Genomic DNA, 116,085 nt, shown 5'->3' with positions numbered 1-116,085 from the left:
AAACTTGGTGGCTTAAAATAAATCATTTATTCAGGGACGCCTGGGTGGCTCGGTCAGTTAAGTGTCTGCCTTTGGCTCAGGTCATGATCTCAGGGTCCTGGGACCGAACCCCCGCTTTGGGCTTCCTGCTCAGTGGGGAGCCTGCTTCTCCCTCGCCCTCTGCCCCTCCCCCCTGCTCATTCTCTCTCTTTCTCTCTCAAATAAATAAATAAAATCCTTTAAAAAATAATTTATTTAGTATAAATAAACCTGGCAGAGATTATGTGACATGAAATAAGCCAGTCACAAAAAGACAAATACTGGATGATTCCACTTACATGATGTATCTAAAATAGTCAAATTCACAGAACGGAAAATAGAAGGGTGGTTTGTCAGGGGCTGGGAGGAGGGGGAAACAGGGAGTTGTCTACTGGGTACAGAGTTTCAATTCTTTTTTTTTTTTTCTTAAAGATTTTATTTATTTATTTGACAAAGAGAGACAGCCAGCGAGAGAGGGAACACAAGCAGGGGGAGTGGGAGAGGAAGAAGCAGGCTCCCAGCGGAGGAGCCTGATGTGGGGCTCGATCCCAGAACGCCGGGATCACGCCCTGAGCCGAAGGCAGACGCTCAATGACTGACCCACCCAGGCGCCCCAGAGTTTCAGTTCTACAAAGTGAATAAGTTTTGGAGATCTGTTGTACAACAGTACTTAACACTACTGAACCGTATACTTCAAGATGACAAATTATACATTTTTGTGTTTTTTAAAAAGTTCTTTTATTTATTTGCCAGAGAGAGAGCACAAGCAGGGGGAGCGGCAGGCAGAGGGAGAAGCAGGTTTCTGAGCAGGGAGCCCGATTCAGGACTCAATCCCAGGAACTGAGCCGAAGGCAGACGCTTCATCGACTGAGCCACCCAGGCGCCCCATACGTTTTTGTTTTTTACCACAATTAAAAATTAAAAAGCCATTATTATTATTGTTATTTCTTTCTCACAGTTCTGTGGGGTGGCTGGAATTCAGCCCGGTGGTTCTTCTGCTAGTCTTGCCTGGGATCTCTGTGCAGCTCCATTTGTCTGGGTTCTCTGACCTCTAAGGGTGGCTGGGGCTGGAACTTCTAAGACAGCCTCTAACCACTCAGGTGTCAAGCCTGGATTTCTTTATGGCACGGCACACTCTACTGTCCTTCCTACCAAATGCAACTGTCAATCCTGGGCAGACTGCTGGCGCAGTTATTTCGAGACTCTAAAAAAGTTAAAAAAAAAAAAAGACTCTAAAAAGTAAATGAGAGTAGGCAGTTTAGAGAAAGGCCAGAACTCTAAGTATCACTGAACCAGTGGTGTGTTTACTGGGTTTTTTTTTTTTTTCCTCTTTCTGGCATTCCCTGTCCTGGATTTTCTTTCTTTCTTTTTTATTTTATTTATTTATTTATTTATTTATTTATTTATTTATTTATTTATTTATTTCAGAGAGAGAAAGAGTGAGAGAGAGCACAGAGGGAGTGAAAGAAGCGGGCTCCCCACTGAGCAGGGAGTCCTCCCCGAAGCCGGGCTCGATCCAGGCCCCGAGCCGAAGGCAGACGCCTAACTGTCTGTGCCACCCAGTCACCCCTCTGCCCTGAATTTTCAGTGTAGCCCAAAACCCGTAAGCGGGCTTTAGCACTGACAAAGAGAGCGCTGAGAAAGGAGAGCTCTAGTTCAGACTTGAGGGGTGGGAAAGGAGTCTTCTGAAATTCAAAGTATGGAAATCTTCAGTTATGTTTTTCTTTTTCTTTTCTCGGTTCTTTTGCCCCCGGCCTGAGAGCAATGCCATGGTGGCAGTTATAAGGTTTCTACCTTTCACTTGAAAGCAAGCAATGTATTGATTCCAAGTAGTGTGGCGAAAGTGGGCTTTCTTATCTTGTTTCTGATCTTAGGGGAAAGCATTTAGACTTTCACCATGAGGTGTGATGTTAGCTATAGGGTTTCCTGTGTCTGTGTGTGTGTGTGTGTGTGCTCGCCCTTTACCAGATTGTAGAAGTTTCTTGTGTTCCTGATTTGCTGAGAAGTTTGGGGTTTTGGGGGGTTTTTTTGTTTTGTTTTGTTTTGGTTTTTTTTGATGAACAGATGTTGGATTTTGTCAAATGCCTTTCTGCATAAATCGATATAATCATGTGGGTCTTTCTTCTTCTTTTAATATGATGGAATTCACTGATTGATTTTGAATACTGAATCAGCTTTGCATTCCCAGGATAAATCCCATGTGCTGGTGGTGTATAATTCATCATGTTATCTACAAATAGGGACAGTACTGGAAGTTCTGCCAATGCAATAGGCAAGATAAATATTTAAAAGGATACAGATTGCAAAGAAAGAAATAAAACAGTTTCTATTTATAGACAGCATGCATAGAAAATCCCAGAGAATCCATGAAGTGACTTGCAACTAATCAGTGAGTTTAGCAAAGTGACTCAGTACAAGGACAACACACAAAAATTTTAAAAAAATCAATTCTACTTTTATATACGAGTATTAAACAATTGCAAATAAAAGATGAAATAACAGTACCATTCATCATTCACCACGATCAGGTGGGATCTATCCTTGGACGCAAAGATGGTTCAACATACACGTATGAATAAGTGTGATACACCACATTAATAGAATGAAAAATAAAAATCATATGATCATTTTGATAGATGCAGAAAAGCACTTGACAAAATATGGCATCCTTTCATGATAAAAATTCTCAACAAATTGGGTATAGAAGGAACATACGTCAACACAATAAAGGACATGTATGACAAACCCACAACCAACATCAAACTCAATGAAAGTATGAAAGCTTTTCCTCTAAGATCAGAAATAAGACAAGGGTGTCTACTCCCACCACTCCTATTCAGCATAGTACTGGAAGTCCTAGCCAGAGCAATCAGGCAAGAAAAAGAAATAAAAGTATTTATGAAAGACTCTTGACTCCGGGAAACAAACTGAGGATTGATGGAGGGGAGGTGGGTGGGCAGATGGGGTAACTGGGTGGTGGGCACTAAGGAGGGCACATGATATGATGAGTGCTGGGTGTTATATGCAACTAATGAATCATTGAACACTACACCAAAAACTAATGATGTACTGTGTGTTGGCTACTTGAATTTAAATAAAAGAAAGGCATTTTCTATTTTTTAAAAAACAGTATCCATATTGAAAAAGAAGCAAAATTGTCTTTGTTTGCAGATAATATGATCTTATATGTAGAAAATCCTAGACTCCACCAAAAACCTGCTAGAACTAATCAACGGACTCGGTAAAGTTGCAGGATACAAAATCAACATGCAGAAAACTGTTGCATTTCTATACTCTAACAATGAAACACTTGAAAAAGAAATTCAGAAAATAATCCTATTCATAATAGCATCAAAAACAATAAAATACTTAAGAATAAATCTAACCAAATAACTGGAAGATCTGTACATTGAAAACTATAATCCTTTTTTAAACACCTGAGCAATAAACGAGTTTATTTGATCACTTTCTTTTTTTTTTACAGTTGTTTTCTTCATGCGTGTGTTTATTCATATCATTTACAAATATTTGCTGATCATCCACCGTGCGCCAGGCACTGTGTGAGTCCCCGGGGGAAAAGACGGGAACTACAACAAAATGTCCCTGTTTTTATGAACCTCACATTCTACGGAGGGAGACAAACCTTATGATGATACAGTTAGTGATTAGTGTGGCAAAGAGAAGTCAAGCAGGATAAAGGGACAGGAGAGAATGTGGGGCTGAAGGTTGTTAGGTGAAATAGGCGGGGAGGAGCTAAGGAGAGAGCAGAAACCTGGAGAGGGGAATGAGCTATGCCAGGCGTTCCAGACAGATGTACCAGCAAGCGTGAGGCTCTGACGTCATATTTGAAGCAGCAAAGAAGACCAGTGTGTCAGGAGCAGAGTGAGCAAAGAGGAGGGTGTTCTGAGAGGAGGCTGGAGAGGCAGGCACACCCCATCATGGCGGGCCCCAAAGGCCCTGGTGAGAACTCCAGGGTTTTTTTTTTTAACATTAATTTTTAAATTTAAATTCAGTTAATTAACATATCGTGTATTATTGGTTTCATAGGTAGAGGTCAGTGACTCATCAGTCTTATATAACACCCAGTGCTCATTATATCACATGCCCTCCTTAATGCCCATCACCCAGTAAACCCCCCCCCACTCTCCTCCCCTCCAGCAACCCTCAGTTTGTTTCCTATGATTTAGAGTCTCTTATGGTTTGTCTCCCTCTCTGGTTTCATCTTGTTTTATTTTTCCTCTCTTCCCCTATGATCCTCTGTTTTGTTTCTTAAATTCCACATACCAGTGAGATCGTATGATAACTGCTTTCTCTGATGGACTCATTTCACTTAGCATAATACCCTCTAGTTCCATCCACTTCATTGCACATGGCAAGACTTCACTTTTTTGGTAGCTGAGTAGTATTCCATTGTATACCTAGACCACATCTTCTTTATCCATTCATCTGTTGATGGACATCTGGGCTCTTTCCATAGTTTGGCTACTGTGGACATTGCTGTTATAAACATTGGGGTGCAGGTCCCTTCAGATCCCTACATTTGCATCTTTGGGATAAATACCCAGTAGTGCAATTGCTGGCTCGTAGGGTAGCTCTATTTTCAACTTTTTGAGGAAACTCCTTGTTGTTTTCCAGAGTGGCTGCACCAGCCTGCATTCGCACCAACAGTGTAGGAGGGTTCCCCTTTCTCTGCATCCTCACCAACATCTGTCATTTCCTGACCTGTTCATTTTAGCCATTCTGACTGGTGTGAGGTGTTATCTCATCGTGGTTTTGATTTGTATTTCCCTGATACCGAGTAATGTTGAGCATTTTTTCATGTGTCTGTTGGCCATTTGTATGTCTTCTTTGGAGAAACGTCTGTTCATGTCTTCTGCCCATGTCTTGATCAGATTATTTGTTCTTTGGGTGTTGAGTTTGATAAGTTCTTTATAGATTTTGGACACTAGCCCTTTATCTGATGTCATTTGCAAATATTTTCTCCCATTCTGTCGGTTGTCTTTTGGTTTTGTTGACTGTTTCCTTTGCTGTGCAAAAGTGTTTATCTTGATGAAGTCCCAATAATTCATTTTTGCCTTTGTTTCCCTGGCCTTTGGAGACAGGTCTAGCAAGAAGTTGCTGAGGCCAAGGTCGAAGAGGTTGCTGGCTGTATTCTCCTCCAGAATTTTGATGGATTCTTGTCTCACAATTAGGTCTTTCATTCATTCTGAGTCTATTTTTGTGTGTGGTCTAAGGGAATGGTCCAGTTTCATTCTTCTGCATGTGGCTGTCCAATTTCCCCAACACCATTTGTTGAAGAGACCGTATTTTTCCCATTGGGTATTCTTTCCTGCTTTGTAGAAGATGAGTTGACCATAGAGTTGAGGGTCCATTTCTGGGTTCTCTATTCTGTTCCATTGATCTACCTGTCTGTTCTTTTGCCAGTACCATACAGTCTTGATCATTACAGCTTTGTAATAGAGCTTGAAGTCCGGAATTGTGATGTCACCAACTTTGGTTTTCTTTTCCAACATTTCCTTGGTGATTCGGGGTCTTTTCTGGTTCCATACAAATTTTAGGATTATTTGCTCCAGCTCAGTGAAGAAAGTTGATGGTGTTTTGATAGCGATTAAACTGAATGTATAGGTTGCTCTGGATAGCATAGACATTTTAACAATATTTATTCTTCCAATCCATGAGCATGGAATGTTTTTCCATTTCTTTGTGTCTTTTTCAATTTCTTTCATGAGTGTTCTATGGTTTTCTGAGTACAGATCCTTTGCCTCTTTGGTTAGGTTTATTCCTAGGTATCTTATGGTTTTGAGTGCTATTGTAAGTGGGATTGACTCCTTAATTTCTCTTTTTCTGTCTCATTGTTAGTGTATAGAAACGCAACTGATGTCTGTGCACTGATTTTATATCCTGCCACTTTACTGAATTCCTGTATGAATTCTAGCAATTTAGGGGGTGGAGTCTTTTGGGTTTTCCACATAGACTATCATGTCGTCTGCAAAGAGTGAGAGTTTGACTTCTTCTTTGCCAATTCGGATGCCTTTATTTCTTTTTGTTATCTGATTGCTGAGGCTACGACTTCTAGTACTGTGTTGAACAGCAGTGATAACAGTGGACATCCCTGCGGGGTTCCTGACCTTAGGGGAAAAGCTCTCAGTTTTTCCCCATTGAGAATGATATTCACTGTGGGTTTTCATAGATGGCTTTTATGATATTAAGGTATGTACCATCTATCCCTACACTGTGAAGAGTTTTTCTCAAGAAAGGATGCTGTACTTTGTCAAGTGCTTTTTCTGCATCTACTGAGAGGATCATATGGTTCTTGTCCTTTCTTTTATTTATGTAGTGTATCACACTGACTGATTTGCATATGTTGAACCAACCTTCTGGCCCAGGAATAAGTCTCACTTGGTCATGGTGAATAATCCTTTTAACGTACTGTTGAATCCTATTGGCTAGTATTTTGCTGAGAATTTTTGCATCCATGTTCATCAGGGATATTGGTCTGTAATTCTCCTTTTTGGTGGAGTCTATGTTCTGGTTTTGTGATCAAGGTAATGCTGGCCTCATAGAAAGAGTTTGGAAGTTTTCCTTCCATTTCGATTTTTTGAAACAGCTTCAGAAGAGTAGGTATTAATTCTTCTATAAATGTTTGATAGAATTCCCCTGGGAAGCCATCCGGCCCTGTTTGTTGGGAGATTTTTTTTTAATGTTTTTTTATTCTATTATGTTTGTCACCATACAGTACATCCCCGGTTTCCGATGTAAACTTCGATGATTCATTAGTTGCATATAACACCCAGTGCACCATGCAGTACGTGCCCTCCTTACTACCCATCACCGGCCTATCCCATTCCCCCACCCCTCTCCCCTCTGGAGCCCTCAGTTTGTTTCTCAGAGTCCATAGTCTCTCATGCTTCATTCCCCCTTCTGATTACCCCCCCCCCCCTTTTGTTATCCCTTTCTTCCCCTACCGATCTTCCTGGTTCTTATGTTCCATAGATGAGAGAAACCATATGATAATTGTCTTTCTCTGCTTGACTTATTTCACTTAGCATTATCTCCTCCAGTGCCGTCCATGTTGCAGCAAATGTTGAGAACTCGTTCTTTCTGATAGCTGAGTAATATTCCATTGTATATATGGACCACAACTTCTTAATCCAGTCATCTGTTAAAGGGCATCTCGGTTCCTTCCACGATTTAGCTATTGTGGACAATGCTGCTATGAACATTGGGGTGCATATGGCCCTTCTCTTCACTACGTCTGTATCTTTGGGGTAAATACCCAGTAGTGCAATGGCTGGATCATAGGGTAGCTCCATTTTTAACTTCTTAAGTTAAAGACACTGTTTTCCAGAGTGGCTGTACCAACTTGCATTCCCACCAACAATGTAGGAGGGATCCCCTTTCTCCACATCCTCTCCAACAATTGTTGTTTCTTGCCTTGTCGATTTTTGCCATTCTAACTGGCATAAGGTGGTATCTTAGTGTGGTTTTGATTTGAATTTTCCTGATGGCTAATGATTTTGCATATTTTTTCATGTGTCTGTTAGCCATTTGTATGTCATTGGTCCAACTCGTCGACTATGGCATTCAAAGCTCTTGTTTCTATGTTGGTTTTCTGCTCCGGTGCTGTCTATTGCTGATAGTGGAGTGTTGAGGTCCCCTACTATTAACGTATTTTTATCTATATGTCTCTTTATTCTGATTTAGAGTTGGATTGTGTATCTTGCTGCTCCCCTGTTGGGGGCATATATATTTATAATTGTCATATCCACTTGTTGGATACATCCTTTAAGAATAATATAGTGCCCTTCTGTGTCTCTAACTATAGTCTTTAGTTTAAAATCCAATCTGTCTGGGGCGCCTGGGTGGCTCAGTCATTGAGCGTCTGCCTTCGGCTCAGGGCGTGATCCCGGCGTTGTGGGATCGAGCCCCACATCAGGCTCCTCCACTGGGAGCCTGCTTCTTCCTCTCCCATTCCCCCTGCTTGTGTTCCCTCTCTCGCTGGCTGTCTCTATCTCTGTCAAGTAAATAAATAAAAAATCTTAAAAAAATAGCAAAATGCTCACAATTACTTTAAAAAAATAATAAAATAAAATAAAATCCAATCTGTCTGATATGAGAATTGCTACCCCAGCTTTCTTTTGAGGTCCACTGGTGTGAAAGATGGTATTCCATCCCTTTACTTTCAGTCTGAATGTATCTTTAGGTTCAAAATGAGTCTCTTGTAGACAGCAAATGGATGGGTCATGTCTTTTTGTCCAATCTGCAACCCTGTGGCATTATGGGAGCATTTAGGCCATTTACATTGAGACTGATTATTGAGAGATATGATTGTAATGATACCATGTTGCCAGGAAAGTCTTTGTTTCTATAGATTGTGACTTTCTGTTCTGTGTCACTCTTGGGGCATTTTTACTTTTATAGAACCCCCCTTAATATCTCCTGTAGGGCTGGTTTCGTGGTTATGAAATTGGTCAATGACTGGCGATTCTGGAAGGTCTTTATTTCTCCATCAATTCTGAATGACAGCCTTGCTGGATAAAGGATTCTTGGCTGCATGTTTTTCTCTGAAATAGCTTTAAAAATGCCCCCCCCCAACCCTTTCTCTCATTCCAGGTCTGTGTAGACAGGTCTGACGTAATTTTGATACCTTTGCCTTGGTACATGAGAAATTTCTTTGCCCTGGCCGCTTTCAATACGTATCCTTGGATCTAATATTTGCGAATTGCACTATGACGTGACGTGGCATGGATTTATCATGGTTGAGCTTGGGAGGGGTCGTCTCTGCCTCTTGAACACGAATGCTTGTTTCCTTTGCTAGATTAGGGAAGTTTTCAGCTACAATTTGTTCAAATATCTCTTCTAAACCTCTGTTTTTCTCCACCCCCTCGGGGATGCCGATGATTCTGACATTGGAACGTTTCATTGAGTCAGTAATCTCCCATAACCTACATTCTTGAGACTGGATTTTTTTGAGTCCAGATTCTATTTTAGCTTTCTCTTCTACTAACCCATCCTCCAATTCGCTGATACGTTTTTCTGCCTCATTCACCCTAGCCGTCAGAGCCTCTAGTTTTGCCCGCATTTGGCTCATAGAATTTTTAATTTCTGCCAGATTCGCTCTCATTTCCGCCCTTAGAGATTCTATATTCTCATTAACATTTTTGTTAATACTTTTTTCAAGTCTACACATCATCTTGACCATTGTTACTCTGAATTCCATTTCTGATAATTTGGTTATATCCATATCCATTAGTTCTGTGGCAGAGGCCACAGACTCATTGTCTCTTCTTTGCTGGGGGGATTTCTCCTTCTCGTCATTCTGATGAGGAGAGGTTGCGGGGTCGTCCAGAGCCCAAATTATTGACCAGGGCACAGGCGGTGTGCACTTGTTTTATAGGGATCTTAGAGATGTGGGCTTCTTGATTTTTCAGCCTGCCTTCTGGGGGAGGTGCCTGCCGTGCCAATACTCAGGCAACCCTGTTTGGGTAGAGTCTCTGTGTCCCCTGCAAGGGGGGATGGGGATGGGCACGCTGCGAGCCGGTATTTCCAGGCTTTTGTTCTCTGGTGGCTTTCCCTGGCGGTTTGCTGTGCCTCTTCTGAGAGTCAGAGCAGCAGTGGCCGAATCTCAGCCTCTGTCTCAGAACAGAAGGATCGCGGACCGTTCTCCACTGATGATCTGGCCACTTTAACTCTGTTACTGTTGGTGCTGCTCAACCCTGCAGCGTCCCAGGATGTGCGCCCCACACCCTGTGTCCCAGCCCTCACTTCCAGGGCCAGCGCGTCTCTGTCCTTTGTGTTTCTAACACCGCCAGCCACCAGCCACCCCCGTGCGCTCCGGGAGCTCCCGGTCTCAGTCTGGATCCAGTGAGCGCACTGGGATTCCGGTGTTCCGCAAGATGCCTGGTGGCGCGCGTTCCCCGGCTCACGGTCTCAGTCTGCTGTTTTGCGGGTGCCGTCCGTGAGTCCGCCCGCTCCCCAGTGCAGGTGGCTACAGCTTCCCGGCATCCGAACGCAGTGGCTCCCTCCCCCTTCTGTTTATCTTCCGATATCTGTGCACGGTTTCACGGCTCCCTGCTTCGTACCTCAATACTCAGTGCTGGAGATGTTCATTTGTAGAGATCCAGATGTATCTTCCTGCGTCTCAGGCTGGTTCTGTGGATGTTCAGGTTGGTCTGGTACCTATCCAGCTCGTCTCAGGGGACCGGCTGAAGAAGGGGTCCCCTACTCCTCTGCCATCTTAACTCCTCTCCTGTTGGGAGATTTTTTATTGTTTCCGTTTCCTTGCTGATTATGGGTCTGTTCAGGTTTTCTATTTCTTCCTGGTTCAGTTTTGGTAGTTTATATGTCTCCAAGAATGCATCCATTTCTTCCAGATTGCCTAATTTTTTGGCATATATTTGCTCATAAAATGGTCTTATAATTGTTTGTATTTCTTTGGTGTTGGTTGTGATTGCTCCTCTTTCATTCATGATTTTATTTATTTGGGTCCTTTCTCTTTTCTTTTTGATAAGTCTGGCCAGGGGTTTATCAATCTTATTAATTCTTTTAAAGAACAACCTCCTAGTTTCATTGATCTGTTCTACTGGGGTTTTTTTGGTTTCTATTTCATGAAAACTATAATACTTCAATGAAAGAAATTGAAGAAGACACAAACAAATGGAAATATATTTTGTGTTCATGAATCAGAAAAGTTAATACCGTTAAAATGTCCATATTACCCCAAGCTACCTATAGACTCAATGCAATCTCCATCAAAAGTCCAATGGCATTTTTCACAGAAATAGAAAGAAAAGTCCTAAAATTTGTATGGACTCACAAAAGGCCCTGAATAGCCAAAGCAGTCCTGAGAAAGAGCAAAGTGGGAGGCATCACACATCCTGATATCAAACTATACTACAAGGCTAGAGTAAACAAAACAATATGGTAATGGCATGGAAGTAGACACACCAAAAAATGAAACAGAATCAAGAGCCCAGAAATAAACCTCCATATGTGCAGCCAACTAATATTTGACAGGGGAGCCAAGAATACTCAATGAGGAAATGATAATCTTTTCAAAAAATGGTGCTGGGAAAACTGGATTATCACATGCCAAGGAATGAAATTGGCTATCTTGCACCATTCACAAAAATGAGCTCAAAATGGATTCAAGATTAAATGTAAGACTTGACACCATAAAACTCCTAGAAGAAAATATAGGGGAAAAGTTCGTTGACATTGGTTTTGGCAGCAATTTCCTGGATATGATGGCAGAAACACAAGCGACAAAAGCAAAAATTAATAAGTGGGGTTACATCACACTAAAAAGCTTCTGCACAGCAAGAGAAATAATCAACAAAATGAAAAGGCAACCTACAGAATAGGAGAAAATACTTGCACATCATATATCTGATAAGGGGTGAATATCCAAAATATATAAAGAACTTATACAACTCAATAGCAAAAAATAAACAAATAAATAATAACCCAATTTTTAAAAATAGGCAGAAGATCTGAATAGACAGTTTTCCAAAGAAGACATACACATGGCCAACAGGTACATGACAAGATGCTCGACATCGCTAATCATCAGGGAAATGAACATTAAAGCCACCATGAGATACCACCTCACACTTGTTAGAATAACTACCATCAAAAAGACACGAAAGAACAAGTGTTGGCGAGGCTGTGGAGAAAAGGGGACCCAAGTACTCTCTTGGTGGGAATGTAAATTGGTGCAGCCACTATGGAAAATAGTATGGAGGTTCCTCAAAAGATTAAAAATAGAACTACCCTGTGATCCAGCAATCGCATTTCTGGGTATCTATCCAAAGGAATTGAAATCTGGATCTCTTAGAGATATCTGCACTCCCATGTTCACTGCATTACTCACAAGAGCCAAGATATGGAAACAACTTAAATTTCTGGATGGATAAAGAAGATGTGGTATATATGCGTACACACACACACACACACACACACAGACGTACACACACACACACACACACACACACACACACTGGAACATTATTTACCCCGTCATTATTTCTTCTGAGAAAGAGGGGAATCCTGTGATTTGCAGCACCTTGGATGATCTTCGAAGGAATTAATGCTAAAGTCTTGAGAACCAGGAACACTGGGGGTGGAGAAGATTGATGTCCCAGCTTCAGGCAGGAAGGGCCATATTCTTTCTTCCTCCGCTTTTTTGACCAATGTAGGCCCTTAGTGGATTGGCTGATGCCCATCCAGAGGGAAGGGCAAACCACTTTACTGACTTGGCTGATTTCATGTGGAAACATCCTCACAGACACACATAGAAATAATGTTTAGCCACATATCGGAGCGCCCCATGATCCAGTCAAATTGATGTATAAAATTAACCACCACACACATCCACAAACTTTTTGATTCTCCTCCCATCAGGAAGTAGGGGCTCTGTCCCCTTTCTTTGAACTATCATGGGCTTGTGACTGACTTGTGATGGGTAGAATGAGGCAGGAGTGATACTGTGTTTCTGAAGCCGGGTCAGAAAATGCAACGCAGTTTCTGCCTTGCTTCCTGGGACACTAACTTTAAGGCCCTGACTCACCATGGAAATGGTCAGACTATCCTGAGGCCACTATGCTGTGAGGCAGCCCAGGCCACATGGAAGGGTCACAGAGCAGAGTTCGTGTCCACACTCTCGCCTGAGGTGCTGGCCAAGAGCCAGCATCAACAGTCAGACATGTGAACGGAGATGCCTCCCTATGATTCCAGCCCCAGCCTTTCAGTCTTCTCAGCCAAGGCCCCAGACATGGCAGAGCAGAGAAAAAGGACTCTCGGTGTGCTCTGTCTGAATTCCTGACCGGTAAAATTAGTGGGCCTAATAAAATGATCATAATAAGCCGCTCCGTTGTAGGGGTGATTTGTTACCAAGCAATAGTCGCCAGAACACAAGGATTACAAAGCTTACTGTGGCATGTTCTCAAAACTGTGCACACTTGCATCTTCTGGCTCTGCAGGAACCTGGAAATGGCCTAGAGAAATTCTCCCTTTTGGAGAATCAAAAAGGAGAATTCCCAGATTAAAAGCATAATTATTAAGAGTCCGTTATGACTCTGTTAAAAAAAAAAAAGAGTCCGTTATGTGCTTTGCTTCAAGAGGCAAGTACACAACAAATGAATCCAGGTCATCCTTAAAAATCCAAGAGTGACGATGTCTCAGAGAAGGGGGGGGCACATCGGTTGTCAACTACACACGGTTAGTTTCTGATCCTAAATACTGTGAATGTTTTACAATGTAATCTGGTTGGCATTCGCTTTTTGTTCATTTTTGCATTGACTGAGCCTAAATACAGGTTGGTCCAGTTGTGTTAGTCATAAAATATATCAAGTGATCTTAGTTAAATAGTTTTAAAGCTCAGCATTTTCTCCCTGGATAAGATAAACTCCTTACGTTAATATTTCCAGATACCGTCGAGTGAGCAGTGCATGTCTGTGTTTGAGAAATCCAGATGAAGGAAGTTCTTTGATTCTCACAACAGCTAAAGTAATTGGTATTGTTAACAAAAAGAAGTGGGGAGTTCCACGTTAGGTTTTCATTCAAACGGACTTGTTGAATGGAAGGAACCGAGCGCCCCGTCTCCAGCAGGCCAGGATGTACCCAATGTAACAAGTGTTGCCTCTTGAAGTGTCAGAGCCAAATTTTCCTGCTGTTCAATTTGGCTACAATTGTCTGGGCTGGACTAATGAAAATTTCTACCTTATTACCCAGACTGTCACCCCAGCTAGTGTAATCAGATACTTTAGGGAAATTGTTGGAGATCGCTGGCAAGAAGCACCCCTGAAGGTTTCCACCTAACCTCTGAAAAGTTTTGGGGGCCAGCCAACTCCACGCTCACATCAACTGTTTTCTTCCAAACCCTTGAAGTCATCAAGTTTTACTAAGCACGAAACTTATATGTTGCAAACCAGTTCTTTTCCTGCTTGATGCCATTGGCGATCTTCTCAAAAACACTATGACAAGACAGGGGCGCCTGGGTGGCACAGCGGTTAAGCGTCTGCCTTTGGCTCAGGGCGTGATCCCGGCGTTATGGGATCGAGCCCCACATCAGGCTCCTCCGCTAGGAGCTTGCTTCTTCCTCTCCCACTCCCCCTGCTTGTGTTCCCTCTCTTGCTGGCTGTCTCTATCTCTGTCGAATAAATAAATAAAATCTTTTTTAAAAAAATACTATGACAAGACAAGTTCAGAGAAGGAAAACCTCGAAGAGGCATTCCCTATCGCTCCATTTTTTAAATGTTTTTTTATTATATTATGTTAGTCACCATATAGTACATCCCTGGTTTCCGATGTAAAGTTCGATGATTCATTAGTTGCGTATAACACCCAGTGCTCCATGCAACACGTGCCCTCCTTACTACCCATCACCAGCCTATCCCATTCCCCCAGCCCCCTCCCCTCTGAAGCCCTCAGTTTGTTTCTCAGAGTCCATAGTCTCTCATGCTTCATTCCCCCTTCTGGTTACCCCCCCTTTCTTTCAATCACTGGGGGACATTTGCTCTTGAGGTCAAAGGGCTGGACACATGAAAAGAGAAACTATGCATCGAGGCTGGAAGTGGCAGGAACTATTATCAGAGGGAAAACTAAAGCCAAGAGAGATAAGTAACCTGCCCAAGTTTGAACACAAGCACCTTTAATTATGAAGATGTCTTGCTTCTCGGAAGAGAGCTTATGAAAAATGGGGCACAGAAAGAACAGAAAACATTTGAACACACGAGGCTGTGGTTACCTAATACCACATCCGAAGAAAAACAGAGGAATCAAGTAGATCGGGAGCTGATTGCTTTTCCTCTTTCAACTGCCATTTCTGCCACTGGCCCACCAAGTCTATCATACGTCCCTTTACTCCGTGTTAACCCCCTCACTCCCTGCGTTTCCTCCATGTGGCCTACCCACTTTCTTTTAACCCACAGACCTACCTCCCTCCATACTGGTTGCTAGCAGGACTTGACAAGGTAAGGTATTTCTACGGTAGAACTGTGTAAATTGCAAAGTGCCACAAAAACAGACACATAGATCAATGGAACAGAATAGAAAACCCAGAAATGGACCCACAACTATATGGTCAACTAACCTTCGACAAAGCAGGAAAGAATATCCAATGGGGGAGAAAAAAAAACCGGTCTCTTCAACACATGGTGCTAAGCAAACTGGACGGCAACATGCAAAAGAATGAAACTGAACCACTTCTTACACCATCCACAAAAATACATCCAAAATGACCTAAATGGGAGACAGGAATCCATCAAAATCCTAGAGAAGAACATAGGCAGTAACCTCTTTGACATCGGCCGTAGCAACTTCTTTCTAGATATGCCTCCTGAGGCAAGGGAAACAAAAGCAAAAATGAACTATTGGGACTTCATCAAGATAAAAAGCTTCTGCATAGTGAAGGAAACAACCAACAAAACTGAAAGGCAGCCTATGGAATGGGAGAAGATATTTGCAAATGGCATATCTGATAAAGGGTTAGCATCCAAAATCTATAAAGAACTTACCAAACTCAACACCCAAAAAACAAATAATCCAGTTAAAGAAACGGGCAGAAGACATGAATAGACACCACCTTTCCAAAGAAGACATCCAGATGGCCAACAGACACATGAAAAGATGCTCACCATCACTCATCAGGGAAACACAAATCAAAACCACGATGAGATATCAACTCACACTTGTCAGAATGGCTAAAATTAACCACACAAGAAACAACAGGTGTTAATAAGGTTGTGGAGAGAGGGGAGCCCTCTTGCACTATTGGTGGGAATGCAAACTGGTGCAGCCACTCTGGAAAACAGTATGGAGGTTCTTCAAAAAGTTAAAAATAGAACTTCTCTATGACCCAGCAATTGCACTACTAAGTATTTACCCAAAGGGTACCAAAATACTCGTTCAAAGGGGCACATGCGCCCCAGTGTTTAGCAGCATTATCAACAATAGCCAAACTACGGAGAGAGCCCAGATGTCCATCAACTGACAGACGGATAAAGATGTGGTATAGATCTATGATGGAATAGTACTCAGCCATCCAAAAGAATGAGATCTCGCCGTTTGCAATGATGTGGATGGAGCTAGAGTGTTTACGCTAAGTGACGTAAGTCGGTCTGCGAAAGACAAATACCATATGATCTCACTCATACGTGGAATTCAAGAAAGAAAACAGAAGAGCCTAAACAACCATGGAACCAGCCTGAGACGCAGGATGATGCATCTAGATCTCTACAAATGAACATCTCCAGCGCTGAGTATTGAGGTACGAAGCGGGGAGCCATGAAACCGCGCACAGATATCGGAAGATAAACAGAAGGGGAGGGAGCCGCCACGTTCGGGCGCCGGGAAGCGGCAGCCACTTGCACGGGGGAGCAGGCGGACTGGCGGTCAGCACCCGCGAAACAGCAGGCTGAGACCGTGAGCCGGAAGTGCGCCACCAGGCATCTCGCGGAACCCCGGAATCCCGGTGCGCTCACCGGATCCAGACTGAGACCGGGAGATCCGGGAGCGCGCGCGGGGCGGCTGGCGGGCGGCGGCGTTAGAAACACAAAGGACAGAGACGCGCCGGCCCTGGAAGTGAGGGCTGGGACGCCGGGTGTGGGGCGCACATCCCGGGACGCTGCAGGGTTGAGCAGCACCAACAGAAACAGAGTTAAAGTGGCCAGAACATTAGTAGAGAACAGGCCGCAATCCCTCTGTTCTGTGACAGAGGCTGAAATTCGGCCGCTGCTGCTCTGACTCTCAGAAGAGGCATAGCCGGCCGCCAGGGAAAGCCGCCAGAGAACAAAAGCCTGGAAATACCGGCTCAGGGAGTGCCCATCCCCATCCCCCCTCGCAGGGGACACGGAGACTCTACCCAAACAGGGTTGCCTGAGTATCGGCGCGGCAGGCCCCTCCCCCAGAAGGCAGGCTGAAAAATCAAGAAACCCACAACCCGGGCGCCTGGGTGGTGCAGTCATTGAGCGCCTGTCTCCGGCTTAGGGCGTGATCCCAGCGTTCCGGAAAGGAGTCCCTCATCGGGCTCCTCCGCTGGGGGCCTCCTTCTTCCTCTCCCACTCCCCTGCTTCTGTTCCCTCTCTCGCTGGTTGGCTGCCACATAAATAAATAAATAAAATCTTTAAAGAAGAAGCCCACATCCCTAAGATCCCTATAAAACAAGTGGCACGGCCTGGGACCCAGTCAATAATTTGGGCTCTGGACAACCCCACAACCTCTCCTCATCAGAATGACAAGAAGGAGAAGCCCCCCCCAGCAAAGAAAAGACAGTGAGTCTGTGGCCTCTGCCACAGAAATAATGGATATGGATGTAACCAAAGTATCAGAAATGGAATTCAGAGTAACGATGGTCAAAATGATGAGTAGAATTGAAAAAACTATTAACGAAAAGGTTCCTGAGAATATAGAATCCCTAAGGACAGAAATGAGAGCGAATCTGACAGAAATTAAAAATTCTATGAGCCAAATGCAGGCAAAACTAGAAGCTCTGACGGCCAGGGTCGCAGAAGCAGAGGAACGGGTTAGTGAATAGGAGGATCGGTTAATAGAGGAAAAAACCAAAATAGAAGCTGCTCTTAAAAAAATCCAAGCCCACGAATGTAGGTTATGGGAGATTACTGACTCAATGAAATGATCCAATGTTAGAATCATCGGCATCCCCGAGGGGGTGGAGAAAAACAGAGGTCTAGAAGAGATATTTGAACAAATTGTAGCTGAAAACTTCCCTAATCTAGTGAGGGAAACAAACATTCGTGTCCAAGAGGCAGAGAGGACCCCTCCCAAGCTCAACCACGACAAACCTATGCCACGTCATGTCATAGTGCAATTCACAAATATTAGATGCAAGGATACAGTATTGAAAGTGGCCAGGGCAAAGAAATTTCTCACGTACCAAGGCAAAGGCATCAGAATTACGTCAGACCTGTCTACACAGACCTGGAATGAGAGAAAGGGTTGGGGGAGCATATTTAAAGCTCTTTCAGAGAAAAACATGCAGCCAAGGATCCTTTATCCAGCAAGGCTGTCATTCAGAATTGATGGAGAAATAAAGACATTTCAGAATTGCCAGTCACTAACCAATTTCGTAACCATGAAACCAGCCCTACAGGAGATATTACGGGGGGTTCTATAAAAGTAAAAAGGCCCCAAGAGTGATACAGAACAGAAAGTCACAGCCAATACAAACAAAGACTTTACTGGCAACATGGCATCATTAAAATCATATCTCTCAGTAATCAGTCTTAATGTGAATGGCTTAAATGCTCCCATAATGCCACAGGGTTGCAGATTGGATAAAAAGAAATGACCCATCCATTTGCTGTCTACAAGAGACTCATTTCGAACCCAAAGATGCATTCAGACTGAGAGTAAGGGGATGGAGTACCATCTTTCACGCAAATGGACCTCAAAAGAAAGCTGGGGTAGCAATTCTCATATCAGATAAATTGGATTTTAAACTACAGACTATAGTTAGAGACGCAGAAGGTCACTATATTATTCTTAAAGGAAGTATTCAACAAGTGGATAGGACAATTATAAATATATATGCCCCCAACAGGGGAGCAGCAAGATACACAAGCCAACTCTTAACCAGAATAAAGAGACATATAAATAAAAATACATTAATAGTAGGGGACCTCAACACTCCACTATCAGAAATAGACAGAACACCCTGGCAAAAACTAAGCAAAGAATCAAAGGCTTTGAATGCCATACTCGACGAGTTGGAACTCATAGATATATATAGAACACTACACCCCAGAACCAAAGAATACTCATTCTATTCTAATGCCCATGGAACATTCTCAAGAATAGACCATGTTCTGGGACACAAAACAGGTCTCAACCGATACCAAAAGATTGAAATTATCCTCTGCATATTCTCAGACCACAATGCTCTGAAATTGGAACTCAACCACAAGGAAAAATTTGGAAGAAACTCAAACACTTGGAGACTAAGAACCATCCTGCTCAGGAATGACTCGATAAACCAGGAAATCAAAAATCAAATTAAACAATTTATGGAAACCAATGAGAATGAAAATACAACAGTCCAAAACCTGTGGGATACTGCAAAGGCAGTCCTAAGGGGGAAATACATAGCCATCCAAGCCTCACTCAAAAGAATAGAAAAATCTAAAATGCAGTTTTTATATTCTCACCTCAAGAAGCTGGAACAGCAACAGAGGGACAGGCCTAATCCACGCACGAGGAAGCAGTTGACCAAAATTAGAGCTGAAATCAATCAAGCAGAAACCAGAAGTACAGTAGAGCAGATCAACAGGACTAGAAGCTGGTTCTTTGAGAGAATCAATAAAATTGACAGACCACTGGCAAGACTTATCCAAAAGAAAAGAGAAAGGACCCAGATTATTAAAATTATGAATGAAAAAGGAGAGGTCACGACAAGCACCATTGAAATTGGAAGGATTATTAGAAATTTTTATCAACAGCTATATGCCAATAAACTAAGCAATCTGGAAGAGATGGAATACTTCCTGGAAACCTATAAACTACCAAGATTGAAACCGGAAGAAATTGATTCCTTAAACAGGCCAATTAATTATGAAGAAATTGAGTCAGTGATAAACAACCTTCCAAATAACAAAACTCCAGGCCCGGATGGTTTTCCTGGGGAATTCTACCAAACATTCAAAGAAGAAATAATACCTATTCTCCTAAAGCTATTTCAAAAAATAGAAACAGAAGGAAAGCTACCAAACTCATTCTATGAGGCCAATATTACCTTGATCCCCAAACCAGGCAAAGACCCCCTCAAAAAGGAGAATTACAGACCGATCTCCCTAATGAATATGGACGCCAAAATCCTCAACAAGATACTTGCTAATAGAATCCAACAGTACATTAAAAGGATTATCCATCACGATCAAGTGGGATTCATACCTGGGATGCAAGCGTGGTTCAATATTCGCAAATCAATCAGCGTGATACATCATATCAACAAGAAAAGACTCAGGAACCATATGATCCTCTCAATCGATGCCAAAAAAGCATTTGACAAAATACAGCATCCTTTCCTGATTAAAACCCTTCAGAGTGTAGGAATAGAAAGTACATTTCTCAATCTCATAAAAGCCATCTATGAAAAGCCTACTGCAAATATTATTCTCAATGGGGACAAGCTGGAAGCCTTTCCCTTAAGATCAGGAACTCGACAAGGATGCCCACCCTCGCCACTATTATTCGACATAGTACTAGAAGTCCTTGCAACAGCAATCAGACGACAAAAAGGGATCAAAGGTATTCAAATCGGCAAAGAAGTCAAAATGTCTCTCTTCGCAGATGACATGATACTCTATATGGAAAACCCAAAAGAAGCCACTCCCAAACTATTAGAAGTTATAGAGCAATTCAGTAACGTGGTGGGTTACAAAATCAATGCTCAGAAATCAGTTGCATTTCTATACACGAATAACGAGACCGAAGAAAGAGAAATTAGGGAATCCATCCCATTTACAATAGCACCAAAAACCATACGTTACCTTGGAATTAACCAGAGACGTAAAGGACCTATATTCTAGAAACTATAAATCACTCTTGAAAGACACTGAGGAAGACATAAAAAGATGGAAAGATATTCCATGCTCATGGATCGGAAGAATTAACATAGTTAAAATGTCCATGCTACCCAGAGCAATCTACACTTTCAATGCTGTCCCGATCAAAATACCAAGGACATTTTTCAAGGAACTGGAACAAATAGTCCTTAAATTTGTATGGAAACAGAAAAGGCCCCGAATCTCCAAGGAACTTTTGAAAAGGAAAAACAAAGCTGGGGGCATCACAATGCCGGATTTCGAGCTGTACTACAAAGCTGTGATCACAAAGACAGCATGGTACTGGTACAAAAACAGACACATAGACCAATGGAACAGAACAGAGAACCCAGAAATGGACCCTTGGCTCTTTGAGCAACTAATATTTGATAAAGCAGGAAAAAACATCCGGTGGGAAAAAGTCTCTTCAATAAATGGTGCTGGGAAAATTGGACAGCTACATGCAAGAGAATGAAACTTGACCACTATCTCACACCATACACAAAAATAAACTCCAAATGGATGAAAGACCTCGATGTGAGACAGGAATCCATCAAAATTCTAGAGGAGAACATAAGCAGCAACCTCTACGACATCGGCCAAAGCAACCTTTTTCATGATACATCCCCAAAGGCAAGAGAAACAAAAGATAAAATGAATTTATGGGACTTCATCAAGATTAAAAGTTTCTGCACAGCCAAGGAAACAGTCAGAAAAACTAAGAGGCAGCCCACGGAATGGGAAAATATATTTGCAAATGACACTACAGATAAAGGACTGGTATCCAAGATCTACAAAGAACTTCTCAAACTCAATACACGAGAAACAAATAAACAAATCAAAAAATGGGCAGAAGATATGAACAGACACTTTTCCAATGAAGACATACAAATGGCTAACAGACACATGAAAAAATGTTCAAAATCATTAGCCATCAAGGAAATTCAAATCAAAACCACACTGAGATACCACCTTACGCCAGTTAGAATGGCAAAAATAGACAAGGCAAGAAACAACAAATGTTGGAGAGGATGTGGAGAAAGGGGATCCCTCCTACATTGTTGGTGGGAATGCAAGTTGGTACAGCCACTCTGGAAAACAGTGTGGAGGTCCCTTAAAAAGTTAAAAATTGAGCTACCCTATGATCCAGCCATTGTACTACTGGGTGTTTACCCCAAAGATACAGACGTAGTGAAGAGAAGGGCCATATGCACCCCAATGTTCATAGCAGCAATGTCCACAATAGCTAAATCGTGGAAGGAGCCGAGATGCCCTTCAACAGATGACTGGATTAAGAAGTTGTGGTCCATATATACGATGGAATATTACTCAGCCATCAGAAAGAACGAGTTCTCAACATTTGCTGCAACATGGACGGCACTGGAGGAGATAATGCTAAGTGAAATAAGTCAAGCAGAGAAAGACAACTATCATATGATTTCTCTCATCTATGGAACTTAAGAACTAGGAAGATTGGTAGGGGAAGAAAGGGATAAAGAAAGGGGGGTAATCAGAAGGGGGAATGAAGCATGAGAGACTATGGACTCTGAGAAACAAACTGAGGGCTACAGAGGGGAGGGGGGGTGGGAGAATGGGATAGACCGGTGATGGGTAGTAAGGAGGGCACGTATTGCATGGTGCACTGGGTGTTATATGCAACTAATGAATCATCGAGCCTTACATCGGAAACCGGGGATGTACTGTATGGTGACTAACATAATATAATAAAAAATCATTAAAAAAAAAAGAAAACAGAAGAACATAGGGGGATGGGGAAAAGAAAAACGGAGAGAGGGAAACAAGCCATAAGAGACTCTTAAGGATAGAGAACAAACTGCAGGTTGCTTTGGGGAGGCGGGCCGGGGACAGGCTAGATGAGTGACGGGTATTAAAGAAGGCACGTGCTGTGATGAGCCCTGGGTGTTGTGTGTAAGTGATGAATCACTGAATTGTACTCCAGAAACCAATACTGCACTGTATGTTAACTAACAAAATTTAAACTTAAAAAAATGTGTTTTTATAAACTGCAAAATGCCATTTAAATGTGAAGGATTATTATTATTATTATTATTATTATTATTATTATTATTATTTACACTAACCTGATGTCAATGTCCTGTCCTACCACCCTGTTTGGCATGGCCTACAACTCCTTAAGGATCAGAAGAGATGGAACCTTATTTACCACCTTTACAATTTTTTAAAAAAATTTCATTTATTTCTTTGAGAGAGACAGGGATAGTGACAGAGAGCATGAGCAGGGAAGAGAGGGAGAAGCAGTGCTGAGCAGGGAGCCTGATGCGGGACTCAATCCCAGGACCCTGGGATCATGACCTGAGCCAAAGGCAGACGGTTCACCAGCGGAGCCACCCAGGCGCCCTATCTTTACCATTTTTAAGCAGACAGCTCGGTAGTGTTAAGTATATTCACGTTGCTGTACAACCAACCTCCAGAACTTTTTCATCTTGCAAAACCAAGATTCTGTACCTGTTAAACAACAGCTTTCCATTCCTCCCCTCCCCTCCATCCCCGGCAACTACCATTCTACTTTCTACCTCTATAAACTTGACTATTCTGGACACCTCATATACGTATAGTCATACAGTATTTGTCTTTTTACGGCATTTGTGACTGGACTATTTCACCTGGCATGGTGTCCTCAAGGTTCATCCATGTTGTAGCATGTGTCAAAATTTCCTTCCTTTTTTTTTTTTTTTAAATAAGCTCCATGCCCAGCATGGAACGCAATGCGGGGCTTGAACTCATGACCCTGAGATCAAGAGCTGAGCTGAAGTCAAGAGTTGGATGCTTAACCGACTGAGCCACCAAGGCACCCGCAAATTTCCTCCCTTTTTAAAGCCAAGTAATATTCCACTGTGTGTATATACCATATTTTGTTTATCCGTTCATCCACTGACGGATATTTGGGTTACTTACTTGTTCTTAGAGCAGATTAAACTCAGTGCCACCAGGTCACACAAAAAGAAATGACCCCCACCCTTTCTGATCTGCTCCCTACTCTCCACTGTCATCTGTGTGTCACAGACCTGACCTTCCTCCTGTTTCTTCTACGCCTTCACTCCTGTGCCTCTCCTCCCCTCTTTGTCTTGCAGACTAGGGCAACCCGAGGGCTCTGGGACCTTCGTGTTTTTTGTGTGTGTTCCATATGGAACGCTTCACGAATTTGCGTGTCCTTCTTGCACAGGGGCCATGCTAATATTCTCTGTATCGTTCCAATTTTCTTATATGTGCTGCCGAAGTGAGCAGCCTTCCTTGTATTTATTCTTTTGTAAATACTCATGGAGATATAATTGAATATACAACATCGTGTGGGCTTAAGGGTATGACGTGTTGATCTGATGCATTTATATGCGGCAGTATGATTACCACCATGTGTTAGCTAACGCCTCTATCCCCAGCACGTAATTATCATTTCTCTTCTGTGGGGAGAACAAGTGGGATCTAGTCTTTTAGCCACTTTGAAGTTTATAATACAGTATTGTTGACTGTAATCACTGCTACGTGGGCCCTTCATTTTAGATGCCAGACTCTAAACCTGGGCTTCTGGAAAACTCTGACACTGGTGGGGTGTGTTTGTTTGTTTGTTTTTCTGCTGGGAAATGCATCATATCCTCTACCAATTCCCAGTAGATGCTGGTTCCTAGGCCCAAAGGTCCAACTGGGGCTTTTCCATGTGGGTGAATTCTCCTGACGCGGCCCCCTGCTGCCATCTGCTGGCTGTAGTCATCAATGCTTCTGCGGGCCTGTGTCCTATTCGAGGGAATAGCCCTTTCCAGCCCATCATCCATCGTGGGGTAAGACTCTCAACTACTTAACTTCTTTCTTTCCCGGATTTTCCCTCTGTCCTGTTTTTCAAAGAAAGAACTTTTAGTGAATCCGTGTGCTGGTTACACCATGGTCTTATCTGCCTTGCCCAAATACGGAGAAAAAAAAAATCACCTCTCCGTATTTGGGAACTTCAATTTGCAAAGGGACAAAAGAAAAGTCCCAAAATGTCTCAGGTTCTCCTTATCTCCCTGGAAGCAGTTATATTACATTCAAATAAGTTGAATTGTAGATAATACATAAAATACCAAGTATTCTTTGATACTCAAAATGTTTCCCAAGGGTTTTGAAAACATTCCAACAGAAAACAAGATCGTTTATTGTTAACATAGACATAAAAACGAAATCTAGGGACGCCTGGGTGGCTCAGTCGGTTAAGCATCTGCCTTCGGCTCAGGTCATGATCCTGGGGTCCTGGGATCGAGTCCTGCATCGGGCTCCCTGCTCAGCGGGGAGCCTGCTTCTCCCTCTGCCCGCTGCTCCCCCTGCTTGTGCCCTTTCTCTCTTTCTCTATGACAAATAAATACATTAAAAAAATTTTTAAAAAACAAAATGTATACAAATACAACAAGAATTACTTTACAGACTCTTGGGCCATTTTAAAGTGAGGTGAGCCAAGAATGGAGGGTAGATTTTGTGTTTACAGACAAAACTAATTTGTTGGGCAAAACTGAAAACACATAAATGTCCAAGCCCGGGCACTGGAGGTAAGGGATCGGAATTCAGTGTTGCTGACTACATCGTTACACGTTATTAAATGTTCTTTCACCTCCCTGCCCTGTCCCGGCTTCCTGGTTTGCCTTCCTACTTCGCCTCGGCCTCATTGTCTCCAGCACACGTACTCCACAGGCATCCGTCCTGTTACGAAGTCCTGTCACGACAGGTGTGGTCGGTGGCACTGGAAATACTATTTTTGAGGGTGACGTAAGAGTTGAGAAGAGAGATAGGTGTCACAGTTGTTGGAAGAGTGCGAGTAATGTTCTGGGAAAGATAGTTGCTTTCTTGTGATTAGGGAGAAGGAATCAGATCACACCGTAATCTGCGGAGTACAGAAGGAAGAAGTAATGTTCTGGGAAAGATAGTTGCTTTCTTGTGATTAGGGAGTAGGAATCAGATCACACCGTAATCTGCGGAGTACAGAAGGAAGAAGCCAGATTTCAGGTGGTGATGAGTTCAGAATTTGCCTTGACAATGGAGGGTCTAGCTGAACGAACAGTGGCCATCTGTGGCGAAGGAAGGTCTTCTAAGGGATCTGTCTTGGAGCTGCATTCGTCTAACAGTTGACATAAAACATTGGACATTTTCTTGATTTTATGTAGCTAATGAATCATTGAACACTACATCGAAAACTAGTGATGTACTATACAGTGGCTAACTGAACATAATAAAAAAAAACAAGAAAATGTTGATCGTTGTTTGAAAAACTGGGAGGAGCCGCTGCAGCAGATGAAGGGGAGGGGCCTCAGTCCCTTCATTGGTCCCTGCATTTTTTTTTAATTAGTTAAGTTTTATTTTATTTGGATGCTAAAGTGCTTATGGTGTTTAGAACATATGATCTAAACGCTGATGGACTGTAGTAAGAATATTTTCTTTTTCTTTTCTTTCTTTCTTTCTTTCTTTTTTTTTGTTAGCTGCATTCTGCTCTGGTCAGAAGGAGAGGTGAAAATTGGACTCAGGTCCAGGCAAGGGGTCAGTGAAATATCCCTGGGTGTGTGGAGACCTCTCTCCTAGCTAGGTTAAGCTAAAGAAACAAGTGAAAATTACGTAACATTTGAGCTCTGCTGGAACCCTGGAGCTTGTAAGAGGAGAGTCAAGCTAGAGACATTGCCCTGAAAAGTGAAGAAAGGAGAAGGTCTTTAGTCAACGTCATCATGAAGACGCCCTCATCGTAGACTTGCTACTTGCAGGTAGAGGGGCCGGCGGAGCAGCCCACGCCTCGCCACGTAAACCTGTTCTTGCCATGGGAGTCTGGGGATGGGAGTGTGCAGTCGTTGCCACTGACACGCGTCAGTGCTGCCGGAGGAAAACATCCGTTCGTCAGCTGAATCAGTGGGAAACATCTCCGGAAACACTATCAGCTCGTCACACAATGAAAACGATTATTAATCAAACTCAGTATCACAAACGCTCCAGTTGCCGGTCAATGACTTCATGGTGACGTTGAGCCCTTCTTGTGTAATTCTGCCGTAGCGTCCGTCGTTTCATTTAACTCCTCACAACAATCCCATGAAATCTGTGGCATCCCATACTGCCATCGTCATCGTCGCTGTCATCATTGTACGTGATAGGAAAGTGAGGTTCGAGAACGTTGACCTGATTGTGGTCACAAGGTTCCTGGGATTGAAACTCTGGCAGTCTGACCTCAGAGCTCATGCCCTTACACACGGTGCTCTTTTGCCTTCTGAGGTCCCTATATTGACTGATAAAACTGTATGAATGTTTTAAGAGTTGTTACCAAAAAATGCCTACGTGTGCACCTCACTTTGGAATAAGCGTGTATGGTACCACCGTTGGTTACATACCCAGCGTCTGTCCCTCATCCAGCTTCCTGACTTTTATTTAGGTATCTGCCTCCTGCTGTTCGGCCCATGTAATTTGCATGAACGCGATCCAGCTTGAAGGGTGGGTCCTGAGAAGCCTGGGCCAGTTGTGCTAATCCCTTTGCCCTTCCCAGGAATGTGAAGCCCCCGGCTTTAACCAAGCAACCCAGCATTTCTCCCTGGAGACCCTTTTTGCTCCAGAAGTGGGCTCATGGCCCAAGCTGGTCCAAAAGGTGTCAAGTAGAGAGCCTTTATTCCTTGGTTTGATTGAAGATATTCTTCTCTCTTTCTCTCTCTCTCTCTCTCTCTGCCCCCACGTCTCTATCTCACTCTCTCTGTCTCTATCTTAACGCGCACACACACACACACAGAGCTGTCCAAATGAGATTGCCCATTGCATCGACCATCCCAAGAAAGAGCTGAAACTGGACCTCTCTCAACCATTCCAATGGAAAGTTTTGCAGCTGTTCCAGAGAAAGAAAACTGCAACCCGAGACAAGACCAAAGTCACATACACTTCTCTTTTCCTTGCCCTAGGCCAGTTCCAATCCTACTTGGAGATGCTTCCTGGTGAAGAACTGTAGAAAGCCTTTACCTTCTATTTGAGTCATTTTCTTTGTTTTTCTGTGACACTACCTAGTTGTCCCAGCATAATGTATTAAAGATTCCATTCAGCAGTATTCCTAAGAAGGGGCAGGTGGGAGCAGTCCACCCAGCCACTGGAGTGGAGGGAGAATTTTATTATTTTATCATTCACATTGTTTACAATCGATGATACCTGATTATGATTTTTAAAAAGCAGGTCGATTTAGTCACTCTTATTATTGTTTTAGGTTCTCTATAACAATGAACCCATGAGGTGAGTCATTCCTACTGTCCTACCTCCCCAACTGGTACCCCACTAAGTCTATCTTTCTTCTACTGGTTCAAGTACCACTTTCATTATGTATTAATTTCCATTTCTGGATTTTCCCTTCTATTCCATTGGTCTGTCTCTTGATATGCTAGTTTCACTCTTAAGACTACGTTTTAATACCTTATGGTTCTGGTCCCCTATTGTTGCTCTTCTTTGTTTTTTGGCTTTGTTTTTGTTTTTTCAGATTTTTTTAGAAATCTCTAAAATTTAAATTCAATTAGCCAACATATAGTACATCATTAGTTTTTGGTATCACGTTCAATGATTCATTAGTTGTGTATAACACCCAGTGCTCTTCATATCACATGCCCTCCTTAATACCCAGTTACCCCATCCTCCCACCCCCTCCCTTTCCATAACCCTCAGTTTGTTTCCCAGAGTCAAGAGTCTCTCATGGTTTGTCTCCCTCTCTGATTTCTTCCCATTCAGTTTTCCCTCCCTTCCCCATGGCCCTCTGCACTATTTCTTATATTCCACATATGAGTGAAACCATATGATAATTGTCTTTCTCTGCTTGACTTATTTCACTTAGCATAATCCCCTCCAGTTCCATCCATGTCGATGCAAATGGTGGGTATTCATCTTTTCTGGTGGCTGAGTAACATTCCATTGTATATATGGACCACATCTTCTTTATCCATTCATCTGTTGAAGGGCATCTCGGCTCCTTCCACAGTTTGGCTATTGTGGACATCGCTGATATGAACATTGGGGTGCATGTGCCCCTTTTTCTCACTACATCTGTATCTTTGGGGTAAATACCCAGTAGTGCAATTGCTCTATTTTTAACTTTTTGAGGAACCTCCATACTGTTTTCCAGAGTGGCTGCACCAGCTTACATTCCCACCAACAGTGTTGGAGGGTTTCCCTTTCTCCACATCCTTGCCAACATTTGTTGTTTCCTGCCTTGTTAATTTTAGCCATTCTGACTGGTATGAGGTGGATACTATCTCACTGTGGTTTAATTTGTATTTCCCTGATGCCAAGTGATGTTGAGCATTTTTTCATGTGTCTGTTGGCCATTTGTATGTCTTCTTTGGAGAAGTGTCTGCCCATGTCTTCTGCCCATTTCTTGACTGGATTATTTGTTTTGGGGGTGTTGAGTTTGAGAAGTTCTTTATAGATTTTGGATACTAGCCCTTTATCTGATATGTCATTTGCAAATATCTTCTCCCATTTCGTAGGTTGCCTTTTAATTTTGTTGACTGTTTCCCTTGCCACGCAGAAGCTTTTTATCTTGATGAAGTCCCAATAATTCATTTTTGCTTGTTGCCCTTGTCTTTAGAGATGTGTCTTGCAAGAAGTTGCTGTGGCCAAGGTTGAAGAGGTTACTGCCTGTGTCCTCCTCTAGGATTTTGATGGATTCCTGTCTCACATTTAGGTTTTTTCAGATTTTTTGGCTGCTTTTTTCTATATGAATTTCAAGATCAGCTTGTTTAATACCAATCCTCAACTTCTTTCTTTATAGTTTTTTCTCAGGGTTTTCTCTTTAGCTGATAATTGAGACATGTAGCTTCTGACTTTAATGTAATTTTAACCGAGTTTAATTAGAATATTTGAAGCTGGAGCACCTGAGTGGCTCAGTTGCTTGAGTGTCCGACTCTTGGTTTTGGCTTGGGTCATAGTTTCAGGGTCGTGAGATCAGGGCCCCAAGTTGGAATCCGGGCTCAGCATGGAGTCTGCTTAGTATTCTCTCTCTCTCCCTCTCCCTCTGCTCCTCCCCCCTGCTCTCTCTCTCTCATAAATAAATAAATAAACACTTAAAAAATATATTTCAAGGGTCGCCTGGGTGGCTCAGTCGGTTAGGTGGCCGACTCTTGTTTTTGGCTCGGGTCGTGATCTCAGGGTCATAAGATTGAGACCCGCATCAGGCTCTGCTCTCAGCCTGGAGTCTGCTTAAGAGATTCTCTCTCTCCCTCTCCATCTGTCCCTCTCCCCACTCTCTCTCTCTCTCTCTCAAATAAATAAATAAAATCTTTGAAAAAATAAAAAATATTTGAAGCTCGTGGCCTTTTATTTGACATTACAGTCTTCCCTTTGCCAAATTGGGGGGCAATTTCTCAATCATTGTACATACCATGATTTGAAATTTTTAAATTTTAGTTGTCCTTTGAATACGGACAAAATTCAAAAGGAACCAAAGGGTTTCTAGTGAAAAGTCTCCTTCCTACTCCTGTTTTCCAGACACCCAGTTCTCTCCCCATGAAGCAACCTGCATTGTCAGCTTTTTTCAGAGATACTCTATGAACATACAAGCCAACATATGGATATTTTTTCTTTATTCTCTTTATATAAATGGTAGTACACTTTATGCCCTGTTCTGCGCTATGCCTTTTCCACCTACCAATAGCTTTAGGAAATCACTCCAAATTAGTACATAAAAAGCTGACTCCTCATTCCCGTGGCTACGTAGTATTTCATTGAATAAAGGGACCACAAAATACCATAATCACTGTTCATTCAGGTTGTTTAAAGATCCGTTGCTATTATATACTACACGATTTCATTTGTGTAGAATTCTAAATATTTCAAGATCATATTTTTTTGAAGATTTTCTTTATTTATTGAGAAACAGAGAGAGAGCACGTGAGACCGCATGTGTGAGCAGGGGGAGGGGCAGAGGGAGAGGGAGAGAATCTTAAGCAGGCTCCACGCCCAGCATGGAGCCTGACACGGGGCTTGATCTCATGACCCTGAGATCATGACCTGAGCCGAAATCAAGAGACAGATGCAAAAGCAAATAGGCAGTTGCTTGGGGATGGAAGATAGAAATAAGGGGACATGATGTCTGTTGAAATTCATGGAATTGTGTACTTCGGATGAGTGTAGTTTATTGTACCTAAATTACATCCCAATGAAGTTGCTTTTAACAAACCTATTGCTAGTACAAGTAATGCTGTGATGAAGAGCCCTTATGGACGTGCTCCTTCTTTCCATCTCCGCCTGTATTCTCAATTACTCATTACACTTTCACAGTGTTTGTTTACCTTCCGAAAAGAATGATTTTGGTACAAAATCCACAAATATACTCATTTATTTAGTTGTGCATTTGGTTTTTGTCCATCTGCCTGACCTCACTCCCTGCCTGCAGAAGGGACCAGGACCCTTGTCTGTTTCATTCGCTACCTTATCCTCAGAGCACAGAATGGTGCTTGCACAAAGCGGGCGTTCAATAAAATATCTGTTGAAAGAAAGAGCATCAAAATGTATATTTTCAGCTTCACACCTAGGGATTCTGATTCAATATGTCTGTGAATAGTTTGGCGAATCTATTTTTAATAAGCTCCTCCAGGCAATTCTGGTTGTCAACCAGATGAAGAACAACGCTTTAATTCTGGCCACCCAACCTGTCATCCAGGTCACTGCAGGACCCTTCTTCCTCCTTCCTGCAAGCAGCAGCTCTTCTTAAAACACTGCAGTGCTGGGGCGCCTGGGTGGCTCAGTTGGTTAAGCATCTGCCTTCAGCTCAGGTCATGATCTCAGGGTCCTGGGATCAAGCCCCACATTGGGGCTCCCTGCTCAGTGGGAAGTCTGTTTCTCCTTCTCCCTCTGCCCCCCACCCTGCTCCTGCTCTCCCTCCCTCTCTCTCTCAAATAAATAAATAAATAAAATCTTAAAAACAAACACTGCAGTGTTGTGGTAGACTGTTTCCCAAGATGGCCATAACCATCCCTTCCATCTTGAATGCCTTTTTTCAATGCCATTTTTCAACCCCTCCTATCAAGAGGTGGAGCACGCTTCTCTCCCCTTGAATCTTGCCTGGTTTTGTAACTTGCTTTGACCAATAGAATGTGAAAGAAACAATATGGTGACGGTTCGAGACCTAGGCCTTAAGAGGCCTTACAGTCTCTAGTTTTGACCATTTGGAAGCTATGTGGTGGAGAACCAAGGCATCCAGCCAAAGCCTCCACCAGGGTCCCAGACATATGAGCAAGTGAGGCCATGCGGGATCCTTTGTGGGGCCGTGCCAGCTGACACCATGCAGAGAGGAATCCAGCTGCCTCTGCTAAGCCTTGCCCAAATTCCTAAGCAACAGAATCATGAGCAATTACATGGTACTTGTATTAAGCCCCTAAATTTTGGAGTGGATTGTTACAATTACAGATAAGTAAAACAGATGTTATCACAGTGACTTCAGGATAAAGCCCTAAATCCTCAAAGGGCTTGGAAGGTCATTTCTCTAAACTCACCTCCTACTAATACTCCCCAGTCCAGCAAAGTTCACCTAAGGCCCTAGGCTTCAGATGCTGTTTCACTGAGCCCTTGACTTTGGGCTGGGGTTGTCCAAATTGTATGACTTTGGTTAAGTTACCAAAACTCTCTTGGTTTAATTTTGCTCATCTTCGAAACAGGAATAATAATAAAACTTACCTCACAAGGCACAAGACCGTGGTGTGAATTCATCAAAAGGACACATGACAAGCATTTAGGACAGCACCTACCTTGTGGACAGCACACAATCAATGTTAGTAGTAGTAGGAAACTAATAATAATTATTATTGTATTGTCTTGTAATTGTCTGTTTATGTTTTCACTATAGAAGGTAATCTCCATGAGAACAGCAGAGACCATACTTTGTCCATTCTTGTGTCCCCGGTGTCAATAAATAATTGTTGGATACACAAATGAGTGAATGAAGGCATCGGCGAGAGAATACCTAAACAAACTTATTTGCGATGTGCAATAAGCGACCAGAACTGCTAAACACAGGGATTGGCGTCGACCTCTCATTCCTTAAGAACAGAGCTTCGGGTATTAACAAGCACTATGGTGGCAATCATTTTGCAATATACGAGTGCGTTAAATCCACATGTTACACACCCGAAACTTAAACAATATGTCAGTTACATCTCAATAAAACTGGAAAAAAGAAAAGAAAAGAAAGAACAGTGCTTCAGGCATTCATTAGCTCCACTTGCTAAGAAAATGTGGTGAAGTCATCTCAGGATCCTGATGAGATAGAATTATAGAGAGTGTTGAACCTGGTTCTTTGATTATGGGTTTTGCGTTTTTGGCTTTTTTCTTCTGAGATAAAGGCTACCTTTGGAATCTCGGTTAATTGCTTTTCTTTCCTAAAAAGGCCACCGAAATCTCTTAGTTTTGTTATTTCTAAGGGATTTGTCTTTAATACATATCATTTGTTTGTTTAAAACAAATTGTACTGCTGTGATGGGAGGGTTTTCAGTGGGGTTTTTTGTTTGTTTGTTTGTTTTTTGCAGAGGAAAGACAGTTTTCTATTTACCATTCCCACTTACGCTTCTGCAAGGCTCTTCCTTTTTGTTTTTGACAACAAACATGAGCAACCGCTGGTAGTCAAGGAGATAGGATCATTACTGCAGTCTAAGAGCTGAAAACATTCAGATGTGTCACATTATTAATTAATCTGCTGCATTATTTTTCCATCTTCTCTTCATACACAGTCCCTTGCTACCCTGGTTATTAACAAGTAGTATAATTTATCCCTCAGAGGCCCTCAGAGTGACATAATTGTATTTTTTAAAACAGAGCTACAAAACACGGCAGGAAAATATCATATATTTTACAACACGAGCCTACTTGCAAAGTTAAATAATCAGGTGTTTTATGAAAATTTAATGGTGACTTAGAATTGATTATGTAACATGAAAGCTACCCTGGGAGATGGAAATTATTGAGTTTGGGTTTTGTTTTATTGGTGTTTTTTTTGTTTTTTGGGGTTTTTTTGCAAAAAGAATCTTAACTTTTTCCAGACTATACTCTGTTTCCACTTCCCTTCCCCTCCAATGTCTCTTGTACACACTCCAGTGAGGCTTTGCCCCTACTTCTCTACCGAAATTCCTCTTGTTGAAGTCCTTAGTGGCCTCCATGTAACCAAATCTCATGGTCACCTTGTTCTACCTGAAACACTTTCTTCCTTTGGCCTCTGGACTTTTCTACCTCGCTGGTTATTCCTTATCGGTTTCTTTTTTATTTTTTTAAATTTTGGAATAATTTAGAATTCACAAGTCACTGCAAAAATACTGCAGAGAGTCCTGTGTACCCTTCACCCAGCTCTCCCTAACAATAGCATCTGACATAATCACAGTATATAATCAAAACCAGGAAACTGACATTGATACAAGGAAACTACAGACCAGTCTTGCATGTGTTTATTTTTTTAAGATTTATTTATTCATTTGAGAGAGAGAGAGCACGTGGTGGGGAAGGAGCAGAAAGAGAGGGAAAGAGAGACTCTCAAGCAGACTCCCCACTGAGCGTGGAGCCCAACACGGGGCTTGATCTCATGACCCCAAGATCATGACCTGAGCCAAAATCAAGAATAGGACACCTAACCGACTGAGCCACCCAGGTGTCCCCTCTTACATGTGTTTATTTTGAAAGGGGATGTATAGATAGATTGATGTAATGGATACAATCAGGACACAGAACTGTTTCATTGCCACAAAGAACTCCTTTACAGTCAAACCCTATCCCTAGCCCTCGGAAGCCACTGATCTTTTCTCATCACTAAAATTTTGTCATTTCAAGATTATGATATAAAAGGAATCTTTTGAGATTGGCTCCGCATAATACCCTCGTAACAGGAGGGAAAAAAGGAATTCAAGTCATTATACACATCCAGGGCATATTCCTTCTTCTGACTGAGTAGTATTCCATTGAATGGATGTACCACAGTTTATCTCTCTTTTTTTTTTAAAGATTTTATTTATTTATTCGACAGAGATAGAGACAGCCAGCGAGAGAGGGAACACAAGCAGAGGGAGTGGGAGAGGAAGAAGCAGGCTCATAGCGGAGGAGCCTGATGTGGGGCTCGAACCCAGAATGCTGGGATCACGCCCTGAGCCGAAGGCAGACGCTTAACTGCTGTGCCACCCAGGCGCCCCCACAGTTTATCTCTTTGCCAATTAAAGGACATTTGGCTTGTTTAGAGCTCTTGGTAATTACAAATAAATCTATGAATGTTACCTGTAGGCAATGCATTATTTCTCTTTGGCTGCTTTCAAAATTTTTCTCTTTGTCTTTGGTTTTCAGAAATTTGATTATAATATGTCTGATCATGGATTTCTTTGGGTTTATCCTGTTAGGATTTGTTCAACATCTTGATTTTCTATGTTTATGACTTTTATTAAATTTTGTTATTGTCCTACAGGTCCCTGAGTCTCTGTTTCTTATTTTCTCAATTTTCTCTCTCTTGTTCATGCATGGGCTGCTCGGAGTTCTGCCCAGGATTTCATAATTTAAAAAAATCCTTTTCTTTAGCTCCTTTTTCTCAGTAATCTTCCTTCCACTCTCTAGGTGAGAGGGGGAAAGGGTGTGGTTTCATTTGCGGTGTTCACCTGGAAACGAGCAGGAGGTATATCAAAATGTTTCTGTCCTGCTGGGCCACCCTTTTCCTGGTCCTTTGGCAAGAGCAAGTGGACTTTCTTTGGGGTATTTTTGTCTGTGTCTATTAATATGTCTGGACTTTTGGGCCTCTGAATTGCCCAGGCCATGGTATATATATAAGATTAAAACAAACAAACAAACAAACCTGGGGGGACTTGCCACTGGGTTGTTCATTAAGTTCTGAGGTTCCCGATCGGTCTACCTTTTCTCCATCTTCCAGAGTCTTCTAACTATTGTTTTATCGATGTTGTCTGGGTTGTTGTTTTTTTTTTTTCTAGCGAGTGGGTTGAATAAGGTGGAAGGTGCTTACTCCATCCTTTATCAGTTTTTGTCACTGGTTCTTTCTCATTTTCCCCAAGGTTCCCTCTTCAGACCTCTTTTCTTCTCTAGCTATGTTCATCCTTAGCTGATCTCATTAAATACTGTGACTTGAATTACCATCATAAGTAGCTCTCAACCATGACAGCTCAGCCATGAGTGCTCTCCTGAGCCCCAGACTCACATATTCAACCTTAGATTTCTAATAGACACCTCAGTCTAAGCACTTCCGGAATGAAATTTGTGATGTTTCTGTCCAAACGTGCTCCTGACTTATTCTTCACCATCTCTATAAATAGTAACCTTCTTCTGTCAGGTGCTGAGATCACCTCTGAATCCTTTCTCTTTATCTTAAGTCAATTCGTCAGTACATCTTCTTGGCTCTACCTTCAAAATAAAACCAAAAGCCAGGATATTTCCACAGCTACCTTCCTGATCCAAGCCAGTATCCCTCACCTGAATTATCAGAATAGCCTTCTAACTGGTCACCCTGCTTCCATTGTTGCCTTCCCCACGATCTGTTCTTCACTCCAAAGTAACCCTTATCACATGTAAATCTGATCCTGTCACACTTCTGCTCAAGACTTCCTTAGAGTCCGGATCATGCCCCTGCCTGATCTGGCGCTGCCTCCCTTCGTGCCTAGATTTTCTGCTAAACTTCTTCTTGCTCACTGTGCTCGACCTACATTGGCCTTTGTGCTGTTCTTAGAACATTACAAGTATTTTCTGCCTTTCGGTGCCAGCATTTGCTGATGCCTCTGCCTGGAACACACTTGCTCCGGGTTGTCAAATGGCCTGGTCCCTCGCTGCCCTCAGGTTTCTGCTCAAATGTCTCCTTATCAGAGGGGCTGTCCCTGACTACTCTTTCTAAGATGGTACCCCTGCCTCTCTCCCCTCTCTTTATCCTGATTTATTTTTCTCCTGAGCATTTGTCCCAGTTACCCATTGCTACACAAAAAACCACCCCCAAAACTTAGTGGATTAAAACAGCCGCCATTTTATTTACTCAAAATTTTGTGGGATGGAGATCCAGGCATTCTGGAGCCTCAGCTGGGATGGGCGTCATGGCTGGGAGCTGACCTCGTATGTAAAGGGCGTCACCTCTTGCTGTCATCTGGGTTCCTCAGTTGTCCTCCATGAGAGACTCACCACATGGCTAGCTTGGAATCCCTCACGGAGGGGTGGCCTCAGGGAGAGTTGGATTTCTTACATGGGGGCTGGCTGTTACCTGAGCTGAAGTGATAATTGCCAGGCTTTGTAAAAGTTAGACCCAGAATTGATATGACAGTGTTTGTGCAACATACTCATGGTGAAGGAAAGAAACAAGGCCAACCCAGACAGAAGGAGAGAGAAAAAGAGACTCCACCCCTCAGGGGGGAGAACAGCATGCAGGTGCAGGGCGGGAAGGAACTGATGGTGACAGGGCTATCCTTGAAGCTTATTTACTGCAGCGCTTATCCCCACTTGATAGGATTCATAGTTGTTCACAGCACTAGGACATAAGCTCCATGAGAGCCCGAGGTTGTCTGCTTCACTCACTGATACATTCCCAGAGCCCCGTACCTGGCATATAGCAGATACTCAGTCTTTATTTTGTTCGTAAATTCTGTCCAAGAGCCGAAGTTAGATGACTTCTTAGACAAAAAACAAAAACTGAATGGCTATCCTTATAACTGTCAAGCTTTTTTGACACCTGGTCTGACATTTTACCGCATATCTTTAATCGCAAATTCGCAACACAAAGGAGAATTTACAGATTTTACCTGTGGTGAAAAAGTACATGCTAGAAGAACAGAGGTGGCGTCCTCAGAGGTCCGTGGACCTGGAAAGAGGCACTCTCTGCTCTCCATGCCAAAGCTTTAGGGTATTACATGGTTGTCATGTGAGTCTCCTCTTCAACGAAGCCACATCCAGAGCCAATGAGAACGTTTCCTAGCCTGGCAGATAAGCCAGTTAGAGTCCCTACTCCTTCTTAACCTTTCAAAATTTCTAAGACAATTAAAGCCAAGGAAAGAAGATACAGAAGATATTCATGTGACGGTAGGTAAACAGTAACTGAGGCAGTGAGTTCGTTGAAGGCCAGGAGTCATGGGACTTTTTTTTTTTTAAGATTTTATTTATTTATTTATTTGTCAGAGAGAGAGAGCGAGCACAAGCAGGGGGAGTGGCAGGCAGGGGAAGAAGCAGGCTCCCCGCTGAGCAGGGAGCCCGATGCAGGACTCGATCCTGGGACCCTGGGATCATGACCCGAGCCAAAGGCAGACGCTTAACTGACTGAGCCACCCGGGCAGCCCTTGGAGTCATGGGACTTTGTATCCAAGTGCCAAGTGTAGTGTGCGTCCCACCCACAGCTCCCTCTCAAGGGGCAGCCCTTGTGCATTCACCATTAGGCCCTATGATGGCCTGCTAGCCACATATGTTTAGACTGAAGGTCAGGGACTCCTCTGACCCAAAAGTAGCAAATCTGTAGTCGGGCCAGCAATCTAAGATTTCGCCTCCCAAGGGATTAGCTGGGTCATATTTCACTCCGAGAAATTTAACTGGGGAATATCAAAATATTTGGACAGTTCATGGCTCTAATGAGAGAACAGAAACTATGACTAAAGAAAACTATGAATGCAGCATTTAAAAATAACGTAATGAAAAGATGCCCACACGAGATGAAAAAGTTCTGGGGATCTAACGTACAGCGTGGTGACTCTAGTTAACAGTACAGCATTGCGTACTTGACACTTGCTATGAGAGTAGAGCTTTAATGGTCTCGACATACCAAGAGAATGGTAATTATGTTAGGTAAAGGATGCGTTAACTAGCCTTATCGTGGTAAACATTTTGCAATATGTATGGGTATCAAATACATACGTGTTATCAAGGCATCACATTGTACACCTTAAACTCACGCAAGGTTCGTATGTCAAAGATATCTCAATAAAGCTGAAAAAATAGGAGCTATGTGTACTACAAAGATACAGACTGGGGAGACAAACTGGTAGTCGGATAGAAATAAGCAGACATATGGAAAGTAGCTTAAGCATAATAAGAGCAGTGTATTAGGATGAAGGGCCACAAGTTCTTGCTGTCTTAGATTCCTTCCACCCTAAGCCTTGATAGAAGCCTGAGGCTCATGCTTCAAGACTGTTTGGGGAGCTTTTCCTGTGTTCACAAACAATGCATGAAGGAACTTTTCTTGTTTCTACAACTGTAATATTTAAGCTAGTGGTCTCAGGGCGCCTGGGTGGCTCAGTCGGTTAAGTGTCTGCCTTCGGTACAGGTCATGATCTCAGGGTCCTGGGATCGAGCCCCGCATCGGGTTCCCCACTCAGTGGAGAGCCTGCTTCTCCCTCTCCCTCTGCCTGCCACTCCTCCTACTTGTGCCCTCTCCCTCCCTCCCTGCCAAATAAATAAATAAATAAATAAAGTCTTCTGCTTATTTTCCAACCCTGCTAAGCACCAGAAGAGCAGAGAAAAAGCATATACTCTTGGTACAGTTCGCAGGAGTAAGAGAAGGAAGTGCAAGTCAGATTGTATCCTCTCAACCTTGAGCCAACAAAGAGAAATATGGGACGAAAATAAAGATTCGATTATTTTGATTAGAGGCGATTGTATTTACCAGACTCAGTTCTTCCCTCTTACTGCCCCTGAGGGTGACAATACCCCAACAGTGCTACCAAGGGAGACAATACATAAAATCTTTCCAGGATTTTATGAGAGTTTCCTGCACACCCCACGAGAGAACTCTGGCTACCTTCGTAACTGCCATGCCAACTGCCTGGAGGCCAAGCAGAGACACGTTTATGCATGGAATACTGATCCACAGAACAGCTGACTTGGGCCTAGGGTATGCTGACTTGGCTCCTCTTCCCTCAGAGAGGTTGGGGCTGGTGTGGCCAGTAAAAGGTGATGAACCCAATCTTCTGGGTCTTGCCACTGTGAATATTAACATATCCTGGCTTTTTTTGCTGCTCAGAATCAACCCACCAGGATTCAAAAGTTCAGTATCATTTTCAGAGCTCAGCGTGGAAAGCCGAGCAGAACTCTCTATTTTATGTCTCGTGGTAAAGGCTGCAATAGTATGAAATAGAAATAACTAACTGGTCCTTATACACCAGAAATCAAAGATTCTTTAAACTTGGAAAGGCAGAGGTGGAGGGAAGACAGTACCGTTGGCAAGTACGTGCACGCACGCGCACACACACACACACACATACACACATACACACATACACCCTGTAAAACCACTGTGAGAAAAAAGCCATCTGTGGAGTAACTCAAGTTGAGGTTGTTTGTTGTCATGGGCCTCTCATCGCCTCCTTCCTCCTTCCACTTCAGAGACCCAGGACAGGAAGGCAGGAAGCTGGGGGAAAGGGAGCTTCTGAGGCAACATGGTCATGGGCTGTCTGGGTCCCGTGCCTTCTCCCTACTTCTGCCCACAGTGTCCCTCAGGATTGCACTCCACCTGCTTGGTATTGTCATCCATTCTTCTCCTTTGGCCATTAGTCTGCTCAAGCTGCCATAACAGAATACCACAGACTGGGTAGCTTAAACAACAGACATTTCTTTTCTCACAGTTCTGTGGGCTGGTGGTCCAAGATGGAGGTGTTGGGTTTCTTCTGAGGCCTCTCTACCAGGTTTGCAGATGGCCGCCTTCTCACTTTGCACTCACATGATCTTTCCTCTGTGCAGGAGGATGTCTGTGTCCTAATCTCCTCTTCTTATGTGGACTCCAGTCCTATTGGATTAGGGCCTACTTACATGACCTCATCTTACTTAATTACCTCTCTAAAGGCCCTATCTCCAAATATAGTCACATTCTGAGGTACTGGGGGTTAGGACTTCAACATATGAATTTTAGGAGGACATAGTTCAGGCCGTAACGCCTAGCAGGTGTGTTTATTTTATGTAAAAGAATGTCAGAAACCTCCTTCTACACATCTTGACTCAAGACCAGCAACCTCCCAACGTTACGCCAATGTCGAGGAAATTCATAGAAGCTGCCCCTTACACTGAGGCAAGGGTATGAGGGATCTTTCCATGGCTTGTCAAACTTAGAACCCTCTTCATACCCTTTGGTGTGTGATTCAAATTCAGTTTTGGCTCCCTGAGAGGGATGGTTATAGAAGATTGTGGCTCAGGTCCTGGATGATTCCAATTAAGGATAACTTGTGGGAAAGGACACCGATGATCCCAGGAAGAAACTCACTGGGGAGAAAGGAGAAATTGGGCTGAAACCCAAGCCCAGAGCTATAGGGTAAAGAAAAGTTGTTGAGTCTGAAGCTCACTCGTGTGGTGTTCTGTGGAGTTGCCCACATGTGAATGTAAACCAGGGAGTCATAACCTTTGAGCCTGTGGATGGGACATCACCAAGGCCTCTAAGGGACCCATCCAAACATGAGCCTCTTTGCTGAGGCAGAACCAGACTTCAGAAGCCATTGGGGGGGGGGAGCAAGAGCAGCGAGGAATGGATCCCACTTTTCAGCTCTTGCTGGATCCATCCTACCTAGTGGTTTAGAGTAAGCTTGGAGCCGTCCTGTCAGGTTCAAAGCTCAGCTGAACCACTTACTAGGGAACCTTGGGCAAGTTACTCTCTGTGCTTCGATTTCTCATCCACAAAACAAGGATAATAAGAGCCCCTCCTCACAGAGCTGTTTGGAAGATGCAATGATTTAATAACTTGGAATTTTGTTTGGCACACTAAGGTTTCAATAGGTAATATTTCTTATTATTTCTTTTTTTATGGTTTCCTTTCATATCACAATTGACCGCTCTTATTATTTCTATGTGCTGTTTCAAAATTGTTGTGATTTCTACCCAGGTTTTTTTACCCAGGACTAATGCCCTTTGCTCTGAGTAAGCCTCAGGATTCTTGGAAGGGTGGAGCTGGAGTGGGGACCTCCTATGTGGGAAGATACTAGAGTGCCTGCTTATGAGAACAGAGGAAAGAGAATAACTGAAAAGTTTTTTGAAGATGTGATTTTTGACATAATTTGATGAAGCAGATTATACTTATAATACATAGCCTTTTTTCTTTGGAAAATACAAGTAATAAAATAATAATCACTACATTCCCACCATCCACAGACAACCAGTTAATATTTTAACATAGTTCCTTGCACATTTTTCTATGCCTAGATAAATTTTACATTGATTTTTTTTCATATCAATATGCAAGTTGTGTTCTATCTTGCACCACATCATGTGTGAGTATTTTCTCACACACACTTTAAAAAAAATTTGTTAGGGGGCGTCTGGGTGGCTCAGTCATTTAAGCATCTGCTTTTGGCTCAGGTCATGATCCCAGAGTCCTGGGATCCAGTCCTGCATCAGGCTCCACAGGGAGCCTGCTTCTCCCACTGCCTCTGCCTTTCTCTCTCCCTCTCTCTCTCTCTCTCTCTCTCATAAATAAATAAAATCTTTAAAAAAATTTTTAAAAATAAAAAAAATTTTAAAAATAATAAATTTTCATTGGGGCACTTGGGTGACTCGGTTGAGCAGCTGCCTTCAGCTCAGGTTATGCTCCCAGGGTCCTGGGACTAAGCCCCCCGTGAGGCTCCTTGCTCGGGGTGGGGGGAGCCTGCTTCTCCCTCTCTCTCTGAGCTCTCACACTCTCTCAAGTAAATAAATAAAATTGCTAAAAATAAATAAATAATTTTTATTAACATGATTTTAAATGCTTGCATTGAGGGCACCTGGGTGGCTCAGTCGGTTAAGCTTCCGACTCTTGGTCTCAGCTTGGGTCATAAGTTCAAGCCTCACGTTGGGCTCTGCACTGGGCGTGGAGCCTATGTAAAAAAATAATAATAAATAAATAAATAAATACTTGCATTAAATGCCTATGTCTTGATTTCCAAATAATCACAAGTTAATGAGTATTTTGTGTATCTATTTTTAGTTATTGCTGAAAATACCACAGTAGAAATTTTTTTTTTTAGATTTTATTTATTTATTTGACAGAGATAGAGACAGCCAGCGAGAGAGGGAACACAAGCAGGGGGAGTGGGAGAGGAAGAAGCAGGCTCCCAGCAGAGGAGCCTGATGTGGGGCTCGATCCCAGAACGCCGGGATCACGCCCTGAGCCGAAGGCAGACGCTTAACGACTGCGCCACCCAGGCGCCCCCACAGTAGAAATTTTTGTTCATAAATCTTTATCCCCATTTCTGGTTATTTCCTCACGTCAGATTCCTATAAACGAAGTTACTGGATCAAAGGAAATAGAACTTTTTAAAAGATTTTAGGTATTTATTTGAGACAGAGAGAGAGAGCACGTGCACGAGCGGGGGAGGGGTGGGGAGAGGCAGAGGGAGAGGGAGAGGCAGACTCCCTGCTGAGGAGAGCTCCATCCCAGGACGCCTAACTGACTGAGCCACCCAGGCGCCCCAAGAAATAGACATTTTTTTAAAATTTTATTTATTTGTCAGAGAGAGGGAGAGAGAGAGAGGAGAGAGCACAAGCAGGGGGAGTGGCAGGCAGAGAGAGAAGCAGGCTCCCCACTGATCGGGGAGCCCTATGCAGGACTCAATCCCAGGACCCTGGGATCATGACCTGAGCTGAAGGCAGATGCTTAACTGACTGAGCCACCCACACATCCCAGAAATAGACATTTTTAAAGCTCTTTTTACATATCGACAATTTGCTTTCCAGAAAAGTGGTACCTATTTGCCCCACTCTATACTCTTTCCAGCACTTTGCTAACTTAATTTTGTTTAATCTTCATATTTTCATCACTAGTGAGATTGGAATATTTTAAATATTTAATGGTTCTCTGCATTCCCATGATTTTGAATTGTTTATTCATGTCCTTTGCCCATTTATTTGCTGTTCATTATAATCGAATATCACATATATGAAAATAATGAAGGAATGTGAGTGGGGATAAGTTTTGGGAAAGAAAATGAAGGTGCTGTGGTTTGGGAGTTGGAAGATACACTTCGATTTGTCCCAGGTAAACTTTTTCCATATTCCCAGGGCGCCTGAGTGGCTCAGTCGGTGAAGCGTCTGCCTTCGGCTCAGGTCATGATCCCAGGGTCCTGGGATCAAGTCCCGCATCGGGCTCCCTGCTCAGTGGGGAGTCTACTTCTCCCTCTCCCCTTGCCCCTCCCCCCTGCTTGTGCTTTCACTCTATCTCAAATAAATAAATAAAATCTTTAAACAAAACAGAACCAAAAACCTTTTCCATGTTCCCTCTTCCCCCAAGACCCCAGCCTTTGTCTCTGGCTCGAGAGCAGGTGAATTACATATCAAGCACAAAGCAAAGCCAGACCTGACAGATTCTGTTGGTCAAGAAATAACAAGCCCTTTTCAGATACAGTTCCATACTCACAAAGACAATGAAAGGAAGAGGGTAGCCAAAGGAAGAGGATAGCTCCCCACGGCTGGTGAGCAGGGCAGCGCTGAAACGAAAGAGGCCAAATGACTGGAACACAAGTGAGAGGATACTCTGTTGCTCAGTAGTATATTCTAGAATGCAGCTAAGTGGTTTTATAGCCTGCAGCTCTGCCCTAAGCGAGCAAGGCAGAAAGCCTCATACCTATCAGCACCCAGGATATGATAAGGCAAGTCCTTTCTCGTGGCTGAATAATAGTCCTCTGTGTGTGTGTGTGTGTGTGTGTGTGTGTGTGTGTGTGCCACATCTCTATCCATTCATTCACTGATGGGCGCTTAGGTAACTGCCACAGCATGGACAGACCCGGGAGCACATTACGCTGTGAGATAAGTCAGACAGAGAAAGACAAACACTATATGATCTCCCTTATATGTGGAATCTAAAAAAACCAAACTTGTAAAAACAGAAAGTAAAATGGGGGTTACTAGAGGATGGGGGGTGAGGGGATAGGAGACATGTTGTTTAAAGGTAAAAACTTTCGATGAGTAGGAAATAAGTCCTAGGGATCTAACGCACAGCATAGCGAATATTCACGATACTGTATTATAATCATCGAATTTGCTCAGAAAGTAGAACTAAATTATTCCAACCGCTAAAAAGAAATGCTAATGATGTTACTTGATAAAGGTGCTGATTATGCGACAATGGCAAACATATTACAATATATAAATGTATCAAATGAACATTGCGTACGTCTTAAATTTACACAAGGTTATATGTCAAATGTATTTCCATGAAAAAAAAAAAACTATCATATGAAAGTCTTTGAGGCTGATATCTCCCAGGGTTGAGACAGGGAAGTGAGTGGTAAAGTGGCTTCAAATCAGCTCCTCACAAGCCTGCCATGCTCTCATGTTCCAGAAGGATCAGAGGTATCCTGCTAAGGCTTAGATCCAGAGGGGTCCAAGCCTTGTCTATGTAACCTCTGTGGATACATGCAAGGTTACCAGGGCACCATGGTGGGGCCTCTCCTCCACGATGTGCAGGTAAAGAGTCTTGGAATTCTAGACCTTTTCACAACTTGAGGGGTTTAGAGGAAACCTCACTAGTTTTAAACAAGCCACTGTCTTCACTACGTACAAGAAGATCAATGAAAAATCCACACCTACAGCAACTATTCTGTTGCCGGAGAGGTCCTAATTGTTGCCCATCAGCACCTGTCGAACCTGCTTAACACTAGACGCTCCTCAGATCTTTCCGTGGCTTTGAGCTGTAGGACGGCCCAAAGAACAGGTGCGTGCAGCCACCGCCAAGAGTAATGCATCATATCCACTGGCCTCGCAAAGGCCTCTGGCTTTCTCAGTGAGGTTCCTGAGGGCTTAGTGTGCGCCGAGAATGTTAGGACTTATCTCAATGGAGGATTGCATGGCCAAGGTGCCAACTGGAACATGTTTCATTATAAACGGAGTGAGGCAGGACTTCAGAAATTGAAAGCGCTATCCCATGACTCCTGTTGATCGCTGAGCACTAAAGCTCTCACAAAGGGACATGTCGCGTTCTGATCCTAAGTCTGGACAAAATCAGATCCTCATTCCACATGATTGCAGAAGGGAAACTCCCACAGTCAGCCTAGGGCTGCCATAACAAATGACCACAGCCTGCGGGTTGGGGGGGTGGGGCTGAAACAGCAGAAATGCATGGTCTCACAGTTCTGGAGGCTGGAGGTCTCATATCAGGGTGTTGGCAGGGTTGGTTCCCCCTGAGGGCCGTGAGGGAAGGACCTGTTGACCACTGTCTTGGGCTGGTAGGTGGCTGTCTGCTCCCTGTGTTTCTCCACAGTGTTTTCCCTCTATGAGTATCTTTGTCCAAATTCCCCCTTCTTATGAGAACAGCAGACATATTGGATGAAGGGCCACCCTAACGACCTCACTTCAGCTCGATTACCTCTGCAAAGTCTCTACCTCCAAATAAGGTCACATCCTGAGGTACTGGAGGTTAGGATTTCAACATATGACTTTGGAGGGAACACAATTCAACCCATATAGCACAGCCCAAGATTTTTCCAGCCTAAGGTCTTCCCGCTCGTTGCATCACCAGTTGCTCACTTTGGCTAATTTGGCAGTCTACTCTTGGACCAAGAGGTTAGAAACACGACTCATGAAGAAACATTCTTTTGCAAGCCTAAAACCCAGAGAAGACAACCAACAAGTCCTCGAATTCCAGACCAAAATTCTTGAGGGACACACTAATGCCAAACTGCAAATCTTGTGATTTCGCTGCCGATTACTGGAAACTAGCAGCGATCACACCGCCCTGGAGTAACGTTAAGAAAAATGAGATAAAATCTGGAAAGAAGCAAGACGATTTTGTGGCCTTTAAATGTTGTTCGGGGAGCACTGTCTATAAGCTTGACTAAGGTTCAGCTGTCTCTCTAAGAGAATGTAGCTTGTTTGGCATGCAGTGTACTGCTGATTAGTACTCAGATATTTGGTAAGTCTGTAAAGTTAGAGGTCAACTTATAGAAAACTGGTAAAGTGTGATGATTTTCTTTTCTGCCTGGTCGAAAAGATCCCAAAGCTCCTGTGTCTTTTTCTTTTTCTTTTTTTCTTTTTTCTTCTTCTTTTTTTTTTTGCTATATTATCTATAACCATTTTATTTATTTATTTTTCTTTTTTTATTTTCTTTTTTAAAATGTTTTATTTATTTATTTATTTATTTATTTATTTATTTATTTATTTATTTATTTATTTTGATATAAGGTTCGATGATTCATTAGTTGCGTATAACACCCAGTGCACCATGCAACACGTGCCTGTGTCTTTTTCCATTTAGGACAATAACCAAGTTTGTATCCACGGTAGCAATGTTATTTCAATAGCCCTTTTTCTTCACTAAACTCTATAAAGCCCTACTTCTCATATCCTCTTTGAACCAACTTGTTGACCTTTGGCCTTCCTCATTAATGAATTAAATAAATATTGGACACTGGGTCACTGTCAATTGGTATAGGAATTATGTTTCTAATATTGTGAAAATGGCACTTTGGTAGTTCCCTTTTCTTTGTTTTTTAAAGGATTTATTTATTTATTTGAGAGAGAGAGAGCACGAGTGGGGGGAGGGTCAGAGGGAGAAGAAGACTCCCCGCTGAGCAAGGAGCCCGACCAGCTCAGTCCCAGGAACCTGAGATCACGATCTGAGCCCAAGGCAGAGGCTTAACCGACTGAGCCACGCAGGTGCCCCTAGTAGGACACTTTTCAAGGAAGGGTTTCTTATCAACAAGGAGGAACTGGGTAAGTGACTATAAAACTGAATGTTACAATTGTTAAAATAAAAAGCTGGACAAGAGATGTAGGAACTGAATGTATTTCGGCTCCCAAGAGAGAACAATGTGACAGGTTTGATAAGAGCTTACACTGTCTCAACAGGAAGTGTAAGCATCAGTCTTATGAACAGTTTGAAAAAAAAGGAAAAATTGTAGGCAAACCCAATTTAGAATTGAAACGCTGGGCCCGCATATAAATGTCAAGATCCTAATTTTTCTTTCTCGTTGGAAAGTTTTTAAGACTTTGACCAAATTGGGACCTCTGGTTGTCTGAATGTCTCTGAGAATTGTTAACAGGTCGGTATAGTTTGCACTAGGAATTTTGTTCTTTGCATATCTGACTCTAGTGGCTGATTTGAGATTGGCTTTCATCAGCCTGAGCCGGTTGACTTCTCTGTTCCTATTAGAGGTTTTCATAAGTTTTAGCAGATCTCCAACTGCCAGGAAAGTATGGTCTTCCTAGTCCTTTGTATAATGTGTGCTGCCATATATATATTCTGAAGCCAACTCGTACACGAAAGATATGTAGTATGTGCAAACTTAGATCCTGACTCACCAAGAAGTAATATCCCTGATGCCCTTGGACAGGCAGCTTATAGTATAACTAATGAAACATAAATGGTAGAGCCCTTCATTTGTGTAAGCCCTGTACATACCCCAGAAGGGGACCTAGCAATTTGCTATTCATAATTTTGTATTATTTTTCTTAAAAAGGACTCAACCCAATGTAAATTGGTGTCGCCAGTACAGAAAACAGTATGGAGGTTCCTCAAAAAATTAAAAATAGAACTACCATGTGATCTAGCGATCACACATTTGGGTATTTTATCTGAAGACAAGGAAAACACTAACTTGAAAAGATATATGCATCCTCTCGTTCACTGCAACATTATTTACAATAGCCAAGATATGGAAGCAACCTAAGTGTTCATCAATGGACGAATTGATAAAGATGTGTACACACACACACACACACACACACACAGAGGAATATTACTCAGCCATAAAAAGGAATGAAATCTTGACATCTGTGACCACATGGATGGGACTTGAGTGCATTATGCTAAGTGAAATAAGTCAGATAAAGACAAATACCACATGATCTTGTATGTAGAATCCAAACAAACAAACAAAAACCAAAAATCAAGCTCATAGATACAAAGAACAGATTGATGGTACCAGAAGTGAGGGGCTAAGGGGTGGGCAAAATGGGTGAAGGTGGTTGAAAGGTACAAACTTCCAGTTATAAAATAAAAAAGTTTTGGGGATGTAATGTACAGTATGGTGACTATAGTTAATAATAGTGTATTGCGTATTTGAAAGTTGCTAAGAGAGTATGTCTTAAAAGTTCCCATCATCAGAATAAAAAAATTCTGAAAGTAAATATGGCAAGATGTTAACTAGATTTATGGCGGTGATCATTTTGCAATGTATGCAAATACGAATCACTACATGGCACACTTGAAATTAATATAATGTTGTATGCCAATTATATTTCAATTTACAAGAGCACCAAAAACCATAAGATACCTTGGAATAAACCTAACCAAAGAGGTAAAGGATCTATACTCTAGAAACTACAGAACACTTATGAAAGAAAGTGAAGAAGACACAAAAAGATGGAAAAACATTCCATGCTCATGGATTGGAAGAATAAACATTGTGAAAATGTCTATGCTACCCAGAGCAACCTACACTTTCAACGCCATCCCGATCAAAATACCAATGACATTTTTCAAAGAGCTGGAACAAACAATCCAAAAATTTGTATGGAACCAGAAAAGACCCCGAATAGCCAAGGAAATGTTGAAAAAGAAAAAGAAAGCTGGGGCACCACGTTGCCAGATCTTGAGCTATATTACAAAGCTGTGATCACCAAGAGAGCATGGTACTAGCACAAAAATACACACATAGATCAATGGAACAGAATAAAGAGCCCAGATATGGACCCTCAACTCTATGGTCAACTAATCTTCGACAAAGCAGGAAAACATATCCAATGGAAAAAAGACAGTCTCTTCAATAAATGGTGCTGAGAAAATTGGACAGCTATACACAGAAGAATGAAACCAACCTCTCTCTTACACCATAGACAAAGATAAACTCTAAATGGATGAAAGACCTCAATGTGAGACAGGAATCCATCAAAATCCTAGAGGAGAGCATAGGCAGTAACCTTTTCGACATCGGCCACAGCAACTTCTTTCAAAACACATCTCCAAAGGCAAGGGAAACAAAAGTGAAAATGAACTTTTGGGACTTCATCAAGATAAAAAGCTTCTGCACAGCAAAGGAAACAGTCAACAAAACAAAGAGGCGACCCACAGAATGGGAGAAGATATTTGCAAATCATGCTACAGATAAAGAGCTGGTATCCAACATCTATAAAGAACTTCTCAAACTCAACACCCCCAAAACAAATAATCCAGTCAAGAAACGGGCAGAAGACATGGGCAGACACTTCTCCAAAGAAGACATATGAATGACTAACAGACACATGAAACAATGTTCAACATCATTAGCCATCAGGGAAATTCAAATCAAAACCACATTGAGATACCACCTTACACCAGTTAGAAGGGCAAAAATTAACAAAGCAGGAAACAACAAATGTTGGAGAGGGTGTGGAGAAAGGGGATCCCTCTTACACTATTGGTGGGAATGCAAGTTGGTACAGCCACTTTGGAAAACAGTATGGAGGTTCCTCAAAAAGTTAGAAATAGAGCTACCCTATGACCCAGCAATTGCATTACTGAGCATTTAACCCAAAGATATGGATGTAGTGAAAAGAAGGGGCACATGCACCCCAATGTTCATAGCAGCAATGTCCACAATAGCCAAACTGTGGAAGGAGCCTAGATGCCCTTCAACAGATGAATGGATAAAGAAGATGTGGTCCATATATACAATGGAATATTACTCAGCCATCAGAAAGGACGAATACCTACCATTTACATCGACATGGATGGAACTGGAGGGGATTATGCTAAGTGAAATAAGTCAAGCAGAGAAAGACAATTATCATATAATTTCACTTATATGTGGAACATAAGGAATAGCATGGAGGACATTGGGAGAAGGAAGGGGGAAATGAAGAGGGGGAAATCAGAGGGGGAGACGAACCATGAGAGACTCTGGACTCCGGGAAACAAACTGAGGGTTTCAGAGGGGAGGCGGTGGAGGGATGGGGTAGCTGGGTGACGGGTATTAAGGAGGGCATGTATTGCGGGGAGCACTGGGTGTTATACGCAAACAATGAATCATGGAACACTACATCAAAAACTAATGAAGTATGGTGACTGACATAACATAATCAAAAGAAAAGAAAAGAAAAGAAAAGAAAAGAAAAAAGAAAGAAGGAAGGAAGGAAGGAAGGAAGGAAGGAAGGAAGGAAGGAAGAAAGAAAGAAAGAACGAAAGAAAGAAAGAAAGAAAGAAAAATTAAAAACAAACAGAAATAAATAAAAAATTAAAAAGGACCCAACCCAAATTGTATAAACTTCAAACCCTACTAATCCTGGGTTTCTCCCCGCCTTAGAGTGAATTGTTGTTTATTCGATGCCATCCTTGACACCACGAGAATTAGTGAGCACGTGAAAGAAGTGACAAAGAGATCTCTTCCTCCCTGGTTCACTTTCTTATCCTGGTCTTTAGAACGTACCACACAGCTGGGGGTTTGCGGTAGGGAGGCAAGGAGGTAGGCATCATGCTACAGCAGAGCAGCTCTTAGGGAAGACTTTTGTCTAGAGTGAATGCTTACTTTTCTCTACTTTTGTCAGAAACTGGGAGGAGGAGGAGGAAAGAAATCCATACTTAAAAGTCCCAGGAAGTGTCAGGCCTGCCTAGCTATTGGCCATCTGCGTGATAATAACCATTTTCTGGTGTAAGATTTAGGAAGTGTTATCAGATATCCTTTTACTAAAACTTTTGCCTTGTGGCATCAATTATCTCACCCAAATCTTTCTTTTTCACTACTTTGGAATTATTTTTACACTATACAAATGTTGATGGGTAGCAATTACGTGGGCTGGGATCTTCCAGATGTCACGTTAAGATTTATTTTTGTCTCCATGTGTAGAGGAAAGTAGAAAATATCTCTCATTTAGCTTGGGTGAAATAGCAAGCAGCTCTCTTTTGTTAATAAAATCCCAAGAATAAAAACAAATTTCATGAACTAACATACTCTGATTAGCTTTTAGTTTTATCACAGTTTGTCCCTTTCCTGAAAAGTATTGAAATGAATATTTAGAAGATGGAAATTCCACTAGAAAAAAATTTTTTTAGTCCAGTAGCTGTTTTTTTAAAAATAGTTTCCATTGGAACTGCTTTGCTGTAAAAAGTTACTGGAATTATTTTTATTTTATGCTGCTAAATCCATTGACTTCTGAGAAGTTTTTCTAGACTCTTCCACCCTGCCCACCCCAATCTGAACCGGAAGTCTGTTTCCCCTGTTATTCCTCTTCTGTACTAACGTTTGACTATTTTTTACTTGGCTTACATTAAGAATTTTACCAATAACAGTGAATAAGATACCCCATGCTAAGAGCAGTTGGAAAAACACAGTCTTTATAACCTGATGACATAGAACAATTTGTGATGCCTTTAGAAATAGAATTGGTCAATAAGGTGGTAAAAGAAAATTGGTAAGAAGTACATAAAAGCTAAAGTATGAGAAGAATGTTGGCTCAAAAATCTATGAACAGAAAGAAACAGTTACTTGCCTGTGCGATTTCTTTAAACCTTCTGAAGTCCTCTTCTTCTGCACATATGTAGTACTATTGACAGAGTTGACTCTGGCTGTGGTGGCCAGCCTCTGAGATGACACCCCAAAGATCTGTGCCTTCCAGTATTCATTCCTTTGTTCAGTCCCCTCCTTTCATGATTGAGGGCCAGCCCTGGTGTCCAATAGAATCCAGGGGAAGCCATACTGCGTGACATCTGAGACTACATCTTAAGAGGCCTTGCGACGTCTGTCTTGGTCTCTTGGAATGCTCACTCTTGGAGCCCTCAGCATGATAGAGGAAGCCCGACCATCCGAAGGCCACCTTGCTGGAGAGACCACATGGAGAGGCCCTGACATTTCATATAGAGTGATTTCTGGCCAGTCCCCCAGCCATTCAAGTCCTCTCCACCGAGGCTCGGCATGCGGCATAGAACGGAGTTCAGTTGTTTCCGTGGAGCCCTGCCTTAATTTCAGATTCGTGAGCAAAGCAGGTAATTGTTGTTTAAGCCATTAATTTTCTGGCAATGTTATGCAGCAATGAATAATGGGGACACTCCTCCCCCTCCCTTCTCCTTGTCAAGTGTTTCCTTCGTTGAGTTCGGAGTGAGCAAGCATGCGTCAGGTCAACTCCAGAACAGGGACTCTTCCAGCTGTTGTTGCTGGGGTAATTGACTTGTTCATGCTGTGGAGATAGACCTCTTCAGGTCTGTCTTCTGAGAAGTTAACTATGCCACTTCTGTGGACAAGACACATGGGGAAGCTTGACTCTCTCAGGAACCTATGGCCAGGTACAAACCCACAATTCAACCTTTTAACATAGCTGAATATATCTATTAAGCTGAATACGGAGGGCAGCCTTCTACAGAAAAGAAGTCACCAGGGTGTAAGTAGCAGGAGGGGGATAGGCCGAAGGAACAACCAATTTCTGTCTGGACTCTTCAAAGTTAAGAGCTGCTGGCACATGTTCCCCTTGTAGGATCTGCTCCCCACCCATGTTTGTGACATGAAGTTCATCCATGCAGCTGCAGCAGTTAGACCAAGGGCGAACACTTGACCAATGGAGAACCATTCTAGTACTGATTGGCCAGCACTTTATGTGGTTATCTTCTTTGAGACTCTAAACTAAGATATAAAGAGATTGTAGCATATACTTGGACAGAAAGGCCATGAGGAATCAGGGTGGGATCGCTGTTCTCAGCCACATATATGGTGTATGCCGATGAGTACGTAAAGGGTGTGGGTTTGCACCAAAAAAAAGTGGTGATGAGAATCCATGGTGGGGAGGGAGGAGAAAAAGAGAGAGGAGCAGAAAAGAAAGAGTAAGAAACAGAGAAAGAAAGAACATGATAAGAGCCCTATTACTGGCTCTGTTCCTTGGCTTTCTAGTCCCCAGTTTTTAAATTTTAATTTAATTTGATTTTTTAGTTTCTTTTTGGTCGGGAGTGATGGTGGGATGGGATTTAACGGAATGGGGACTTTATCTTTCCTTTGGCGTAGGGTCCCTGAAAAAGATGACTATCAGAGATTTTTGTTCTAGGTTTGAGTTTCTCATCAACAAATACTTCAAAACTAGGAGAGTTTTCGGGATTGTTTGTCTAAAAGTAGTTTTGTTGTTTGTTCATGAAGAGGAAGAGCATCACTGGGGGACAGAGCTCCCATAGCCATCAGAAGGCCTAAACAGATACTTCTTTACTTCTTTATTTCAGATGAATCAGAAAGGAATGCATTCAGAGTAGGAGGGAGCACTGGACAACACAGGCTCTGGGTTTTTCTAGTCCCTGGTCAACCCCTCTCATTGTGACCACGGATTAGTCCCTTCACTCTGTAGACCTGTTTCCCCCACTGCACTAAAATAGTGGTCACAATGTTAACATTCTATGACTATAAAATATCTAGGGGTCTTATCCGAAACACCCTCACATAGACCTTTCACCTCAATCAGAAGAAGAAAAAGTATGTACAGGGTAAAGGCCCTATTGCCTAAGATCTGGAACTTAAATTTGCAGTAATTTCTAATACATGAGCACATGCACTTTTCTTCCTGGTTGTGCAATAAAAGGCAGGAAGTGAAAAAGGGAACATTCTTAATGCTCAAGTTAAGTCAGAGACTCATTTAGGGTATATGCTAGATGTGAATAAGTGTGGGAAAATAAAAAGATAACCAAATTTGAACCTGACCTGATCCGCATTTGGTGTCCTAGCAAGATGTCAAAATACTGTACTCAGAAAATTAAAGCAACAGCTTGCCTTTTTTTAGGGGAAGGGGGGTTGGGGCAGAGGGAGAGGGAGAGAGAGAACCTTAAGCAGGCTTCAACCCAGCAGAGCCTCACTCCTGGTGGAGGGGGGCACTCCTTCTCACGACCCTGAGATCATGCCCTGAGCCAAAATCAAGAGTCCCACGCTTAACTGACTGAGTCACCCAGGCACCCTTTTCTATCACATAAGCAGTACATGTGTATTGTAGTAAATTTGGCCCAAGTGTAACAAATGTTAATATTTAGTGTATACATATTTAATACCTTCACACAAACCCTACACCATTTGCTTAGAGCTGACTGTTTATATGGCAATGCTTATGTCCTCCACTAGGCTATAAATTTCACAAGAACCCCTTTACTGTAACTCTCTCCCTCTCTCACCACACACACACTTAAGTCACTTTCTTTTACAAGGAATATAGAAAAGAAGTTATAAATACTTCCTTCACTAGCATGCATCCATTCATGCGTTCATTTGACAAATGTTTTATTGAGCACCTAGTGTGGAGCTGAGCCAGGCCTCGGGAATTCAAAGATACATGCTCTTTAAGATAGGCCTTTTGGCCTCAAGAAATTCACATTTCCAATAGGGAGAGAATACACAAATAATTATTTTACCAAGTACTTGTGCAATTCTAGAGTGATACGTAGAAAGATTAAGAAAGCACAGAAAAGAAGGCAAAAGGCGGTGTGGTTGGGGGAAGTATCCGGAGGGGCAACACTTTTCAGATAATGTAGGGGAGGGGAGGAAGGGAAAATTACGAATTTCGGGGCCTCTTCCTGTGTCAGCCGCAATTCCTGTTCCCTCACCCCTTGCGTCATAAAACTGAAGCTTAATGTTCAACTAGGGATCCTTCCCGCGCCTAGAACTTGGCAACTGAGAACCAAGGGCAAAAAGACAAGGCTCCCGAAACAGGACTCTGAGCAGCTGGAGAGCCCCACGGAGTCCTCGGAGGGGCGGGGCCGGGCCGGGGGCGGGGTCGGCCGTGCGTGCGCCGGAGCCCGCAGGGCCCGCCACTGGGGGCTGGCGCCGGAGCGGGGCGTGGATTGGTTGTGTGCGTACGTCGACCTCTCCTCATAGGCCGCGCAGGGCTGCTCGCGGGGCTTTGATTGGCTCACTGGGCGCGGAGTGGTCATTGGCTGCGATGGGTCGTCTGGGCGACTGAGAGGAAAAAGAGAAGGGGTGTTGGGCCTGGCGGGCTAACTCGGGCTCGGGCTGGCTGGGCGGTTTCGCGGGGCGGTGTCCGGAGAGCTGCGGGGCCCCGGGCTCCCGGGGTTCACGCCACACTCCCGGGGGGGGGTGCCTGAACGAGCGGGCCGGCGGGGAGGAGCGGCCAGCGAGCTCCGCAAGCCGGGACCATGGGGTGCTTCTTCTCCAACAGGCGGAAGGCTGAGAAGGAGTCGCAGCCCGAGGGCGGGGAGGAGCGGCCGAAGCAGTACAGCTGGGACCAGCGCGAGAAGGTAGCCCAAGTCCCGTGGCCGCTGGTCTCAGCCCTCCTGAGCAGCCCTGCCAGGGTCCCTTGCGGCCCGGGAGCGTTGAGGGGGCCGACCCAGCAGCTGCAGCTCTCTTGCGCGCGCTCTCCTCTCTACGCGAGTAGTTGAAGTGGGGGGGGGGGGGTGACTTTTGGGGGTGCGGTGAAATACGGCGCTGGAGAGAGCGCCACGGGGAACTGTGAAGCGCTGGAAGGGGCCTTAGAGTTCATTGTCAGAGCCCTGGGGGCTTTCCCTGCGGTCCAAGGGTGGACACCAGGGAAGGAAGGAGAGCCCTGAATGCCCCTGATCTCAAATCTGCTCATTTCACCCGCAGCGCCGAGCGGGGTTTTGTCCAGTCCTCGAGTTACACGTGGGACCGATTCTCATCTTTTTCGCGGCTCATGTTCGTCTGTGGCTGTTTTCTCTTTTGTCTGCCCTAGCCGGTAAATCGCTTTGGTGCCTAATGGTATATTCCACTGCTGAATCAGTTACAAAGTGGACCGTTGAACGTACAGCTTTGCTTTTTCCTCCTCTTCCAGTTACCCGAAAGGAATAAGGAAAATCGAATCAGTCTTGGAACGTATGTCAAGACTATGTGGTGAAAATAACCAGCATAAACCAGGCGATATTTTACTATTGTTTTCAATGAATGAAAACGCCCTTCTTTTTACTTTTGTATATAGCCAGAAACGAGAAAGCTTTGAAACGTCCACTAGTGTTACACAAAACACACTTAGTCATTAATTTCATAATGTTTCCTCTTTCTACATAGTTCTGCATTTGTACTTAGTAAAATACTTTGATAGATTTGGCAGTTATTTTTCTTTTCCAAACAAAAAGATGTTTAAATAAAGGTTATGAACAGTTACCTTCTTGCTTAATGCAACATATCTTTACCCATGGATACTTTATAGTGAAGTTGTATTCATGTTATGATTTCATACACCTTCCTGCATGATTTTCAATTACCAGGATAATTTATTCATGGAAACTCAGTTCTCCAAGTGTCAGATTTAAGCAATTGGAAGCTTTTTGCAGAATTCTGAGCCGCATCTTTCTGCCCGTTTCTCAGATCCTTCTTGGGTTGCGTGATATATTAATTCTCTTATCTGTACTCGATAGCATCATTTTATTGCGTAGGTATGGCAAGTACTGTGCTTTCTGTCATACAAGAAGATTGCACCTATCATTCAAAGTTGTTTGGTGGACAGTTTTTAAAATATTCATTTCCTCAGTCTTAGTATTTCTAACAATGTTCTTTAACCTTGAACTGTCTGCCATAGAGAAGCTTGTGTGTTTGATTTTTATTTTAGCTTTTTGTTTTGAAACTGTAGGCTAAAACTAAAGTGCTTTTATTCATTTTTTTTTATTTGGAGTAGTCTCGATTGTCCATTACTTTGTAATAAATGGTCTTAAGTTAACCTCTATTAACATAATGTTCAGATTAGTTAGAATCTCCTATGTTAATCTTTCTCCTTTTATTTATTTTTTAGATTTTATTTATTTATTTATTTGAGGGGGGGAGAGGGACAAGCAGAATCCTGCTGAGCACAGAGCCCAGTGCAGGGCTCGATTCCATCACCCTGAGATCATGACCTGAGGCGAAATCAAGAGCCAGAGGCCCAACTGACTAAGTCACCCAGGCGCCCCTCTCTCCTTTTAGATACATGGATGTATTCTGTGATTTTTTTTTCTCTTGCTTTTTGGCTAAGTAAACGCATTCAAAAATAGAATAGTGGACACTGACATCTAAACTTTCCCCCCACATGAGCATATAGTAACCTTTCATTTGTAGACCGTTTTGAGCTTACAGGGAACATTTTTGGGGAACACTAGTAGGTACTGTAGTTGTAGAGCTGTAAGGCATATTACTGGATATGTAAAATAAGCTCATGCTTCTGGGTCTGTGCATTATGAAAGTTAAAATATCGATCAACTCACCTAATCAGAATTTTTCTAACTAAATGAGCATTATATTTTGAAAACAACCCAGTTTAAAAATCTGTTGGACTGTTTTAGAGAAAGAGAATTAGTAGCTTACATTTTGAGATAGTGGAAGTACCACATTTCCCAACATTGCTTTTCCTTTTAGGGAGTTTTTTCTTTTTCTTTAGGAATTATTTATTTAATTTTATTTATTTGTCAGAGAGAGAGAGAGCACGCACGAGAGCACAAGCAGGGGGAATAGCGAGCAGAGGGAGAAGCAAGCTCCCCACTGAGCAAGGAGCGAAACTCAGTCCCAGGACCCTGTGATCATAACCTGAGCCAAAGGCAGACACTTAACCGACTGGGCCACCCAGGCGTCCCTTCTTTTGGAATTATTAGGAGCGCACTCTAGGGTGCCTCATTTATAGTAGCCTGCTACACTTTATATGATTTTAAAGATTTTTTTTCTAGTTCTTTATCTCTCATGACGCCAATTTAGGCTAGTGTACAAGTGTTGTGTATTAGTCCAGTGATACTTCTTCTGAGTTTAGCATGGTCTTGCTTGCTCCTAGAAGATTTTAGGTGTGCCTTCAAAGGAACAGAATGCAAATACAGCCCAGAGAATGTAAGTGAGATATGTTTTAAAGTTACATCAGACAATTACAATCCAACTTGAGATGTAAAAACATAATTCATTGCCTGAAAAGTTTCCTTGCAATTTGGAAAAGTGGTGTTTAAATTTTTCCTTAGGTTGTGTAATCAGAGTATCTTTGTTGAGAGGCACCCTCTGGGTTTTGGGTTTTGAGTTGTGTAATTGGGTCAGTCTTAGGGGACTGAAGCTAGAAGAAATTGTCTCAATTAGAATGTTTGGAGACTAAGTGTTGTCATGGCAACTGATATTGTGTAATCAACAGTGTGTGAAGCTTACTTTCTATTGCTGCTAACTTTGAAACAGTGAAAAGCTTACTGTACAATTACTACATTGGCATGAGAAATATTTTTGGATTGTAAGATTTTTTTTAAATTTAAATTCAAGTTAGTTAACATATAGTGTGTTATTAGTGTCAGGAGTAGAATTTAGTGATTCTAGAATTTAGTTGCATATAACACCCAGTTCTCATTCCATCAAGTGCCCTCCTTAATGCCCATCACCTAGTTACCCCATCCCCCCAGCCACCTCCCCTCCAGCAACCCTCTGTTTGTTCCCTATTGTAGAGAGTCTCTTACGGTTTGCCTCTCTGTTATTACCTTATTTTATTTTTCCTTCCCTTCCCCTATGTTCATCAGTTTTGTTTCTTAAATTCCACATGTAAGTGAAATCACATGGTATTTGTCTTTCTCTGACTTATTTTGCTTAACATAATGCCCTCTAGTTCCATCCATTTTAAAATCATTTGGAAAGAAATGCTTTACCCTTTTTATCTGCATGCCGCCTCTCATGACTAGGCAAATTATTCAATATATAAGTACTCAAACACCAAGGAAGACTCAAAATTATAAAAATTATCCCTGCCCTTAAAGAGCTGACTGCTTTTATTGAGTTAAAACAGAAAATATTTAAGTGCAAACAAGGAAAAGATGAGCGGTACAGAAAAGTAGTTTTCATTTTCCAGTTATTCATACCAGTACTCCTCCTAGATGATAGAAATAAGGATTAGTCCTCTAAACAATGATGGCATAAGAATAAAAATTGTGAATTTGAGTGTTGGCAACACATCTTGTATCTATTAAATTTGTCTCACATTTGCTAGAAATAAAACTAAACAAAAGCCTTATACCAGAGATTCAAATAACTGCATTTTATTTGGTGTCTGTTTTGTGACTTTGGATAAAGCAGTCAATTCATGCATTTCAGGTTCCTTGGCTATAAAATGGGACAGGGCTAAAGATGTCTCTACTATTTAACAGGGTGAAGCCCTGTCCTGACAAAAGGGGGTTAGACAGTAGTGGTCACCTCTGAAGATAGAACTCAGACCAGAGATTGGACAGGACGGAACCGGTCTTATTTTAAAGCAGATCATAATTCCTGGGGTTGTTCATCAGTGGAAGAAGTAGCTTTGTGAGGGACTAATCTGCATATTAGTCAAAAGATTCAGACAGCGGTTAGATGGCCACTTACTAGAAAGAAGTGTCTGCATTGAGTAGGGGGCTAGATGCTGTTTTTAGCCTTTTAAGTGTGTAAAGTACGCATTCTAGGTATCCATTGCTGCATACCAAACCGCTCTAAAACTCAGTGGCTTAGACTAATGGAAAGTACCTATTTTGTTCACAACTCTGCGATTTGTGTAGGGTTTAGCAAGGTTGGCGCTCGGCTCTATGTCGCATCAGATGCAGCAGCTTGGCTGGGGGCCGGAGGATCTGCTTTCGATATGGCTTAATAACAGAGCTGGCTGGCAAGTTGATCCCGGTGTTTGGCTAGGGCTGAGGGCCAGGGACCTCTTCATGTAGCCCAGGCTTCTGCGCTGCATGATGGCTGGGTTCCAAGGGCAAGTGTCCTAAGAGAGACCAGGAGAAGCTGCATGGCTTTTTCTAACTAGCCTCTTAAGTGATGTAGCATTACTTTGCTGCATTCTGTTGGTTCAAGGGCGGGGGGGGGGGGGACCTCTTTATGGGAAGAGGATCAAAGAGTTTGTCCACCTGTTTTAAATCTTTTATATAAAGTTGTTGTTACTGTTTTTTAACGGAGATAACTAGCTCTTTGTTTATTCATTTTAAAAACAGCTTTATCACTGATCATCAGGGAAATGCAAATTAAAACCACAGTGAGGGGCGCCTGGGTGGCTCAGGGCCACATCGATTAAGCGATTAAGCTTGGACTCTTGATTGCGGCTCAGGTCACGATCTCAGGGTCGTGAGATAAAGCCTGGTGTTGGGCTCTGTGCTCAGCGGGAATCTGCTTGAGATTCTCTCGCTCTCCCTCTGCTCCAACGCCTCCTTGGGTGCGCTCTCTCTCTCTCTCTCTCAAAGAAATAAATAAATCTTTAAAAAAAAAACAAACCACAATGAGATATCACCTCACACCGGTCAGAATGGCTAAAATAAAAAACTCAAGAAACAACAAGTGTTGGCCAGGATGTGGTGAAAAAGGCATCCTCTTGCACTGTTGCTGTTGGTGGGAGTGCGAACTGGTGTGGAATACAGTATAGAGGTTCCTCAAAAAATAAAAAATAGAACTACCCTACTATCCAGTAATCGCATTACTGGGTAGTTGCCCAAAGAATATGAAAATACTAATTTGCACCCCTATGTTTATTGCAGCATCATTTACAGTAGCCAGATTATGGAAGCAGCCCCAAGTGTCCCATCAATAGATGAATGGATAAAGAAGATGTGGTATACATATAATGGAATATTACTCAGCCACAAAAAGAAAGAAATCTTGCCATTTGCAACAACATGGATGGAGCTAGAGAGTATTATGCTAAGAGAAACAAGCCAGTCAAAGAAAGACAAATACCATATGATTTCACTCATGTGGAATTTAAAAAACAAAACAAACGAACAAAGGAAAAAAGGAGAGACAAACCAAAAAAGAGACTCATAACTATAAAGAACAAACTGATGGTTACTGGGGGGGGGGGCGTAAAACAGGTGAAGGGGATCAAGAGTACACTTACCTTGATGAGCACTGGGTAATGTATGGAAATGTTGAATCACCATATTGTACCCCTGAAATATAACATTGTATGTTAACTACACTGGAATTCAAATTTTAAAACAGAAAAAAATATGTTTAGTCCTAAAAAGGACTGGAAATAAATGTCTAAATTTTCTAAAGTTTTTATAATAAGCACACCTTATTTTTATAATCAGATATACATGCAGTGTATATAAATAGAAATAGTAATAAAAATATCTCTGGGGGAAAAATAAATTAATGGATACTTAGACTAATATAGATTTCTACTTGACTATTATTTTATTATAATTCTATTCAAATTTGTATAAACATAAAGCCAGGCATAAATCCTTATGTTTATACCATTCTAAAGTGATTAAATAAAAAGAAAAATTTAAGCACATGTAAGTATGAAGCTAATAAAACAGTTTTAATATTTTAAATAGCTTTATTGAGATACATCTACCATACAGTTTACTCACTTAAAGTATACAGTTTAATAGTTTTAGTAAGTTCACAGGGTTATGATACCATCACTATGATCTAATTTTAGAGCATTTTCATTCCCCACAAAAGAAACCCACACCTATTAGTAGTTATTCCCACTTCCCTCTCCCCCCCCCCGCCCTGGGAAACCACTGTTTTACTTTCTATCTCTATAGATTTGCCTATTTTACACATTTCATATAAGTGGAATCACACAGTATTTGGCCTTTTGTTACTGATTTCTTTCACTTAGCGTGTTTTTGAGATTCATCCATTTTGTAGCGTGTATCAGTACTTTATTCCTTTTTATTGGTGAATAATATTCCACAGAATAGATATTTACTTATAAATTTTGTTTGTCCAATTTATTTATCCATTCATCAGTTGATGGACATTTGGGTTGTTTTTGCTTTTTGGCCGTTACAAATATGCCGTTATGAATATTTGCGTACAATTTTTTATGTGGACATAGGTTTTTCTTTCTCTTGGGGATATACCGAGGTGTGGTATTCCTGAGTCATATAGTAACACTATGTTTAACTTTTTGAAGATCTGCTGAACTTTTTTAAAGTGTCTGCACCATTTTGTATTTCTACCAACAGTGTATTGAGGGTTCAAATTTCTTCACTTATATAAAGTTTTGGTAAAGGGGAAAAGCACAGAGAGTGAAAAGTATATGGGACTGGGTTTTAATTTTTACTCTACACAGCAGTATACCTCATTGGTAAAGGCCTTTAGCTTTTCCAGCTCTCAATTTCCTAAAATCCACTCCAGTTCTCTTAATTCTTTGAGTATCTCAGGACGAGGGTGGGTAAACAATGCTAGATGCATTCAGGCAAATCGGGGTGAACAAAGGGAATGTGATAGGTTGTAAAATTAGATTAAGATTCGATGAGATGGTATGGAAAATCCTTTTCAATCCTAAAATTTCATAATCCTATTTTGTGGTTATAAATTTAGCAACATGGTGAACTAATACGAATACAGTGCTTCACCTTTTGTCTTCAGTGTACATAAGAATAAGGTACTGGTGTTTATTATTATTTCTGTAATTACATGGCACTGCCATTTTCATTTATGAAATAGCCTTTCAGCTATGTAGCTGTGTAGTCCTGAAACTGATTTAACAATGTTGAAATTTTAAGTAATTCTGTTTTAAATGAAGTGTAATTTACATACACTGAAATTTACCCTTTTAAAGTGTACAGTTATGAGTTTTGCCAAATGAACGTAGTCAAGTAACTGATCACCACAATAGAGTTATAGAACAGTTCCATCATCCCCCCAAAATTTCCTCATGCCTCTTTGTAGTTGACTCCGCTCCCAGCCTCTGATCAGTTTTTTATCCCTATAGCTCTTTTTTAAAAAAAAGTTTTATTTATTTAAGTAATCTCTACACCACGTGGGACTCAAACTCTTGACCCCGTGATCAAGAGTTACATGCTCGACCAACTGAACCGGCTGGGTGCCCCTATCCCTATAGTTTTGTCTTTTTGAGAATGATCATGTAGTATGTAACCTTTTGAGTCTGCCTTCTTTCACTCAATGTGATACCTTCAAAATTCATCCATGTCGTTGCATGTATCAGGAGTTCCTTTTTACTGTTGAGTAGTATTCCATTACATGGGTATACCATGTTTGTTTATCCATTCACCAGTCGAGGAACATTGGGGTTGTTTTCAGTTTTGGTAATTATGAATAAAGCTACCATAAACATTTGCATGCTCAAATGTTTGCATGCTCAAAAAGATTTTGAGTGAACATCATTTTTCATTTCATTTGGGTGAATACCTAGGAGTGGGTTTAACTGACTCATATGGAAATTGTATATTAAACTTTATAAGAAACTGCCAAACTATTTTCCAAAGTGGCTATGCCAGTTTGTATTCTTACCAGCAACATATGAGATCCAGTTGCTATGCCACTAGTGCTTGGTATGATCAGGTTTTTTTTTAAATTTTAGCCACTTTAATAGGCATGTAGTGGTATTTCATTGTGGTTTAACTTGAATATCCCTGATGACTAATGATGTTGAGCATTTTTCCATGTACTTATTTGCCATCCATATATTTACTTTGGTGAAGTGTTCATTAAAATCTTTTGGCCCTTTTTTACTGGGTTGTTTTCTTAATTAAGACTTTATTTTTATACATCCTGAATACAAGTCCCTTGTCATACGTGTGTTTTGCAGATTTTTTCCCAATTAATGATTTGTCTTCTCTTACCAGTGTCTTTTGAAGAACAAAAATTTTCTGTTTTGATGAAGGTCCAGTTTTCAATTTTTTTCTTTTATGGGTTGTGTTTTTGGTTTCACATCTAGAAAATCTTTGCCTAACCAAGATTACAAAAATTTTCTCCTCTGCTTTATTCTAGAAGTTGTAGAGGTTTTGGTTTTACAGTTCGGTTCTGTGATCCATTTTGAGTTAATTGTTAAATATGTTGCAAAACATGAGAGTCTTGTTTTTTACATGTAGATTTCCAATTGTTCCAATACCATTTGTTGAAAAGACTGTCCTTTCTGTATTGCATTGCCTTTGTACCTTTGTCAATGTATACATAAGTCTGTTTTTGAACTCTCTGTTCTGTTCCATTGATTTATGTGCCTAGTAAACATTGGTTTCTGTCGAATATGGTTAAATATGAAGAAGCAATCAAGAAAATGTACTTAGGAGCCAGACTGCCGAGGCGTGAGACCCAGCTCAAGCACTTACTAACTGTGTGACTTTGGGCAATTTAGCCTCTGGGTGCCTAAATTTTCTCATCTATAAAACGGAGATAATAGTACACAACTCTGACAGGCGTTTTTATGAGTATTTTTTAAAAGATTTTATTTATTTATTTGAGAGAGAGAGAAAGCACGTGTGTGCTCGGACACGCAGGGGTGGAGGGGCTGAGGGGGAGGGAGAGGCCTGGTAGAGCCCAGCACAGGGCTGGATCTCATGCCCCTGAGATCATGACCTGAGCTGAAATTAAAAGTCAGACTCAACCAACTAAGCCACCCAGGCGCCCCAGGGTTTTTATGACTATTGAGTGAATGATTATAAAGCACTGAAGAATGGTGCCTCGTACCTATACAGTGCTTCTTACACTCCTGAGCTTTGTTTGGGACTTCTGTGCAGACAGGCTTTCCATTAAAATTAACAAATTCCGTTATTTCCTCTCAGATTATCATTATGGAAGCTTACCTGTGGAGATGAATTTTAATGGAAAATTTGCATTGCTGCTTAGTAAAAAAAAAATAAGAGGTTTACTTTCATTTTCTGTTAGGAAAATAATGCTTAACTTTGTAGCTGTGTCAGGTGAATTCCAGCTGTTGAAATGTTTCTTTGATTTTGAAAGGGTATCTATCTACCTTTTATGGATTGTAGTAAGAAATACAGCCTAAGGGGCGCCTGGGTGGCACAGCGGTTAAGCGTCTGCCTTCGCTCAGGGCGTGATCCTGGCGTTTCGGGATCGAGCCCCACATCGGGCTCCTCCGCTGGGAGCCTGCTTCTTCCTCTCCCACTCCCCCTGCTTGTGTTCCCTCTCTCGCTGGCTGTCTCTCTCTGTCAAATAAATAAATAAATAATCTTTAAAAAAAAAAAAAGAAAGAAAGAAATACAGCCTAAACTAAACTCACTCCCTAGGTGGCTCATGTGAAAAGCTAGCTTGAACTATGACCTCTCCACGTTTGTGATTTGGGGCACTTTATTTGAGAACTAGTAACTTTTGCAAAATTACTCTGGTCCTAAGCTTCAGGTTGTTTATTATTACTTTTTGTTTTGAACAACTTTCAGGATTTGTTGAGAAGGTAGAACAACATAAATCCTCCCTTTCTCCTTTGTAGACTATATTGACAGTCCAAATAATTTTATACTATAGAACTCTTTGGCTTAGAGCATCTTTCACTATAGCATTAATTTCTCCCCATAACTAGAAGAACTGAGGTGTCCAGATGAAATACTTAGAAGAATAGTAAATTACATTTAACTCCTCAGCATTGGCAGTTGTTATGGACTGAATATTTGTGTGCCTCCAAAATTCCTACGTTGAAGCCCTAACTCTCCCAGTGGCTGTGTTTGGAGATGGGGCCTCAAAGGAAGTAATTAAGGTTAAAAGGGATCTTAAGGGCGGGGCCTGATCTGATAGGATTAGTGTCCTCCTAAGGAGACGTCGGAGAGCTTGCCCTGCACTCACTAAGAAGGCCCTGTCAGGATGAAAGTGAGAAGGCAGCTGTTGTCTGCCAGCGATGGAGGGAAGGAGAGAGGGAGAGGGAGGGAGGGAGGGTGGGAGAGAGGTCTCCCTGGAAACCAACTGTGATGGCACCTTAATCTTGGGCTTCCCAGCCTCCAGACTGTGAGATGTAAATTTTTGTTGTTCAAGCCACCGGGTCTGTTGTCTTGTTATGGCAACCAGTCTTTTTTTTTTTTAAGATTTTATTTATTTGACAGAGATAGAGACAGCCAGCGAGAGAGGGAACACAAGCAGGGGGAGTGGGAGAGGAAGAAGCAGGCTCCCAGCGGAGGACCCTGATGTGGGGCTCGATCCCATAACGCCAGGATCACGCCCTGAGCCGAAGGCAGACGCTTAACCGCTGTGCCACCCAGGCGCCCCTATGGCAACCAGTCTTAGTCTGTCTCAGGCCGCCACAACAAAGTAGCATCGACTAGGTAACTTAAATAGCAGACGCTTATTTATTAGATGGTTCTAGAGACTGAGAAGTCCAAGAGCAAGGTACCGGCAGATTGAGTGCCTGGTGTCAAAGATAAATGCTGCTGGACAGTAGTGAAAGCTTTGAAAACAGATTTTATTCAGTAACTACTGCCAGTAGGGGACAGAGTTGAGCTCTGTTCCAATTTGTGCAGAAGTGATTTCAGCAATTTTATCAGGAAAATGAGGGAGCCGGGAGAACAGAGGCTCTGTAGAGTCAGAGAAGTGAAAATTACAAAGTTGGTCAGTGTAAATGTGATTAAACCAGCTGTGTTTGTTCACTCACAGTTATCAAAGTTAGGATTCTATCCTCCCACAGAGACCGGTAGACAGAGGCCCTATCCTTCCTGGTAATTATATTTCACAGGAACAACTCTCAGGTCCTTGAGAAAGATATTTCTGAGTTTTAAGTCTTACATATTCACAGCTGTTAAGCCCTTTTTAATAAATGCTCTAAGAAAGGGAGGTCAGGGGCCTATTATCAGGTATTGGCCAGAACAAATAGTAAATTTTCCTGGCAGGGAAATTTTCCAGGCAGGAATTCTAGTGGGGTTAGGGGAGTAGGGGCCTTCCCGAGACATGGCTTTGTGCTGCTAGAAGCCATGCTAGAGTTTGGTCAAGTCTCTTACTGCAGCGATTTGGACGGAATTGTAATGTGCCAGGAGTTCCACAGTTCTCACTGGTGAGGGCCTGCTTCCTGGCTCATACTCAGTGACCCTGTTGTGTACTCACGGCCTTTCCTCTGGTGTGTGCACAAGGAGGGAGGGAGGCAGAAGGAGGAAGAGAGGGAGATCTCTTCTTTTCTTCTAAGAGCACTAATCCCATCATGAGGTCTTGCGCTTATAACTTCCCAAGTACCATCACTTTGGGGGTTAGGACTTCAGCATCTCCATTTTGAGAGGATACGGGTATTCCGTACATAACACTTCCTAGGCAGACTAAGGTAGCAGCTCAGTAATTTCAAAGTTAAGAGCGAATATTATTTCTGCATTTGCAGCAAGTCTTAACTGCAACTCCTGCTATAGAACGAATTATAATTAATATAGTTGAAATTTCTCAAATACCATACATCTTATGTATCATTTCCATGCAAAACAAATTCGCTGGATTCCTTTAAGTAACAGGTATTAACTTCTATTTTTTTTTTAGGCTTTTATTTATTTGAGAGAGAGAGCACACACGGGCAGGGGGAGAGGGGAGGGGCAGAGGGAAAGGGAAAAGCAGAGCAGACTCCCCACTGAGCAGGGAGCCCAACCTGCAGATCCCAGGACCCCAAGATCAAGACCTAAGCCAGAGGCAGATGCTTAACCAACTGAGCCACCCAGGCGCCCCCACTCTTTTATTTTTTTATTTTTACCCAAACACTGGTTTGTTCCCTACTTAACTCTCAGATAAATACGCTTGCAAATGTTTGAACTTGTTACCCATATCCTAGGCAAAGATAATTTGGCCAGAATCTTGAACCCCAAATTAATCCCCCAGGAAAATACACACAAAGTTTTACATCAGAGTTTTAAGGCGTTTCTGGTACAGTGAGATAACTGTCAACTGAAACTTGAAGATTGTACTTGCCCATTGAGTTTGAGGCCTTGGTAGAGACAGGCCAACTCCTGGGCTCCTTTTCCCTACACCTAACCCGGGTGCTCTTGATCTTCTCACCCCCTGTGGGAGGTGGATTGGTGCCAAGGTGACAGGCTGAAGAAGACCAGACCACGTTTTTACCCTCCTAAAGGCCTAAAGCAGAACTGACTGAAACCACTCCTGCGTGTTCCCTTTTCTCCGCTTTAAGGCCTGGATTAGATCCAGATCCCATTAGTCTGCTCCATGAGCACTGGCTCCTCCGAGTGCAAGGCAGCCGCAGCCTGCTTTTGCCACACGTATGGGAGAGCAGAGAATGTAAAAAGGAGAAACCCAGGACTGATATTAAGAGGGCCTCTGTCTCCTTTGTGTATGATTATCTTCCTACTCAGAAGTTGGCCAGCTTGAACAGTGACCTGACTGTCCCTAAGAATATCATGTTGTTCTTGATCATTATCAGGGTCTCTCTTCCTTGGGGATGGCACGGACAATGGGGAGTGGAGAAGTGTGTGATCAGCACACTTCGTTCCTCTTCACATTTGTTTGTTCCAGAGACACCTGGAGACCACCTCCCTCAGGTGACACTCTGAGATAACAAAGAGCAAGTAGTTACAATGGCTTCAGCATGGATGTGTGGAGGGCCTCTGTGGTGCCCCTCACTGTTCTGGGGCGGGAGGGGGGGACGGGGGGGCAAACAGATAATCCTTTCCCTCATGGAGCTTATGTCCTCACGGAGGACTGGTAGAATAGAGACAATAAATATAATTCCTACATAGTGCATTAAAAGGAAGTGAAATGCTTTGGAGAAAAAGAAGGGTGAAGAGGTGGTATTGGAGGAGGTGTTTCAGTTTTAAATAGATTGGTTCCAGGAGTCCAGCCTGAAGATCGCTGTACAGGAAGGGACAGAGACTGGTATTTAATATAATATAGATACTCCGAAAAGGGAGAGCAGGCTTCTCGTTGAGAAAACTGGGGAAAGCTTCACAGAAAAAGTTTGACAGGTGGACAAGAAGAACTAGGAGAAGGCCGTTTGGGCAAAGGAGAATCAGAGGGCATAGACAAGTCACAGCAAGTGTTTCAGATCTACTGAAGACGAAATTCCCATAGGAGAGCAATAGGAATTAGGAGTAAAATGTAAGTTGTTATCACATAGTAATGACTTACATTGAAAGATTTTCTAATACTGACCGTTTTCACTCAAGTTGGTTGTGGTGCTTTCTCTTTTTATAGGATTGATTTAATTTGCAGGGTTCTTTTCCCCTCCCCCCCATCTATAGATGGGAGTGAAATGAACCTAAAATCTTCTTCTCTTGCTCTGTCTTTGTTTTTCTTACTAGGGTCTTGCCTGGCAGGCTAATAGCATGAGTTAGGACTGTTCCTTCTTTTTCTATTGTCTTTATGGGTTTGCATAAACCTGGGATAAATAAAATTGGAATCTGCTTATAAAACCATCTGGGCCTGATGTTTTCTTTGTGGGAACACTTAGCCTACTGCTTGTATTTCTTTAGTAGTAATAGCATTTTATTTAAGCTTGTAACTTCCTCTGGAGTCAGTTGTGATAACTTATTTTTTAAGAGATTTGTTCATTCGTAGACAAAATCTCTTAAAACTTGTGGAGATACGGTTGTTGATACTATTCTCTTTTTCACCTCTATTTATGGTGATGCCCCCCTTTTCATTCCTACTGTTTGTGTTTCGCTCTTCTTTCCTTGGTCATTCTTGCCAGAAGTTGGCCTATTTTTTGCCCCACCCCCACCCCATATTTTTGGCTTTGCTGATGTTTTCTATTATATATTTAATACCTAAGTCATTAATTTCTACTATTTATCTTTTTTCTCCTACTTTCTGTAGGTTTATTGTTTATTGTCTAATTTCTTAAGATGGGTATTTAACTGATTTTGAGTGTTTTTATTATACCCAATTAAGGTTATAGATTTCCTTCAAAGCACCATCTTTGCTGCATCCCAAATGTGGTGCCTGAACATTTAATTCTAAGTATTTTTAGATTCGATTATGATTTCTTCTTTAACCCATGACTTATTTAGCAGTGTGTTTTTAAATTTTTCAAGTACCCAAGATTAAGAGTATCTGTTGTTGTTAGCTTTTAGCTTAATTACATGTTGGTCCCATACCATGATCTGTAAGTTATCTATTATTTAAAATTTGTTTAGGCTTTATGATCTAGTATATGATTTTTTTAAAAAAGCTTTTATGTGTCCTTAAGAAAACCGTGAGTACACTCTACTTGTTGGATGCAGAACTCAAGCTTATTCTCATTGTGTGGTTCAGATCTTATATATTCTTGTTAATTTTTTTGGTCTACTCGACCAATCAGTAGTTGGGAGAAGCAGCATTAGAAGACACTCCTTAGATTTTAATCTGCCAGTTATGAGCGTTTGGAGAGGTCCTGAGCATCTGTCAGAGTTAGTCCCTGCCTGTTTTTTCCCAGCTCTTTACCAGCACAGGGTTTCTGTCCTGCCCTGAATTTACTCAAATGAAGTCAGGACCAGAGATCTGAGTCCCAGCAGGTATGGGAGAAGCACTATTGTCTCAAGATTTAGGGTTAGGGAGAAGCAAGAACAGAAATCCTAGAGGTTCCTTTTCTGTTTTATCCTCCCACACTCCACCACAGGGACTTATAGTTTCCCCTTTTCTAGGTGTTTTCCTTACCTCGTCCCTTTGGGGTTGATCTTAGGCAATAGGGAACCAGCAACTATGCTAATTCAGTTTCTTGGTAGAGACCAAACTGGAATACTGTACCTTAAAAAAAAAGATGCATTTATTTATTTGAGGGGGCGGGCAGAGGGAGAGAATCTTCAGGCTGACTCCGCACTGAGCATGGAACCTGATACGGGGCTTGATCTCACAACCCATGAGATCACGACCTGAGCCGAAACCAAGAGTCGCCCAACTCACTGAGCGACCCAGGCGCCCCAGTACCTTTATATACACGCATCACCTGTAAAATCCTAGAAATAGAATTTCTTTTTTTTTTAAGATTTTATTTATTTATTTGACAGAGAGAGAGAGACAGCCAGCGAGAGAGGGAACACAAACAGGGAGAGTGGGAGAAGAAGAAGCAGACTTCTAGCAGAGGAGCCCGATGCAGGACTCGATCCCAGAACGCCGGGATCACGCCCTGAGCCGAAGGCAGACGCTTAACCATTGAGCCACCCAGGCGCCCCAGAAATAGAATTTCTTGAACACTTCTTTCCACATCAAACCTGTGTTGCCTCCTGTATTTTTCACTTTTTCTGATGTATGGCAGTACCAACATCCAATCATATAAATCAGAGCAGTGTTTTTTCAAACCCGTCAGTGGGATAACAGAACATTTTGGGGGGCTTAACACAAAATTAGGGTAAATATTATTTGTGAAGCTTTTATTTCTTTGGTATGTGTACATGCACAAATACTCACAAGCAGGTGTACTGGGCTGTGCTGAAGAATCTGGTAATGTGGATTATAGTCCAAAAAAGTAAAAAAAAAACACTGACTAGAGAACTAGGAAGCATTTTGGACCCATCCTTCCGCCTTACCTCCTACAGCCATTGAATTACCAAATTGACTGATTCGACTTCCTCAGAATTTCTCAAATTTATCCCATCTTCCTCTTCTCTCCTAACCACTGCTCTACGTCTAGGCCTTACTGGATGGCTGCAACAGTCTCAGATCCATGCTCCACCTCCTTATTATCAGAGTAATCTTCCTGAAATGTACATTTTCCTTCTTTAAAATCCTTCTGTGGTACCCTGTTGCCTGTGGATAACTTCCAGGCTTTATAATATGGCCCTGCCTGTCTCTCTAGCTTCACCTGCTCCCATTCTGATATCACTGGTAAACACCAAACCACTTTCGGCTGTCCTCGCGTTCTCTGAAGAGTTTTATTTTGTTAATTCTTTCACTTTTATCTGGCGTGGGAAGGGAGAATCCTTTACTCCTACCCATTTTATGTGGTGAACTCCAGCTCGTTCGTTCTCACTTTGTTAGTGAAGTCTTAACACCCCTACCTCCCCCACCCCGGGCGTCCCTCCTCTGTGTTTCCAGAATATTCTAGGCATCTTGCATTACACAGCCAAGTTGTTTTTAAATCATCTGTTTACGTTAGTGTTTACTTTTTTATGGGAAGAGCTGGTTATACTCATATTAGTGCCGAAGAGGCTCTCTGGCTCATATTGGGTGTTCAAATGTTGGTTGAATGCCTGAAGATCTGGAAAGTTGAAGTGCCTTTTCCAAGATCATGTTGCTCATAGGTGACAAAATTGAGACTGGGAACCAAGGTGCCTCTTTTACTGCCTCACGCTACAGACCAGTACTTCTACTACATTATGTAAAACTGGTTAAGCACAGCATTTATTGTGCAATACTGAATAAGTCACTTTAAGTTAGTTTGGTAATGTTTGGGATGATTAAATTATCCTTTGTGGACAATCAAAATTTTACCTACTGCATGGGAGTCATATTTCCGGCACATGTATAGTTCTGCATGAAATTTAATATTTGCAAAGAGATAAAACAGTGCAAGTAGACTCAAACGTAATTTGGAAAAATCAAAATGGCCTTTTTGTGACTCTTGGAGGTCAGTTAGAATTTTAAAATATATAATGTGACAAATTCCAGGCATACTGTCTAAAAGGTTATGTGTGCTTTAGTTTAGGATATCTGAATATGGGAATGGTGGCATTTGAAGAATTACATTGTAAGAAAAACTCAATAAATATTTGAATCGAACTTGCAGGTGGCAGTTATATGCCATATAGTGATTCTTGTGCCTTCAGGTTCTTCCGTTTTCTGTAGCATATTGCAGAAATCAGTCGGGGTTTAGAAACTAAGACCCATGCATCCACTTATTGAAGGATAGAGAAATACATTTCAATCTGGGTATATTTCCAATTTCAGAAGTTTTTAAAGAAGCAGAAGTTGTGGGGCGCCTGGGTGGCACAGCGGTTAAGCGTCTGCCTTTCGCTCAGGGCGTGATCCCGGCGATCCGGGATCAAGCCCCACATCAGGCTCCTCCGCTATGAGCCTGCTTCTTCCTCTCCCACTCCCCCTGCTTGTGTTCCCTCTCTCGCTGGCTGTCTCTATCTCTGTCGAATAAATAAATGAAATCTTTAAAAAAAAAAAGAAGCAGAAGTTGTTTTAAATTTTCACGTGTGGAATTTAAGAAGCAAAACAAATGAACAAAGGAGAAAGACAGTCAAAGACCGGCCTTTTAAATATAGAGAGAACAAACTGGAGGTTACCAGAGGGGAGGTAGCTGAGGGGATGGGTGAAATAGGTAATGGGGATTAAGGAGGACACTTGTGATGAGCACCAAGTGATGTATGGAATTATTGAATTACTACATTGTACACCTGAAACTAATATAACACTGTCTGTTAATTATACTTGAATTTTAAAAAATTTAAAAAGGGAAGCATCAGAAAAAGGGTCAGGGCTGCAATATTCCTTAACATCATCCAAAATGCTGTGTGCGTGAGAATTTCCCCAATTGTTTCAAAAAAGTGTTTCTGCAGTTGCTATGTTGAAACAGGATGCAAACAATGTCCACATATTGTTTGGTTGCTACGTCCTTGAGTCTTTCTTTATCACAGCCTCCTCTCCCTTTTTTCCCCCTGGTCATTCCTCTTAATTATTGGAAAAAACAACTTGTGCTGTTCAATTTCTTACTATGTTGCAAAAGTCAATGAGAGCAGGAACTTAGTATTTTAGCACCAAGAATTGTGCCTGGCACCCAGTAGACAACTTGACTAATACTTGCTGAATAATGTCAGTAACACTCAGGGCCTATGTTTTGTCCCTGCAGGTTGATCCCAAAGACTACATGTTCAGTGGCCTGAAGGATGAAACAGTCGGTCGCCTACCTGGCCAAGTGGCAGGACAGCAGTTTCTCATTCAAGACTGTGAGAACTGTAACATCTATATCTTTGATCACTCTGCTACAATCACTATCGACGACTGTACTAACTGCGTCATTTTTCTGGGACCTGTGAAAGGCAGTGTGTTTTTCCGGAATTGCAGAGATTGCAAGTGCACGTTAGCCTGCCAGCAGTTTCGTGTGAGGGATTGTAGAAAGCTGGAAGTGTTTTTGTGCTGTGCCACTCAGCCCATCATCGAGTCTTCCACAAACATCAAGTTTGGCTGCTTCCAGTGGTACTACCCCGAATTAGCCTTCCAGTTCAAAGACGCAGGGCTGAGTATCTTCAATAACACCTGGAGCAACGTTCATGACTTCACACCGGTGTCAGGAGAACTCAACTGGAGCCTTCTTCCAGAGGATGCTGTGGTTCAAGACCACGTTCCTCTGCCTACTACCGAAGAGCTCAAAGCTGTCCGCGTGGCCACAGAAGCCAATAGAAGTATCGTTCCGGTATCTCGGGGTCAGAGACCGAAGAGCAGCGATGAGTCATGCTTAGTGGTATTATTTGCTGGTGATTACACTATCGCAAATGCCAGAAAACTAATTGATGAGGTAAGGAGAAAGAGAAGAGAGACAGACGCACGCCTAGATAGAAACACACCACTTTCTGGAGAACTTGTGTTCTTTTCCAAAACTGGCTATTAGGAATACAGGCAATCCTTAAGTTCTAGCCCCCTGCCCCCTGCAGATGTATCTGTAAGCTGATTGCTTAGGCCTCAAAAGACTTTCCCAAAGAAACTGGAAAATAGAGTTCAGTAAGCATGTATTAAGCACTATTATGTGAAGAGTTACTTCTGTTGACATCTTTCATTGACTACGGGATGCACGGTTGCTTTCCACATTTTTGCTTTTCCGAAACGCATCTTACAGCTGGTGGCAACTGCAAGCTGATGACCTACACTGTATGCTGGAGGTGGAGACAGATAGGCAAAATTCTCTGCCCTCAGAGAACTTCCGTTCTATCTAATAAATGATTTCCATGGAAGCTTACAAAAGTAGTAGGGCCAAGTAAAGCATGACGTTATTTAGTTGGGAGTATTTATTGGAGTTTTAATTGGTTGGAGGGGGTGGGAAAGACATTTAGGAGTACCACTTCTGGCCACCGGGGCAACTGTGAGAACCACCTCCACATTATTTTCCTTTGCCCTGTTGCTACGCGAAGGGGAGGTTGGTGTGTAAGAATGAGGTGGGAGCTGGGATAGCAGAGGTGGTGGGCTCAGGAGCAGGGACTCGGTGAGTTGGGGACTAGAGAAGAGTCCTTCTAGCGGAAGCAGCTTCCACTGGAAAAATAACTGGGGACATAGACATTAGGGGCTCCACAAGTGCCAGTTCCCATATTGGTGGGCTCTCCAGTGGGGAGCAGCAGTGGGATGTACTGGTCGCCCATTAATCAGATGATCTTCAGAAGGAGTCTTCAAATTTAAAAATCAAACTCCCAGAAATGAAGAAGTGAATGGAAAACTCCTTAAGTCTCCTTTTGAATGGATTTTTTTTAAAAAAATTGCAACTGTTCCGTCGAAAGGAAGATTACAAGGAGAAAAAAAAAAAAACAACGTAAAAATGACCTCCTCTCTGTAGCTATACATCCTACAATGTAGAAAACCCATGTCTGAAACCTACAAAGTATATCTGAAGTCTGGTTTTCGAAACACCAGAAACCAAAGTATAATTTTCAGACTGTGGTATTTTGTTGTTGTTGTTCATGGTAAGATATAGACGTACTCCTGGCCTTTGACCTCTCTAATCACATGTTAATCCGACATCTGAGAGGTCAGCCTTTGCATTATACTGCATGGTGACTTAAAAAATATCTACATACAGTTTTCAGGTGATGTAATTATCCAGGTTAAACTCCTTTTTGGTAGGAATTGAGAAGTGGACATAAAGTATATAGCATGTTTAAAGAAAAAAAACATAAAAACAAACCGTCTTTCTTCATGAGTCCTCAGATGTTCTTAACCTTTTAATTTTTGGTTCTGATGTGTAAAACGGCAGTGTTGTCTGCACTTGAAAGCAACATGACCAGAAAGATTGATGTTCTTTAGATGTCCTTCTGGATTATGAGACATTTTCAAACAAAAATGCAACAGCAGCAATAATAATAGCGAACACTTATATAATGTTTATACCAGGCATTGTTATAAGGGATTTATTTTTTTTTAAAGATTTTATTTATTTATTTGACACAGAGAGAGAGAGAGCCAGTGAGAGAGGGAACACAAGCAGGGGGAGTGGGAGAGGAAGAAGCAGGCTCCCAGCAGAAGAGCCCAACGTGGGGCTCGATCCCAGAACCCTGGGATCAGGCCCTGAGCCTAAGGCAGACGCTTAACGACTGAGCCACCCAGGTGCCCCTGTTATAAGGGATTTAAAAGAAGTAACTCACTTAATTTAGAATAACCTATGAAATAGGTACCATTCATTCACATTTTTCCAGATAAGGAAAATGAGCCACGGAGAGAGTTAGTAACTTGCAAAAGGTCACTCAGCTGGTAAACAGCAGAGCCATGATTTAAATCCAGGCAGTCTGGCTTTAAACCACCGTCTGAACCCTTAAGCATGATGCTAATCTGATGCCTCAGTGGTAAAGGAAAGTCGACAAGTGCCGGGTGGAGCAGGAATGTGACTGAAAGTGCAGGGACTCAAGGCAGATACTACCCTTCAGCCTAGAAGGAAAACCCTGGGACTTTCTGGTTGGAGTTATCCTACCTAATTCTAAAAGCGCAGAATTAAGGAATAACAAGAGAATGAAAAGAAGAAAATGCTAAGTACATGTGAAGAGGGTATCAAAACCTGCTAAAAGATCACTAACTTACGTATTAAGGGAGAGATTACATTTTTTTTCAAAAACAAATGAAGCTCAAGTTCCCAGGAAAATGTGTAGGAGCCACTTAATTCTGAAATGGAAAAAAAAAACCCCACAAACTTGAGTCTTTCTCATATCATAGCCCGAATACCTTAAGACAGCTTCGGCTGGAACTGTGATTGCTAACTCTGGTTTTGTTAAACCCTAGGAGTATCACAGAATTTTGTTTCACATTGTTTTATAAATTAAATGTATCATAATAGTTTTTTGAGATAGGAAGTCCAGAAAAGCTGGATAAAGCAGAAAGCACATTCCAAAGGGAATCAAGAGAAGTTACTGGGCCTCAATTTTCTCACCTAAAACCCAGATTTCTTGCTTCCTCTTGCTACATCACAGATATGCACAGGATAAATTAGAGTAAAAGTAGTTTGAATTGTTTGGAAGTAATGTATTACGTAATTTAAGTTGGGTAGTTACCGCTATTTTCCAGTCCTTAGAAGTGGAAGAATTTCCATGAAAAAAGAGCCTCCAGATATCTGCAGTGAGATACCAAGATAGATCAAGTTTGTAATTCATTATTTGTTTTTAGGTAACAGTATTTCGAATTAATCATCTTTTGTCAGTTTATGTGTCTGACTACGAAATGAGAGGTAGTGAGCATCTAGAAAATTAGAAACAGATGTAGGATTATTTCTGATATTTTAAGTAACTTTGCAGTCATCACCTGGCAGTGATGTCCGTGCAATTTTCTGCTACTTTTTTATGTACGTTTCTTCTTTCTGAGGCAGCATTGAGGGCTCTGAAAAAGGATTTGCGTTTGAAACCAATTTGATGGAATGGTGGGGGATAATGTAGCTGATTGGATGAAATACTATCAGCCATTAAAACAAATTTTATAGTGGAAGAGCTGGGAAATAGTCACAGTCAAGTAAGTGAAAATTTGTAGAATATTATGTAAGTATCTGATTTTTTTTTTTTGGAGATCTAAGTCTGGAAAGTTATATATACTAATATGTTAACAGTTGTGGTTATTCTTAGGAACTGGATTAAGAGGAGGATTTTCTTTTCTTTTTGTAGTTATATGGATTTTACAATGAACATGTGTTGGTTCTGTAATGGGGGAAAAAGAAAACTGGGAGGGTAAAAGGAAGTATACCCAAATGGCAGTGGCACCTTTGAGCGGTAGCACCTTGGTTTGTATTTGTTTCTGTTTTTTCATTTTTCAGGTGTTCTGTGTTGAGCATATATGTATGTCACTTTTATACTTAAAAATCCAATAGGCTTTGCTACAAAAATTAAGTGGTTGAATACTTTGCATTTTTTAAAACTACTTTCATCGTTATTTTAAAAATTCATGTGTACAGAATTATAGAAATGAAGAGCAGAAATGTTTAAAAATCATCCATAACAAAAGAAAACATCCATACCATATCTTGAATAATCTTTTTAGGAATCATCTTCCATTTGTTTCATCTATCATCAGATTACTTGGGTGCGAATCACAGTTCTATTATTTCATAGTTGTGTGGCCTTGAGTAAGTTTCTTTACCACCCTGTGCCTTCATTTTCTCACCTGTAAAATGAGGGTAATAATCGTAGCTAGCTCATGAGAGGGTTAAATGAGCTATACATTTAAAGTGCACAAAACTGCCTGGCACACCGTAGGGCTCCATAAATGTGGTCTGTCACTATTGCCCTGTATTATATACATTTGTATCATGCTTTTCACAGTGATTACGTGAGCTTTCCCCCATTTTATTATTTGTTATATTTAATGAACTACGCTATTTCATCCTGTGATGAATGTACCCTAGTTTACTTAACCATTCTCTTATTGGACAAACAAATTAGGCACTGCACACTCATTCTTAACCAGAACCGCCCATCTGGGAAAATCTCGTGTATGTGAAAACTTGTTAGAGCAAACACCTTGAATTAGAGTGATGAGTCAAACAAAAATCAGCATGCTGTGTCACATTTTATACAGAAAAATATTCGAATAGAAAAATGTTGTTTTAATCTCAGAAGTCCATTTTAAACTCTAAATGAAATTTTATTTTCCACAGATGGTCGGTAAAGGCTTTTTCCTAGTTCAGACAAAGGAAGTGTCAATGAAAGCCGAGGATGCTCAAAGGGTTTTTGGGGAAAAAGCACCTGACTTCCTTCCTCTTCTGAACAAAGGTACGTTCTGGATGATTGGTGTACTTGTGTGCTTATCCTCTTGACATGTGGTTCAATCGGCTCTTGCCTTTAGCATTTCTCTTACATTGCCTTCTCTTTTTGTTTGTTTTATGTTGTTTTTCCTATTACTATTCAAAAATGTCAAAATTTCACATCATTCAAAAATTCCTATATAACTAACTAAGCATTAGGTTTTCTTTCCTATTTTGTCACCTTCGTACTTGAAAGTCACCCTCTATTATTATATATTTTGTTATTTTAATTATTATTTTATTGTTGTATTATTATACTTTGATGAGTGACTGTTTCGTTCTCCCTGCCCAGAGTTACAAAGTACTTCATAAGGATTCTTTCTGCCTTCAGTGGGCTTTGACCATACTGGAAAGGAAATAAGAAATACAAATAAAATGGTATACTATTTTATGTATTTAATGTGATTGATTAACTTCTCATGCATAATCAGAATTGTTTTCCCCGGTGGGCAAATGCCACCAACAAATTTCAGATACTGGAAATATGTCTGCAAACAGAGGAACTGGAATTCATGTGCCCTCTGGAAGGGTTATGTCTGTCTGTATGTATTTGAAGGTATACTGATTCTAGAGCACAGAGTTCTGTTTATCTGTCAGAGCAGGGACATTGTTTGCTCAAGGCTCATCAGGCTTTTCTTTACTGGCCTGAGCAAATATGTGTAGTAATATGCAATGCTGATTTGGGTATACCCTAAAAAGATGGTACGTCTGCATTTACATGCTTTTAATGTATGAATTATAATAACTGCGAAACCTATATGAAAATGTTGGAGGAGGGGCGCCTGGGTGGCTCAGTCGGTTAAGCGTCGGACTCTTGATTTTGGCTCAGGTCATGATCTCAAGGTTGTGAGACTGAGCCCCACATCCAGCTCCGTGCTCAGCGGGGAGTCTGCTTGAGAGTCTGTCCCTCTCCCTCTGCTCCCCATGCTCGCTCTCTCTCAAATAAATAAATAAATCTTTAAAAAAAAAAAGAGAGAATGTTGAAGGATTGTTGGGATCATTTTAATAACTAATGCTGGGTATAACTCAGCCATTAATACAGTCTTTCTTTCTTTCTTTTTAAGGTTTTTTTAAAGATTTTATTTATTTATTTGTCAGAGAGAGGGGGCGCTCGCGAGAGAGCACGAGAGCACAAGCAGGGGGAGTGGCAGGCTAGGGTCTGGATCCTAGGACTCTGGAATGCGGGACTGGATCCTAGGACCCTGGAATCATGACCTGAGCTGAAGGCAGGCGCTTAACCGGAGCCACCCAGGCGTCCCAATACAGTATGTCATATACCTTTGTGGTTATTGTAGCAGTATGAAAGACTTGCTCTAACCCAGTGTGTGAATCTGTTCTAGAATATGTATTGGAAATTATGACCTGGCTCCTTTTTTTCATTTGAAGTATAATTAACATACAGTGTTACATTAGTTTGAGGTGTACAATGTAATGATTCAACAATTCTGTACATTTCTCAGTGCTCATCAAGATAAGTGTACTCTTAATCTCTTTTATCTATTTAATCCCTCTCCCCACCCACCTCCCCTCTGGCGACTACCAGTTTTCTGTATTTAAGAGTCTGGTTTTTTGTCTTTTTTTTCCCCTTTGTTTTGTTTCTTAAATGCCACATATGAGTGAAATCATGGGGTAGTTGTCTCTCTCTGGCTGACTTATTTCATTAGTATTATACCCTCTAGTTTCATCCATGTTGCAAATGGTAAGATTTCATTCTTGTTATGGCTGAGTAATATTCCATTTTATATATATATATATATATATATATATACACACACACACACACACACACACACACACACGCCTTCTTTATCCATTCATCTATGGATGGACGTGGCTTGCTTCCCTGTCTTGGCTATTGCAAATAATGCTGAATTGCACATAGGGGTGCATATATCTTTTCAAATTAGTGATTTCACTATGGTATTTGTCTTTCTCTGACTTATTTTGCTTAGCGTTATACTCTTTAGCTCCATCCATGCTGTTGCAAATGGCAAGATTTTGTTCTTTTTATGGCTGAATAATATTCCATTTTACACACACACACACACACACCCCACATCTTATTTATCCATTCATCTATTGATGCACACTTGGGCAGCTTCCATAATTTGCCTGTTGTAAATAATGCTGCTGTAAACGTAGAGGTGCATGTATCCCTTTGAATTAGTGTTTTTGTATTTTTCAGGTAAATATTGCAAAACTGCAATTACTAGATTATAGGGTAGTTGTACTTTTAACCTTCTGAGAAATCTCCATACGGTCTTCCACAGTGGCTGCACCAATTTGCTTTCCCACCAGCAGTACACGAGGGATCCTTTTTCTCCACATCCTAACCAGCACTTTGTTATTTCTTGTGTTTTCGATTTTAGCCATTCTGACAGGTGTGAGGTGGTATCTCATTGTGGTTTTTATTTGCATTTCCCTGGTGATGAGTGATGGTGAGCATCTTTTCATGTGTCTGTTGGCCATCTGGATGTCTTCTTTGGGAAAATGTCTGTTGAGGTCCTCTGCCCATTTTGAATTGGATTATTTGTTTTTTTGCTGTTGAGTTGCATAAGAGCTTTATATATTTTGGATATTCACCCTTTATCAGATATTCATTTGCAGATATCTTCTCCCATTCAGTAGGTTGCCTTTTTACTTCTTTGCCTTTGTTTTTCTTGCCTGAGGAAACATGCCTAGAAAAATGTCTCTGCGGCCAATGTCAAAGAAATTACAGTCTGTGTCTTCTACTGGTTTTATGGTTTCAGGTCTCACCTTTAGATCTTTCGTTCATTTTGAATTTATTTCTGTGTATGGTGTAAGAAAGTGGTCCAGTTTCATTCTTTCACATGTAGCTAACCAGTTTTCCCAACACCAGTTGTTGAAGAGACTTTTTCCACACTGTATATACATTCTTGCTTCCTTTGTCATAGATTAGTGGACTATGTCAGTGTGGGTTCATTTCTGGACTCTATTCTGTTCCATTGATCTATGTGTCTGGTTTTGTGCCAGTACCACGCTGTCTTGATTAGCTACAGCTTTGTAGTGTATGTTGAAATCTGAGATGGAGATACCTCCAGCTTTATTCTTCTTTTTCAAGATTGCTTTGGCTACTCAGGGTCTTTTGTAGCTTCATACAAATTTTAAGATTATTTGTTCTAGTTCTGTGAAAAATGTTGTTAGTATTTTGATAGGGATTGCATTAAATCTGTAGATTGCTTTGAGTAGTATGGACATTTTAACAATATTGGTTCTTCCAGTCCACGAGCATGGCATATCTTTCCATTTGTCTGTTTCGTCTTCAGTTTCTTTCATCGGTGTTTTATAGTTTGCAGAGTATAGATGTCTTGGCTCCTTTGATGCAGCTGTTTTGACATGGGAGCATTCTGATGGAACCTTGAAAACAAGCCTTTAAACTCTCAACAGGTTTCAGAAATTGAATCAAGTAATAAGTGTAATGGACATCCTAGCCTGTGAGATTAGGAATGAAGTAAGTATATGAGTAGGTCTAAATTAGTGATTTATGTGCTCATACAATGTTGTGGAGCGGTTTCATAGAAATGCTCCAACCCCAGATATAATATCTGTGTTTAAGTAACACAACATTCCACATGGAAGAAGTGAAAGTAGAACTAAAAAAGTAGGGGCGCCTCTAAGCGTCTGCCTTCGGCTCAGGTCACGATCCCAGGGTCCTGGGATCGAGCCCCACACCGGGCTCTCTGCTCAGCGGGGAGCCTGCTTCTCCCTCTGCCTCTGCCTGCTGCTCTGCTTACTTGGGTGCGCACATGCGCTGTCTCTCAAATAAATAAATAAAATCTTTTAAAAAATAAAATAGAACTAAAACCAATGGGCAGATGTTACAGGAATTTCAGCAAATAAACATCATATAATTAACTTTTAAAACCAGAGATACCATAGGAAGTACTCAAAGACTAAGGAGGGCATGCCAAAAGATTACAGGAGCAGGCTTAAATCCGTTTCCACTGGCCAAATTTGGGATAATTTAGGCATCACAAAGAAAAATGAAGGGAATTGATTTAACAACAGAAATCCATGCAACTGTAGTGATAATAAAAAGGGGGGAGGGGGAAATAAAGGAAAGCTCTTCCGCTCTTTACAGAATATTGTGAGCTACATTTATTAGCTAAATTTTTAGCCTAAATTTCCTTTCTTTCTGATAAACTAGAAGTGAAGTCTCAGCTTGATTAGATTCAAATTAAGTATTTTGGGGACGAACTCTTCATAGGTGATGTTGTGTATTTCTTACTCATCGCATCAGGAAAAGCACAATGTCAGGCTGGCCCGCCTTCAGTGATGGTAAGTTCCATGACAGTGATCACCAGATCTCTGCTGTAAAGGTCCATTTCCCCTTTGAAGGAGAATGTACAAATATCGTATTTCTTATCAACTTTCACCCCAGTAATTTCAGCTTCCACTGATAATCTTTATCTGAATTCATTATTACCTTGGGGATTGGAAGATGGTGATTTCCAAAGTCTTTACAGAATACTTTGTTATTTATTGTGTTTTTGATTTTAGCCATTCTGACAGGTGTGAGGTGGTATCTCATTGTAGTTTTGATTTGTATTTCCCTGGTGATGAGTGATGTTGAGCATCTTTTCATGTGTCTGTTGGCCATCTGGATGTCTTCTTTGGGAAAATGTCTGTTGAGGTCCTCTGCCCATTTTCAATTGGATTATTTGTTTTTTTGCTGTTGAGTTTTGTAAGAGCTTTATATATTTTGGATATTCACCCCTTATCAGATATTCATTTGCAAATATCTGTAAATACACTGTAGCTCACAGTATTCTGTAAAGACTTTGGAAATCACCATCTTCCAATCCCCAAGGTAATAATGAATTCAGATAAAGATTATCAGTGGAAGCTGAAATTACTGGGGTGAAAGTTGATAAGAAATACGATATTTGTACATTCTCCTTCAAAGGGGAAATGGACCCTTACAGCAGAGATCTGGTGATCACTGTCATGGAACTTACCATCACTGAAGGCGGGCCAGCCTGACATTGTGCTTTTCCTGATGCGATGAGTAAGCAATACACAACATCACCTATGAAGAGTTCGTCCCCAAAATACTTAATTTGAATCTAATCAAGCTGAGACTTCACTTCTAGTTTATCAGAAAGAAAGGAAATGTGGGGCCGTGGTGAATGACACTATGAGGAAATGATGATTCAGATCCAAAAAAGAAGGCTTTCTACAAGACAACTAGCCAGAACTCTTCAGATAGTGTCCTGGAAAAGAAACAAAAATGACGGGGGACTATTGTGGATTGAAAGAAACATAACAACCAAGTACAATGAATGAACCTTCATTGGATTGGGATGTGGTGGACTATAAAGCTGTAAGACATTTTGGAGGAAAAGTTGGGAAGTTGGGAGATAATGTTATGGAATTACTGTTAGTATCCTTAGGTATGATAATGGTCTTGTGGTTCTGTGGGCAATTCATGCTGAAGTGTCATGATGTCTGCTACTTTCAAATGGCTCAGCAAAACAAAAATAAAAAGCATGTGTCGTGTGGGATAAAGCAAATGGGATCAAATGTTAACATTTGGAGGGCAGATGGATGTTTATGTTATTCTTTCAACTTTTCTATAAGGTTTGAAATTTTTCTTTTTTTTTCAAAATAAAAAATAGGGAGACGTTTTTTAGCTGCCCAACATTGCATTGACTGATATGGAATAGGGAGCAGGCTGTCAGTGGAAATACTCTAACAGGACTTGGGTTGATTGGGTCCTTATCTAAAAGTGCCCATCAGTCATTCTAAGGGGTGTTTCTCAACCTCAGCACTATTGACATTTTAGGACAGATAATTGCGGTGGGCGACGGGGGGGGGAGTGGCTGTCCCGTGCATTATAGAATGTTTAGCAGTATCCCTAGCTTCTACGCCCCCAGATGCCAGTAGCAGATACTCCCAGTTGTGGCAACCAAAAATTTTTCTAGATATTGCCAAATGCCCCTTGGGGGCCAAAATTGCTCCCAGGTGCAAACCACTGTTCTGAGCCAAGGATGAACTTTTTCTTTTGAAAATTCACTTTTATTTCAAATACTTTGCACCTCAGAGTCTCTAAATTTTCCTCTTCAGTTAAAGCAGTCACAGTTATTTTACTTTCAATTAATAAAGCTTTTTGTTGGCTTAGTGAGAGAATTCATTGTGTTTTCCATCTTGAGAATCTTCTAAACCTGACTAATCCTCAGAACCATCTAGGGTGCTTTTAAAAATATAAATTTCCATCTCCCACCCCAGAAAGACTCATTTAAAAATTTCTGAGATATACCCTTGGAATCTGCTTTTTACTTTTTTTTCATTTTTTAAAAGATTTTATTTATTTGACGTGCACACACACACACACACAGAGCACAAGCGGGGGAGTGGCAGAGGGAGAGGGAGAAGCAGGCTCCCCACTGAGCAGGGAGCCTGACGTGGGGCTCGATCCCAGGGTTGGGTTCCTTTGTTTTAGAGGGTCATTCATTCATTTATTCAATAAACATAGATGAAATCTGAGAAGTAGTGGAAGAGTCCAATGATAGAGGGGCCTTGTAGGCCTTTGGCTTCTAGTCTTAGCTGAGAAGGTACTAGATTTTTTTTGAAGTTTAGCTCACATATAACATATTAGTTTCAGACGTACAATATAATGATTCGGTATTTGTGTATATTGTGAAATTATCACCACAATAACTCTAGTTAACGTCTGTCACCATATGTAGTTACAAAATTCTTTTTCTTACAATGAGGACTTCTACAGTCTACTCTCTTAGCACCTGTAAAATATGTGATACGGTATTATTAACTATAGTCATCATGCTGTGCATTATTTCCCCATGACTTACGTATTTTATAAGTGGCAGCTTGTACCTTTTGACCCCCTTCACCCATTTTTGCCCACCCCTCACCCTACACCTCTCTGGCAACTACCACTCTGTTCTCTATAAGTTACTTGTAAGTTTAGGTTCTCTATAAGTTACCTATTAAGTCTCTGTTACCTATAAGTTTAGGGTTTTTTGTTTTTGTTTCTTCAGATTCCACATATAAATGAGATTATATGGAATTTATCTTTCTGTGACTTATTTCACCTAGCACTATGCCTTCAAGGTCCATCCATGTTGTTGCAAATGGAAAAGTTTCCTCTTTATGGTTGAGTAATAGTCCATTGTGTGTGTATGTGCATGTGTGTGTAAATATGTCACATTTTCATTATCCATTCACAGACATCAGTGGTTGTTTCCATATCTTGGCTATTGTAAATAATGCAGTGATCATGAGAATACATATATCTTTTCAGGTTAGCGTTTTCATTTTCTTTTCTTTTTTTTTTTTTTAATTTTTATTTTTTATTTTTTATTTTTTATTTTTTTTTAATGATTTTTTATTATATTATGTTAGTCACCATACAGTACATCCCCGGTTTCCGATGTAAGGCTCGATGATTCATTAGTTGTGTATAACACCCAGTGCACCATGCAATACGTGCCCTCCTTACTACCCATCACCGGTCTATCCCATTCCCCCACCCTCCTCCCCTCTGAAGTCCTCAGTTTGTTTCTCATAGTCCATAGTCTCTCATGTTTCATTCCCCCTTCTGATTACCCCCCCTTTCTTTATCCCTTTCTTCCCCTACCGATCATCCTAGTTCTTATGTTCCATAGATGAGAGAAATCATATGATAGTTGGCTTTCTCTGCTTGACTTATTTCACTTAGCATTATCTCCTCCAGTGCTGTCCATGTTGTAGCAAATGTTGAGAACTCGTTCTTTCTGATAGCTGAGTAATATTCCATCGTATATATGGACCACAACTTCTTAATCCAGTCATCTGTTGAAGGGCATCTCGGCTCCTTCCACGATTTAGCTATTGTGGACATCGCTGCTATGAATATTGGGGTGCATATGGCCCTTCTCTTCACTACGTCTGTATCTTTGGGGTAAATACCCAGTAGTGCAATGGCTGGGTCATAGGGTAGCTCAATTTTTAACTTTTGAAGGGACCTCCACACTGTTTTCCAGAGTGGCTGTACCAACTTGCATTCCCACCAACAATGTAGGAGGGATCCCCTTTCTCCACATCCTCTCCAACAATTGTTGTTTCTTGCCTTGTCTATTTTTGCCATTCTAACTGGCGTAAGGTGGTATCTCAGTGTGGTTTTGATTTGAATTTCCTTGATGGCTAATGATTTTGAACATTTTTTCATGTGTCTGTTAGCCATTTGTATGTCTTCATTGGAAAAGTGTCTGTTCATATCTTCTGCCCATTTTTTGATTTGTTTATTTGTTTCTCGTGTATTGAGTTTGAGAAGTTCTTTGTAGATCTTGGATACCAGTCCTTTATCTGTAGTGTCATTTGCAAATATATTCTCCCATTCCGTGGGCTGCCTCTTAGTTTTTCTGACTGTTTCCTTGGCTGTGCAGAAACTTTTAATCTTGATGAAGTCCCATAAGTTCATTTTATCTTTTGTTTCTCTTGCCTTTGGGGATGTGTCATGAAAAAGGTTGCTTTGGCCGATGTCGTAGAGGTTGTTGCCTATGTTCTCCTCTAGAATTTTGATGGATTCCTGTCTCACATCGAGGTCTTTCATCCATTTGGAGTTTATTTTTGTGTATGGTGTGAGATAGTGGTCAAGTTTCATTCTCTTGCATGTAGCTGTCCAATTTTCCCAGCACCATTTATTGAAGAGACTTTTTCCCACCGGATGTTTTTTCCTGCTTTATCAAATATTAGTTGCCCAAAGAGCCGAGGGTCCATTTCTGGGCTCTCTATTCTGTTCCATTGGTCTATGTGTCTGTTTTTGTGCCAGTACCATGCTGTCTTTGTGATCACAGCTTTGTAGTACAGCTCGAAATCCGGCATTGTGATGCCCCCAGCTTTGTTTTTCCTTTTCAAAAGTTCCTTGGAGATTCGGGGCCTTTTCTGTTTCCATACAAATTTAAGGACTGTTTGTTCCAGTTCTTTGAAAAATGTCCTTGGTATTTTGATCGGGATAGCATTGAAAGTGTAGATTGCTCTGGGTAGCATGGACATTTTAACTATGTTAATTCTTCCGATCCATGAGCATGGAATATCTTTCCATCTTTTTATGTCTTCCTCAATGTCTTTCAAGAGTGATTTATAGTTTCTAGAATATAGGTCCTTTACGTCTCTGGTTAAGTTAATTCCAAGGTAACGTATGGTTTTTGGTGCTATTGTAAATGGGATGGATTCCCTAATTTCTCTTTCTTCGGTCTCGTTATTCGTGTATAGAAATGCAACTGATTTCTGAGCATTTATTTTGTATCCTGCCACGTTACTGAATTGCTCTATAACTTCTAATAGTTTGGGAGTGGCTTCTTTTGGGTTTTCCATATAGAGTATCATGTCATCTGCAAAGAGAGACATTTTGACTTCTTCTTTGCCAATTTGAATACCTTTGATCCCTTTTTGTCGTCTGATTGCTGTTGCAAGGACTTCTAGTACTATGTTGAATAATAGTGGCGAGAGTGGGCATCCTTGTCGAGTTCCTGATCTTAAGGGAAAGGCTTCCAGCTTTTCCCCATTGAGAATAATATTTGCAGTAGGCTTTTCATAGATGGCTTTTATGAGATTGAGAAATGTACCTTCTATTCCTACACTCTGAAGGGTTTTAATCAGGAAAGGATGCTGTATTTTGTCAAATGCTTTTTTGGCATCGATTGAGAGGATCATATGGTTCCTGAGTCTTTTCTTGTTGATATGATGTATCACGCTGATTGATTTGCGAATATTGAACCACGCTTGCATCCCAGGTATGAATCCCACTTGGTCATGATGGATAATCCTTTTAATGAACTGTTGGATTCTATTAGCAAGTATCTTGTTGAGGATTTTGGCGTCCATATTCATTAGGGAAATCGGTCTGTAATTCTCCTTTTTGAGGGGGTCTTTGCCTGGTTTGGGGATCAAGGTAATATTGGCCTCATAGAATGAGTTTGGTAGCTTTCCTTCTGTTTCTATTTTTTGAAATAGCTTTAGGAGAATAGGTATTATTTCTTCTTTGAATGTTTGGTAGAATTCCCCAGGAAAACCGTCCGGGCCTGGAGTTTTGTTATTTGGAAGGTTGTTTATCACTGATTCAATCTCTTCATAATTAATTGGCCTGTTTAAGGAATCAATTTCTTCCAGTTTCAATCTTGGTAGTTTATAGGTTTCCAGGAAGGATTCCATCTCTTCCAGATTGCTTAGTTTATTGGCATATAGCTGTTGATAAAAATTTCTAATAATCCTTCCAATTTCAATGGTGTTCGTCGTGACCTCTCCTTTTTCATTCATAATTTTAATAATCTGGGTCCTTTCTCTTTTCTTTTGGATAAGTCTTGCCAGTGGTCTGTCAATTTTATTGATTCTCTCAAAGAACCAGCTTCTAGTCCTGTTGATCTGCTCTACTGTACTTCTGGTTTCTGCTTGATTGATTTCAGCTCTAATTTTGGTCAACTGCTTCCTCGTGCATGGATTAGGCCTGTCCCTCTGTTGCTGTTCCAGCTTCTTGAGGTGAGAATATAAAAACTGCATTTTAGATTTTTCTATTCTTTTGAGTGAGGCTTGGATGGCTATGTATTTCCCCCTTAGGACTGCCTTTGCAGTATCCCATAGGTTTTGGACTGTTGTATTTTCATTCTCATTGGTCTCCATAAATTGTTTAATTTGATTTTTGATTTCCTGGTTTATCGAGTCATTCCTGAGCAGGATGGTTCTTAGTCTCCAAGTGTTTGAGTTTCTTCCAAATTTTTCCTTGTGGTTGAGTTCCAATTTCAGAGCGTTGTGGTCTGAGAATATGCAGGGGATAATTTCAATCTTTTGGTATCGGTTGAGACCTGTTTTGTGTCCCAGAACATGGTCTATTCTTGAGAATGTTCCATGGGCATTAGAATAGAATGAGTATTCTTTGGTTCTGGGGTGTAGTGTTCTATATATATCTATGAGGTCCAACTCGTTGAGTATGGCATTCAAAGCCTTTGATTCTTTGCTTAGTTTTTGCCAGGGTGTTCTGTCTATTTCTGATAGTGGAGTGTTGAGGTCCCCTACTATTAATGTATTTTTATTTATATGTCTCTTTATTCTGGTTAAGAGTTGGCTTGTGTATCTTGCTGCTCCCATGTTGGGGGCATATATATTTATAATTGTCATATCCACTTGTTGAATACTTCCCTTAAGAATAATATAGTGCCCTTCTGCGTCTCTAACTATAGTCTGTAGTTTAAAATCCAATTTATCTGATATGAGAATTGCTACCCCAGCTTTCTTTTGAGGTCCATTTGCGTGAAAGATGGTACTCCATCCCCTTACTCTCAGTCTGAATGCATCTTTGGGTTTGAAATGAGTCTCTTGTAGACAGCAAATGGATGGGTCATTTCTTTTTATCCAATCTGCAACCCTGTGACGTTTTATGGGATGGTTCAAACCATTTACATTAAGACTGATTACTGAGAGATATGATTTTAATGTTGCCATGTTGCCAGTAAAGTCTTTGTTTGTATTGGCTGTGACTTTCTGTTCTGTATCACTCTTGGGGCCTTTTTACTTTTATAGAACCCCCCGTAATATCTCCTGTAGGGCTGGTTTTGTGGTTACAAAATTGGTTAGTGACTGGCGATTCTGAAATGTCTTTATTTCTCCATCAATTCTGAATGACAGCCTTGCTGGATAAAGGATCCTTGGCTGCATGTTTTTCTCTGAAAGAGCTTTAAATATGCTCCCCCAACCCTTTCTCTCATTCCAGGTCTGTGTAGACAGGTCTGACGTAATTCTGATGCTTTTGCCTTGGTACGTGAGAAATTTCTTTGCCCTGGCCGCTTTCAATACTGTATCCTTGCATCTAATATTTGCGAAATGCACTATGACATGACGTGGCGTAGGTTTGTCGTGGTTGAGCTTGGGAGGGGTCCTCTCTGCCTCTTGGACACGAATGTTTGTTTCCCTTGCTAGATTAGGGAAGTTTTCAGCTACAATTTGTTCAAATATCTCTTCTAGACCTCTGTTTTTCTCCACCCCCTCGGGGATGCCGATGATTCTAACATTGGATCGTTTCATTGAGTCAGTAATCTCCCGTAACCTACATTCGTGGGCGTGGATTTTTTTAAGACCATCTTCTATTTTCATTTTTTCCTCTATTAACCCATCCTCCAATTCACTAACCCGTTCCTCTGCTTCTGCGACCCTGGCCGTCAGAGCCTCTAGTTTTGCCTGCATTTGGCTCATAGAATTTTTAATTTCTGTCAGATTCGCTCTCATTTCTGTCCTTAGGGATTCTATATTCTCAGGAACCTTTTCGTTAATAGTTTTTTCAATTCTACTCATCATTTTGACCATCGTTACTCTGAATTCCATTTCTGATAATTTGGTTACATCCATATCCATTATTTCTGTGGCAGAGGCCACAGACTCACTGTCTTTTCTTTGCTGGGGGGGGCTTCTCCTTCTTGTCATTCTGATGAGAGGTTGCGGGGTTGTCCAGAGCCCAAATTATTTACTGAGTCCCAGGCTGTGCCCCTTGTTTTATAGGGATCTTAGGGATGTGGGCTTCTTCTTTAAAGATTTTATTTATTTATTTATGTGGCAGCCAACCAGCGAGAGAGGGAACACAAGCAGGGGAGTGGGAGAGGAAGAAGCAGGCCCCCAGCGGAGGAGCCCGATGAGGGACTCCTTTCCGGAACGCCGGGATCACGCCCTAAGCCGAAGGCAGACGCTCAATGACTGCGCCACCCAGGCGCCTCGGGCTGCGGGCTTCTTGATTTTTCAGCCTGCCTTCTGGGGGAGGACCTGCCGCGCCGATACTCAGGCAACCCTGTTTGGGTAGAGTCTCCGTGTCCCCTGCGAGGGGAATGGGGATGGGCACTCCCTGAGCCGGTATTTCCAGGCTTTTGTTCTCTGGCGGCTTTCCCTGGCGGTTTGCTGTGCCTCTTCTGAGAGTCAGAGCAGCAGCGGCTGAATTTCAGCCTCTGTCACAGAACAGAGGGATTGCGGCCCGTTCTCTACTAATGTTCTGGCCACTTTAACTCTGTTTCTGTTGGTGCTGCTCAACCCTGCAGCGTCCCGGGATGTGCGCCCCACACCCGGCGTCCCAGCCCTCACTTCCAGGGCCGGCGCGTCTCTGTCCTTTGTGTTTCTAACGCCGCCAGCCGCCAGCCGCCCCGCGCGCGCTCCCGGATCTCCCGGTCTCAGTCTAGATCCCGTGAGCGCACCGGGATTCCGGGGTTCCGCGAGATGCCTGGTGGCGCGCGCACCCGGCTCACGGTCTCAGTCTGCTGTTTTGCGGGTGCCGTCCGCGAGCCCCGCCCGCTCTCCCTGTGCAAGTGGCTACCGCTTCCCGGCGCCCGAACGCGGCGGCTCCCTCCCCCGGCGGCTCCCTCCCCCTTCCGTTTATCTTCCGATATCTGTGCACAGTTTCATGGCTCCCCGCTTCGTACCTCAGTACTCAGCGCTGAAGATGTTCATTTGTAGAGATCCAGATGCGTCTTCCTGCGTCTCAGGCTGGTTCCGTGGTTGTTTAGGCTGGTCTGGTACCTATCCAGCTCGACTCGGAGGACCGGCTGAAAGCGGTGTCTCCTACTCCTCCGCCATCTTAAGTCCTCTCAGCGTTTTCATTTTCTTCACACACATACCCAGTAGTAGAATTGCTGGATCATATTGTAGTTCCGGTTTTAACTTTTTGAGGAACTTCCATACTGTTTTCTATAGTGGATGCACCAATTTACATTCCTACCAAGAACACACAAGGTTTCTTTTTTTTCCACATCCTCGCCAACATTTGTTGTTTCTTATCTTTTTGATGATAGCCATTCTAACAGGTGTGAGATGATCTATCTCATCATGGTTTTGAGATTTGCGTTTCCCTGATGATTAGTGATGTTGAGCACCTTTTCACGTACCTGTTGTCTATCTGTATGTCTTCTTTGGAAAAATGTCTGTTCATATCCTCTACCTATTTTTTTAAGTGTGCTCCACGTGGAGCCCAACACGGGGCTCAAACTCACAACCGTGAGATCAAGACCTGAGCTGAGATCAGAAGTCGGACGCTTAACTGACTGAGCCACCCAGGCACCCCCTCTGCCCATTTTTTCATCAGATTGTTTGGTGGGGTTTTTTTCTATTGAGTTTTATGAGTTCTTTATATATTTTGAATATTAACCCCCTACCAGATTTCAGATTTACAGATATGTTCTCCCATTCTGTTGTGTTTTTTTTAAAGATTTATTCATTTTAGAGAGAGAGTGCGCATGCCAGTGGGAGGAGGGTCAGAGGGAGAAAAATCTCAAGCAGACTCCCCGCTGAGCACAGAGCCCAACTCATGACCTGTGAGATCATGACCTGAGCCGGAACCAAGAGTTGGACACTTAACTGACTGAGCCGCCCAGGTGCCCCACGTTTTTTTTAAAGCTCTAGGCCCAACATGGGGCTTGAACTCATGACTCCAAGATCAAGAGTTAGTTACATGTTCTATTGACTGAGCCACCCAGGTGCCCCTCAGTTTTTTTTTTAAATAAACTTTTTATATTGGAATAATTTTATATTATTATTGGAATAATTTTAATTTTAGTTTTATAGAAGAATTGCAAAGGTAGTACAGAGAGCTCCCGTATACTATTTATCCAGCATCCCCTAATGTTAGTATACGATACATTTATCAAAACTAAGAAATTTACACTGGTAAAATACTATTAACTTAAACTATAGTCTTTATTCAGATTTCACCAGTTTTTCCAGTTATGTCCTTTTTCTGTTCCAGAATTCAATTTAAAATCCCATGTTGCATTTAGTTGTCCTGTCTCTTTAATCTCCTCTAATCTGTGATATAGTTCCTTGTCTTTCCTTGTTTTTCATGACCTTGAAATATTTTCACAGCACTGGTAAGTTGTTTTGTAGAATGTACCTCAATTTGGGTTTCTCTGATGTTTTCTCTGGTTAGATTGAGGTTTGGGGGGAAGAGGTGAAATGCCCTTCTCACCACATCACATCCGGGGGTACAGGATATCCACATGACTTATCACTGGGGCAATGACCATAGTGACTTGTTTCAGGTGTTATCTGCCAGGTTTCCCAAACACTGTAAAGTTCCTGCTTTTTCCTTTTCACACTTTGTTCTTTGGAAGTTGAGTCACTGAGACCAGCTCACACTCAAGGCAAGGAGAATTAAGCTATACCTCGTGGAGAGGCTAGTACTACTCACATTATTTGGAATTCTTCTGTAAGAAATATTTGTCCCTTCTCCCCCATTTACTTACTCAATCATTTATTTCTGTCAGTAGAGACTCACGAATATGCATTTTATTCTTTGGGTTATAATCCAGTACTATCAAATTGTTCCAGTTTTAGCCATTGAAAGTTCTTTTAGGTTGGTTCCTCTGTCATTTTGACACGCCTTTTCTTTCTTTCTTTCTTTCTTTCTTTCTTTCTTTCTTTCTTTCTCTCTTTCTTTCTCTCTTTCTTTCGCATTATTATGCTGGATAGGACTTCCACTATCATGTTGTATAGAATAGTGAGAAGAGGATATTCTTGTCCTGTTACTGATTTCAGAATTCAGTCTCACCATAAAGTGTTCAATCTAACTGTAAAGAATGATGTTTATTATAAGATTCTCATATATACCTTTTATTAGGCTAAGGGAGTTTTATTCTGTCCCTGGTTTGTTGAGCTTTTATTATGCATAGGTGTTGAATTTTGTTGAATTTTTTTCTGAATTTATTGAGATAATATGTTTTTTATTATTTAGTCATTTAATCTGGTGAATGACTTGTTAATTTTGAATGTTGAACCAGCCTTGTATTCCTGAGATGAACCCCTTGATCATGATATATTATCTCTTTAATATATCGTCAAATTCAATTTGCTAATATTTTATTGAAGATTGTTGCATCTTTGTTCATGAGGGACATTGGTGTGTAGTTTTCTCATAATATTTTTGCTGGCTTTGATATTAGGGTAACGCTGGCCTCATAAAATGAGTTGGGATGTATCCTTCCTTTTCTATGATCTTGAATAAATTTTAGAGAATGGGTATCATTCCTTCTTTAAATGTGTGGTAGAACTCACCAATGAAATCATCTAGGCCTGGAGATTTGGGGAGAAAGATTTTTAGCTGTAAGTTTAATTTACTTATTAAATTATTTACTTATAGGACACTCAGGGCTCTCTTTTTGAATGAATTTTGATAGTTTTTGTCTTTTAGGGAACGGTTTCATTTCATCTAAGTAACCAAATTTATGGACATGGAGTTGTTTATAGTATTTCTTTATTCCTACTAACATCTGTGGGATCAATAGTGATGTCCCACTAATATTCCTGCTATAGGTAATTTGAGTCCTCTCCCTCTCCTATCAGCTTGGATAAAGGTTTATTGTTTTATTGAGAATTTCAAAGAAGCAGCTTTTTATTTCGTTGATTTTCTCTATTGTTTTTCTCTTTTCAATTTTATTATTTTCTGTTCAACTATTTACTATCCCTTCCTTTACTTGTTTTACATTTGATTTGCTTTTCTTTCTCTGGTTTCTTAAGATTTAAGATAAGATTACTGATTTTAGGTATTTCTTCTTTTCTAATACAGTTGCTTTTCATTATTCACAGTAGTTATATTCTGTAAAGTCACTGTGAACACTGAATTAATGAGTACTGAGCTCCTGCTCCTAGGAGAAATACGGGGTTAAGTTCCTGCCAAGTCTCTGGTCATAACATTTTTGTCAATCAATCCATACGTCATCTTTTGTATGTTTGTTTCTGTTTATTTTTTTCTTTTTTTTAAAGATTCTATTTATTTATTTACTTTATTTTAGAGAAAGAGAGCTCACACGCATGAGCTGGGGGGAGGAGCAAAGGGGAAGGGAAAGAGAAGGGGAAGGAATCTCAGGCAGACTCGGCACTAAGTGTGGAGCCTGACTGGGGTCTCGATCTTACGACTCGGAGATCGTGACCTGAGCTGAAACCAAGAGTCAGATGCTTAACCAACTGAGCCACCCAGGCATGCCTGTCTGTTTCTGTTTAAAGACCTCTTACTCAGTATATATTATTGATTCATTAGCATTGAACTCAAAGCCAACAGCACTATAACTCTTGCCTAAATGAAGCTTATGTAACAGGTATTTTCTCTGAAAGGCATATCACAGCCTTCCTAAACTTAGGAACATTAGACAGCGTTTTTGCACTATGTTTGGGGGCCATTCTAAACAGCAAAACCACTAACAAAACCCACAAAATGTGGAAAACTTTGCACTAAAACTGTGAAAAGGATGCTTGCTTACAGTAGGAGGGCTGAAACAAGAAGGGAGAGGAACACTTTGTTCAACTTCATCTAGGAAATATGTGTGTCCGGCAACTCCCATTTTTTTGCTGTTCTGTGTTTCTCTGTGAATGACCATGAGAAGACTTCAAGTATTCATTTTGGGGTTACAGATAAATGTTACCAAGTTGGCAAATTTGCCAATAAGGAATCTGTGAATAGTGAGGATCAACTGTATATGTATTCAATGTTAAAAAGTTTCCTTTAAGTACCGCTTTAACTGCATCCTGCAGATTTTGACATATATTTGTATTTAATTCAGGCTATGGCAAAATATGGCTCACTCTATTTTTTATAAGTGAAGTTTCATTGGATCATTCTTTTATCTCTCATGTTTTGCTGTTTATACTACAACAGCAGAGTTGATTAGTAGTGATAGACACCATATGGCCCACAAAGCCTAAAATATTTCCTATCTGGCCCTTTACAGAAAAAGTATGTTGACCCCTGCTGTAGTTCAGAATTTGTTTAGTTTGCCTTGAGACTTTTTACTTGATTCATTGATGTAGATGCATATTGTTTAATTTCCAAACATTTGGACATTGTTGAGATGTATTTCTGTTATTTCTAAGTTAAAGCTGTTATGGTCCAAAACCACACGTTGTATGATTTCTGCTTTCTTTAATTAGATATAGCCCATCTTGGCGAACGTTCTGTTTGTACGCAAGAAGAATGTATAATCTGTTGTTGTTGTTGTTGTTGTTTGGTGGAATATTCTACAAATGTCTCGTAGGTCAGTTTGGTTCATAGTGCTAGTCAGTTCGTCTATGTCTTTACTGATTTTCTGCCTACTTCTTCTGTGAATTAATGAAAGAGGAGGGTTGAAGTTTCCAACATTAACTGGATTTGTCTATTTCTCTTGTCAGATCCTATTAGATTTTGTCTTGTAAATTGTCAAACTCTGTTGTTAGATGCATACACATTTAGGATTGTCTTCTTGGAGAATCCTTTATCATTATGTAATGTCCCTCTTTGTCTCTGATACCTTCCTTGTTCTGAAATCTACTTTGTCTGAAATATAGCTATCCCAGCTTCCATTTGGCTCTTTAATGTCTCACCATATATCCTTATCCCCTTTCTTTTAATTTATTGAAGTCTGTATATCTAAAGTGAGTTTTTAGGGGTGCCTGGGTGGCTCAGTCAATTAAGCCTCCATCTCTTGATTTCAGCTCAGGTCCTGATCTCAGGGTCATGAGATGGAGCCGCATGTCAGGCTCTGTGCTCAGCGTAGAGCCTGCTTAAGATTCTCTCCATCTCCCTCTACTTCTCCTCTCTCTGTCTCTCTCTCTCTCTCTCTCTCTCACTGTCTCCCTCTCTCTCACACACAGACACGCAATTTTTTTAATTGAAAAAAATTTTAAATGTGAGTTTTTAAAAGTGAGTTTTTGTAGATAGCACATACTTGGTTCTTCCTTTTCAATTCAGTCTGACAATCTCTGTCTTTTAACAGTTGTGTTTAGACCATTCACATTAAAAGAGATGGATATAGTTGGATCAACATCTACCATCTTTTTAAATTTAGATTTCAGTTCACATACAGTGCAATATTGGTTTCTGGGGTAGAAATCAGTGATTCATCATTTATATACAACACCCAGTGCTCATCATAACAAGTGCCCCCTTTGATCCCCATCACCCATCTAGCTCATCCCCCACCCACCTCCCTCCATCAACCCTCAGTTTGTTCTCTGTTAAGATTCTCTTATGGCTTGTTTCCCTCTCTCCTTTTTTCCCCTTTCCTGTATGTTCATCTGTTTTCTTTCGTATATTCCACGTGAGTGAGATCATATGGTATTTGTCTTTCTCTGACTGACATATTTCACTTAGCAGAATACACTCTAGCTCCATCCACATCATTGGCAATGGCAAGATTTCATTTTTGATGGCTGAGTAATATTCCATTGTATATACATATACCACATCTTCTTTATCCATTCATCAGTCGTTGGACAGTTGGGCTCTCTCCATAGTTTGGCCATTGTTGATAATGCTGCTATAAACATCAGGATGTATGCATCCCTTCAAATCTGTATTTTTGTATCCTTTGGGTAAATACCTGGGAGTGCAGTTGCTGGATCATAGGTTAGTTCTATTTTTAACATTTTGGGGAACCTCCATACTGTTTTCCGGAGTGGCTGCACCAATTTGCATTCCCAGAGGTGTAAGAGGGTTCCCCTTTCTACACATCCTCGCCAATACCTGTTGTTTCGTGTGTTGTTAATGTTAGCCATTCTGACAGGTATGAGGTGGTATCTCATTGTGTTTTGATTTGTATTTCCCTGATGATGAGTGATGTTGAGCGTCTTTGCATATGTCTGTTGGCCATCTGGATGTCGTCTTTGGAAAAGTGTCTATTCGTGTCTTCTGCCCATTTCTTAACTGGACTATTTGTTTTTTGGGTGTTGAGTTTGATAAGTTCTTTATAGATTTTAGATATTAGCCCTTTATCAGATATGTCATTTGGAAATATCTTCTCCCACTCCATAGGCTACCGTTTAGTTTGTTGATTGTTTCCTTCACTGTGCAGAAGCTTTTTATCTTGAAGTCCAAATAGTTCATTTTTGCTTTTGTTTCCCTTGCCTCCGGCAACATGTCTAGTAAGAAGTTGCTATGGCCGAGGTCAAAGAAGTTTCTACCTGTGTTCTCCTCTAGGATTTTGCTGGTTTTCTGTCTTACATTTAGGTCTTTCACCCGTTTTGATTTTTTTTTTTTTTTTTTTTGGTGTATGGCGTAAGGAAGTGGTCCAGTTTCATTCTTTTGCGTATTGCCGTCCAGTTTTCCCAGCTCCATTTATTGAAGAGACTGTCTTTTTTCCATTGGATATTCTTTCCTGCTTTGTCGAAGATTCACTGACCATATAGTTATGGGCCCATTTCTGGGTTCTCTGTTCTGCTCCATTGATCTATGTGTCTGTTTTTGTGCCAGTACCATACTGTCTTGATGACTACAGCTTTGTAATAAAGCTTGAAATCCAGAATCGTGATCCTGCCAGTTTTGTTTTTCTTTTTCAGAATTGCTTTGTCTGTTTGGGTCTTTTGTGGTTCCATACAAATTTTAGGATTATTTGTTCTAGCTCTGTGAAAAATGCTGGTGGTATTTTGATAGGGATTGCATTAACTGTGTAGATTGCTTTGGGTAGTAGACATTTTAACAATGTTTGTTCTTCCAATCCATGAGCATGGGAATGCTTTTCCATTTCTTTGTGTCTTCTTCAATTTCCTTCATAAGTGTTTATAGTTTTCAGAGTACTGATCGTTCACTTTTAGTCAGGTTTATTCCCAGGTAGCTTACTGGTTTTGGTGCAATTGCAAATGGGATCAATTCCTTGATTTCTTTTTCTGCTGCTTCATTATTGGTGTATAGAAATACAACAGATTTCTTTTTTTAACGGAATATTACCAAATATTTTAATATATAAAAATAATTGTACACCATGAACAAGTGGGATTTGGTCCAGGCATACGAGCCTGGTTCCCAGCATAGTAAAAACAATCTTGAAAGACAAAATTAGAGGACTTATACCTTCCAATTTTAAAATGTACTACAAGGCTACAGTAATTAAGAGAGTGTGGTACTGACATAAAGGTAGACATATTGACCAGTAGAACAGAATTGAGAGTCTATAAATCTTTATATTTATGGTAAATTGATTTTTTACAAAGCTGTTTAGGCAATTCAGTGAGGGAAGGATTGTCTTTTCTACAAATGGTGCTGGGTCATTTGGATAGCCACATGTAAAAAGATGGATTTAGACCCTTCATACATATGCAAATAATTAATTCAAAATGGATGATAGGTCTAAATACAAGAGTTAAAACTGACCTCTACCTCTGAAACCAATAATACATTATATGTTCATTCAATTTAAGTAACTAAATAAACTAAAAAAGAAATGCAGCAGATTTCTGCACATTGATTTTTGATAGAAAATTTTTCTTTCCTATCGAAAAGTAGAAAATCAACTTTTCTAAATTCATGTATTAGTTCTAGCAATTTTTTGGTAGACTCTCAGGATTTTTACATAGAGTATCATGTCATCTGCAAATAGTGAACGCTTGACTTCTTCCTTGCCAATTTGGATGCCTTTTATTTCTTTTTGTTGTCTGATTGCTGAAGCTAAAACTTCCAGTACTATGTTAAATAGTAATGGTGAGAGTGAACATCCTTGTCTTGTTCCTGACCCTAGGGGAGACTCTCAGTTTTTCCCCCTCGAGGATGATGTTTAGCTGTGGGTCTTTCGTATATGGCCTCTATGATGTTGAGGTATGTTCCATCTATCCCTACTTTGTTGAGGGATTTTATCAAGAAAGGATGCTGTATTTTGTCAGATGCTTTTTCTGCATCTACTGACAGGATCATATGGTTCTTATCCTTTCTTTTATTAATGTGGTGTATCACATTGATTGATTTGTGAATGTTGAACCACCCCTGCAGCCCTGGAATAAATCCCACTTGATCATGGTGAATAATTCTTTTAATGTACTGTTGAATTTGATTTGATAGTATTTTATTGAAAATTCTTGCATCCATGTTCATCAGAGATATTGGCCTGTAATTCTCGTTTTTAGTGGGGTCTTTGGTTTTGGAATCAAGGTAATCTGGTTTCATAGAATAAGTTTGGAAGTTTTCCTTCCATTTCTATTTTTTGGAATAGTTTGAGAAGAATAGGTATTAGCTTTTCTTTAAATGTCTGGCAGGATTCCCCTGGGAAGCCATCTGGCCCAGAATTTCGTTTGTTGAGAGATTTTTGATTATTGATTCCATTTCTTTGCTGGGTACAGGTCTGTCCAGATTTTCTACGTTTTCCTATTTCAGTTTTGGTAGTTTATAAGTTTCTAGAAATTTGTCCATTTCCTCCAGTTTGCCCAGTTTGTTGGCTTATAATCTTTCATAGTATTCTCTTATAATCGTTTCTATTTCTGTGGTGTTGCTTGTGATCTCTCTTCTTTCATTCATGATTTTATCTGTTTGGGTCCTTTCTGTTTTGTTTTTAATAAGTCTGGCTAGGGGTTTATCAATTTTATTAATTCTTTCAAAGAACCGGCTCTTAGTTTCGTTAATCCATTTTACTGTGGTTTTTCTTGTTTTTACATCATTTATTTCTGCGCTAATCTTAATTATTTCCCTTCTTCTGCTGCTTTGGGCTTTATTTGCTGTTCCTTTCTAGCTCCTTTAGGTGTAAGGTTAGGTTGTGTATTTGAGACTTTTCCTGCTTCTTGAGGTAGGCCTGTACTGCTGTATACTTCCCTCTTAGGACTGCCTTGCTGCTTCCCACAGGTTTTGGTTTGTTGCGTTTTCATTTTCATTTGCTTCCATGTATTTTTTAATTTCCTCTTTAATTTTCTGGTTAACCCATTCATTCTTTAGTAGGACGTTCTTTAACCTCCATGTATTTGAAGTTTTTCCTTTTTTTTTGTGGTTGACTTCAGGTTTCATAATTTTGTGGTCTGAAAATATGCATGGTATGATCTTGACCTTTTGCACTTGGTTGGTTTTTTTTTTTTTTGAGAGAGAAAGAGAGCATTCGTGGGGGAGGGGACAGAGGGAGAGAGAATCTTAAACAGGCTCCACGCTCAGTGCGGAGCCTGATGCAGGGCTCGATCTCATGACCCTGTGGTCATGACCTGAGCAAAAATCAAGAGTCAGATGTTTAACGGACTGAGCCACCCAGGTACCCCTTTTTGTACTTGTTGAGGGCTGATTTGTGACCCAGTAGGTGATCTATTCTGGAGAATGTTCCATGTACACTCGAAAAGAATGTGTATTCTGCTGCTTTAGGATGAAATGTTCTGAATACATCTGTTAAGTCCATCTGGCCCAGGGTGTTATTCAAAGCCATTGTTTCCTTGTTGATTTCCTGCTTAGATGTTCTGTCCATTGCTGTAAGTGGGCTATTAAAGTCCCCTGTTATTATTATTATTATTGTATTATTATCAATGAGTTTCTTTATGTTTATTATTAATTGATTTATATATTTGGGTACCCTCAAGTTGGGGGTATAAATATTTACAATTAGATCTTCTTGATGGATAGACCCCTTAATTATGGTATAATGCCTTTTTTCATCTCTTGTTACAGTCTTTGTTTTAAAATCTAGTTTGTCTGATATAAGTATGGCTACTCAGGTTTTCTTTTGATGTCCATTAGCGTGATAGATGGTCCTTCATCCCCTCACATCCCATCTGCAGGTGTCTTTAGGTCTAAAATGAGTCTCTTGTAGGCAGCATATAGATATACCTTGTTTTTTTATCCATACTGATACCTATGTCTTTGATTGGAGCATTTAGTCCATTTACATTCAGAGTGATTATTGAAAGATATGAATTTAGTGTCATTGTGTTACCTGTAGAGTTGGTGTTTCTGGTGTTGTTCTCCGGTCCTTCCTAGTCTTTGTTGCTTTTGGGTTTTCTTCCCTCCACTCGAAGAGTCCCCCCTTAAAATTTCTCGTAGGGTTGGTTTAGTGGTCATGAACTCCTTTAGTTTTTGTTTGGGAAACTTTATTTCTCCTTCTATTCTGAATGACAGCCTTGCTGGATAAAGAATTCTTGGCTGCATTTTTTTTTAACCGTTCAGCATGCTGAATATTTTTTGCCACTCTCTGGCCTGCGAAGTTTCTGTGGTCGGGTCTGCTGTGAGCCCGATCTGTCTTCCCTTGTAGGTTAAGGGCTTTTTTTCCCTTGCTTGCAATTTTCAGGATTCTTTCCTTGTCTGTGTATTTTGTGAATTTGACTATGATATGCCTTGACAAGCATCCACCATCTTGCTAGCTGCTTTTTGTTCCATTTGTTCTTTGTTTCTTATTACCTCTTCTTCTGTTTAATTGGGCATTTTTTATGATTCCATTTAATCACCTCTATTATTATTTATACTACTTTTTCTAAAACTTATTTAATGTTCATCTTAGGTTTTGCAGTATGTGTTTTTAAATAATTCGAATACATCTTCTAAGAATAATACTTTACCATTGGTATATAAGGACTTAATAACATTATATTCTCAAGTCTTCCCTCCCATTCCTGTATTGTTGTTATATATTTTACTATTATATATGCTATAAGCACCCAAATACCTTGTTAATTTGTTAAAGCTTTGTTAATGCTTTAAGCTATCTGTTATTTTGGGGGCACCTGGGTGGCTCAGTCAGTTGAGCGTCCAACTCTTGATTTCAGCTCAGTTCATGGTCTTGGGGTTGTGAGCTGGAGCCCCACATCAGGCTTCATGCTTAGCAGGGAATCTGCTTGAGATGCTCTCCCTCTCCCTCTGCCCCTTCTGCTACTCCTACACTCAGTTGCTCTCTCTCTCAAAAAAAATCTTTAAAAAATAAAATAAATTGTTATTTTTAAGGGGATAAAAAGGTATAAACTTCCAGTTATAAAATAATTAAGTCACAGGGATGAAAAGCAGTACAGCGTAGGGAATATAGTCAATAATATTATAATAACTTTGTAAGGTGACAGACGGTAACTTCACTTAATATGGTGAGCATTTTGTAATGTATATAATTGTTGAATCACTATTTTGTATACCTGAAACTAACAAAATACTCTATGTCAACTATACCTCAATGAAAATAAAAATCTGAAAAAGTCAGTTATTTTTAGAACAATTAAAAATAAAAATATAAGGTGCCTGGGTGGCTCAGTCGGTTAAGCATCTGCCTTCAGCTCAGGTCATGATCCCACCCTGGGATCGATTCCCACATCGGGCTCCCTGCTCAGCGGGGAGTCTGCTTCTCCCTCTACCTGCCACTCCCCCTGCTTGTGTGCTCTCTCTCTGTCATATGAATAACTAAAATCTTTAAAAAAATTAAAAATAAAAATATAGATCATATTTTACTGGAGGTTTTAGAGCAGAGGAATGTCATGGTCCCTTTAAAATGTAACTCTTACTGGGACACGTGGGTGGCTCAGTTGGTTAGTTGTCTGCCTTTGGCTCCGGTTGTGATCCCAGAGTCCTGGGATCCAGTCCTGCATCGGGCTCCTTGCTCAGCAGGGACCCTGCTTCTCCCTCTGCCACTCCCCTGCTTGCTCTCTCTCTCTCTCTCTCTCTCTGACAAATAAATAAAATCTTTTAAAAAAATAAAATGTAACTCTTACTAAAGGGGAAGCAGAGAGACCATGTAGGAGGCTGTTGCTGTAATCTAATTGGGACATGATAGTGACTTATTCCAAGGTCACGTTAGATAACATAGAAGGAGGGTATTAGGACATTCTGGAATCTTTTTCATTTACTTCAAAATCTCAGTTTTTCATGACAACTCAAATATTTAATTTTTTAATTTAAATTCAACATAGTTAACATATGGTGTATTAGTTTCAGGAGTAGAATTTAGTGATTCATGGGTTGCATATAACACCCAGTGCTCCTTCTATCAAGTGCCCTCCTTAATGCCCATCACCCAGTCACCCCATCCCCCCACCCACCTCCCCTCCAGCAACCCTCAGTTTGTTCCCTATAGTTAAGAGTCTCTTATGGTTTGCCTCCCTCTCTGTTTTTATCTTATTTTTCCTCCCCTTCCCCTATGTTCATCTGTTTTGTTTCTTAAATTCCACATATGAGTGAAATCATATGGTATTTGTCTTTCTCTGACTTATTTCACTTAGCATAGTGCCCTCTGGTTCCAACCACATCATGGGAAATGGCAAGATTTCATTTGTTTTGGTGGCTGAATAATATTCCACACCACATCTTCTTTATCCATTCATCTGTTGATGGACATTTGGGTTCTTTCTATATTTTGGCTGTTGTGGACACTGCTGCTATAAACATTGGGGTGCATGTGCCCCAAAGCTACTTCAAACTATTTGATAAGATGTTCACACTAAAATACTTTTTAAAAAGTTAACCAGTGATCTTTATTGACTTCATAGTTCAGCTTGAAATAATCACAGTAATTGTAGTCAGCATCATTGTACAAGTAGGACTGCTTAAAAAGTGCATTGTTAGCATTGTAGGCTCTTTTATTTTTATTTTTATTTATTTATTTTTTAATTTTTAAAGAAGATTTTATTTATTTATTTGACAGAGAGAGAGAGTGAGCACAAGCAGGGGGAGCAACAAAGGCAGAGGGAGAAGCAGGCTCTCCACGGAGAGAGGGAGCCCAATGCGGGGCTGGATCCCAGGACCCTGGGATCATGACCTGAGCCAAAGGCAGACACTTCACTGACTGAGCCACCCAGGCGCCCCCATTTTTTTAAATTTAGGATTACCCACACATGTTAATCAAAACTGATGTACCCATCTACCTTTTTTGTTGGCATTTCTTTGTTGGTAAATTATTAGGTCACTTCCTGGAAGTTCATCATATTCTGTTTAAAGGATATCAACCAAGTTGGAACGCCTGGCTGGCTCAGTTGGTGGAACATGTGACTCTTGATCTTGGGGTCCTGAGTTCAAGCCCCACATGGAGCGAGCATAGAGCTTACAACAAAGTTGACTATCAACCAAGTTACATGCATGGGTAATTCTACCAAAGTTATGTTCCTGAATTCTAGATTATGTTCCCTTTATAGAATACAGGAACTTTCAGTAATAAATGTTTGACTTTAAAAAATGTATATATTGTATTTCCTTGTAGTGATCCTGAATAAATGTATGCTCTGTTCTACCTGAATTTAAACTTTCCGCTCTCGTAAAAACTGGAAACCCTGCTTTTATTATCAACTTTTTCTTTTTTTTTTTAATTCCAGTCTTAATCTTCTGTCCCTTGTTTATTTTTTTTTTAAATTTTATTTATTTATTTGACAGAGAGAAAGAGAGCACAAACAGGGGAAGTCAGGGAGGGAGAAGCAGGCTCCCTGCTGAGCAGAGAGTCTGATGTGGGGCTTGATCCCAGGACCCTGGGATCTTGACCTGAGCCAAAGGCAGATGCTTAACGCACTGAGCCACCCAGGCACCCCTCAACTTTTTCTTTTTAATTCAGTATTTATTTGGTTTAATATGCTTCTTAAAACTCTTTTTTGCCAATTTCCAAATATATTACCTCTACTCAAAAGTAGAAAGTACAATGACCTCGTGTGTACCTATCCCCTAGTTTTATCAACTTTTTGCCATACTTCAAAAAGTAATCTATAATCTCCTTTTTGCTGAAATATTTTAATCGAATTTTGATATGTGCTGTTATTTCATCCCTAAATATTTGTGTGTATCTTAAAACCAAATTAAAAATGGATGTTTTCTTAAGTAACCACAATATCACCTCTATCCTGATTAACAACAATTCCTTAATATCATCTAATACGCAGTTCATAGTCACATTTTCTTCAAATCTGAAAACATTCTTTCTGTATTTTCAGAGTTAATTTGATCCAAATTGAAAATTGGCCCACTCACTGTGTGTAGTTTTGTTATCTTATATCTCTTTTAACCAGAAACAGGTGGTCTGTCATCCTCCCACCGCCCCCGCCCTGCGACATTTTGTTGCATGCCTTTCTCTCGTAAAAACAAAAACAAAACAAAAAACCTGGTCAGTTTTCCTGTAGTATGCATGGGTTTGTTTCATTTGTTCCTCTAGAGTTCTTATAGATCAGAAGTTAGAGCAATGCCTTCTTAAACCCAGGTTTAGTTACTTTTTTGGCAAGAATACTTCACAGATGGTACTATTTCCTATAGTATTAAATGAGAAGGCATATAATATTCGTTGAACTTTTACTTGATTGATCAATAGGGTCAGGTGATGCTGGTCTTAGCTTTTCATCATAGGGTTTCCTGTCAGTCTTCTCTGTGGGATGCTAAAACCATTGACGATTATTGCCTGGATCCAATTATTTTTTAAAGATTGTATGTATGTATGTATGTATGTATGTATGTATTTGAGAGAGAGAGTTTGTGTGCACGAATGGAGGGGAGAGGCAGAGGGAGAGGTAGAAGTCAGCTCTCTGCTGAGCAGGGAGCCTGATGCAGGGCTCAGTCCCAGGGTCCCTCAGGATCATAACCTGAGCCAAAGGCAGATGCTTTCCCAACTGAGCCACCCAGGCGCCCCAGGATCCAATTATTTTATTAGGAGTTGCAAAATGATCATTTTCTAACCATGTCACTACCTCTGCATATGTTAATGGATGTTAACAGAACTTCTCTTGTATACCAGAGCTGGTTGGTTAACTTGAAATATGCTTCGTATCAGAAAAGCAGAATAAATAAAGGGAAAATAATTAAGTATCAGTTTTCAGAGTCATGAATTGACGCATTAGCAACCTACGGTGGCGTCCAGTGAATTTTATTTGTTTCTCTCTTCTAAATATCATTTTGAGCTCATGACTTTTTATGTATTCAGTATGTCTTAAGAAATTGCAGTCAGTATTCTTTCTGATGTCAGTGTCTCTTCTTTGGCCATTGGGAGCCCCTTCAGGCTGGCTCCTGTGTCCTTTGGGTACAGCTGCATTGGCTTTTCATAGCCTCCTTGCTTTTTGACTTAACGAGATGTTCCAGGTTAATCTTATCCATTTCTGCCCCAGACAGAGAATCATGCAGTTTTCTGAGAAAATGTTCCCTAGTTCTCTTCTCTTCTTCATATGGCACCTATCTTGATCTGTACACTGTGATCCTGAAAAACTCAGACTTTGTTCTCTGTGTCCAATTGTACAGTTTACCGTTATATAGCATGCCTTTTCTATGTTTGTTGTTTATATTAAATCACGAGCCCTCAGTTCTTTCGGTGTCCAGTGTAGTGTGATCTTCTCCCTTGTTCTTGTGTCTTATCCTATAGCACGTGCCTACATTCAACTTAGTATTTCATACTCATTCACCTTAGTATTTCATTGCTTAGTACTCCTTAGTCTCTGTTGCTCCGTGTTTGTTTAGTGGGTCTCTGTCTTTTTTCAAGAAATTTATAATTTTCTAGAGGTTAAGACATATCCATTACTTTAGAAGCTAAAAAGCAAATCTATTAAGGAATATACTGATAACTGAATAAATATTCATTGAATTGAAGGACGTATTTTGCTTGGCTAACTTACAGCCACGTTTGCCAACAATTTGACACTAGTAGTGCCAACGCTGTATTTAAATCCAAGCCAGACTTAACCATAGCTCTTTACACTAGAATTTGAAGTACAGGTGGTTTAAAAGCATTCAAATTAATGTACGGGAAAGGGGGCACAAATATTCTATCCAGAAAATAAAAACTTAGCCTTTGGTTCTAGAATGTAGTTTTAAGGCACACTCAAGAAAACTACTTTCAGATGGTCATTACTTCTGGTGCCTGGCTTCAATTCCTCCTTGGCTGAGCTTCCTTATTGGTGGCCCAGAATTTGGCTGATAAGTAGGAGAATTGGAAGCAAGACTGGCTGCCTGGCAAAACCTACTTGTGGTGACTTGAGTTGCTTTCGATCCTGTTTGTCATCTTATCAACTATTTTTTGTACTGCGAAATAAGTGGACTTTTTATGGTTTTTATAGAATGAAAACCAGAAAAGTCAGACTATTTACAACACTGAAAAATGTGACCGTGGTCCTGTAATAACACTGAAGCCACCCGTCCTATGATGAGGCCGTGTTCATTTGTTTTATGATTACGGTTGGTAGAAGTAGCTGAAGTGATGTGTCCCACCTGTCTACTTCCTTCTTCTTTTTCTCTTACCCCCCAAGGAAGAGGCTGGAGATTCTTTACAATATAAAGAATAAAAAGATAAATTTTAAAATAGATTTGGGGGCACCTGGGTGGCTCAGTCAGTTAAGCATCCGACTCTTGATTTCAGCTCAGGTCATGATCTCAGGGTGGTGAGATTGAGCCCCGTGTCGGGCTCCATGCTGGGTGTGGCGCCTGCTTAAGATTCTCCCTTTCCGACCTCGATGTGAGACAGGAATCCATCAAAATTCTAGAGGAGAACATAAGCAGCAACCTCTACGACATTGGCCAACGCAACCTTTTTCATGACACATCCCCAAAGGCAAGAGAAACAAAAGATAAAATGAATTTATGGGACTTCATCAAGATTAAAAGTTTCTGCACAGCCAAGGAAACAGTCAGAAAAACTAAGAGGCAGCCCACGGAATGGGAGAATATATTTGCAAATGACACTACAGATAAAGGACTGGTATCCAAGATCTACAAAGAACTTCTCAAACTCAATACACGAGAAACAAATAAACAAATCAAAAAATGGGCAGAAGATATGAACAGACACTTTTCCAATGAAGACATACAAATGGCTAACAGACACATGAAAAAATGTTCAAAATCATTAGCCGTCAAGGAAATTCAAATCAAAACCACACTGAGATACCACCTTACGCCAGTTAGAATGGCAAAAATAGACAAGGCAAGAAACAACAATTGTTGGAGAGGATGTGGAGAAAGGGGATCCCTCCTACATTGTTGGTGGGAATGCAAGTTGGTACAGCCACTCTGGAAAACCGTGTGGAGGTCCCTTAAAAAGTTAAAAATTGAGCTACCCTATGATCCAGCCATTGCACTACTGGGTGTTTACCCCAAAGATACAGACGTAGTGAAGAGAAGGGCCATATGCACCCCAATGTTCATAGCAGCAATGTCCACAATAGCTAAATCGTGGAAGGAGCCGAGATGCCCTGCAACAGATGACTGGATTAAGAAGTTGTGGTCCATATATACAATGGAATATTACTCAGCAATCAGAAAGAATGAGTTCTCAACATTTGCTACAACATGGACGGCACTGGAGGAGATAATGCTTAGTGAAATAAGTCAAGCAGAGAAAGACAACTATCATATGATTTCTCTCATCTATGGAACATAAGAACTAGAATGATCAGTAGGGGAAGAAAGGGATAAAGAAAGGGGGGGTAATCAGAAGGGGGAATGAAACATGAGAGACTATGGACTATGAGAAACAAACTGAGGGCTACAGAGGGGAGGGGGGTGGGGGAATGGGATAGACCAGTGATGGGTAGTAAGGAGGGCACATATTGCATGGTGCACTGGGTGTTATACACAACTAATGAATCATCGAGCCTTACATCGAAAACCGGGGATGTACTGTATGGTGACTAACATAATATAATAAAAAATCATTATTAATAAAAAAAAAAAAAGATTCTCCCTTTCCTTCTGCCCCTCCCCCATACTTTCTCTAAATAGATAGATAGATAGATAGATAGATAGATAGATAGATGATAGATAATTTGTATTCATGTTCAGACAACACTTTTTCGGTTTGCTTATAGGTCCTGTTATTGCCTTGGAGTTTAATGGAGATGGAGCTGTAGAAGGATGCCAACTTATTGTCAATGAGATATTCAATGGGACCAAGGTACAAGATTTTACTGATTATTTCTATTTCAATCAGACCTTTCATGTCATTTCCCTTTCCTTACAACTAAATAGTACTTTTATCCCTGTTGTTGCTTGGAATTAAAAAAAAAGAACAGACTATGGTTTTTAGAACCTGTGGTAAACAGTTGGGAGCTAAGCTTTGGTTTTTCCTTGCCAAATTAAAATTGTAATTGCTTAAAAATTTACAAAATAAGAATCTACTAATCTAAAGATTTATTTATTTATTCGTCAAAGAGTGAGAGAGAGAGCACCAACAGGGGGAATGGCAGGCAGAGGGAGAAGCAGGCTCCCCACTAAGCAAGGAGCCCGATGTGGGGCTCCATCCCAGGACCCTGGGGTCATGACCTGAGCCGAAGGCAGATGCTTAACGACTGAGCCACCCAGGCATCCCAAGAATCTACTAATTTAAAAATCTTCAATAATACATGAGTTTCTAAAGTAAAAAGTCTCATTAAATGTCTCTTTGAGTCCTTCCTTTTTTGAAAACTAGTGATATGTTGAAAATGTTACATTTCTAAGATTATATACTTTGGACAGATGATCCTGTTGCCCACTGTTCATTTTTATTTGCTTCAGTAATGCTTCATCAAACGTTGAATTCGGGGGCGCCTGGGTGGCTCAGTTGGTTGAGTGTCCAATTCTTGATCTCGGCTCAGATCTTGTTCGAGCCCAGCACAGAGCCCATTTAAAAATAATAATAATAATGAATTTGAGCTATATCTAGAAGTCATTACATGTAGGTAGTTTCTAGATATGTTGGTAAGGTTGGTGTATCTAAGAATTTCAGGCTTAAATAACTTAATGTAACTTAAACACCGAACATATAAGAGTACTAAATGAATATAGATATAACTAATAATTTTTTAATAAATATCTGAGATAAAATTTTTTATTTTGTTGTCTGATTTGGCTAATAGTTTCTTGAATTTGCATAATTTAAAGTGCTTTGTCTTTTGTCTTATTTTCTCATCACAACAGTACTAAGGGGAAGGGCAAATTATGATTAGGTTGGATAGAAAAGGAAGCAAAGAGAAGATGGTTCTGTGATTTGAAGCTTTTAGATCTGAATGAGTCAAAGATTATCTGATCCAATGTTCTCATTTTACAGGTGTGGAAAGTGAGCCCAGAGAGGCTTATTGAATAAATTGTCAGCATCATACAGCTAGTTTACGATAAAGCTAGAATAGAGCCCAGGTCCCCTCTAATTCCTGGCTGACATTTGTAAAAACGATTTTTGAAGGGTTCTGCTGAGTACTGCTTTACTCATGTTTAGCAGTTAGTTCATTTAGAATTACTAATATGTCTTTAGCAGCTTTAAAAATGATAATCCCAAGTCTTGCTTCTCAGCCTATTGAGATTTTGTTATTAGGAAATAGAAGAAACTAAGAATTCTTTAAATAAACCTCTCTATTCAGTAGCTTTCATAATATTGACTCTTGTATATTTAAAAAACAGTAAAATTCCAAGCGCGATAAAGTACAACTGAAGTATTATGAAAGCCAGGACCTTAATTATATCATAAGTGCTTTTAAAAGAGCTCAATTTACATTGTAGCTACTGAAACTATATTGTATGGATTCTACAGAATACTGATTAAATATTATATAAATGGCGTACTTGAATTTCTCTTAACAGCAAGCTTGTGACTGTTCTGTAGACAACATGGGCTTTGGAATTTGGGCCTTACTGGTATTTATTTTTTGCTTCTTTTATATTGAAAATAGATGTTTGTATCAGAAAGCAAGGAGACAGCATCTGGAGATGTAGACAGCTTCTACAACTTTGCTGACATACAGATGGGAATATGAAGTGCAATGTGGGACCAAGGACTTGGTATTAAGCCCTTTTTAATTTGTGTATTAGCAGCGGTTTTTACTAATGATAAAACTGTTAACGCTTATATTTTAGTCAACTGTGGAATACTGCATCATTTACTTCCGGTTCAAAAATAGTTTGTTTGGGGGCACCTGGTTGGCTCAGTTGGTAGAGCACAGGACTCTTGATCTCAGGGTCAGGAGTTCAAGTCCCGAGTCGGGCATGGAGCCTCCAAAAAAAAAAAAAAAAGTTCATTTTAAACTCAGTAGTTTTAATCAGCTTAAAAACTATTTAACCTACTTCAATAAGGTGGTGGTTTTGTTTCTCTGCTTGTGATGTTGTTATTAGAACATAGAAGTGGCTCGCAGTTTATGATTTTAATCCTAATTAAATATTCTTTCGAATCTCTAAGAATTCAAACTTTCCTCAGTGCTCCATATTGTTCGAGAATACATTCCATTGCTTCTTTTCTTTTTTAATTTAGAGATTTGTTGCTAGTTGATCAATTAGAATGAACCTCTGCACATTTTTCTGTGTATACATAGCCAATTAAATAATTGCTTCCTAGTCGCGTAATGTGGCAAATGAGATTTTGTATGTAGAATTGATATAATACTTTGTAAATTGAATTTTTTTAATTAATAGGGATTTGATAACCAGTTGTGCAATTAACTCTACTAACTGCTGTTGGTATAGCTGTTCAAAGACTACTTTGTGAGTAGTATGATTATGTGAATAAATTCCACACCGTTTAGTTTTTGAACGCGACTGCTAGGTGACTCTTCTGCTTTCCTGGTAAGAAAAGGTATTTGCAGTACTGAAAGTATAGAAGCCCGATCACTGGCAGGTTTCAGAAAGGTGAAATCCCCAGCTCTTGTGGTTTATCAGGAGAATGAGAGCAAGACCTTGTGACATTTAAGCATGAAATGCTTAGGCATGATGATAAGCCATGCAGATTATTTAAAAAAAAAAACTAGAGAAATTTGATTTTCATCAGCTATACCGCTCATCAAGTAATGTTCAAGTATGATGAAATTGGTTTTGGCTGCTTTAAAGCATTATTTCCCAAATCAACCTGACTGTAATAATTCACCAGGAGGCACGGGAGAGCTACTTGTTTAAAAATCCACATCCTTGGACCCAGTCCCCAGGTACACCAATTCATTCTCCCGGGGAAACCGGTCGTGAGGAGTTCGTTGTAACCTAAGTGATCAGTTCAGAAGACGTCGACTGGGCGATCTGGAGAGGAGGGCCTGGACCTGCCACGCACATCGCGTGTAGCAGCTAATAGGAACTTAGCTTTCATAGGTCTATTTTTAAAAGGAACCTTAGACTTAAATCTATTTTGGTAAAACCAAGACTGAAAATAGCCACTTATAACAATCCCTCTGATGATTGTTACTAAAAATGTATTTTCGTGTGTAAACTGCTTTTGAATATATCCGATTAATTTATAACTACTATATGGAACTGTGTGTTGATGTTCAGAAATAATGCATTCAAAGACTTTTCACTTTAGTAAGTAAAATCGACTACCTACCGTGGGTCTGGCCTCAGTGCTAACCATTAGCATTGTATCATTTCAGTCTTTTGTAAGCACATTCTGTACTATGTAATCAACCTCTCCTTTAAATCGAAATGATTTCATGAGATGCAAATAAAACTTGGTGACAGGTTTAACATAATTTTAATCATAATTTACAAATAAGCTTTGCAATTAGTGGTCAGAGGGCATTAATTTTTCCCACAGTTAAGCTAAATTAAACGTATTCCTTCTGATTGTGATTACATTATTAAGCCCCATTATTCACACTTAAAGTAATTGCAGTACTTTTTGTTTTTCAAAAATAAATACAATGTTACACAAAGCTGTAAACTGAGTTCTTTTTTTATCTGTAGTATTTTAGCAAAAATCTCAGGAATATAACATATAAGGGAGATGTTAATTTCAAAATACCCACTAAATTTAGTATCTATTAACCAAAGCCTAAAATTTTATATTCTTCAGCGGATAAGAGCTTTTACCCAAGCTTAATTTGTCTTTAAGGACAGTCATTTGGCTTCTGAATGTTTGAAAAGATTTTTAAAAATAAGTAGTGCTATGGTTGTTGTTTCTATAATTCCAAACTCTGATAGTAATTATACTACATTTCATTTTTTAATGGCTTTTGAATTCATGAACATTTATTAGCAAGGAAAAATTAGTAATCTTATTAAGTTATACATGTTTAAACATTATACTAGCTTGTTTCTCTTGTGTTATTAGTACTGCTGTTTCTGCTTCTGTATATTTCTGTCTAGCTTTTGTATGTAATTTATATCTAGTGTTTTTAAAACGTGATTTGTAATAAATGTTGTTAAAATGAAAATAACTGGCGTGCCCGGCTGGCTCAGTCAGTGGAGCATGCGACTCTTGACCTCAGGGCCGTGAGTTCAAGCCCTACGTTGGGGGGTAGAGTTTACTTTAAAAAAAAATAAAATGAAAATGGCTTAACACTAATTTTTGAGGCACCCCTTCTATCACATACATGTACTCATACATGTGCCAAGATGTGGTCATGGCACAAATTTTTTAATGATAAAAGTAAAATAGAAGGTTCTAATCTTTGTCTTATGTTAATGCGACATGAGCTGTGTGCCTTGTGTGTGTGTGTGTGTGTGTGTGTGTGCGCGCGCGCGCACAAAGCACTCTAGAGAAATGCAAAGGAAGTAGAAAACTCGTTTTTATCTAAGGAATTTCCAATATAATGCTTCCTTTGTTAAACGATACATTGTATTATGATTGAATACTTACTAAGATTGGGCATTTCTCTCTTCCATATTTAAGAAAATAATGAATTATTTATGATATAATTTCTTGCAGGTTTATACAAATGGACCTTACGTACCAAATTTACCAGCCATTTGTACCCAACCTCTCCCTCTCCTAGCCCATAAATCAGAAGAACTGAAACTGCAGAATGGTTAGTTTTTTTAATAAAATCAGAAATACTGAAACTACAAATTGGTTAGTTTTCAAATAACATTCGTTATTATTTTTCTCTATGTGTGAAGCTTCTCCGTGTACATTTAGAGCATGGGGGGGAATAGAAATGTACAAGACAATAGAAAAATCACTTCCTATTTATTGGATAATTCTTGCTGTGCTGAGTTTAAGATTTATTTTTCTCATTTAAAAGGGACATATTTAACTTTGTTCTCTGTGGAAAGAAATGATATTGTAATTAGGGCATGATTACTCCTTCAAAATCCATTCTAGAAAATACTTTATCCTTTAAAAGCCTAACACTAAAAAATTTGAATTTGAGTAATGAAAACCTTTTTTTTTTTTTTTGCGAAAATGGAGTAATTCACTGTTGTTGTTTTTTTTAAGATTTTATTTATTTATTTGACAGAGAGAGACAGCCAGTGAGAGAGGGAACACAAGCAGGGGGAGTGGGAGAGGGAGAAGCAGGCTTCCCGCCAAGCAGGGAGCCTGATGCGGGGCTCGATCCCAGGACCCCGAGATCCTGACCTGAGCCAAAGGCAGCCGCTTAATGGCTGAGCCACCCAGGTACCCCAGTAATTCACTGTCGACTTGGTTTTCTTTTTTGGTTAGATAGTGTTGGAGGGAGTCGAGTTGGCAATCAGTCCTACACAGGAGGGAAAGCAGTAAGCCCTTAAACGATAGGTTTCTCTTTCGACATTTCAGCTTTTAGTGGCAAACCTCCAGCAAGATGTTCTGAAAAGCAGTCTCTTCCTTTTCTAGTGTTTGGGGCTTTCCTGCGGAGGGCAGGTTCTCACCTACAAATAGATGGTACGAGAGCAGGAGCACGGGGCAGGGCGGGGGGGGGGGGCTGCCATCCCCCATTT

General features: G+C 40.9%; 1 protein-coding gene and 1 non-coding gene across 3 annotated transcripts; one reads left to right on the top strand and one right to left on the bottom strand.

Annotated features, from left to right (window-relative positions):
• Window positions 1–23,736: 23,736 nt before the first annotated feature.
• LOC123785605 (U6 spliceosomal RNA) lies at window positions 23,737–23,843 on the bottom strand. The gene has a single exon (XR_006777685.2). It is a non-coding gene; the product is annotated as a U6 spliceosomal RNA (small nuclear RNA).
• A 31,494-nt stretch (window positions 23,844–55,337) lies between these two features.
• Window positions 55,338–115,213, top strand: RP2 (RP2 activator of ARL3 GTPase). 2 transcript variants are annotated; one of them, XM_045787435.2, is made up of 6 exons: window positions 55,338–55,644; window positions 73,761–74,426; window positions 78,744–78,858; window positions 110,310–110,395; window positions 112,143–112,251; window positions 115,097–115,213. In XM_045787435.2, the coding sequence occupies exons 1-5, from the start codon at window positions 55,543–55,545 to the stop codon at window positions 112,224–112,226; spliced, it is 1,053 nt and encodes a 350-aa protein (XP_045643391.1). In that variant the 5' UTR covers window positions 55,338–55,542; the 3' UTR covers window positions 112,227–112,251; window positions 115,097–115,213. The 2 variants fall into 2 exon arrangements, with proteins under 2 accessions (XP_045643391.1, XP_045643389.1); XM_045787433.2 differs by lacking the exon at window positions 115,097–115,213 and having other exon boundaries at window positions 112,143–114,733.
• The last annotated feature ends 872 nt before the right edge of the window (window positions 115,214–116,085 follow it).

Source organism: Ursus americanus, chromosome X (genome assembly GCF_024610735.1).
Source record: "Ursus americanus isolate L20-20 chromosome X, mUrsAme1.1.p, whole genome shotgun sequence".
NCBI lineage: Eukaryota > Metazoa > Chordata > Mammalia > Carnivora > Ursidae > Ursus > Ursus americanus.
Note: the sequence above shows the minus strand (reverse complement) of the source record. Positions and strands in the feature narration are given on the sequence as shown.

Coding starts and splice junctions, on each gene's coding strand:
- RP2 (XM_045787435.2), top strand. CDS start 55,543: ATGGGGTGCTTCTTCTCCAACAGGCGGAAGGCTGAGAAGGAGTCGCAG. Junction 55,645..73,760: donor GCTGGGACCAGCGCGAGAAG/GTAGCCCAAGTC, acceptor TTGTCCCTGCAG/GTTGATCCCAAAGACTACAT. Junction 110,396..112,142: donor AGATATTCAATGGGACCAAG/GTACAAGATTTT, acceptor TATTGAAAATAG/ATGTTTGTATCAGAAAGCAA.